The 140074-nt window shown below is 44.3% G+C and overlaps 6 protein-coding genes and 2 long non-coding RNA genes across 11 annotated transcripts; 6 read left to right on the forward strand and 2 right to left on the reverse strand.

The window, feature by feature from the left end:
* Positions 1 to 940: 940 nt before the first annotated feature.
* Positions 941 to 8175, reverse strand: GFRA3 (GDNF family receptor alpha 3). The gene is made up of 8 exons (XM_030459421.1): positions 8133 to 8175; positions 4765 to 5040; positions 3976 to 4068; positions 3229 to 3574; positions 3040 to 3149; positions 2087 to 2221; positions 1376 to 1506; positions 941 to 1075 (listed from the first exon to the last, which is right to left on the reverse strand). The coding sequence occupies exons 1-8, from the start codon at positions 8173 to 8175 to the stop codon at positions 941 to 943; spliced, it is 1269 nt and encodes a 422-aa protein (XP_030315281.1).
* A 6691-nt stretch (positions 8176 to 14866) lies between these two features.
* Positions 14867 to 16527, reverse strand: LOC115599120. Its single transcript, XM_030459422.1, has 2 exons — positions 15933 to 16527; positions 14867 to 14941 (listed from the first exon to the last, which is right to left on the reverse strand). Exons 1-2 carry the CDS (start codon positions 16525 to 16527, stop codon positions 14916 to 14918), a joined length of 621 nt encoding a protein of 206 aa, XP_030315282.1. The 3' UTR covers positions 14867 to 14915.
* LOC103529965 (C-terminal-binding protein 2) lies at positions 16429 to 27736 on the forward strand. 2 transcript variants are annotated; one of them, XM_030459401.1, is made up of 9 exons: positions 16429 to 16574; positions 17185 to 17339; positions 17432 to 17576; positions 20005 to 20211; positions 20829 to 21043; positions 21825 to 21955; positions 22148 to 22275; positions 22831 to 22951; positions 27607 to 27736. In XM_030459401.1, exons 1-9 carry the CDS (start codon positions 16526 to 16528, stop codon positions 27719 to 27721), a joined length of 1266 nt encoding a protein of 421 aa, XP_030315261.1. In that variant the 5' UTR covers positions 16429 to 16525; the 3' UTR covers positions 27722 to 27736. The 2 variants fall into 2 exon arrangements, with proteins under 2 accessions (XP_030315261.1, XP_030315260.1); XM_030459400.1 differs by lacking the exon at positions 27607 to 27736 and adding an exon at positions 23980 to 24621.
* Positions 27737 to 28449: 713 nt separating this feature from the next.
* On the forward strand, positions 28450 to 69125 carry KDM3B (lysine demethylase 3B). The gene is made up of 24 exons (XM_030459399.1): positions 28450 to 28620; positions 39862 to 40029; positions 40376 to 40489; positions 40981 to 41086; positions 41592 to 41716; positions 42229 to 42297; positions 43186 to 43764; positions 45195 to 46428; positions 46798 to 46999; positions 48323 to 48537; positions 49261 to 49413; positions 50463 to 50570; positions 51267 to 51394; positions 51986 to 52265; positions 53207 to 53463; positions 54424 to 54690; positions 60890 to 61061; positions 64078 to 64168; positions 64256 to 64386; positions 65196 to 65315; positions 65825 to 65964; positions 66118 to 66294; positions 66830 to 66964; positions 67771 to 69125. Exons 1-24 carry the CDS (start codon positions 28450 to 28452, stop codon positions 67849 to 67851), a joined length of 5223 nt encoding a protein of 1740 aa, XP_030315259.1. The 3' UTR covers positions 67852 to 69125.
* Positions 69126 to 71732: 2607 nt separating this feature from the next.
* On the forward strand, positions 71733 to 96249 carry REEP2 (receptor accessory protein 2). 3 transcript variants are annotated; one of them, XM_030459077.1, is made up of 9 exons: positions 71733 to 71825; positions 72203 to 72275; positions 77852 to 77928; positions 79111 to 79179; positions 79387 to 79507; positions 80066 to 80179; positions 80550 to 80697; positions 81002 to 81159; positions 83081 to 83663. In XM_030459077.1, the coding sequence occupies exons 1-9, from the start codon at positions 71794 to 71796 to the stop codon at positions 83153 to 83155; spliced, it is 867 nt and encodes a 288-aa protein (XP_030314937.1). In that variant the 5' UTR covers positions 71733 to 71793; the 3' UTR covers positions 83156 to 83663. The 3 variants fall into 3 exon arrangements, with proteins under 3 accessions (XP_030314937.1, XP_030314938.1, XP_030314939.1); XM_030459078.1 differs by lacking the exon at positions 79111 to 79179 and having other exon boundaries at positions 83081 to 96249; XM_030459079.1 differs by lacking the exon at positions 72203 to 72275 and having other exon boundaries at positions 71766 to 71825; positions 83081 to 83477.
* Positions 96250 to 106569: 10320 nt separating this feature from the next.
* EGR1 (early growth response 1) lies at positions 106570 to 109576 on the forward strand. The gene is made up of 2 exons (XM_030459186.1): positions 106570 to 107002; positions 107310 to 109576. Exons 1-2 carry the CDS (start codon positions 106768 to 106770, stop codon positions 108605 to 108607), a joined length of 1533 nt encoding a protein of 510 aa, XP_030315046.1. The 5' UTR covers positions 106570 to 106767; the 3' UTR covers positions 108608 to 109576.
* A 9841-nt stretch (positions 109577 to 119417) lies between these two features.
* LOC115599057 lies at positions 119418 to 128123 on the forward strand. The gene is made up of 3 exons (XR_003988113.1): positions 119418 to 120190; positions 122270 to 122302; positions 127822 to 128123. It is a non-coding gene; the product is annotated as an uncharacterized LOC115599057 (long non-coding RNA).
* A 9749-nt stretch (positions 128124 to 137872) lies between these two features.
* LOC115599126 lies at positions 137873 to 138142 on the forward strand. The gene is made up of 3 exons (XR_003988144.1): positions 137873 to 137891; positions 137980 to 138035; positions 138105 to 138142. It is a non-coding gene; the product is annotated as an uncharacterized LOC115599126 (long non-coding RNA).
* The last annotated feature ends 1932 nt before the right edge of the window (positions 138143 to 140074 follow it).

The following is a 140074-nucleotide window of genomic DNA, read 5'->3' on the forward strand; positions in this document are numbered from 1 at the left end:
AAGAAGCATGGCCAGCAGGCTGAGAAGTAATTCTCCCCCTCTATCCTACTTGGGAATCCTGTGTCCAGCAGTAGGGTGCTCAATACAAGACAGAAATAGAGTGAGTCCAGATGAGGCCACAAAAATGATGTGATGAGAAGGCTGTAGCACCTCTCCTATGATGAAAGGCTGGGACAATTGGTGTGGTCTGGCCTGGAGAAGAGAAGGCTCCAGGGAGAACTTTCAGTATATAAGAGGGTATCATTATAAAGAGAGACTTTTCGACAGGGTCTGTAGTGACAGGACAAGAGAAAGTGGGTTTAAACTGGAAGAGAGTAGGTTTAGATTGGTCATAAGGAAGAAATTCTGTACAATGAGGGTGGTGAGACACTGGCACAGGTTTCCCAAAAAAGCTGTGGATGCCCCATCCCTGGATGCATTCAAAGTAAGATTGGATGAGGCTTGGAGCAACCTGATCTAGTGATAGCTGTCCTCGCCCAAAGCAGAAGGGTTGGACTAGATCATCTTTAAAGGTTCCTTCTTACCCAAACCATCCTATGACTGCATGCCTGAGGAACAGCTCCAGAAGCTTGGCTGGTAGGATAATCACTGTGTAAGGTCCCTCCCTGCAGTCTGAAAGCAAACCCTGCACAAATTATGACAGAACTTGGACCTTTACTTAGAATACTGTGGTGGTATATTAGCCTGACTGCTACTCAGAATGCTAACATGGCAGAAGCAATGGTGGGCACCATTTCTGCAGAGCTCAGTGGAGACTGATAGAGGGGCAGTGGGGTGCAAGTTGTGGGGAGTTTTTCAGTGATTGCTGTTCAGGGTTAAGGCTGTTCCATTCCTCTTTTCTGGAAGCTTTCTGTTTCCAAAAGGTAAAGCAGTAGTTGGAATTGCCTGGATATGGAATAAGATTAAGACTCTGGGACGGGAAGATGCCATTTATGCCACGTTACAGGGGGCTTAGCAGCAGGGTCAGGAGCAGAGCCAGAGATGGCCAAGAAACAGCAGCTCCAGAATACACAGAGGAGGCCATAGGCATACTGCTGTGTGCAGAGATGTCTCGCTGTGTCTTCCCTTCAGCCACCTAGGAAACGAGGAGGAACGAATCCCAGTTAGACACGTTTATGTTCAAATGTCTGGCTGCAGAAACTCCAGTCTGAGCTCTAATCTAGACTACAGGAAGCTCCTGTGGCCAGACACCAGGGCCTCCTGTTGCTGCTGGTCTGTGGAAGGAATAGCTTGAGGTAAAGTGGTCCAGAATCCTGCATATGGCATCCCTCATTTTAAGGTCCAAAATCACACATTTCCAGAGACAAGGTTTTTCAGCTACTGTCTCTAAGTCATTTGACTTGTTGCCTTGTGAAGACAACAAAGCAGTGCATACCTGGAACATTTCTGAAGCTAGAGATGTGCTGGCACTGTCTCCTTGGAGGCTTAGGGAAGATGAATAAAATAAGTCTTCCTGTCCCTTTAGAACTGTCAGCTTCAGGTGCATTTGAGACCAAATGGTATTTCCTGCAATCAGAAGTAGAGCAAGTCTTACTGTGCTTTTCTTGTGCATACCTTCGAGTCTAGTTAACAGGAGTCTCTGGGAAGCTATTTTAGGAAATTCAGGATGTGTGGCTTTGATTTAGAAAATACGTATTCTCTGTTTCGTGAGTGGCCGAAAATGTTAGTTTGTGAGGTTGAGCAGACTGCAAAGCCAACTTACACTATTCTTGGGTCCTTCTGGGGTTTCCTCACCTGTCTGTTTTGTAAGGAGTAGGTATGTAGTACCTCAGATGGGTTGTCTAAGTTGTAGGTCTATGTATAGTGCTGGGTGTAAGGCTTTTCTATACAGCAGGAGGTGGTTTTTAATCATGAATCATTCATCTAATGATGCTGGTTTCTTTTATATCCTTTGGAAGCTTTTACAAATATAAAATATTTAAGTCTTATTAAGATCTGTTGCTAAAATGCTAGGGAGATCATGTAGACACTGCAGAAGACAGAACACTATGCAAAAGCAATGCAGTGTAGGATCTTTAAATCAACAGGATTTTAATTTCCGTGTGCTGAGCTATTTGTCTGATTTTTTGATACGACTGATGCTTACCAAGGCATTTGTTGCTCTGAAACATGCCAAATATCTGGTCACACTTCTCCTTCTGGTTGCCACTGTTCTCACACGTACACCACAGGGAGACCTCCACACTGGAGTTGCTGACATAGTTGGGTGTCATGGGCGTGCCTGTCCCAAACCCCCAGAAACTGGAATCAGGATTTACTTCACCAAATGAAAGCAGTATCATGAACAGCTGGTAGCAAAAGGCACTGTGCCTGGTGTAGCTGGCAACACTGTATGCCGAATGCCTTCTGCCAAACCAGTGCTGCACACCTGTAGCGTGCCATTCAGCCAGAGTCCACTTAGCACAAAAACAGCAAAGATGTCTCGAAAACCAGAAGGTGTAGTCTAGTTTTACAGCTTCTGAAATGCTTCTGCTCTTTACAGCTCCTTTTTTGAGCCACTCTGAAAATATTGTCAGTGAACACCTGAAACCAAGGATGACCTTCCTTCCATCAGCTGGCAGTGCCATGTTCTGTCTGGCTCTGAGAAGGCAGTGTCAACAACATTAACAAATCATCAGGAGTCTAAAAGTCAGACAGTGAAGGAATGTCATGTTTAATCACTGCTGTGATGGGATGTAACACCTGCAGAAGCAATGACTTAGTATAGGCTCCGAGAGCCCTCTTGGTCACGCATTTAGAGCACTTTGCACCAGCTGATAATGTAAAAAGGTGTTTGAAAATTGCAGGCAAGTACTGCTGGTTTGACAGCAGAGGATGGGACAAAGTAGAGCAATATGCTGTGGAAGAGCTCTCTTTGGACTGCATTTACCTCAGAAGCAAGCAGCAGCACTAGCATCAATTAGGCTAAGGCATAATCCTTTCTACACTGAGCACAATCTCCTGCAGGAGAGCAAGATGGGCCTTCACAGCATCAGGGCATGCCTGCAAGTCTGTGTCCTGAAAACATCCACCCTGTACATTCCTGAGGACATCACTTACCAATCATCCCCATGTAAGCCTGCAGGCATGCAGCATGGTTGTGCTGAGAGCAGCCATCTGGAGACATGTCTGCAGGTTGACAATTTTGTTGAAAGTCAGCCAGTCGGGATCTGTAGGAAGGAAAATGAGACTATCAGTGTCTGTGCTCTTCTCATCTCTTGGTTAAATGTCCACTGCTGCCAGACCTACTTGCAGATGTGGTCCTCTAAGCAAGAGTCCAGAAGCCAGAGGCAGTTGGGTTTGGTATTGTACTGGAAGGAGCAATCAGGAACAATGGTTTTCCGTCGTCGTTCTCCACAAAGTTCATCTTGGCATGGACAGAATAGGATCCTTTTGGTGAAATCTTCAGGGACTTTCTCAAAGAAATTCCTGAGCCCTCTGTGGCACTTGCGACGGTCACACGTGTCCTTGCTCCCCGCTCCCCTGGTGCAGATGGAGGCGTAGTCTGTGCGCAGACGAACACACTTCTTGCTCAGGTTACAGACATGAGTTGCTTTCAGGCACGGATTTGTTGCACCTCCTGCTAACTGTGAGCCTATAAAACCAAAAGAAACCCAGAAACAATGAAGCAAGGCTCCACAAGAAATTCTGTGTGGAAATAGGAGTAGCCCTCACTTGATGGTCAGACCCATAAAAGAACAAAGCAACTTGTGCCTCTAATATGGCATTATAGTTATAAAATCATATTTTTGATTGGCTCATGTTAGGGTGTTTGTTTCAGAGACCACATTATTGTGGGTTATTCCCTGCCTCATGGGCCTGGATCTGTGATTAAATTTACACTTGGTAGGGGGGACAGATTTCAGCAAATATATCCAGAGCAGGCATTCCTCTGATTAAAGGTACCATAACCCCAAATTGTTATTCTTAATAATTTTTAGGATCTGAAAATATAAGAATGGGCAGCACTATATCATGTAACCATACAATCCTTACCTGATACCAGAGCAGCCAGTTTATTATAATCTGTCTTCCAGTGCTCTTCATTTGCTGGATTCTCATAGGGAGAAGTCTCCAAATTGAAATAACCTAGGCAAGATACAAGATATTTATGCAGTGAGACAAATGCTTTGTGGCCAGTTTTTTGTTTGTTTGTTTTTTAATTTTTTTTCCTCTTATTTATGCCTGGCTGGGTTCTCAGGCTGAAGTTCAGGGATGCTCTGCCTTGCTCAAAGCCAAATGCCAGGAGTGGTTCTGCTGGAGATGCAAAGGTATTACTGTGTAAAACTCACATTGCATTTTGTCATCAGATTTCCTTTGGCTGAAATGTGGTTTATGCTGTTTTTTGGGTTTTTTCAGCCTAAGTAGAGGTAAAATGTTTAGAACGGGCAGTCTTTAGTGGGAGGCAAAGAAGCAGCATCCCTCTAAAGCTGGAGTGCAGCAGCATGCTCAAGGATGCCCTTACAGTGGGTGTCATGATTACATCTGTTTGCAGTGGTGGACAGATGTGACTGTTTTGAGGTGATTCTCACTGGAGTCACCCCTCCCAGCACAACTCCCTCAGGGTGGCTATCTTGTCTCTTGGGTTCCTCGGTGTATTTGAAGGGACGGTACCAGGACAGATGAGTCTTCTCTGCTTATCAGAGCAGCAATGAATTATCTTCTAGGAGATGTGGTTCCAAAGTGATACCTGCAGTGCTGGGAAGTGTCCTTTCACAGCTGCGTTTGGAGGGGGCAGGGGTGAGCCTTACTAGTACCTTGCAAATTTAAATTATTTCAGCTCACCGTCTGTCATGCTGGAGTGAACGGTCCAGAAAACGCGCAGGCAATGTTCCTGCTTCTTCATGCGCCGGTGACACTTGCAGTGCAGCAAGGAGCTGTTCCCGAGCTCTAGCTCTGCGTTCAGACATCGGACCCTGCTGTCATGGTCCAGTGGGAGAAAGCGAGCCCTGGACAGGGCACAGTTTTCCAGTATCCTGTAGGTGGCATTGCAGGTGGAGTCCGAGAGGCAGAGCTGCTCTGCTGCGAGGCAGTTACTCCTTGGCAGAGCCAGGAGGTCTCCTGGTCAAGCAGGGAAAAAGATCGTTAGAATCACAGTCACGAAGAATGCCACACAAGCACCTTGTCATTGCTCTGCAGGCAGTGAGGACTCCTTTCCAGGCAGTACTGGTTGGGGTCTTTCATACAGAGTAGTAAAGAACAAGAGCTGCTTCCGTTTAGAAACAAAAGGATGAGTATTAATGTATGAAAGTGGGGAAAAAAGGTTAAAGGAAAGTGTCATATATGTATTCATATACATATTTTTTTTAATTCTATATTTTTTAATAAACCTTTTTTTTAATCACCCTTAAGTCTTTTCAACTTGGCCAGGATCAGGGATGGCTCTGTGTTTTATGGAGTAATAAATCCCTGTAGGAGCCCTGGGGTTACTGAAGCCTGCTTTGAAGAAGCTTTTCTCTCTGAGTAATGAAAACCGCAGTGCAATAGGCACATAGCACCCTGCTGTGAGTCAGTGCTGCTGCTGTTGCTGAAGTGTATACTGGTAAATAAGAGATGGACTGAGGAAGCCATTTGTAGGGTGTAAAAACAACTACTTTACTGAGCTTTGACACTTCAGAATGCATATTTTTTGCATAATGGAATAAATCCTTAAGATAATATGTGAATAGCTTCATATAGAAGTGCTGATGTGCAATCTTTTTATGTATACAGACCCCAGTCCCTGAAATCCCTGCCAAAAGTGCTGGGGTGCAGGTGTGGTTCATGCCAGCTGTCATCTGTTGGGTGTCATCTGAACTCCAAGTCTGTGTGTGTGTGTATGTATTGATCTTATATATATGCACAAACATATGAACCACCTTATGTGGAAGTGTTAAATAATCTCAATTTGATAATATAGTCTTTAAAATTAGTTTTCTTTCAGCTTCTAATTTTTTTTTCTATAGACCCTTGTTTCCTAAGGGTAATCTGGGGTGATCCTTAGCACTATGTTGTCACAGGTATGCGAATTCAGTCCATAATCTTTCTTCACTTCTTTAGTATAGGAATGTCTATTTACAGCACAACTACAGAGAAGACCTGGGACTAGACCCATTCCTAATAAAATTTATGTATAAGCGAGTATGTTTCTTCCTTTCAGGACAATTTTGCCTGGCTGGTTTTAAGAAATGACTGTGCTGAGCCCTACATCTACCTTTAATGTTCTTTGGATACATGACCCTACCTATCATTTTCTTGTTGAGCAGATGCAGTAGTGTTATTTCTGTCTGCCTTCACTATGGGTTAGAGAAGAATCTTGGTACAGCTCATTACCTAATATACCACCTTCACAATCTAATTTGTTCTCTCACTTCTTTCACTTTTCCTGCCTTCATCAGTTTATTTGCTGTAAGCAGTAGGATGCTAGTCTGCTAGTAGTATGCTAGTCTGCTTCTCAAACTTTCTACTTTTTCAACAGCCCAGTAATATTATCTAGGTGTCTCTTTCTGTCTCTTGTACAAATTTCTTTTTTTCTAGCAGCTTATGGTACTTTGTTGTTCATCTGGCTGTCACGTAGAGACTACATGACTTTGTAATCTCCCTGAAAAACAAACCTCTCACCAAAAATACTTTGTACCCAGCACAGTGGGTTTGATCAGGCATTAAACCTAGGCAAAACCTTAATGAACAGTCTGTGACCCCATCCCGTAAGGCTGCAATCAGTACATATTCCTCACACCAAATCAGTCCATTCTCTCCAGTAGCTTTTGGAACCCTGAACTGAGGGAACTGATCTAACCCCCTGGCCAAACCACAGTACCATCCTCCCAACATCCCATCTACAACAGAGGCTTGCAGCATCTGTTGTAGAAGTTCCTATCCTTAAGAATTCTGCTCAGCAAACACTTGAAGTGACATTTTTAAAGTGTGGAAGTGACATGGTAGTTGCCACAGTAGAGCAGCGCTGGGTGTAGGTCAGTGATGGACTGTGTTTCTGTCACAGGCCTGTACCAGATGCTTCAGGTGAAGGTGCTATAAACCTCAGATTTAAAACAGGCATTATTTAACAGCTATGACATTGTCTTAAGCCCCGATACTTCCCATGTTGTTACATTTTTTTAAAAAGTTGTCTTAGTATTCCAGATAATAATGTGAAAGAATGGGAAAGGCAATTCTTTCCTCTGGTTTAGGTTGTAAAACATGTTAAGGATGCATATGTTTGGGGCTTCCTTCTATAGTTTGTTGGTTAGGTTTGGGTTTTTCATTTTGTTTTGTTTTTTTAAAAAAAAGAAAAAAAGGAGACTGGTAATACAATATCCCTCTATTCTGCCTTTTTTACTCCGCACTCTGTAATACATGTGTGTATTATTTTGATGCCCCAGGTGCAATATGCTGTTGGAGGAGAGGACAACTGCAGAAGGCAGACTTCATTCGGTAGGCATAGTTATCAACGAAGTGTTAGCTATGGAAAAGTGTGGGACATCTATTGTTATCATGTGGCTGATTACATGTGTCTGAAGTGCTACTGAGGTCTCAGTGCAATAGCCCGTTTTTGTAGCAGTCATTGTCATAGTCAGGATCTACAGCTTGTTCTGAATGCAGCACACAGACATCCCACAGCCACGGTTTCTGGATCTCCAGTCACATCAGCCATGCAGACTGCTCAAGAGGTGAACTGGAAAAGAAAAATTTCTATTCTCAGCTCTTGCGACTCGGCAGAGTAGAACAAACCGCTGCATGTCTGCAGAAGCCCCTCGGATCGGTCCCTACAAGCCGAGCCTCGTCTCAGAGCTACCAGCTGCAGCGTTCCGCAAGGGGTACGCGGGTAGGGAAGGCATCGCCATCGCAACCGTCCAGGGGAAGGCAGCGTGCGGGGGGAACCCGCCGGGGCCGGTCCCGACGGGCAGATGCTGCTCCCGCCGCGCCAAGCGATCCGCTCCCGGGTCTGCTCTGGGCTGCGGGACGGGATCGGTCCCGAGCCCCCCGCGCTGCCCCGACACCCCGCAGCCTCCCCCCGCGCCGCCGGTTCGCGGTTCGGCTCGGAGGAGCCTCTCGCCTGTCCCCGCTGGGGAAGCGGGTTCTGCCCGCCGGCCGAGCGCCGCAGCCGGTACCGGGGAAGGGAGCCCGAGAAAGGGACCCCCGGGAGAGGGATGGGACCCGCCGCGGGCAATTACCGGCTCGGGAGAGGAGCAGAGCCAGGAGCAGGGCGAGCCCCATGCTGGAGCTGCAGCCACCGGACGGTCTCTGCGGCCGCACCACTCATGCTGCGTTCAGCCCCCGGCCCCGCCGCTCCGCCCCGGCCCACACTGGCCCCGCCCGGCCCGGGACCCACCCCGCCGGGGGTTGTGCCCCGGCGCTCCCACCGACCCACTCGGGGCCGCGGTTGTGCTCGGAGCAGCGGCGGGGCGGGCGGTGGTGGGGCGGAGCTCCGCGGTGCCCAGGCCAGAGCTGCGAGGGTGATTCCGAAAGGTCTGTGTAAGAACGGTGTGTGTATTGCCCCACAGCACGGAGCTAGAGGGAGTGCAAAGCTGGCGGTGCTCAGAGAGGAGCCCCCACGGGCAGACCTGCGATTCGGTAAAAGAAAGTAATTCTCAAGCAGAGTGAATTGGAAGGGACAGATGCTAAGCAGGTTTTCGAATAAATTCCCTTGCTGTTGCTTTGCTCCTTTGCAGGAGAGCGGAGTGAGCTGGCGGCTCCTTGCTTTTGGTTTGTTGTGAAGGGTCTTACTTCAGTACATTGTTTGTTGCTGGCTTTGCTTCGATGGACCTGATAGCATTCACGGAGGATGGCGTTTCTGAGAGTCTGCCCGGCACTCAGGCAGCTGTGCTGCTTTTTTAGCTGATTCTACTTCTTAGTTTGCATCCTAAGGTCAAACTAACCAATGCAAAGAAGTAACAGTCCAAGGTGTGCACGCCAAACATCAGTATATAAAAATTAGGCAAACCTTCTGTAGGTTGATCGTTTGCACAAGTAGAGAGACCTGCCTCATCTTCTGAAAAGCCCCACCGAGAGGGTAGCAATTATGCAAACACATCAAGTATTCACACTCCTGCTTACTGCAGGGAGCTGCTGTGGGAGAATTCTGCATGGGAACAAGTTGTCCATAAACATCAGGGGGTCTTACTCCATGCTTAAAAAGGAGAGAAAAATCGTTCTCACCATGACTCAAGAAATTCTGTTCAGAGTCTAATAGTTGAAGGAGCTTATTGAAAATGGTGGATGAGATGGTGCCTTTGTTATTTCATAGTAAATTGTTTGAAGTTTACTTAGAGGAAACAGAGCAGTTTAAAGAAAAACTAGGAGCAAAAATATTTACTTATAATGACAACATGTTGAAAAAGAAGTGGGTTGGTCCTGTTATATTCTCTCTCTCTCTCTCTCTCTCTCTTTTTTTTTTTTTTTAGAAATAATAATAATAATAATAATAATAATAATAATAATAATAATATACAAGTGGATCTGAAAGTTTCTAATCATGATCCAAATTATACTGCAGCATAGTAGAAACCTATTTAACCTATTTTGATGATTACTATGGCTGGAATATTAACACAGTTGTGTGCAACTTAGGAGGAGTAGCAGGCAGGAGTAGAGGAAATGTTGCTCTCTGTCATACTTGCTTTGTGGATGTAGTAGCGTCTTTTCGAAGCAATTTGAGTGATTGTTAAAAGGGAAGAAAAGTGGGCACAACCTTTTATGTTCCAGGATGCCTGGCAGTAAAACCAAGCAGAACCATTGAGTGCACATGATAGCTTCCCAGACATCATCCCTCGTTACACAAATACTCTGCTAGATCTGGTTGTAGCTGACAGATGTAACTTTTTGAAAATATGAATGCAAAGGGCAATTTGGGTGGTGGTGGCTGTCAATCTGTGATCCTTACTTCCTTTCTATTTTGCTGTTTTTATGCTTCTCCTAAGCAAAGACAGATTTCAGTAGACTCAGTGAATGGATAGCAGCATCTTCCAGGAGAAATGCCTGGAGAAGAGAAAACAGCATGTGTGTCTTGGGAAAGGAAAAAATACAATTAATCTTAACATCACTCTCTAGGAAAATTCTGGAACACATAAACAATTGTTAGCATGTGGAAAATAACAGGCTTGCTGTTTGTATCCTAGATGGATTTGTCAAGAACCCACACAATTTCTTCTGGAACAGGGTAACAGCTGACGTGAGGAGGGAAGGAAAAGTGGACATCATCTGAACTGGGGATTTTTAAGGACTGGTCAGTCCAGGTTGGTACAAGAGAACAGTTTAGAGGATTTTTCAAGTTTCTTTCCAGGATGTTTTTCTGATTCTGAGATTATAAATCTTCACCCAAAGACCACTAAAATGATTCATAAACTCAGCTTTGAATTATGTTTTGCAGCAGCTAAGAAAGGGAAAATTCTTCCTTCCATGTTAAAGCTGAATGCTGTAAGTTTTCAGTGTTTTCAGCTTGCCTTAGCAAGTGGCCCAGTAGAGGAACACTGACTTGAAGAGTTGGCCACATCACTCCTCAGCACAGCCTGACTGCAGTGGAGTGATCCCTTTCTCAATTGTTGCATACTTAATGTGTCTTTGCCTGGGACCCATGACATACAAGGTTATTTGGTTATCCCCACCTGCCCACATGCAGAGCAGCACTGTAACCTCATTACAGGTCTCAGAGAGGTGGATAGTTAGCAGTCTCTCACGACCAGGGCTTTTATCACTCTGTCCATTTGAAATTGTATAGGCCAACTCTGACCTGTGGAGGTCATCCATCAGTGTAATGTATAATATCTCAGGAATCAGTTTCTCTAATTCCGTGCAAGGTCCAGGCCTTTGACCTTTTCAAACAGCTGCAGAAACAGTGATCAACTCTGATGTGATTTCCTCAGCTTTTAGCACCAGTCCTATGGTTTCTATCATCTATGCTGCTCATTGCAGGTTTTATAGGTCCTGGCTGATTTGGGGTTAGTGATGTCAGCAGGTCCTGTGATGAAACAGGTATGTCACTAAGTAAATATTTCTTAGGTCTTTGCCAGTATATTTCTTCACACGAAATTGAAGTGTTAACCTTGTGCGTCAAGGTTGCAAGGGGATGAAATACATGCAAAAATTGGTCAGCATGTTCCTTTCCTTGTCCTGACAGATTTGTCCACAGCATCTTGTCAACACCTACTGCAGTGAGCACCATTCTGTTCATAAGGCTAAGCAGTACCTGGGCAGTTTATTATCACTTCAGTACCTAAACACAAGCCTGGGAGAACTGTTAACCATTTACCCCCTGGAGCGTTAAGGAACAGAGTTGCCCATGCTCATCAAGGAAGCCAATTTACATGCCAGATCATTAAGCCCAGAGCTATGCAGTCATATGCATGTTGTCACACTCTTCCTAGTGGCTAAAGAGAGTTTGCTCCTCAGCAGCTGGTTGGAAGGTGCAATCTCTGCACATGTATGAGTTGTGGGGCTGTCACTTCAAAAGAGCTGAGGCAAACATTCAGAAAAGTAGTTTGTCACAGTCAAGTAAGCAATCAAACCTTTCAGAAACAGAACCAGTGTTATTACAGTGGAAGTCCCTTCCTACTGAATCCTCTGGAGTGAACCACCTTCCTCTGCTTGAATTCTCTCAGATAACTACTACGCTGCCTGGCGTGCACTGGGGTTTGAAGAAAACTGTTTGCAGGGTGCTTAGGCATCAGGTTTGCATTACCTATTTCATCCTTATTTTGTCATCATGGAGACTGTGTCACAGAGAATCATCAGCCAAAGAGAACTACTGCTTTTACAGCAGTCTGGGAACTCTCTTGTCATCCTGGTCCACTGCAGACAGTGTGGCCACAATATCTTTGTAAATTTTCTCCTCTCACCCCTACCTTCCCACCCTGGAATGCTGATTTTTGTTTTTGTTTTATCATTCTCAAGTCTGGATCTTCTGATCCTTGCAGTGCAGATTACAGTTCCACTGCCTCTAATGGAAAACAACACCAAACTTCTTGTTCTTGAAATTCATTGGAGCCATTGCAGTTTGTCTTTTTCATGTCACTTTCAGGCCATGAAGGTCTTGATACAGTGCATGAAATTTTTTTCTGTAGCACATGAAGAACTCTTTCAGCAGGTTTGAACACATGGCAGGCCATGTTTATGCTGTCTTGTTGTACATGGTGTGTGAGGTGCAGGCAGGATCCTCTATGGAACAAGGATTCCACTGACTGTGCTGACGCTCTTGCCTCCTTAGCTGTTCTCTGGTGGCAGGAAGATCCCTGCAGTATCTGCAGCAGGATAGTTTTGGTTTCCTCTTCTGTTCAAATCAATAGTACTGGACAGTCCTTTCCATTGCTGGGGAGCACTTTTAAACAAACCAAGAACATGAATCATTAGTTTCCCTCTTAAATGACTATATACCACTATATAAAGCAAGTAGCAGTTCCAGTGGTGTGCTAGACATTTATTCTGTACATCTGTGACTGCCGGAGCCCATGAGGAGTGGGTTTGACAAAGTATTTTGTTTGCAGTATGTGTGGAGTTACTCAAGTGTCCCTTATTTTGTGTAGTACTAATCATGTGAAGATCACAGCACACTGGTTGGTGCTTTTGCTGCATTTTTTAGGATTTGATATTTATAACCCTCTTTGAGTCAAAACCAGAGCATGTTCCAGCAGAATGCCGAAGTTGAGGCTGTGGCAGCTGAGCCTGGGTCATTTATAACGAGTACTGTCAGAGCACTACTGCAGGAGGCAGCACAGAGGAGGGCTGTGCAAACACTTCTCTGCCTGGGCTAATATTTACAGCGCCACACTCTGCTCTTTACAGGGCTAGAGACAGACAGCAGACACTCACAGCTCATATTAACACCTGTACATTACAGAAATATTAACCTAATGTAAACAGCCCAGCAGAAGTTAATGTCTATATTCATAGAAAATCAAATAAAAACCTCTTTCATTTCCTACCATGAGAGCTGGTGCCCTAAACTGCTCTGGCTGCTTGTTGCCAAAGAAGGTTCGGGACTTGACCTCCAAAACAGCTTCCCAGGTGTTGGTGGTAGTATAGCAATGGCTGGTGTGCATATGCTTGCATGACAGATTCAGCAGCAGTCCAAGTAATGAACAACTCAGAAGAAACATTATTTGTAACAGGAAAGCAAAAGTGTTTCTTCAAGACAAGAAAGAAGGAGCTGCTTAGAACAGCACTGCTCTTCTACCTTACATCTCAATTTTTTCAGACACAAGTACATAGAAAAAGTAAGAAGCCTTAATAATGCGTTAGACTAGATTTTGATTCAAAGACATTTAAGGGCCCAAGGTGATCCCATTGTTCTGGTCCTGGTACATCCATGATGTATGTCAGGGCAGCTACTTGCTCTCTCTTTGTCTCAAATGAAGCTAAATTAGCATGCAGGACATGCAGTATGCATGGATTTGGCAGTGGCAAGACAGACCCAGGTCTTTAGGGGCAGCAGCTGTTCAGGGGTATGTATTGTACTGAATATGATAACAGAAAAATAGTGGAACTGAAAACAATTTTACTGTTTCTGTAGGTTGCCAAGGTACTTAAGTAGGTATGAGAACAATCAAATCACAAAACATAGATTATTTCCCCTTGAGTCAGTAGCATCCCTAAAGCTGCTTTCCACAGTGAAATGGACTGGGTTTCCATCATTCAAGCTATGAGACAGAGGACTCCAAGGCACATTAGGCAGCAAAGATCAGTGGTTCCACTCTGTTCCCATCTCTCAGTGTCTCAGAAGACAGAACCAGGGGCAGCAGGCTCCAGCTACTTGCAGTAGGTTTTTATTTTAGTCACTCCTGTATATGTTTTCCTCTTTGCATGTAAAAGAGATGGTCAGCAGTGCAGGGGCTGTTTACTTTAAATCTTATCAGCAGCATTAGGTGCTTTAGAGACTATCAGGAAAGACCCAGGTATGAGCCGCTCCCACATGGCAGGACTTTGGACCACAACACAGAGCTGGTCCATCCAGATGGACCAGGCTTTCCCTGCTAGTTCTGCCCCTGGCAACAAGGTTTCTAGGAGTTCCAGTTTCTTTGTCCTCAGAAAACCCCTCTCTTCCCTCCCATCCCTTTTGTTCTATTTAAGCATCCAACAAAATGTTTGGTTCAGGGGCTGTCAGCAAGATATTGTTGTCAGTCAAGGCGGATACCTTACTGGGCTCTGGGAGGCTTTAGCTGAAGTTTTTATACAGAGGTGAAGGTTGGTCAGTATAAATGTAAAGGGAGACTTCATGTGCCATATGCCATGTGCTCCGGAGCACTAAGGCTGTTTGGCTGACAGGTGAGAAGGTAAGGCTTGCCTCTGAGATTTTGCATACAAGCCAAATGGGTAAATGTTTTGTTGGCTTGGTTTGGTTTTCATGGCAGTATATAGACACTGTTGTGCAGGTTTTCATTTTAACTAACCCATGCTAAAATGAAGCTGTGCCAATAGCTGAGGCACCATTGCAGGTATGTTCATGCACTTCTTTTATCCCAATTATCTAGGTAGCTTGTGTTAAAATGGAAGATGTTCTAGCCTAGATCCCCGGGGGCCCTCCTCAGTGGTAGGCTGCGTGGTTGAGGAGGCTGGAGAACTGTGAGTGACACAGAAGAGTACAGCACCATTTCCTCTTGATGAACACATAAACAGAGGCTACTGTACTGGAGTCTGTAGCCCACCTAGTGCTTGGGGGTGGAAAAAAGCCTCCTATGCAAGCCTAAGAAAGCTTTGGAACACCAGGTATTGTGCAGGGCTCTTTGTGCTGTCTCTCACAAGAGACCATTAGCTTTGGTCTGCTCAAACACATAATTTTACCAGTCAGAAGTTACAACTAACAACAAAATCCACAGCAATGCTTTTAAACAAGACAAGAAACATTCACTCTGGATCTTGACAACAGCAGCTGACAGCACAGTGTGTTCAAACTCCATGCATGTTTGGTTGTATTCTCACAGGTAATACAGTTGCCCATCTTCCAGTAAACTGCTCACCAGGAAAGATCACTCCCTGCTGCTTCTGTGATGCTCTGCAAAGAGCAAAACTGCCAGTCAGATATTTGCAGGTCCTGTATGCAGTAGGAAATTTTTTTTTTTTTTTTTTTGCAAGTTTACATGCAGTGCTAGTCTGAACTCCGTTGCTGTGTGCTGTTCAAAACTTGGTCCTTGCCCGGAAGCTACTGTGAAAGTAGTGCTTTCTTTTACCAATTTAAGCCAGTCATCCAAGAGGTGTCTTGAATCTCTCAAAAAGCAACAGCAACATTTCACCTGAGAGACGTACAGCGGGATTTCTGGCTAATGCTGTGCTGGGGTTAGGAAGATGTATGTGTCAGTGACCAAAACCCAAACCACACCAGCCGTCTACTTGGACGAGTATGTTTGGAAGCGTCTTGGAGAGCCCGCCCCAAAAAAAAAGGCCGTGTACTTGGAACAGGGTTTACAGAACACGGCGGAGGCAGTGCACAGAGCCCTAGAGCGAGCCCCCGGGAACGCCGGTGGCCCCGCAGCCGCTGCGGTGAGCGCTGTCCCAGGCCACAAACCGCTCCCAGTGAGGTCATGCGGGGCCTTCACCTCCCGCTCTGCACCTCTGACCACGCGTCCCGCCAGGACGCCGGAGGCTGGGCGAGGGGCTCAGCCCAGCGGTGCGGAAGCCCTACGGCTGGAGCCGGGGAGGCGGTGCGGGTCCCTCCCGGCGGTGGGGCTGAGGCAGCGGGAGGCGGGCAAAAACGCGGCGGCTCTGGAGCGGCCGGTATTCTCCTCAGGCTCAGCGGGGTCCCACAGGGGGCAGGCAGGAGGGCAGGCACTTGCGAGAGCACGGGCAGCCAGCGGGGATCAGCGAGGAGTCCCGGCCCCTCAGCGCCCGAATGCGGGAGGGGAGAGCACCATCCCCGCCCGGCCGCCCCCCTGGCTGTCCTGTGGGTTCTGAGCTGTTGTAAGAGCCAGAGGTTCCCAGGGGAGCACAACCGTGGTTCTACTGCTGTTGTGGTGGGTTTTTGGTTTATTACTGGTTTAAGTAGTTACCAGAGCTGAGGCACCGGCAGCCACGCAGCTTCTCCCGCTGCTGTGGCCGTAGGGCTCCCGGGGGTTGGAACATCGCCGTGACCGGTCTCTCCGGTAGCCGGCGCTCGCAACAGCTCTCTCCCCACCCAGCATTCGCCACCCTGCAGCTGCCGGCGAGCAGGCAGAGCCGCCGCTGCCGAGCGGCTTTAGCCGGACTGACGGCTGCAGCCGCCCTACTGCGCGCTGCCCGGGGCCCTGAGAAGGTGGGCGGCTCCACGACAGGCCATGGCGCCGGCTCCCGTCTCACAGGCCCTCGGTGCTCCCGCAGGACCCGGGCGACCCGGCCCCGGGGATGGCCGAGGAGAAGCACCACCGGGCAGCGCACGGGAGGACCCGCAGACACCTGATGCGCGCGGACCGGAACCGGAAGCACTGTGCACCCTCGGCCTGCGGGACCCGGACGGCGGCGGGGCCTAGAGGCGCTTCCGCTTCCTGCCGGCGCCCGGCGGCGAGCGGCGGCCTCACCATCCGCGGCGCCCTGAGCCCCCGCACCGCCCTGTGCCCCCGCACCGCCCTGTCCCCCCGCGGCGCCCGGCGGCGGCGCGGCGCGGCCCATGGACCGGCACAAAGTGAAGCGACAGCGGCTGGACCGGATCTGCGAAGGTGAGGCGGGGCGGGCGCCCCAAGGCAGCAGCGGTGGGGCCGCGCCCGCCGTGGCCCAGTGCCCAAGCGGCGGGGACCGGTGCCGGCCGCTGCCGAGCCGAGGGCCCGGCCGGCAACTTGCCTCGGCCCTGCCCGCCGGCCTGCTGCGGGGATTCCGGCACCTCGATCTATGGAAAGAGGGAACTGCCGGCGGCTGACAGGAGTCCCCAAGTCATTGCTGGTTCTTCAGCTCGCTTAAGGAGGAAATAGACTTGATGTCCTGCCACACTGAGGGGGGAGAGTAACCCAGGTTAATGGGGAATGGGCCTGAGGTGGCTTTATAGCCAGTCTGAGGAGCCTGGAGTAAGATGGCCTGCTGCTGAGCAGACCACCTCCTGCTATCTCATTCCTGATAAAACATTATTTGTTTTTATTCATGTAGTGGTGACAGAGGTTTGGGTTTGTGGTTTTTTTTCTCACTTCACTTCCCCATGTTTGTTTCCTATTTGTTTCTTTTGCTTTGACTAATCCCATCCTAAATCCTACAGAACTGGTGACTTGTTGGACTAGTGAATGAAGGTTGTAGCATTCTTGTCCTTTGTGTAATTTCTCCTGCTGATTTTCTTAACAGGCATACGGCCTCCTATTGTGAATGGCCCAATGCCAGCACGGCCACTGGTTGCACTCCTGGATGGACGAGATTGCACTGTGGAGATGCCCATCTTGAAGGATGTTGCTACAGTGGCATTTTGTGATGCTCAGTCAACTCAGGAAATCCATGAAAAGGTGGGCTAGAAAATGCACAAGCATTTGGGCTCAGGGCTCTGCCTCTTGGAGTAACCAAAGCAGAGATTCATTTGGACTGGTTTTTGTTGTAGGTGCTGAATGAGGCAGTAGGAGCTCTGATGTATCACACCATCACCCTTTCTCGTCAGGATCTGGAGAAATTCAAAGCCCTCAGGGTCATCGTGCGTATTGGCAGTGGCTATGACAATGTTGACATCAAATCCGCTGCAGAATTAGGTATGATGACATCACTAGAGCTCTGTTGTGATGAGAACCCAATGTCAAGTGGAGGACTGCATGTGTTTTTCTGTTTTATAGCTGAGTGCATTTAAAACCTTTTATGTAAAAAGGTTTGGAGTTGCTCATTGTCAGGCATTGTGAGGAAGCTGACCAATATCAGAGCTGGTAGGTGGTCTGAAGGATTCTCAGTCATCAGATTGCTGTGCTGTAGAGGCTTTTGTTTGGGGTTCAAAAACCCCTATATGGTGTCTAGATAACTTCTGGTGAAGCAGCTTTGGGCGGTTTGTGGGAGAAGAGTTGAGCACAATGATGTCTGGAAGCAGCCTGCAAATAGTGGTGCAGGATAAACTCACTGTAAATGCACAATTAGTAAGTTTTCCTATTAATTTATTATATGCAGGCATGTGTTGTTTCAGCACTTTATCATCCACCCTGTTAGAGCCCATGGCATGTGAAAAGTCTCTGGATCAGGTGGCAAAAGCTGCTATTCAATAAACATGTGGCAGTGAGGCCACTGGACCTTGTAGTCTCCCAGAGGAGGTAGATCATTGCAGTACCTTGCCCCTTCTGTTTTAGGTTTGTGCCAGTGATTTGAAACCTTTCTTCATGTAATGCAGATCAGATTAACATAAAATTTAAATAGGCATTAAAATTGCCAGATCTGTAAGAACAGATTAATTCCACATAAATGGAGACTGCAAGTTTGCCTAGTGCTTGAATTAGGTCTAAAACATCTTCTCATCTGAATGATTCAACTGAATAGTCTCAAGAGTTCCTGGCAAGGTCTTTGGCTCTCATCCAGCCATTTAATTTTTGGGATGAATTCAGGACCTTAGGGTTTTCTGCTTAAAGTCACCATCCATCTCTCTGATTCGCTCAGGAGTCAAAGCTTTCCCTTTCCCCCTATTTTACACACATTAACCCAAAGAGAAATGGGTCAAGGTTCTTTCACCGTCAGAATGCTGCTTGCCTCTTGCTTTGGACTGGTAGTATGATGACCCTCATGCATGGCCAGATTTGCTTTTTCATGGACAATTAATGATTATTTTCATGCTTAGCCAGGCCCTTTAATTCATTCTGAAAAAAGACTGATGTTTCTTCTGTGTTTTGAATCTGCGAATCAAACCAGGGCGCTGTTTTGTGTGTTTGTGTTTTCTTACCTTTAGGCATGAGATTGCTATAACACAAATCTGTGTCTCTGTAAGAGATGAATGCATGTGGCTTATCTGAAGTTGAACGAGATAGTAACCAGTGAGATTAAAAGAAGTTACATGTCCCTATTTCCCCTCCTCCTGTCTTCTGAGTCATCTGTGTGGCTTTATGGCTTTGTTGAAAAGGATTTCATAGAAAAAAAGAATTGGATATCTGGGACTGTGTGTAGACATTGCTCTCCTAGTTCTTTTTGAGAGAGCATGATGTGAGTTTAGTCAAATGTCTGCTTGTAAAGGGATTACAAAACAGTGATGCATTGCTGAATTTTATGTGTCTTCAACCATTGCCTAGATTTTACTCCTAGTTTTTAAATAGGTGGTGGGCTCTGGAGGAGGGAGAGTTTCCTTGGTTTTGGTGAGTGGCTAGTGGTTACATTTGGGAAGAGACCATTTCTTTCATCTGGTTAATTTTATTTCTCATCTGTTTTGTAGAATGAGGAGCACTAGCAGGAAGTGCTATGTTGCCAGCCCCCCACCCTTCTTTTTTTGTTTTGTTTTTTTTTTTAATAGCCCACTCAGGAATTACCAGATTTTGCTACAAGTTGCTTTCCCTTTACTGACAGTAATTTTTGCTTCTGGGACTTTAACTCTGTTTGCATCAGTAACTTATCTGACTCTTCTAGACATGGGTTTTATGGTTCCCTGTGGTCGCATGTTATTCTACAGTGGGAGTGCTATGTGCTATTATTTTGAAGTGTAACTTCAATTGGATTTAGAGAGGCTGCTGTGGCTTCTCTCTACATTTAGTGAGCTAGTTACTTACTGTTGCTGTGGGAGAAGCTGGTGCTTGCTGCGAGCATCTGGACTGCGAAGCATGAAAGAGTTCGACCATCTGTCTTATTCTTTTACAGTCTGCCAGTTAATCTGTCAGGAGAATCTCTGGAATGAGTGCATCTTTTTGGATGCAGATCTTCTAAAATAGTTTCTTGAGTCATTTGTATGATCCAGGTTTCTCATTTCAGTTTTGTTTTTTTTTTCTGGTGAGTGCATCAAGCAAATAGATATTTTTAAGGAAGAAATGGTATTTCCTTGGGGTTAAAAAGCTGGCTGGCCACATCTATCTTGTTGTAGAATGATCTGCTGAAATAAATCCTGTGTTTTTTGGTAGAAGTTCTGGAGCACTAAATTATCTTTCAGCATTTATGCCTGAAGAGCTGCACGTTCGTTTGGCATGGCAATGCTAAAAGTCTTACATGACCTCTGTGGCTTTGTAGGCATTGCAGTTTGCAACATCCCTTCCTCTTCAGTAGAGGAGACTGCTGACTCCACTCTCTGCCACATCTTGAACCTCTATCGCCGTGTTACTTGGCTGCACCAGGCCATGCGGGAAGGGAACCGAGCCTCCAGTGTGGAGCAGATCCGAGAGGTGGCTGGAGGCGCTGTGCGTATCCGTGGGGAGACTTTGGGCATCATTGGGCTCGGTAAGTGATGGGGATTGTTAGACTGGAAAGAACTGTGAGAGGTTTTGGGAACCTAAAAGTCACAGACTGAAAAAAGTGATAATTTTATGGCTGTTCGTTGTGAAACACACTTGATTCATAAGGAATGCTAGTGCCCTATTTTGTGATGCCAGATATCTTCAAGAATTGGATGTATGTCATGGGACTGGGGAAATTTTTTCCATATTCAAATGTCTAGAAGAATTGGAACATTCAGACAGCTCTTCTTGGTGACTGTTTCCCTGTGTACTAGTCTCCATATCAGTAACAAAGCCACCTGAAGGCTAGCAAATCCTTCTCTAAGTTCTTGTAACCAGATATTACTGCCTCTGACTCAGGGTCGAGATTTGGTATGAAAAACAGACTTCCTTACAAGCTAAGGTCTGGCTACTGCATGGGGAAGGACTAAGATTAGCCACATGGGATCAACACTGAATAACCTCCTCTGGATCCCTATGGCAATCAGAGGGGTTTCCAGGGCTGCAGTACCCTGAGCCCTGGCAGTAAACTCCAGTATAGGCTCCCAGTCTACCCCAGTATCTTGTTTTTTAAAGTTTGTTTTACCTTTCCTTGATGATTGTGGGTTTTCTTTTGTGAAGGCCGAGTTGGACAGGCAGTGGCTCTGCGAGCCAAGTCCTTTGGCTTCAACGTGATTTTCTATGACCCCTATCTGCCGGATGGAGTGGAGCGATCCTTGGGTTTACAACGAGTAGGAACCCTGCAGGATCTACTAATGCACAGCGATTGCATCACATTGCACTGCAGCCTGAATGAACATAACCATCACCTCATCAATGACTTCACTATTAAACAGGTGCAGCAGGAGCTTGATTTCCCCCACAGAGCACTGTGGAAATGAATGCAAACAGAAACTGCTGCTTTCACAGAGGCTGAGAGCGTGTGAATCCTGCTGCCTCTGCCGTGTGCCTCCTGCTGCTTTGGAGGCTGGGAGTGTGTGGATCCGGGTGCCTGTGCTTTGTGCTGTGTAGAATTTTATTTTAAGAGGAGAACAGGATTGGTTCTTTTTGCCAAGTAATTCCATTTATAACAAATGTTTTAGGTGATTCGGTAATTTCAAATTACCTTTAAAATGCATAATTGACTGTGCTGGCTGGAGCCAGATGTGGTGTGGCTGTGACTGTGTAAGTTTCTTTACACAGTTCTGCAAAAGCCTCTCTACCCAAGCCCACTGCAAAGTCAGTCTCGGGCTTTGCTCTGATAGTCTATGAATGCTTTTCAGTGCTTTTGTGAGAGGCATCTGGACGTTGTAGTCCAGTTTTGTATAGCTGGATATTTTATTCATGTCCTCTTTCTTTTTTAATGTAGTAGGATGAATGTGGAGTGCAGAATTTGAGAGTTCCACTTTTGCCATTCTTGTCTTGTGGTTTTGTTTGTTCATTTTTAAAGCAGATTTCTCAAGCATTGCTTGCAGGCATTTCCCCTGTGGTTAGCTTTGCAGTGAGAGCACTCCTAGTTCGTCCAGGCCTCATCTAATCACTGCAGGCTCCTGCTCATTTCCAGTAGACTTCACAAGATTCACTTAGCTTCCATGAAAAGTCTTACTCTGAAACCACTTGATATTTTTCTTCTTCCAGATGCGCCAGGGCTGCTTCCTAGTGAACACAGCCCGGGGAGGGCTGGTAGATGAGAAAGCCTTAGCACAAGCCTTGAAAGAGGGGAGAATCAGAGGAACAGCACTGGACGTGCACGAGTCCGAACCTTTCAGGTAACGTTTTGCCTGCTTGCCTGCTGCTATCCTGTGACTCACCTGTGCTGGATGAGTCTTTCATGGGTTTTTGTTACCTGAGTGACAGCGATACCTGAGATGACAGAATAGGTTATCACTTCTGCAGAGAAACCACTTTTTTTTTTTTTTTTTTTTTTTTTTTTTTTTTCCCCTTCCCTCCCTCCCTCCCAGCTTTGCTCAGGGGCCCTTAAAAGATGCACCTAATGTGATCTGCACCCCTCACACTGCCTGGTACAGTGAGCAGGCTTCCATTGAATCCCGAGAAGATGCAGCTAAGGAGATCCGCAGAGCTATTACAGGTAATGAAGAACACTGTGTGCTCTGCAGCTGCTGCTGAATTAGTATTCTTTTGTTAGTTCACTGCAAAGATTGTGTTGATTGTTCTGAAAACTTAGTGATTGGTTTCTGGACCCGGAGTGCAAGTTGGTAATTGTCTCTTTGCCTTCTGAGAATCTTGTAACTAATGCTGAAGTGGCACTTTCCCTCCCTGGAGAAGCCTTGTACCTAGCACATCTTCCAAATCCTTTGCAATAATTCCTGTAACAGTTACACTGTGCACCTTTTTTCTGTTGTACGTAAAGTACGTATTGTGGCTTGGGGAAGGCTAGGCTTGGCAATTGCAGTTTGTGGCCAATAGTTTCCACAGGAGCACACAAGTGGGAAGGGAGGATCAGTTTCTTGTCTTACTTTAGAGACCAGTTGTTCAGAGGAGTCTCCCTGGCCCAGTGTTGGCATGTGGAGGCAGATGAAAAAGGTGCTGTACATTTCCTTTCTAATTTCCTCTATAAATGCTTCAGCGAATGAGCCCTTCCTTCTTGTGTCTGGGCTTTTTGTCATACTTGGCACTTTTGCAGGTCACATACCTGATGCTTTGAGGAACTGTGTTAATAAGGAGTACTTGATGCTAGCAGCTCAGTGGTCCAGTATTGATCCTGCAACTGTCCACCCAGAACTCAACGGAGCTGCAGCTTACAGGTGAGATATGTAGGTTGTCCAAGATGCTGCTTCCAAGCATGTCTTCCTACTGAAGACATCCCTCTTTGGGTTTGAGAACTGCTTGTGCCTGCAAGCCCATGTGTTTCAGTTGCTGTATAGTCTGTATATGAACTCTTTCCAGAAACTTAACAGCAGCACTTGCACTTACTTGGCCATATGTAGTTCTAGCTACATACTGACTACTTTTTCCAAATCCTTGCAAGACAGCCCAAGAGATATCTTAGCATGAGAAAGCCTGTTGGGTGCCTGAAAAGAGATCTGGAGCTTAACATGTAGAAGTTGTGCATATCATTAGGGCTGTATAAACAAAGCATAGTTCTTACCTGTAGCTTAAATACCAGCTATTAAAGAGACATCGTCCAATGGATTTGGGCAATGGCCTAAATAGGCTGTATTTCAGCTTGTCTGTTAAAGACCTGCCAGGTGATTGTGCTTTTCTGCCTTCTGCTTTTCTACCATCTGTAAAGTAGGAAATATATTCTCTTCCCTTCCCTGAGAGATCTACAGAGGTTCAAATATATTTCTTGAGAAGGCACAGGGATGAAGAGAGGAAGTAATGGAGGAATGGCTCATTAGCAATTCATGAGTATCGCTCTCCCATTTGTCATCTTATGTCTAGCTGTTTTCTTAGTTCAGCTCCTTGTTCTTAGAGTTCAGTGAAGTGTAACTGGCAGCTTGTACTCTTCCTGATGATGGAGAGGGAATTCCCTGCCCCTCAGGGTATCTTCACACAGTACCTCATGCTGTTTTCCAGGGGAGATAAATTCTATACCTGTTTCCCAAATGCTTAGGATGTGACCTAATACTGTCTCTGCCTGAGAACAGGTGTCCTTTGGTATTAAGATATAACTGCTATTCTTCATCTTTGGAGCTATTATCTGTGTTCTGTCTCATCATTTCTGTTAGAAAGAAGGATTTGTATTCAGCAGGGGCCTGAGGGCACAGCTCCTTTCCCCTTGCCTAATTCTGCTGGACAAGCATGTAATTTTTGTTTCTGTTGGTTTCAGGTTTCCTCCAGGAGTAGTGGGAGTAGCCACCCCTGGGCTACCAGAACCACCGGTAGTGGAAGGGATTGTAGCTCATGGGATCCCTTCTGTTTCTCACTCTGCACCACGTACCCCTTCCCCAGGAGAGACGAGCAAACTGGATGCAGACAGAGAGATTCCTGCTGACCAATAGCAGCATCTTTCTCTCCCCTCCTCTGGCAGCAGAAACAAAGTAGGAGGGTATCTTCTCCTAGGACCTTCTTTAAGACCCTACAGAGACCGTTTCCTGTTCATACAGGACAGGAGAATGCATTTCATTACTGGCAAACTTTAGCTCTTGCCTTTATTTTGTAACCCTTTAGTTTTAAACTCTCAATGAATCTTTCTCCTTCTCTGGGGCAGGGCAGCAGTGACCTTGCCTCCCTTTGGAAATACTTGGTTTAACCAATGATTTTTCCCATAGTCTGCCTGAGTTGTCTGTGACAGGGAACTGTCTTTGTGCACTTGAAAACAGAAGTGGAGCTACCTGATCAGGGATGATCCTCAGTGTTCCTATCGTGAGACTTCAGTGCACACTTTCCAGTTGTGACTTGTAGCTTAAGTTTCGTTTGGCTGAACCTCTCTAAGTGTAGCCATGAAGAATATTAGAAAAATTCTACTGAATTGGAGTTCTGACTATTGTCTTTATTATGCCCTTGGTAGACTGCAGCCTAGGCTCAGCTCTGCGTGTTATTTCACTTGTTTTAATTAAGGTTTCCTGTGAGAAAAGTCATGATGCAGGCATTGCTAGTTCTTGAGCATAGAAAGTTTTGGCTATGCAGTACTAGGCCTGAAGTGAAAAGTGACAGTCTCAAAGCCAGCCTTGTAAATAATTTGGATGAGATTAAAGTGTCATCAAATGCGTTCTGGTAGCCACCATGTTTGTGAGGCTTTAGAATAGTTCACTCTGACATCTGTGAATGCCAAAATGGGAAAAACTTCTTGCATTGGCAGACAGCAGGTTGCCGTAACTTGCAGCTGCTGGTTCCTCACACACATGTACCTCACAGTCTAACGGCAGTGTTTACCCACAAGGTATTTATCATGTTAGAATCTAAGCTGTGCTACAGATTTTTTCTTTTTTTTGGTAACAGCATCACCCAGAAGTAACCTACCAGTGCTTTTGATAATTGTCTCTGTGCTGATGGAGAAGGCAGCTTTTAGTGGTTGACCAAATTACTCTACACTGGCTCTACTAGCAGGTACTCCATCTCCAATAGTGGGCAGGACAATACAGTGGGTTTTTTACAAGAATAAGCTTTGTGATACTAAAGGAGAAAGAACACACTGACCTTGTCAGCTGCTGCTAAGGCAGGATTTTTGCTCTTAAGTCATTTCTCAAATGACTGAATATGAATCACTTCTTTTGAGGGGTATGAGTCTTTGGCCAAACAGGTTCCATAGGAGAAGGTTTTCTTCAATTTCCACTCTTGCTTTATTTTCATCTTGTTACTTTAGTTATAGCCTTTCCATACAAAAAGTGTAACAATTCCTGACTGATTTTTTCATGTGTGGGTGTACTACAGAGTAGGTGCTATATGGGAGGCGTACCCTGTGTGTGGGTTTGTCTGCCTCCCATCATTCTTCCCTCTGTTGTGTGTCTATGACTGGAAGCTGAACAGTTGGGAAAAGACTGGAAGTACACCTTGATGTGCGGACGAAATCCTCTGTTTAGGCTGCTTACAGTTTGGGAAGCTGAGGAAGGCTTTTAGAATTAGTAAGTTTTCAGACTTTTCCTGCTTTAAAATTCTTTCTCCAATACTGCCTTCACGTAATGGCATACTACTGACAGAGTGAAGTGATTCATTCCTTTCTCCTCCACATCCCCACTCCTCCCCAGCAATTCCAGAAAGGAAAATAGACAAGGAGTAAACTTCAGGTGTTTTCTTACAGATTTTACACTTTAACTCTGTAGCATTAGTGAGATTATTTTAGTTCTCTAGTGCCGAGTATCTTTTTTTGATAAGGTATTTGTCTCTGTGAAGGTTCTTGGCGTCTGTGTTTTCATGGATGATGCTGATTATACTTTAAATTCATATACCTCCTTGGCTGCTCAGGTTTAGCAGATCAGACTAGGACTGGTGACAGGCACAAGTTACAGGGGAACTTATCTGAACAAAAGCCTGGAGCTCAGAAGCTCTTTGGTTCCAGCTGTACCTGAAATAATCAGCAGCACTTCCCTCAGTTCTCTCATCTCTAGGAAATCTAAATTTAACAAGCTACTAGCTCAGGAAGCTGTTCTGACAGGCAGACAGGGAAATTTTTCAGGAACTGAGAGCTCATTTTCTGTCTCATTTTCCCTACCACATTAGGGAAGCAGTCTGACAGTAACTTCTTTTTCCTTATTTGCTGCCGAAGACTCCTGCCCTGCTTAGAGGTTCAGGTCTGAGAACTCATTTTGTGGTAAGGGGCTTCTAGCTTTGTGCATTGTGAATACAGAGAATCAGAGTACCTTGACCTTGTCTCTTCTAGAACACAATGCAAGATAGATTTATTTTTTTAAAAATGCAGCAATTTTTAAAAATCGTTAACTGCAAGTATCTCTATAGACCAGTCAAATAGCTGAGCAGAGGAAGATGTCACCTGGGGGGCACTTGACTTTCCCTATTCTTATTTTTGGTGCCTAGATGTACTGGTGACTAGTAAGTGTAGGAATTAATTGATGATGTAAGAAATACTCCGGTATGGGTACTGAGGAGGCAAAGCTGACAGCACTGATGGTGGCTCTGTTCTAGCCAACACTGTCTAGGCTGGTGATTGGATATGAAGGCAATTTTCCCCTTGATTGAAGGCACAGCCAAAAATGTCAAGGTAAAAATAAACAGAACCCTTATGACCTCAAGGAAGGGCTCTCTTTGTGCTGACAGAATTACTCTGCTCATATGCCACTGGTACCTCTGCTTACAGGCTGAACCTATTATCACCAGATGAAGGCTTTTCTGAACAGACAGCACAAAGAAAAATGTACCAGTACTCAAGTATGCTGTGGTGTTCTCCATCCCTGAGTGCCAAGTCCTTTGTTAGTTCTCTCCTGGTGATACACTGATTTTCAGCTCCCCCTCCCAAGCTTAGTGCAGTATACAGAAGTGGAAGGATTTTTAAATGGTTTTTTTCTCCTATTTTTAAATGCCTTCCCTCAGAACTAGTGCAGAGCTTTAATCCCAAAGAACAGAAGTCTCCCAGGGTGAGGTGGGAATGCCCTGGCTGCACTAAATCTGCTTGCAGGAGGTGCTCACACTATCCCAAGGTACATTCTGTTTGTCAGGGTCTCTGCTGCTGACCAGCTTTTTTATAGAGGACTCAGAGTTTCAGAAATATATTTTTGTAGACAATGACTAAACTGTGAAACATTGAAATAAAGCACGTAACTTAACAGCACTGTCCTCTGTACAGATGTTTTTCTCACTTCAGTTCTCTCCTGACTCATTAGGAAATGTTTGATTACTTCTTGGATATATTTTAATAAAGTTCTCCAAAGAACATGGCTGCTGTCTATGGAAGGGGTGACCTTAAATAAAGTTCTGAAGGGGAAGGTTGAAAACCTGTGCAGGTAAGTGTCTGCATCACTTCTGCTTTTCTCAAATGAGTTAAGTTGGTTCTTCCACACAGTCACTCCTTGGATCAGCTGCTCTGGCAAAGGACTTTCTTTGTATTCCGGAACACTGAGCGTATCTCAAGGCTGTTAAAGATGCAGACTGGAGAAGCAACCACCTTCTGTGGTTAAGGGACAGCTCTGGATGAAGCCTGGTGTTTATGTAAGTGGCTTGTCACAAATTAAATCGTGATAGCTGGTTCTGCAGCCCTTTAAGTGTGTAATTTAAACATGCATGTGTAAACAACAGTAGCTATCTTCAGCCTTTTAAAATGGTACTGGTAATTAATACAGAAAATCAGCCCACGAAATCTCAATCACCTCTGAAATAAATGCCTCTTCAAAATCTGCTTCGAAAAGCACAGCGCCTGGACGGGTGAGGCACTGCTGCTACTCTGGGGACAGCAGCATTTACTCACGCCAGCCCGAAGCATTCAAACCCGCAACTCGGATCGCACATCTCAGGCTCTTTCTGTGCTGGGTTTGGTGTGCGTTTACCTCGGCATTTGGGGAAAACCTCCGTGATTCCTCTCACAACTTCAGATTTTGACCGTGGCGTTAGCGACAGGCCCTGCCGCGGCTCTGTCCCTCCCGGCGGTCGCTGCGGCTCCCTCCGCGGGTCTCGGCCCTCCCGGACCCGGCTGTGGAGCAGCGGTACCGGTACCGGTCCTGGGGCCGAGTGCGCGGAGGATTGTGGGGGGAGGAAAGGAGGGGAGGCCTTGTGTCGCGGTGCATGCCGGGATCGGGGCGGGCGGTGCTCGGAGGCCCAGCGCGGGGCAGTCCCTTCCTCGGTGTCTCGGGGCGGCGGCGGCGAGCGGAGGGGTCGGGCCGGCGGCGGAGGAGGCTTCTGCCCGTCGGGGATGGCGGACGCGGCGGCCTCTCCCGTGGGGAAGCGGCTCCTGCTGCTGCTGGCGGCGGGGCCGGGCGAGGGCGAGGCGGTGGGGCCGGAGCCGGGGCCTGCGCTGCCCTCCCGGGCCTGGCGGAGCGGCACGGTGCGGGCCATGAGCGGAGCCGTGCCCCAGGACCTGGCGGTGAGGCCCCGGCGGCGGCGGGGGGGCTGTGGCGACGGGGAGCCGCGGGCGGCGACTCCACGGGTTGGGCCGCCCGCATGGGCCGCAGCCTACCGGGCCGGGCCGGGGTGTGCGGGGCGGGCGAGGGGCTGGGGCCGCCTGTCCCGCTGGGGTCGCGGGGTTACCGGTCCGGAGCCCTGCGCCTGCCCGGATCGCGCTGCCTGCCGCTCTCCACCGGGCCGGCCGGGCTGTGCTCCGGGCCGAGGAGCGGCGAGCCCGGCCTGCAGGCAGCGCGGTGCCGGAGCGGCCCGGGCCGTCTGCCGGGCGGGGGTCCTTGCGGGGCCAAGAGGGTCCGGCAGCCTCAGGTTGCGGTGTTTGGACGTGAGTCAGATGTGAAACAAACGCGCCTGGGGTGTTCCTGCTCTCTGATGCTGATAGGTCTGTGTGCAGCAGCTGAGGTTTGGGTTTGTTGTTTTTGGTTTGTTTTCCCCGGGAAGGTGTTGGGTGTTCTTGGTCAGCCTAAGCGATGATCCTTGTTTGAAGGCACCATTTTGAAGAGGGGATTATCGATTTTTTTTCCTAGATTTTGGTGTTAACGGTAGAAATCTGTGCTTCGTGTAACACGTTTAAGCACTCTTTAGCATTTTGGTTTATTTCTAGTATAGCTCAGTGAGATGCTCGGTTGCAGATCTTAAGAAGAGCCCTTAAGGATACCTGCTGCTTCCCTTTGCATGCACCAGTTTTGCGGGTATTTGCTGTAAAGGGTGGCCTGCTTTGGAGAACTGATGGCACACCTGTGAGAACTGTGGCTCTTAAAGTCACCCATGTTAGATAAAAAAAGGTTCGGTGCTTCTGTAGACTTTTTAGTAGTTCTCTTTGTGATTAGCTTTTTAAAATTTTGTTGTTAGAGTAAGTTCTTTGAGCTTCTTTTGTGCAGTTCCAACCTGGAGAAGTTTCCTTGACTTTCTGCATTGATGCTGCTTGCTTTGGCCTTATTTTAGAACTGCAATTAAAACTACAAGTAGGAAGTAGTGTGCTGGGTTTAGCTTTGCAACCCAGGTGGCCTGGCTTCCACCCTGTGTCTGCTGTTGAGAGCTGTGGTGATGCTCTCTAGCTGCTCCCTTATTTGTTTTAGGAGGAGGGGAAAAATGCAGAAAGGGGATCTTCGAAGGGAAGGTGGGTTAGTGTTTGAGACGCTATCTGAAACATGAAAATGTGTTTTGGACTAACTGAGACCTGGTCTGCAGAGCTACTCTTGTAGAAGAGTGCATTTGACATGTGCATCATCACTGCTCTTGAACTGTGGAATCGCCCATCCCAAATATGAGTGTGTTGTAATGGACTTTTGCTGTGTTATTGCTATTTTGGTGGAAGGACTGGTGGAATGTTGCCTTTTTTTACTTCGGTGAATGCCTGTCCACTCACTTGTTTCCTGGTTACTCATTGCTATCCAACCTTGTGACACCTGTTAGATTACCCTGACAAAGTAAAAATCAACTCTGCTTGATCGAATGTGAAGAATAGGATTTTTGGAGTGTATGAATTCATTACCTTTGTTCAATGCTGCAATTCCCACCCCAGTTCCTTTCATCAGTAACCTTCCACATGCAGTGTCAGTATATTCTTCAGATCTGTACAAGAACTCTTAAATGTGAGCTGTGTCAAATAGTCAAGGCAGGTTTTTCAGAGTTCTGTAATGCAGAATGTTTCGTGTTGCCTTGGAACCTTCCATGCATAATGAACACTGCTTTGACAGGGATAACAATGTCCTATCAGAAAAATTAAGTCATCTTTTTTATACTCATTCTGACAGCAGTGAGAAGTTGGCACCAAGCAGTCAACCACGTATCAGGAAATTCTCATCTAAGGTAAAATTAGAATGTGGGCTAGGTCTGAAAAAGGCTAGGAAAAAATTCTGTTCCTAGTTCTGTGCTTTCTGGTGGTGGCCCATAAGGATGGTTTCATGTACTAGCCTGTTTTCTAACACTAGGCTTTTAGAAATACAGAATTGCAGTCAAAGATCTATACCTTTTAAGGTAGAAAACTCTACAAAAGGCAAGAATTATAGAACTTAAAGCATTTCAGAAAGCAGCTGTAATAGCTGTTTGGTTTTTTTTAAATTTTAATACTGGAATTTTAGGAAGCTATTACATTTTCTGGTAGGGTAAAGCCTCTGAAAAGGTTTTTTGTTTTTTCCCTCGTATGAATTCAGTTATAGAGAGTACCTCTTAAGTATTCTTTCTTTGATAAAATGTGGAATACTATAATTACTGTTGGCTCACAAATAAAAAAGGGTAAATCCTAATTGTTTGTCTTCAAAGCACCTACAAAAAATCTTGAGGAAAATCTCAGAAAACAGCTTTGCCTTTTCTAACCAGAAACAGATCTTACCCTTCTTCTCAAAGTATCTGTTACTTCCAGAATTTTGGAAGAATACTGGGCTGGATGCGTGTTAATAAGACCAATAGGCATATCTTTAATGCTTCTTGTTGTAAAAGAGATGTTTAAGAACAAACTGGATATTGAGCATGCTTTCAAATAAACTTCTGATTGCTTTGCAAGTGGAATACAGTTCTTCAAAGGAGAGCTGACTGGAAAAGCACTGGAGGTAGATTTTCTTGGTTGGACAGCGTGGACATAGTACACACAAGCCTTGCTTTTCACCATATAAAATGCCATAAGCTGGGAATGTAGAAACCATATGTTCATGGTCACTTCATGTAGCTGAATTTTTACTTATGGTTATGAAAAGCAGCAGACTTGGTTAGAGCTGTGCAAATAAAGTTTAGCAGGTTAAATACGGGTAGATATAAAGATAATTCTGGTACCTGTCTTGAGACATTTGTTGGTGTATTTTTCTCTAAGGCAATTGTGTGTGTCTCACTTGAAATAAAAACAAAAAACTGAATGATGCATTAGTAATGGCAGTAGTCCAACATTGTAACTGGTAGGGTTTTTGAGATACAGTTTGGCAGGTGGGAGTACCTTTTCCTATTCAAACAGTTGCAGAAAATCAGGTTTATGTAATACCCATACTAAGATGTTTTCTCAGTTTTCAATGGAGATACTAGGAGTTTGAAAGTTTTGTTTGTGCTTGTAGGCGTGCCTGCAGTGCAGTTGGGGAGTTTTGTCTTGAGTTATTACTGTGTTACATCTCTGCTTTGGAGGCAGTTCATATCCTAAACATTCTGCCTGAAAGAGGTAGACCAGTCTTTTTTTTAACAAGTAACTGCTTCAAGAAATCTGTTATGTAGTTTTAAATTCCCAAGGTACAAGGCTTTCTTTTTTTTTTTTTTTTTTTTTTTTTTTGTAGAAAACTGTTCTGCATGGAGCATGTATGTACGTATTTGGTGGGCAAGTTGTTTGTGTTAAGTAGCTAAGATGTTTTCTTTTGGCTGATCTTGTTCTGTACTTCAGTTAATTACTTGATTGTTAATTAGATTTACCATTCTTTTTTTCCTTCAAGACGTATCTTGTGATTGTTCACTTCTCTGGGATTTTTCCATGTGCATATTTTGACTCTGTGTTGCCATCACGGGCTTGAGGTTTTACAGAGCTCTCACTTTTTCAATCAACTTGCAAGCTGATGGTGGCTTCAAAAGTATTTCTGTATAGCCACATCAATTTCCTATGGATGCATTTGGAAAGTTTGTTATAATTTTTGTGTTTGGTTGCTTTTTAACACCATACATCACAACATCATAAAATACCTTTACTCTTACAGTGAATTCTCTTGATAGTGTGCTCTCTAAGTAGTTATAATGCTTCCAGGTTCTACTGTTGGTTACATAACCAAACCAAAATGCAGTTTTCCTGCCACATACTTACTGTCCTGAGGTTGCTGTGCTTATGACTCCAGTCACTTGTGCAATTCTTTATGCTTTTCCTGTGAAGCTGTTGGTGTCTGCATCTAATAATTAGTTCTACCTCCTTTTGATAAAGTCCTCTGTTTTATCAAGGCACCCAACTTTTCGATCAGTGATAGACTTGTTCTCTTTTGTAGTTTATGAGTGTGTTCTGTTTTGAAACTCTTCTTACTACCTTTCCTGTAGATGGAAAAATCTTATTACTTTAGTATTGTTATTGATTTACTGATCCTGTACTTCTGACGTAGTGATACTTGGTAGTGACTGTCTTGTTGCCAGCGCTTGCTGTTGGAAGTCTCTTAGTATATCACATACACTAGATGGTGGTGCTCCATTTGCAAAACACAGAAAGGTGGGGAAATTTTCTTGTATAGTCCACTTTTCCTTGCAGGGTTTTCATGCTTAGCAGATGTTTTGCCATCGTTATGCATTTCCTCCAAAAAGCCTTGGCTTTGTGATGTTCACCTTGTTCATTTTGACACTAATAACTGTATTCAGAGATGACTTTCAGTTGTCAGAGTTGCTTAGCATGCTGAATGACATGGAGGTGGGTGATTCCTGGGACAGGCTGACAGTTTCTTGGATATTCTTCTAAAGAAAGCATAATATCCTTACTTAAGAAGTAGCTTTGGTTTCTTGCTTTCCGGTTGCTGAGAATGTAGCGTTAAGCTCTAGGTTAAAGCTTACTTTTGAGACTGGGCTTCTTTTTTACTGCAGAGGTGTGATCTATCATCAAATAATCTAAAATAAAATTTTTCTGTTATATAATCTATAAAACTCAGCAAAAATTAGAAGTGCTACTGTTTTATCACCAGTGTTTTTTCAAGGAAGATGCCAGACTTTATTAAGCGAAAGTATTAATTCTGATGCAGTAATAATTCCATGCCTCCCATGCTTACCATTTAAAAACTTTTATTTTTCATTGTCCTTTTACCATTCTTCTTAGACTTTAGTAAATCCCAGCCTTCATTTTCAGTCCAGTGCCATGTAATGCTTTTGATTCTGACATTCAGGTTAGATGCTGTAGGAGGAAGTCCTTCATATCATCCGTTAAGTTATGTAGTTAAGACTATCTTTCACTTTTAACTCCTTCTATTTATTGCCTTGTTTTGTTTTGGTTTTTTCCTACAGATTCCTCCCCAGCCCTCACCTGAAACTTATTCTAGTATTTGGCACTCTGGGGGGTGATGAAAGAGTTCTTAGTGTACAAAATGGGCTGGTGGTGCTTCAAAAGGTCTTGCTGTCTGTGGCTGTGCAGCAAGGTCTCTGATGGCAGGAAGTTTCTGTAGGAATGCAAACACTTTCTGAAATAAAGCTCCTCTTAAAAAGTGGAGCATAGTGATTAACGTATTTGGCTCTGCTTGGTGTAAAATACAGCACGATTACTGGATTAATTTCAAAGTGTGATGGATGTTACATGACTGGCTTGGGATACAGCTTGCATTAAGTGCTGCTGTGTGTGCTGTGTATGGCGCTGCAGTTTTTGGTTCAGGTGGCTTGATAGACTCACCTTGGCCATGCAGCCAAGGGGCTACAAGGTTTCTATTGGATCCCAAATTTGACTTGGATAGATTCCCAGATCTAGTAAGATTCCTGGGATAGTAATTCTTTTTTTGTTTCTGTAAACCCTAACTGTCCAAATCAGCCTGTATCTGGAGGTGTTTAGCTGCTTGACACAAAGTTGTGAGTCCTACTGGAAAAAAGCAGTGCAGCATGTGGGAGAGGTAATGGTCCAGTCCTGCTCTTCATGTTTAAGAAAAAAAAATGTTGATGAAGACTTTATTGGAAGAGTTTGGTCTGATGTTATTAGTAAGTCAATAGAGTAGCTAGCTCTTTAGTAGAAAAGTAATAGCACTTTCTATCTCTCGTGCGTGATGCTTCATTGGATCCTTAAGCAAACAGCATGGAGAAAGACTGCAGGAAACTAAAAATTCCTTGTGTGTGCCTTGTTTCCAGGACACAGGTTCCCTAAATGTTCCCACCGCACATGGTGGAGTTAAGTGGGTTGCTTGTTCAAGGCAAAACAACAGGACTGTGTAGTGACATTGGTGAGGCAGTGTCGTGGCATTGTCAGTAACAGCAAGCTGCTGGAGTATGATTTTATCTTCATATGAGCTGATAAAATGGTTTTTAACTAATCTAAACTCCTGAAACACATTAAGTATATGAACTACAAAGAACTCCAGCATTTCTCAAAATGCCCTTTTGAAAATAATATCTTAAAGATGTGTGTCAGGAGAATAAAGCGCTCTACTACTTGAAGTAGTTTAAAATTATTATTTGAGAATCAGTTACAGTAAACCATCTAGTGTGCCTAGTGAAGCATGGAAGTGGAAGCTAGAAGTTTTCTAAGCATTGGTTCGTACACATCTTTGTTTCATGTAATGAATTCCAAACAATTAGAATGCAATGATCACATTAGAAAACTATTAGAAAAATACTGTAGATTAATTTTTTGGTTCTCATTTAATGGTGGTACTAGCTGCATGAGATCTTGGATGTGTGTTCCAAGTTGAAACCTCGGTATCTACCTTCTCTTCTTTCTTCTCTAATGTGTTGATAATGTAGTTCTTTCTGCATCATGAATAAAAGACCATGAACCTACTTGTCACCCAGTTTTTCTTGGTAGTCTGCAACAGATTCCTACCAGTGCCTCCCTTCTGGGCATAAGTACTATTATTCCAATTTACAGATGGGGAAACTCAGCCAGTGAGACCAAATGGCTTGACCAAGGTCATGCAGGAAGCCTCTGATGAAGCAGGGAATTGAACCTGGGTCTCTGGCTACTCTCTAGCAACTGATGGACCATCCTTCCTTTCAAAACTAGGTAAAATTTAAGACCATTTTAAGGGATATTTTTTAACTTGGATTTTTTGCCATCTTTTGCTTTTTCTAATCTATAAACCCCTAGAATGTAAAGTTCTTATGTTTTTCACAGATGGCATCTACATTAGATCTTTGTAAAAATTCTAATGCAATAAGCTACAGTATTTTTTCTATTATAAATTATGTTTAGAGCCTGTGTGTCATGTGATGAAAAAGGCCAGTGTATCTGTCTTATTCATGCTATGGTCTTTCTATTGTTGATGCTTTTAAAGTGTAACTGATGTTGGGAAACTTTAGGATAAATTCCATTTGAACCAGAGTAGCTTCTTACATTGTATTAAGGTGTGAATGTTAGGACAGTAGCTAGACAAGAATGTGTCTTCTGGAGAAAAAAAAAATGCTTCAGCCTGCCCTTGTATATCAAATAATAAAAAAATAAGCAGAGCAAGAGCTCTGCTTCCTATTGTCACTTTTTCTTGTGACATGAAAAAAAGGAAGGGGGATGTAGAGAATTACAGGTGTGTCTGCACCCTCTGTTTTTTGTATTGGAAAAAACCCTGGTTTTTTAGATTAAAAAAAATTGAAAAATTATTGTTTGCAATAGGTACTTGTTAAGGGAAGTGTTTCTCTGTTTAGGAGAACTTGGGAAATCCTGAAGGTGCATTTTTTTCTAAATAGCATCATTGTTTATGTGGCACAGGCATATATGCCTGTAATTGCATATCTTATTGCCATCATCAATGCTGCTGTTCAAGAGCATTTGTATTAACAAGGTACCACTGCTATTCTTATCATTGGCTTGTCTAAACGGGTAGTGAGCAGGGAGAAGGGTGAACAGAAGGTATTCATACTATGTGTGACCCTATGAATTGTAGGGCTATTGATATTTTTGAGAGGATAATTTTTTTTTAAAAGCCAGGGCTTTAGCATACAAATGTTTCCCTCATGACTCAGAGCTGCACAATTGTCCAATTAAGATTAGAGAAAACCCAGGAAACTTGCAGTTACAATGCAGCCACATTGCTTAAGGCTTTTTTTGAGTTTTTCAGCAGTGGAATGTTTCTGTTTTTTGTTTACCACTTTAAATTTCAAAAGTATATGTGTTTACTCACTTTCTAGTCTCTCTGATCTACCTGTCCTTTTCTTCCTTGATTTAGGCATCTCTTTCAGGGATTCCCTTAGTGGTTTTCCTCATAGACGCTAAGCATAGTGGACATCAGCTGGTGAATATGCAGTACTTGCTGTCTGTAGCAACAAATGGTATATGCACAAATACTTGGTGTGCTCTGCAAGTCAGTTTCTGCTTCCTGCACATACAGTACACAAAATTATTTCTATTGCAGAATCTAGAAACCAAAACAATATAAACATAGCTGTCTATATTGAGGCTTTCATGCTTTCATGCTTTTGTTTGTGAGCCAGGGGAGAGTGCTGATGGTATAATGTGCGGTGCTGCCTGGATATGGAACAGCTACCCTGTGTATCTGTGTAGACTGTGGGAATTGACTTAGAATTAGTAACACTTTTGTAAATGGTTGTAAGTCAGAGTTTGGCAGGGCTCCATGGTTATGTTGATTATACAGTGATGGAAGAAAACTGAACACTGAAAGTGAAGTGTGTAAAACAATTATGCCGTGACTTCTCTGAGATGATCTTGATATGAAAGAGTTGTAAGAGTTTTCTCTCTGTTTGACCCAGTTCCTGGGCCTGGTGTTTTGTAAAGGAACACGCTAAGGTCTGTTTTCTAAGTGATGGAATAGAAAAATTCAGTTGTAAAGAACCTATGATGGTCATCTAGTCAAACTGTTTGACTACTTCAGAGCAACCAGAAGTTGCGGCAGGTATTAATATCACTGTCCAAATGCCTTTTGAACACTGACAGGCCATTGACCACCTCTCCTGGAAGCCTGTTCCAGTGTTTTATTGTCCTTTTGGTATAGAAATGTTTCCTAATGTAAAGTCTGAACCTCCCTTCATGCAGCTTTGAGCCATTCCCAGGTGTCCTGTCCTTGGATCCCAGGGAGAAGAGATCAGCACCTCCCATTCCACATCTCCTCCCTGGGAAGCTACAGAGAGCCATGAGGTCACCCCCTCAGCCTCCTTCTCTATCAAGTAGAAAAACTCAGAGTCCTCAGCTGCTCCTCAGAGGACATGCCTTCCAGCCCTTCACCAGCTTGGGTGCCCTCCTCTGGAGGTGTCCAGGGACCTTCACATCCTTCTAAAATGGCGGGGCCTGGAACTGCACAGAGTGCTTGAGGTGAGGTGGCACAGTCTCCTCTCTTAACCAGCTGGTTGTCCTGTGTTTGATGCCCCCAGAATGTGATTTTCTCTCTGGGATGCCAGGGCACACTTCTGGAGCCAGCTTCTGGCCAGCATCTCCAGGTCCCTTTCTGTGGTGCTACTCTCTAGCCACTCCTTTCACATTTTATACTTGTGTTGGGCATTACTTCTTCCCAGGGGAAGAATCTGGCATTTGTTTGTGTTATGTTTCTTGTCACCAATGATTGCCCAGTGCTCCAGTCTGCCTCAATCCTTCTGCAAAGTCACTTGTCCCCTGAGAGAGTCATGAGCACCTGCCAGTTTGGTATCATCAGCAAACTTGGGACAGTATCTAAAGCCTTGCTAAAGTCTAGGAAAACTACATCCACTATTTTTCCTTCATTGACTAGGTGGGTGACCATGTCATAAAAGGAGATAAAATTAGTTAAACAGGGTTTCCCCTTTTTGGACCCATGTTGACTGTGCCTTATGAGTGCTTTGTCCTTTAAATGTCTTGCGTGAGTTTCCTGATTTCTCCAGGTACTGAGGTTAGGCTAACAGCTCTGTAGTTCTCTTAGCCTGAAAATGGGCTAACATTGTCTAGCTTCCTGTCAGCAGGGGCCTCCCCAGCCTCCCAAGACTTTTGGTACATGATTGAGAGGGGCTCTGCTGTAACATCTACTAGGATGGTATAGATGACATAGCTACAGCTTTGTATATGATGGGTACACAGTGTTTGTCAGAATATTTAGTAATCCTCTTAAATGTGAAACATCCATCTTGAAGTTCATCACAGGCTATTTCTGGTAAGTTTTGGTTGTATTTTTTTTTTAAACCAGGAAATGTGTTAAATTTACTACTAAAAGTACAGCTGCTCCACTCCATCAGTTTATTATGATTCATAAAATGTGAGGTGTCTTAATGGGTTAAGACTGGAAAACATTTTCTTACAGTTTTACTTCATGTGTGTCACAGGGTAAATTGAATTGTTTAAGTCTACGTTAAGTAATAAATTAAAAATTAACCTAATAGTTATCCTTATTTATTTGGTACAGAGTGATATGCTGCATCTTATTGCTTGTTTGAATGTCTGCCTTTAGTGATCCTTGGCAACGACTTTAAGGAGATGTGCTAGTAAAAAGTCCTGTCTGCATAATTACTTATAAAACCTCCCCTCCTTTTCATCAGATTCTTAAATATCTTGCAAAAAGGCATATATTCCAATGTCAGCATTATTTAAGAATTTCTTTTTGTCAGCCTCGCTTCATGTCGCATTCTACAGCCAAAGCAGCGCATGTTAATATTAAGAAAGGTACAGACCCAGTGTAAAGGCATTCAGTTCAATTTCCACTATATTGCTGAAATTTGTTGAAATAAAGATATCTTAAAAGATCCAATTGTCTTTCTCTGCAGGACATCTTAAGCAGTAGTGGAGTTCAAGAATTTGTAAGAAAAGTTGCTTCACATTCTCCCCCTCTCCCCTTGAAGTTTGAGCTTTTGAGTATAGGAGGCAGGGGTTGGGAAGAGAACTGATTGGTCTCTAATACCCCTTTTAGGAAGGGCTGCTATTAAATCACAGAGGTGTCTGTCCAGCTTAAAGTGTTTCTTAACTGATTAGGAATTTTTTGTTGTTCATCTGACATATTTGATTAAATTTGTATAGCGTATAAGTTTTGTAGAGGAAAGATTGGAATGTGACTTTGTTTTATCGTTCACAGAACTAGTTAGGATGTATAATGATGCTTGTGTTTCTGTTCTTAGCATTCATGCCATGTGATTTGATATGGCTTTAATGTTTGTCCTTTTTGACAGAAGAAATAGAGGATGGTATCTCAGAATAGTGATTCAGAAGGGTAGTGTGGTCACAAAACTTGTGATTTGGAGTGATATAGAGTCAATTAGCCATACTGAAACGGGCTGTTTGTTGAAGTGCCAAGTAGAGTGTCTAAATTCTAAAAAATACTCCTGCGAAAGAGGCTTGCACTGGGTCATCAGTTGTATTTTGGAATGAACAATTTTCGCAATTTTAATTTTGTATGGGGAAATGCAGCTTTTGGAGCCATTGAAGTATGTTTGGGGATAAATTTTGTTTTGTAGGTTAGTGCTTGCTGTGAATTTGATTAATTTTTCTTTTGTAGTGTCTGATAGCTATGTAGATGTGATGCTCCTAGTATTATCATTGTAATACTTACCTTGATTTTTCTGACTGTAGCTGCTGTCTCCTTATCCGTAGGGTTTGTATGAATCTATTTTTTCTATTCAGTGTCTGAAAAAAAGCTGAAATGCCTTCTGATTTATTGTTTTAAATCAGATCTTTGTGGAATTTGATGGCTGTAACTGGAAGCAACATGCCTGGGTGAAGGTCCATGCTGAAGAGGTTATAGTGTTGTTGCTGGAAGGATCATTGGTTTGGGCACCTCGAAATGATCCGGTTATGCTTCAGGGGACTCTAGTCTCACTGGCACAGTGGCCTGCACTGGTGAGTATTTGGCCAAAGGGCCTCATACTGTCAGAGGTTTGCGTCAACTGTACTATAAAATACAACACTTGAATATTGTACAGGGCATCAGTGTGCAGGTACCAGAAATTGCTTGGTGATGGATTTTTAAAAACTGATAGATAGGAAAGCAGTAAATTGCAAGAATTATTGGCTTAGACAAATTAAGTAATAAGGTGCATTAAAATTCAGGCACTGGATGGTGGAGGTTGAGAAATAAATTTTTTTACTCTTTGTGATACTTAAATAGTATGTGAAGACAACTATTGTTGGCTTGTATGCTTGCTTAGTCACTTCTATAACCTTTGTTCTTTGTTGTTCATCACAGACCTTCACTCCACTAGTAGATAAGCTGGGTTTAGGCTCTGTGGTCCCTGTGGAGTTTCTTCTGGACAGACATTTATGTTTCCTGTCTGATGCCAGTGGATTACGTTTGTTCCAGGTATTTTAACAGTGTTCAGTTGAAGAGCAAATTTATCTTAGTACTGTGATTGTCGTGTTTTTTATTTTTATTTTTTTACTGTTCCCCTTCCATATTCTTGTCTTTTTCCTTTCATTGCCCTGTGATGTATTTGCATTTTTTTCCCAGCTTTTCCAAGTGCTTACAGTAACCTTCATCTACATGCAAAAATGTCCTTGTTCCTCTCCATGTCGATCAGCAGACCTAGCTGTCAAGCATTGTGTAGCTGGTAATTTCAGTGAAAGTTTTGCAACAGCTTTTGCTTAGCAAGTCTCTTTTTCCCTCCTGGCATGTTCAGCAATGTTTTCTCCTGATTTTCCCTTTTTCTTTTTTTGTTTGTCAGTCTTTGAGTGCAGTCCAAGAAGAACTGTCCCTTAAAAACTAATGATTCTGTTACCTTAAAAGACTATACGTTCATGATCTTGAAGGTCTTTTCCAACCAAAACAATTCTATGATTCTGTGTTGTTGGCAGATGGGAACAGAGAGTCAAAATCAGATTCTGCAGGAACAGCCTTCACTAAGAGAATCTGTCAATGCATTGCTCAGTGACCAGAAGCTTCAAGAGATATTTAGTAGAGGTGAGAGGTCTTTTCTATCTCAGAGCTACTTTGTTGTGAAACAACTAGACTGTGCTGGAAGGTGTCAAGGAGAATAGTAATATCTGTTTGATGTGTCTGGACTGGGTCAGAATGCTGTGACAATCCCTATGGGATTGATGCTTCGTAATTACTGACCTGTAGTTTGCGAGTGTTTAGATAGCAAGGAGCCCCCATTTAGTTTAATTCTGTCCAAGGAGCGAGTTTATTTTGATTTTTTTTTTTCTTGTAAACTGACTTGTAAAAACTGGTAAAAAACTAATTTTGTCTTTTCAGGAGTTTTGAGATATAGTAGAGAGGACTCACTGACCTTTTGTCTTATGCAGGTTTTGCAGCAGGAGCACTAGCATTTTCATTTCTTTCCACCTTGAAAAATAGCACTTCAAGCACTAGTTATGAGAACAGAATTCTTCTTTTATTGCATGACACTTAACTAGTATTACACAAAGCTTGTCTGGAAAATGTACTCATAGTACTTCTTTTCCAGGTCCTTACAGTGTCCAAGGCCAAAGAGTTAAGGTTTACCAGCCGGAGGATGAAAATAGCTGGCTTTGTGGTGTTGTGAGCCATCAAGACCCAATAACTCGTCTTATGGAGGTGTCTTTAACTGAGGTAAAAATATAAACGACTTCTTTAGTGTTCCTAAAATATTGTTCCTCAACTTCTCATGGAGAATGACAGCTTCACCAAAACCTGTATATTTGGGTCTTTTTTTGTTGTTTTGTTTTAAAAGAAGAGTAGTTATCCAGGTTGTGGTTTAAAGAATTTTTAAATTATCATGACTTTTCACAATAAATGATGGTACACAGCCCTGTTACATAAAGAAGCTGTAAGAATTTCTCTGGTATATGAAAAAATACTGGAAGTGTTATGTTATAACAAATTTACAAGGAAGCAATGTCGGGAATCAAATCTGAAAGTTTCTGAAACAGAGAAGGAGTAAAAGAATGGAAGGTAGAGTGGAAGGCTGTAGTATTACTAAGCAGTGGGACAGGAAAAAAGGCAAATGGGAGAGGGGCTGTAGGTGCTTGAGGTCTCTTTATGTTGATACTATGTATTCTGAATTAAAAACTAACCTCTTTTCTTCCTCCTCCCTCCTCAACATCACCCTGCATAAAAATTAGAATGGCGAAATAAAGTCAGTGGATCCTCGACTGATTCATGTGGTGATGGATAACAATGCTCCAAGTGAGGTACTGCAGCATTTCAGGTCTTGTATATATGGTGTAAAACATCACAAAATTTTCAATAGAAAACATAAAAAACATGGAAACAACTGAAAACTGATGCTATGTTCACTTTGGGAGTTTGATCATGCCACTGGAAGAGGAATATTTTTTATACCACTTTGAGAGATGGTCATAGCGTTCTTTAAACAATTATGGTTTTATTCAGCCCTCTTCTACTAAGTGCAGCATGGATCTTGGGGGTGGTGTTCAATAAACATGTTTATGCTACATTTTAAAGGTTAGTGCTCTGATGAAGCCTGTCTCTATGCTCATTGCTTTTTCTAATGGAATTACTGTGCTTCTTCAGACATTTTCAGGCATTTCTAAAAATTACCATCTGACTCCACTGAAGCGTGGTATTTCATTGCTTCAGTTGAGTGGTTCTATGATGACATTTGAACCTGTATTTATCCCTAGGCTAAAGGGCAATCTGTCTCCTGTAGTTAAATATTGTAAGCTTTGGATAGTGGACAGAAAGTGTGCCCTTCAGAACAACTGTGGGGTTTAGACTTGTAGAAAAAATTAGTGTGAAAATAGTTTTCATACATTTGGAAGAACTGTGTTGGAGTATGGCCATGTTGCATGTTTCTCAAAATCTGCCATGATACGGAATGCCCTACAGCAAAGTAGCTCAGCTAAAAATATTACTGTGATTTTATTGGTGCTTACCCTAGTACAAAAAAGATGACTGAACACAATGCTTTGTCCTGTTCAGATGTCTTAATTTGTGATTAAGAGAAGTGTTCTTATGCTTAAATGCAATGCAGTGTATGTGTTCTAAAAGAAAAATGTTCATTGAACAGTTCTTCCTGATTGTTCTGTTTACTGGTTACAATGTTTTGTCTATTATAGGGAGGGAGTCTAAAAGCAGCTAAATCATCTAAAGGGAAAAAGAAGAAGGAAAGCCTGGAGGGAAAGGATGGACGGAGGAGGAAAAATGCTTCAGATTCTGGGTGTGACCCTGCAACAAAGAAGCTAAAGGAGAGGAATGAGGTGGATAGCAATGGTAGCGATGGAGGTGAGGCAAGCAGAGGTCCTTGGAAAGGAGGCTCCAATAGTGAACCAGGACTGGATCCAAGGGCCAAACAGTTGCCTTCATTCATCCCTCAGATTAATCGCAATATACGTTTTGCCACTTACACCAAAGAGAACGGCCGAACGCTAGTAGTCCAAGATGAGCCAGTTGGTAGTGACACACCATTGCCCTTCACTCCATTTTCCTCTGTGGCTGGTCAAGCGTTAATAGTTGGATCTGGATGTAAAGAGGCAGGAAAAACACTGGACCAGGCTGGACCAGGCACAGTGTCTTGTGCAGCTGCAGTTACTACAACAGCTTTGACGCCAACAACTGTGAGAATCTCTGATACCAGTTTGCCAGCTGTTACTGGACAGGAGAAACTGAAAACAGGCCGACCACAACCCCAGGGAGAGGTGAGTATCTTATAATCCAGCATAACCAAGACACACGTTTATATATTTGTGATGTTCTGTAACATACTCCAATTACAAAGTGTGTCCATGGATATGAGAAAACTCCGTTATATCTGATGAATCCCTCCACTCCCAAAGGAAACCTTTCTATTATCTAAGAAAGAACTCAAAAGAAAGGGAAGGTGTTTGGTGAAGGAGCTGTAAGAGACAACTTTTTAGAAACCTTACCTTTATCCAGCATTAATGTGAGAAATGCAGCCTTACGGTCACTTTAAGCACTGGACTTAATTGTGTTGTGTCATATGGAAGATAACCTACTTAATATCTTGCCATTACATAAACAATTACAGATGAGAATGTTCACCAAGAAGGAAATTTAAGTAACTTTAAAAAAAAAAAAGAAGCCTCAAAACCAGAAAAACAGTGAGGCTACATTTATGGATGATCAGCTTCTCTGATACAGCTATTATATCTCCTTAGTAGAAAATGAGCCAATTGCATCATACGCTATTTAGGACTGGGAAGAAAAAAAAAATTGAAATATTTGAAATAGTTACCTTTAGAATTAATTTTGATAAAGAGCTCAGTCCAGAAGCAGCTTGAAGACATTTCAGTCATGTCTTTGTAGAAGGAAAACTATGTTAAAAGCAAAATAGAAGACTTTTTAATTAATCAAATGAAGATTTATAAAAACAAAACAAAACCAAAATCCCACCTCAGTAAGTATAGCAAAATTAAGCAGCTTGTATTTTACTGTATAAAGAAGTGAAGAAAAAGGGAGATGCATGAAAGTCTAAGGTGATTGCCAGAAAGTTGAGTGGATTACTTTTGTCTTGTCTTTTGTTGTAGCTATTGGAACGGGTGGAAAGGTGGGATAAAGGTTCCTAGGTGGTAAACTGTAAAGGAGAAATAGAATTGTAGAAGACAATAGTGCTGCATAATTAAATTGTTACACGACAGTATAACCTGCTCTCTTCCACTCCACCCTTACCCAAAAAACCCCAAACAAAAAGAAGCAACTTGGAGGATGAAAGATGGGAGATGACTGAAAAGCAGTTCCAGTAAGGTTTCCTTCTTGCTGATTTGAATTAATACAGTCAGCAATTTAAATAACTTGTTTTTCTGTGAATTAGTTCATCTTGCCTTGTGTCTTGCTTTTCTTCTAAAGCATGGTAAGTGACTGTGTTGCTTTTCTCCATGTGTCTCTAGAGTGTGACAGATACTGTTAGCTCATTGCTTTCAATGGCTTGTAGGTAGGAAGTTAGCCTAGTAGAATCTTTGAAGAAGTTACTTCACTGTAAGTAATTCTGCTGGAAGTTTCTATTACAGGTGGAAAAGTAGAACACTCATTGTCCAATTAGGTGAACTGAAGTACTGCTGAATCAAACAAGAATCCTTTAATAGGCTAATGCTTTTTTATTTCATTTCAGAATTCTCGAAATTCACTTTTGGCTTCTGGTTTTGGAATCTCTCTCCCAAATGCTTCCCAGTCTTCGGTATTTGGGTGTGGAAGGAGCCAATCAAATGGAGTGATGACACCAGAAGGCAAGCCATCTGGCTTTCCTTTTGGTTGTAGTACTGGACAAGAGGCTCAGAAAGATTCTGATCTGTCCAAGAACTTGTTTTTCCAATGCATGTCCCAAAATCTACCTTCCACTAACTATTTCACAGTCATTTCAGAGAGCTTAAGTGAAGATGCCTCTAGTCGGGACTCATTCAAGCCATGTACAGAGACTGTGGGTGCTGGGATCTGTAAAAGTAAAATTATTTCAGCGGACACTAAACCAGGAGCTCAGTCTGGCAGTTCTGTGGAGCGGAAGCTGCCTGTGGAATCTATGCCTACCCTTACTCCAGCTTTTTCACGCAGTCTGTTGACTACTCGCCCCCCAGATAGTCATGAAAACCTATTTTTGCAGCCCCCAAAGCTATCAAGAGAGGAACCTTCCAACCCTTTCCTGGCATTTGCTGAAAAAGCAGAACTTGGTCCTTTCAGTGGCTTTGCATCTTCAACTCAGACAGGGTTGTCTACTCCCTCTACACCTGTGGGTCATAAGGCCACTTCAGGCTGGTCAGAATCACTCACCTCTACAGACTCTTCTCTACCTAAGAAGAAAACCTTGTTTATAACAACTGACTCCTCAAAGATGATCTCCAGTTCAGCTGTTCCTGCTGGTGTACCGAGTCCTTCCACTGTAGGGAATGGCCGTTCCAGCTCACCTACCAACAACCTGACACAGCCTATTGAGATGCCCACACTTTCCTCCAGCCCAACAGAAGAAAAGCCAGCTGTTGGGCCTGGGCAGCAGGACAATCCTCTTCTGAAAACTTTTTCTAATGTGTTTTGTAGGCATCCACCTGCCTTTTTCTCTTCACAAGCAGAGTTTCCACAGGAGAGCAAAGCTCCTTTTGAAGCTGTCAAAAGGTTCTCTCTAGATGAGCGGAGCTTGACATCCAAACAGGACTCGGACTCCAGTACCAATAGTGACCTGTCAGATTTGAGTGACTCTGAAGACCAGTTGCAGGCCAAGGCTTGTATGAAGGGAATCCCAGACCACTTGATGGCAAAGCTTGGACACAGTGCAGAACGCACTGCTGAGTTGCTGCTGGGAAAAGGGAAAGGGAAGCAAGCGCCAAAGGGTCGGCCTCGCACAGCTCCCCTAAAAGGTGATGACTTGAATGCAGGGTGAATTGGAAGCACAAGGAGGTGGGATATTGGGGTCACACATCTCCTGTGTGATGAGCTATATGAACCAGCCACAAGTAAAAAGCTCATTTGTGTTCAGTATGCAGCACACACACAGGGTATTTGCAAGGCTAACAATGCATCATGTATGTGAATTAACATGTTCACTTTGAGAAGTGTTCAAGCACGTATTTGTCAGGACAGAAGTGTGATGTTTTGCGGACCTGAACAGTCCTACTGGGTCTGCATGGGTATGAGCATGCAGATCTGAATATGTGTTTGTTTGGGCCAGTTTCCTTTTGCTGTTTCAGTTAACTAATGGGTTTTTACTTCTACTTTGCCTCACCCAGTTGGTCAGTCTGTGCTGAAAGATATGAGTAAGGTGAGGAAGCTGAAGCAGTCAGGTGAGCCTTTTCTCCAGGATGGCTCTTGCATCAACGTAGCTCCACATCTGCACAAGTGCCGGGAGTGCCGTCTGGAGCGGTACCGCAAATTTAAGGAGCAAGAGCAGGATGACTCAACTGTGGCATGTCGCTTCTTCCATTTCCGGAGGTGCTCGAATTCTTCCTTCATTCATATGTAGTCTATGTGCAGAGCTTGGACCATGTCCAAGCACAAAGTCATTGCTTTACTTATGTAATGTGCTTGGGTGCAATAATGGAAGATTTAGAGTGTCTTGCATTTCTCTGCATTTCCTGACTGGAATTCCCTCACTGGGGCAGGAGGAGCTGCTGTTGGAAGATACAGCTGTATGATACTAAGTGAGCCTCCAGATCCAGCCTCAAGAGATTGAATTTTGTTTTATTTGGTAAATTCACTGTTGGGTAGCAGTTTGTATTTAATAACTTTCCTCTCTCTTTTTCTTAAGGAGTTCAGAACAGAGATAAAATTTTAATTAGGTCATCAAGTAGCTAAACACTGGCAGCATGTGGCTAATGTTTGACTAGGTTTTGTTGAGTACAGAACTGTGTTTTAGAAAAAGAATACTGCCTGTGTTTCTTCTATGTTGTGTACATGTCTTACGGTTCTTGGATGTGTCATGCTTCTCTTCACCTTCCTTAACTGCTTATTCTAGCAAGTACTATTCATCTTTTTCCAAAAACGTGGTTTTTCACTTTCGGGCACATAAAGGATGAAGAGGACTTGTAGTGTGTGCTGCCCTTCAGATTGTAGCTGATTTTCTTCCTGAACTTATTAAAAATTCATCTAGTATTGAGGTTAAAGAAAGATTGTTTTTGCTTCAAAATGGCGTTACCTTTAATATTGTCAGGAGATGTGCAGGGTTCTGTTAAACATCTGTTACCACACAAAGACTGGGAAGGTCAACAGCTACTGATAAAACAGTTTTGTCTCTGTGGAGAGCAGTGGAAAGAACAATAGGTACATTAAGGACTTTTGTCTTGTAATGTGAACTGTTAAAACGGTTGCTGCTAAGTGCTTGCAGCCCTAGCTATAACTAAAATACTGGTTTTCCAAATGCTGGGAAATAACTTAAAATAAACAATGAGTTAAACTATGAGAACCATGCACATGATGCAGCTGACCAAATAAATTGAATTTTGTGATCTCTTTCAATTAGTAGTATAGGGAAATGTTACTTAGCAAGCTGTAGCAATTTCCTGTATGTGGAATTTCTCACCAAAACTTACTGGGTCACAGAGATTTGTTTTACTGGGTTTTCAGACATATCCTTCTTGTAAGTTATGCTTTGTGTTATTTGGATTTGCTTAGTAATCATACTGGCTGTAGAGTATAGCACTCTAGCTCAAGCCTTTCTTCCCCTTTTTGGGTTTATGTTCTGACATAGATTGTGTTATATGCTAATTAAAAGGTGATTGAGCAGCTTCTACAATTGCTGCATCCTGTCTTCTGCAGGCTGGTGTTTACCCGGAAAGGTATTCTACGAGTAGAAGGTTTTTTGAACCCGCAACAAAGTGACCCTGATGCTATGAGCCTCTGGATTCCTTCCTCTTCCCCTGCAGAGGGGATTGATTTGGAAACTTCCAAATATATCTTGGCCAATGTTGGGGACCAGTTCTGCCAGCTGGTGATGTCAGAGAAGGAGGCAATGATGATGGTGGAGCCACATCGTAAGCTGGGCTTTTGATGTCCTTTTTTATTCATCTTCTCTCTGTAATGTGTGGAAGATGCAGTGGAATAGAGTTGAAAGTACAATATCACTTACTGTTAAAATGCCTCTCCTTTTCTTCCAAAGAAAAGGTTATGTTCACTTCTTTGGGATGTGTATAATTGTGGGACCAGCATTTGGGAATTTTTCTTTGGGATCATTGAAACATTAGTAGCAAGAAAGCTAATGTTAACTTTCCCAAATATCATTAAGGTTTTTTTCAACAAATAAATGCAGAAATCAGTTGACCTGTACTCCTAAGAAAATAGACGTAACTGCAGAACATTAACCATACTGGCCACCTGTGCTTTATGAACAGCTTTTCTTACCAATTCTCACACATCCTTTGTCTTTTAAAAGTTCCTGTTATTTTTTCATAAAACTAGCAGAAGTTTTACATTTTCGTTCCTTGAAATGCATTTTCTCTGTACAATGCTCCATTTCTTGTAATGTGTGCATTTTGGGACTTTACCTGCTCTTAGAAATGGGAGTTTTAATAGTGTCACAAGGCTAGCACCTCACAAAATGTGTCTCTAGGTGTAAAAAGTATGTGTTTGTATACTCTGCCCTCAAGTCATGTTTCTGTTAATTGTTTCATTATCAGTATTACTGTGATATTTTCAAATTAAGTGAGAGAAATGTAGAATGTCAAGGCTATAATTCCTGATGTTCATTCTTTTTATAGAGAAAGTGGCATGGAAGCGAGCAGTACGTGGTGTGAGGGAAATGTGTGATGTATGTGAGACAACACTCTTCAATATTCACTGGGTTTGTCGCAAGTGTGGGTTTGGGGTCTGTCTGGACTGTTACCGGCTGAGGAAGAATCGTCCACGTAGTGGTGAGTACTAGATTTTTTTTTCCCCCCATTGTAATCTTTGAACTTGGTTTAAAATCTGAGAATTTAAATTTTTCAGACTACTTTTCAGACTGTTAATGTGCTATTTTTTAGCTTTGCAAGTAGGTATACAGAGAGGAGAGCTTAGTTTCCTCTTCCTGGAACTGACCTGCAGATACTTTTTGCTGAAGAAGCTTGGGAGACAAGAAAAGATAGAGTTGCTCCATAAGTTAGGAAAGCATAATGAGAACAAGAGTATGATATTAAAAAACAGGCTGGAAGCCCAAATTTTTAGATGTTTGGAAACAACAAGCTAGTAGAGATGAAGGGAAAATTGCTATGATAGTTTTATAACCTGAAGAGGGATTATGGTGTGTTGACCCTGGCTGAATGCTAGGTGCCTTCCAAAGCTGCTCTATTACTTCTCAACTGGACAGGGGAGAGAAAATAAACTGAAAGGCTCATGGGTTAAGGTAAGGACAAGGAGAGATTGTTCAGCAGTTACTGTCATAGGCAAAACAGACTCATCTCAGGGAAAGTAGTTTAATTTGTTACCAATTAAATCTGCTCCACCATTAGCTTTCATGGGCTGCAGAGGGACAGCCTGCCTTGCCATGGTCTTCACCACGGGCTGGAGGGGATCTCTGCTCCGGTGCCTGGAGCACCTTCTCCCCCTCTTCACTGATATCGGTATCTGCAGAGTTGTTTTTCTCTCATATTATCACTCCTCTCTCCACCCACAGTTGCCATTGCACAGAGTTCCCCCCCTGCTCCTTCTTAAAATACTGTATCACAGAGGAACTGCCACTTACAGAAGTGTCTCATAGCTACTCTTGTAGCTCAACTGCTACCAAAACCTTGCCATGCAAACCCAGTACGTGCAAGGAAATTGCTGTAGATTGTTTTCTAATGGTCTGTATTTATAGTTTATTTCTGGGATCAGCAGGCTAGTTTCCTGCATTGTAAAGAATTTTAAAAAACTATTGATTCAGAAACATTCAGTATTGTAAAGCTTTAGTGGCAAACTTTTACTCTTTTTGTGTCTATTTCAGAGACAGAGGAGATAGGTGATGAGGAAGTCTTCTCATGGCTCAAGTGTGCAAAGGGTCAGTCTCATGAACCAGAGAATCTTATGCCAACACAGATCATTCCTGGTACAGGTAATGCTTAAAACTGGAAAAGACAAATTCCTTTTTTTTTTTTTTTTTTTTTTTTTTCCCTCAAATATGAACAATCAAGTGGAAAAGATTAAGATCATTGATGTTCCAGCTTTTACCTTTCGTAGCATGGATTTAGAGGACACTTTGCTGCAGTGGAAGGGTTGAAGGGCCGAAGGTAAGGTAATCCAAGTAAGATTGAGCCATGGGTTTGAAGTGAACACCCTTCTAATACTAGCTGTGACTTCTTGTCCTCACTGTTTTCAGTTGTATCAGTAAAGTCAGTCAACTTGCAAGAACTTTGTTCTTTTCTCTTGTGGGAATGGAAGGTAAATGGTCAGTGCTGTCTACTTGTCTGTTTACATAAGTGGTCCTAGAGATCCTTTTAACAGTACTCCAAAGAATATATAGTCTCTTTTGATGGTTCTAAATTGGTTTTACAATATCATGGGGCCCTGTGTGGAGCAGATGGTAATCTGCAGGATTTGACAGGCATGACAGCCTCTCAGTGTTATCGTGAAGCCAGTGTTTAGCACAGGGCTCCCCACTCTTCAGACACATCTTGCTATGGCATGTGATCTTCAAGATACTTAGCAGCAATACTCAAGAGCTCTCACCCTTCTGAAGATATATTATAGTTAAGGCCTTGGTTTTATATTTCTTTGCATGTGATATTAAGGATTTTAACTTTATTTCCAGCGCTTTACAATATTGGAGACATGGTTCACGCAGCACGAGGCAAATGGGGTATTAAAGCCAATTGCCCATGTATTAACCGGCAAAACAAATCGGTGTTGAGACCGGCTGTCACTAATGGAATATCACAGGTATGTAATATGAGGCTGAAATTGCTTTGTTTGACTTTAAGATCTCTTAAAATGGTAGATTCTTTACACTAATCTGTCATGGAACACAAACTTTAATTTTTCATAGATGTTGTTAGTGGTTTAGCTTAGCAAAAATCTTCTGGGACGTTTTTCAGGGATTTGTGGCGCAACTGTTGATTACCAAGTAGATATTTGTGCTGATATTCTTATGTAGAGTTTGGGTAGAAAGCCATTTAAAACACACCACTATGAGTAGCTTGTATTTGCATTTATTTTGTTGCGGTTCCTGAATGTCACACTGAATCTAGAGCAGTTCTGTTACTGTTAACACAAAAAGTCCTCCTGTAAAAAAAGAAATAAAAGCCTGAAAGATGACTGAAAAATTTTGTGGTAAGAAGTCACACTACATTGTAAGCTCTAATATGCACAAACAAGAAGTACCTGTACTTTGCTGCTACTCTACTGTACTTAAAGCAAGTGAACAAGCAAAAACAACAAAGAAAACCTAATGCATTTGATAACTAGAACATCTCCCAAGTTGAACTCTTCCCTTTATTCAACATTTAGTAGTTGTTTATATTTTTGTTTTAGCTTCCGACTGTAAATCCTAGTGCATCAGTCTCTGGAAGTGAGAGCACCTTTTCCACTGGAGCAGGAACAGCAGGAGTAGGGCAACTGGAAATGGACACTGTTCCTAAAACTGAAGGAACTGATAGTAGGATAGAAGAATCTACAAAACCAGAGATATTATCAGCAAGTAACACTGGTGAAATAAAGCCTAACAGACCACTGTGTCCAGAATCAGCTCCATCGTCAGCCTTACACTGGCTTGCAGATTTAGCAACGCAAAAAGCAAAAGAAGAAACAAAAGGTGAGTAGAAGACATGCCCTCTGGGGTTGGAATTAAAAGATAAATGATAACGTCCTGTCTGGTTGCTATTGTTTGTGAGAGTGCCTAGCCGTAAATAGAAAAGAACATGGTAATTTTAATTCCTTTGCCTCTTATAACTAGTTTTCTTTTACAGGCTTAGGAATATGCAAAGCTGGAAATATGATGATATAGCTGAAGAAAAAATATTGCCTTGTCACTCCTTGCTTATTTCAGTTCCAGTTTTTCCTTTTATTTTCTAAATAAGCAGCTGGGATCCACATGTAAAATGATAGTAACTGATTTCAGATGCAGCCTTGTCATTTTATAACTATTAAAATAATGTTGTGATGTGTGAAGAATGTATTTCCAAAGAATTGAGAGTGTCTACTTGGAGGGTCAGATTATTATTCAGTAGTTTGGGTGTGACTCTCAATATGGAATAGCTATTTGCAGAGTACATTTCCCATCTGTCAAAAGTGGCCTGACTAATATAGGATTTATTCCTGTCCCTATGTCTAGCACGAGCTATTTTGATCTGTCAATGTTAAGTGCACATGACCCCTTCACTAGTTTTGCAGCACTTAGCCACTGTAATATTTTGACTGTAGCTAAAACTTGAAATATTTCATGTTGAAGCATTAATTCTCAAAGTCAAGGAAACCTTTTTTTAACCAAGTCTATTACAAAATTTTGATTTCTTGTGTATAAAACCTATTCAGAGCATATCTGCTGTGCTATTCAAAACCTTAGCTAACAGCATACTGAGAGTAAAATCTATCACTCTGAGGTGCCTCATTTACTGTTGCAGTGATAATTAGCCTTTCCCACAAGATTTTGTCAATAATTTTGTTTAATGCAAGAGCAAATTCTTTCAGAGAACTCTGTGATCCTTTTAACTTTGCCATTTTTCTTTTTTTCCAACATTGCTATTTATCTTGCAGAATCAGGATCACTGAGGTCAGTGCTTAATAAAGAATCCCATTCGCCCTTTGGATTAGATTCCTTCAACTCCAGTACAAAGGCTTCCCCACTAACCCCAAAGCTCTTTAATAGCCTCTTACTGGGGCCAGTGACATCTAGCAACAAAGCTGAAGGCTCCAGCCTCAGAGATCTGCTACACACAGGGCCAGGAAAGCTTCCACAGGTCCCATTAGACACAGGAATTCCCTTTCCTCCAGTCTTTTCTGCAGCTTCTACGGTGAGTAATTTTGTATTCCTTCAAAGTTATCTGTTCTAGGGAAGAGTTTTGTGATGATCTGTTTTCATCTAAATGCTTTGATAGTATCTTATTCTTAAATGTTGAAACAAATGTGGTATCTCACCAAAACTCAACACTCCACAAACTTGTAGAGAATTTTGATGCTAATTGTTAGTTTGTGATTTGGTTTACTACTGCTGTGGAGAAGCTATTCCTTGTGAGAGACCAAGACGCTGAGTTAAAATTAGCCTTAAAATTGTTTAATTGATAACCAGCATCCTGTAAAACTTCACTTTGAATTCCACGTCTTTAAAAATACTGCAGGAGCATACCACAGAATCACAACACTGATTCGGATCTGTTGTGTCATGTCTTTTTTCTCTTTCTTGACTTCATGTCTTCACAGAATAATTTGTATTTGAAAGAACTCGTGGGGAACTCTGGTGCAACCCCCCACTTGAATGCCTCCATGCTTAATATAGAATATATATGAACAAAACATCTGAGAAGCAGCAGTTGTTTTTGTGCAGTTGAGAAAAATAGTAGATTACTGCTTATAAGGAGAATCATCTTGGTGTTTCTGTAGCATTGAGATCCCGTTGTTAAGAGTAGATAGCATTGACAGTAATAGTGGAACTGCATATTATCTATCTCATGGCCTCCAGGAGGTTAGTATAAAGTTACGTTTTTAAGATAATCATGAGCAGGTGATGAAAGAAAAATACCATCTATTTTTACCACTACAGCACTTAAGTTTCAGGTTATTTTAAGTTTTACTGTTATAAACCAGGGATATAGCTGTTCTAACTGAATACATGCCTGCCTGTGAGATTACTTGTTTACTGCTCCATGGTTTTCTGATAGTAAGATGTCAGAGACTAAAATCTGAATGACAGCAGGTAGGCATTTATGTTTGTACTGTTGCAAGACTAAATTACCATCCGGATTTACGTCTTCTAGGGGGCAAAAGGTAAAGCCAGCCTGCCTAACTTCTTAGACCACATCATTGCTTCTGTGGTGGAAAATAAGAAGACGTCTGATGCTGCAAAACGAGCGAGTAATTTAGCTGACACGCAGAGAGAAGTGAAGGAAATGGTAATGGGCTTAAATGTGTTGGATCCACACACTTCCCACTCATGGCTGTGTGATGGTAGGCTCCTTTGCCTTCATGATCCCAGCAACAAAAACAACTGGAAGATCTTCAGGGAGTGCTGGAAGCAAGGCCAGGTGGGTGATGACAAATAGCCAACCCTTACTGCTTATGAGTATCCATTCAGACTTAGCCATTTGCTCCTGAGTGAAGAGTGAAATGAAGATTTCAATTGTAGCACTACACTACCCCTGTAGACAGAGGACACAGCAGCCCTGTCCACTCCATGCTGTACTGACTCAAGCTCACGTGCCCTTGCACAATGAACTTTTTTTATCTTACCAGCATGGGGGTGTTTGCTGTGACACCCTTTTCAGTTGTGGTGTGGTTTGTGCTGAATGTGCTCTTCTACAGCCCAGTAGTGAATCCATTGTGATTTCCTGCCTGCATCCCAGCAGCTACCCCATACGTGATACTTTGTAGCCTCAGAGGAGGGTCCATTCCTTCCACCTGCACTATGTACAGTAGTAAAAGTGCTGCATGCAGTAATTTCTGATGAAGTTCTGTTAAAATTTTTGAGTGTACTTGATGCAATGTCTCATCCCAAGCCTATACGCTTGTGAACCCAAATATTGTTGCGAACTCAGCATGTCATGTGTTGAGCACTTGCCTGGATTGTCTGGGGGATCATCAGCCAGTTAGGCCTTCAGTCACAAGGCTGGACCTTAGAATCTGCTGCCAGCACAGCCACTTTTTCAGCTCTGTATCTCTAATGCTATAGCTCAGACCTCTCCAGAGAGTCATAAAGTTTGGCCTTGTCAGGCAAGCTGAATCTTAAAAAATGGGTGAGTGGCTGCTGCTGCAGAGAAAGTACATCCATAGCTCTTAACAGAGTATGATGTCCAAGTGTTCAGACTATGTTCTTGGCATTTGGTTCTGCAGCTACCTCTGACACTGTTACCTTCACTGACTACTCAGAACTGAGGTTGTTTGTGCTAGACAGTTATATCTTTCATCATCTTTTCTGGAGAAGTCCTTGTTGTCAGCTGTTCTGTTGTTATTGTGCTAATGCTTTTGGCACTCACATACTTACTTGTGGTTGCTCAGAAGACAGGTGGATGACTGAGCTGTGGCAGAGGAACAGATTGGGCTGCTTGTTCCTCTTTTGGCACTCAGGGTCTATTCCTGACAGAAGTAGAGTGCTTTTCATTTCACGTTAGTGTGTCCAGTGGGAATGCACATTCTCTGGGTCCTCTTAGCACAAGCATAACTAGCACATAGCCATAAGAGCTGAGGAGAGGATTATGGCACCACCAGCCACTGAGTTACCAGTTAACTTCTTGTCCTGAGTTATTTTGAGTGCACAGGGCTTTGGTCTTGGGTTTTGGGTTTTTTTTTTAGCCTGTTACATCTTTCTGATTTACGAAGGAATTAAGATTATTCTTTTGCAATGCGGTGGTGTCAGTGATCTGTCTTGGCAAAGAGCTTTTTAGGTTCTAGCTGGTATACTTCAATGATTTTCTTAACCTTCTCTGTCAGCAATTAACACGGTCTTTCTGAGGAGGATCCTAAGTATTTTGAGAGCTTCTTACAAGAGATGTGTTTGTCAGTTTCTCGGCAAATGAGACTGGTTAATCACCGGGTGGAAGATAGTGCACGTGGCCATGGAGTTCTTGACTATTAATGAATCGTGAGAGATTCCTTATGGAGTCTAGAGGCACGATTACCAATCTTCTGTCAGATGTAGAGCTAGTAAGGCACATTGCTGTCAAAACTGGTGCGTGTTCCGAGGCTGTGGCCACAGCTCTCATGCTTGTGTACTATTTTTGACCCAGCTTTTCAGGTTTTGCTCCAAGTTTTGCTATTGATGCTTTAGGATTGCTTCATCTTTCTGAAGACCCTCTGTATAGCAACAGACTAGGCAAATCCTTTATTCAAAGATTCTCCAGTGGTGCTGCACTCACTTGAGTTTTCTGACAAAACGTGGAAGGAAATCTAACTGAATCTCTCTCATTCCTGCAGAAGAGGGAGCTGGTGACTTAGGAATCTGTCTTGACATGGCAATTCTGAACAGAATTTTTTCAGTCAGAGATTCTCTCAACAAACTCTGTTCTCACTTGGCTGACATTCTCCTGTACATCCCAGCTGCACCTTTAAAAGTGAAGTCAAAGAACTTTAATTCCATTCCCATCCCCCAAATCATCTTCCCCTTCTTGTTTTGTGGGCTGGAGAAGTTCAGTTGAAAGGAAACTTTAGGCTACCTCCCCAGCATAATAAATGCTCACTAGGTACTAGATCTGAGTTCTGTGAAGATCTTAGTCTTAGATGGTAGCACCCCAAATTCTTGAAGAAGAAAATTATTCTCCCTTTACATTAATAACTAATGGCACTCTTCAAGTGTCACGCAGAAAGTGCAACATTTTTCAATTGCTTTGTCTTAGAAGTTGTCATTCTAAGTTAAACTGTGTCTTATCTCAGAAATCACTGGGAAACCATAGGATTCTTTCTTTCCAGAGCTGCTCAAAAGCATTTTCTTAGCCTGAATATGCTTATTGCTCATGTGGTGATACTATAAGGATTCTTACCTACAGCAATCTGTTCTTTTCTTAGTTTTCATACTAGAGTTTCTATTTTTTTGGGTTTGTGTTGGAGGTTTCTTTTTTTCTTAGAGTCTGAGAGTAGATCTGGTAGGAAATGTCATTAAATAAGTCCACTGTCCTTTTACCTTGCAACCCTAGCTGTTCTTCACTAGAGAGAGCATTTTCTTCCTTCCTTGAGAAATTCTCTGTTTAATAGCTGGAAGCTTTCTACTAGGTTAAATCAGTTCTGTGGGTTTGTTTTAGTTTTTTTTTTTTTAATTGTTACATTGGAATGGTTAAGTGAATACAACAGAAATCAAAATCTGTCATTATTTTCCTGACTAAAAATGACTACCTGATCCATCATCTTAACGTCTACAGCAGTTTCTGTTCATCCTGTGCCATTTTGCTCCTCATCCAAGATCCCTAGATTTTTTGTAGACTATGATTAAAATCTTTCCATTGCCTTAATGTTAAAATTCCTGGTGGGATCAGGAAATATATTTAAACCTGGGATCAGTGTACCTGCTTTGTTATCTTAGGTAGGTTTGCTGCTTGTCAGGGCCTTGTTTTTGGGACACAGTGGAAAGACTGCAAAGGCTTGCCTGTTCCTCAGACGTTTTCCCTCTGCTGCTCTTGCATATTGGCACAAACAGTACTAGTGGGGAGAACTGGGCAATATTGAGAGTGACTATATGGCTCTGGGTGTAATGGTCAATGCCATGGAGCCCAGGTATTTTTCTTAATCCTACAGCTGAAGGCTAGAGGTGTGGGCTGATTGTTCATGTTAATTGTTTGCACAGCTGGTTTTGACAACAGGGTTTGGATTTTGTGATTGGGAGAACCTCTTTGAGGATTGAAGACTTCTTGGCAGAGATGAATTCCATCTAAGTGGGACAAAAGCATCTTAGCCAACAGGATTGCCAACCTCATTAGGAGAGCTATAAACCAAGAATGGCAAGGGAGGAAGAGTACGTCCAGTGATCAAGAAAGGAATTAGTTGATGGGGTTGGCAAACAAGTGGTGTGGAATGATGTGAACAGAAGAAATCTCATACTCAAGAAAACAGAGATGAAGGTTGTCCACCTCAGGCATATGTACATAAGTAAGGAACTGTGTACATCACAGAATTGTGAGGAAAGCTGTCCTACCATTCCTGGAAATCTGCATGAGCAGGTCGCTTTCTGAAGTGCCTCTACACTTAATACATACAGCACAAGAAACAAACAGGAGGAAGTAGTGTGCAGTTGCACAGTCACAACATTAGTGTGTTGGAGAAGGGGTGGTATAGCTCATGTTAGTGTAGCATGGTGAGGGCATGGGTATAGACTCTTCAGGAATGGCAGGCCAAGAAGGTGATGAGGGAGCATTGCTGCTTATAAGGTGGAAAAACCTTATAAGATGGTTCTGCCGCTATTCAGAGGGGCCTGGACAGTCTGGGGGACAGGACCAAGAGGAATCTCATGATGTTCAGCAAGGGAAAATGTTAAGTCCTGAACCTTGGAGGATTAACACCCTGCAGCAGTGCATGCTGAGGGGCAGCAGAAAGTAGCTTTGCCTGGAAGGACCTCAGGGTCCTGCATGACAGGGAGGTAACCATGAGCCAAGAATGTTGTGAGGACACGAAGAGCAGCAGCATCTTGGGCTGTATGAAGAGCAGCATTATCATCAGGTCAGGGGAAATAATTCTTCCCCTTGTCACATGTAGAAGCCACACTTGGAGTGCTGTGTCCAATTCTGGGCTCCTCACTACAAGAAAGCTGTGAACTTAATGGATATTCATTCTGTTAAGAGGCCGTTGTTACAATCCAGGTGAAACAGTGGTTATTTACTGGGGTGTTATTAAACAAGGTAACTGTGGAATTGCTTGTGTGTAGCTTTGTTGGTATCTTTACCTAGTGTGCTGACACTGCTAGAACATCTGGGGATATTTGTGCTCCCTGTGCTCTTAATGTGTATAAACCCAAGATCCACCTTCAGCTGTTGTTAATGTATAGGGCACATCTTGGAACTGATTAAAATTTGCATAGGCATGTGAACGGTTATTTGAACACAGGCAGCAGTTACTAAACCTGAACTTCTTCGGGTATGATAGTCCATATACAAATTCACTTTGTACTCTATTTTCCTTTTCTTTCAAGTCTTCTGACTCTCTCAAAATACTGCAGGGTGAGAGGAACAGACGAGGTCTTGGCCAGCATTGGGGGAATCGTCTGTTATACATTTTCCTAGTATTGTTATACTTGAGCATTTATAGGAAGAGGCCACTCTAGTCTCGGTGTGCAATGTATACATGGGGTTAGCCTAACCATATTAAAACCCCTTTTGCAAGTGAACAGCCACTCTTCTACTACTTGGCTTTATACCAGGGAATTAGTTATGATCCATGAACATATATGAAGAATGAGTGAAATAATTTTAAAAGTTATATCAGAAATATGAAAATTAAAGTGAGAAAGCTTTACTACAAATGGTGTTTCTAGTGGTATTTGCATTTGTGCTTAAAAAAAGGGAGAGTAGTAAGGCAATACCCACTGTACTTTCACAGGCAGATTGGCCTCTGGTGGCTGCCAGGCCCCTGCTCAGCCATGCTCTCTCTCATGAGAAAATAAGGTGGAAAAATTATGATAAAGAAGGGCATATCACTTGGCAGTTGCTGTCACTGGCAAAACACATTCAACTCATGAGAAAGTAATTTAATTTATTACCAATTAAAAATAGAATGGGATGGTGGGGAGCAAAGACAAAGCTAAAAGCGCTTCACCCATACCCACCCCTCCTAAAGGCTCAACTTTACTCCTTCATCCCAGACTCTTCTACCTTCTTGCCCCCCAGAGCAGCACAGGGGGAAGGGAGAGTAATGGGAGTTGCGGTCAGTTCATAACACTTCATCTGTCCTGCTCCTTCCACCTCACTCTCAGTGTGGAGTCCCTCCCATACCATGCCAGCATGGGCCCTCTCCATGGACTGCAGTTTTTCAGGAATAGACTGCTCCAGCATGGGTCCCCAGTGGGCCTCAATTTCTGCCAGAAAACTTGTTCTTGCATGGGCTTCTATCCAAAGGCCACAGCTTCCAGGAGCTTTCTCCAGCATGGGCTCTGCTTGTGCTGCAGCTTCCTTTAGGGCATCTCCACCTGCTGCAGTGTGAGGTCCTCATCTCCCCCAGGTTCTTCACAGACTGCAGGAGGGCAACTTGCCTTCACCATGGTCTCCTCCACAGGCTGCAAGGGAATCTCTGGACCACCTCCTCCCCCTCCTTCTTCACTGACCTTAATGTCTGCAGAGTTGTTTCTCTCACTTCCTTCCCTTCTGCTGACTCCTGCCCTTCGCAGATGCAGAGCATGTTTTACCCTTTCTTATTATCACAGCAGTACCACCAGCATCAATTACGAGGTCAGCTTTGGCAAGTGATGGGTCTGTTGGAACCAGGTGGAACCATCTGTGTCCAGCATGGGGCAGCTTCCAGCCTCATCTCCCAGGGCCCATCTCTGCTGCCAACATCTTGCTTTGTAGAGCTAATGCCCTTGCCTTAGTGAGCCTAACAAAATGCCACTTTTAAAGCAACTGCACATGGCCTGGAACTGAAGTTTGCTTTGACTCTGGTTATTTGCTTGATGCACAAAACCCAGACATGGATAACTATAGACTTGTGTCTTTTTTATGATGGTAGCCAGGAGTCTCAGCTCATAAGAAAGTTTGGCTGCATGTGTAAGAAATTTGCTTATGGTGGAGTAAGCATTCATCTTTGTATTCTCAGCCCGTGCTGGTATCTGGTGTCCATAAGAAGTTGAAGTCAGAGCTTTGGAAACCAGAAGCTTTCAGCCTGGAATTTGGAGATCAAGATGTAGATTTGGTGAACTGCAGGAACTGTGCCATAATTTCAGACGTGAAAGTGCGTGACTTCTGGGATGGCTTTGAGATAATATCTAGTAAGTAATATCTATGGCTGACTAGTTTAACTGAGCAGAATGTCTTGCTACCTTCAACTCCTCCTTTTCCACGTATTTCCTCAAAAAAAAAATTTAAATAAATAATGATATTTAAAAAATCCAAATAGCTATCAGTCTCATCCAAAGAAGACATGGCTTCTTACATGTAGTGCACATTAGAAACTACTTCATTGGTGAAGATTAGCACAGGGATGCCCAAGAAAACGGGTGTGCCACAGTGTGTTGGTGTGTGTTACTGTGATGTGTCAAAAGATAATCCATTCCTTGGGAAACAACTTTTTTTAACTCTACTTGTTGAAATTAAACATAAGTTGCCATCATTAAGACAGAAAGCAATTTGTCAACCCTTACTCTGTCAGTGTGTATTGTAATCAAGGGGAACTTGCAGAGCTGAAACACACTGAGGTTTTTGCTGTTAAAATTCAGACTTGGTGGAATCCATCAACTAAGTAATCTTGACATTGCAAATTATTTTTGTAGAAGATCATCTGCGAGTAAAAATAAACATTTATATGTATTATGAATAGCAATGCTGTGTGCATACCTCATGTGATAACATCTTACTTAATGCTGGAGTTCTTCATTGAGAAAACAATTTGTCAAGTGAGGATGTGGAAGCTAACCAGTTAAAATTCCTGAGGATATAACTGGTCAGATTAAAGACCATCCAAAAGCATAGTTCTCTAATTTAGATTGTATATATACCTAGATGAGAGTGATCTTATATTCACAGATGTTGGAGAAGTAATGATTAATTGCAGTGTTGCTGATTTTAGTGTTATGTTTAAAACATTTTTTGTATTTATTGCTATGTGCACATAGCAGAAATTGTGAACTATTGCATGACTTAGTGGAATGTTTATTCAACAGCAAACAGTGATAGATTTGTAGATCAAGAATATTCCCTTCCCTTGTCATTTTCCCATCAAAGAGCCCCCAACTTTCAACTTGTCTCTGTGTGGTTCCAAGTACAGAGTCTTGTATTTTGTACTGTTAAATTTCATACTACTTCTGTTACCTCTCAGAAGTAAATGGTCTGGAAGGCTACCACAGTGTGTTTTTTCTATGTATTAATGATAACTGGGAAACTTAATGAGCTCTTCACTTTTGTGTTGGAGTCATTAATGAAAATAGTAAATTTGTACAGGCCAAGTTATCTTTGAGAAGTGTTATTTGTATTTTGCCTCCAGACAGATCCCTTCTTTTCAGCAGCACCAAATACTGCGTTTCTTTTAAATAATGCCTTTACCACACTTCATATGAGAATTGTTAGCTGTGTGGGTTGGAGAATCTGATCCTTTTACCTAGTTCCTTGTTTTTCAGCCATGTCCTCAATTTAGAAGAGTATTATTTGCTGCTAGTACACAGATTTCATACATTAAATCATGAAAACTGTTCACAAGTTATATAAGGACCCTGACTTCTCTGCATTACATGAATTTTAGATTGCTCAAATATGTGGTTGTCTTCACTCTGCCCCCCACTCACATAATGTTATTGAAGAGATGTAGAACAAACACTCAATTTAGAGGTAGTATTAAAATAATCTATTACCTAATCTATATGGTACTTCAGTTAATTTTAATCTTGTACTGCTTACTTGTAGTACCTTTGAATTTTAAGTGGGCTTTTGGCAGGTCTAGCATTTTTTGTTTGATCCTTATTAAACCTGCTTTTCTTTGCTGATCAGATGTTTTCTGGGTTTTGTTCAGTTTTGTGTAATTTGTCAGATCCACATGTTTTCCTCCAGGTAGCTCTTCACTTTTCTCTCTGGATCGACATCATACAAGTTTCTTCTCCTTGTTTGGAACAAGGATCCTTGATGAGTTCAAAATCTTGAGTACAGGAAGTTCTGAAACATCTTTAAATTCAAGTCCTTGGGCTTTTCAGGTCAATTGCCTGTCTAAAATCTGTAGCTCATCAAAATTTGTTTTCTTAAAATTAGTCACTTTGGTTTACATTCTTAATTCTTTTTCATGTCAATAAAATAATTTTTAATGTTTCAAACTAAGGCTGTCTCCTATAGCCTGTTGATACATAGTGCAGGTGTGATTCACGTGTCTCCAGGTCCTAGCTTCTTGGATTAATGATTTCTCTTCTGGTCCTGTCAGCAGCTCTGCTAGGTCTGGGTAAGATCAGTTTCTTTTTTTGTCTGACAGTCCTTGGTAAGGTAGGAAGTGGTGAAGGATGTTGACGTACTTTCCTGACAGGAGGGGATGTGAGGTGTCAATCTGCAGTACACCCTCTTTTCCAGCTGATGGCTTCAGGTACCATTGTGAAGGAACCGGTAGAAGGAGTAAACTTTGTTTCTAAATGTCATGCTGAGTCTTCTAGGCTGCTGCGTGTACCTCTTCTTAGCCATTTAAGTACATGAGGCAAAACAGCCGTTGATGTGATTGTACATCCACTGTTGCATATTTGATACCATCTTTCTGTCCTCACAGCTTCCTCTCTTACCAGTTGGGACTCACATACAGCTCTTGAAGAGCAAATGTTTGAATTTGGCACCCAGCTATTTTGAGTACTTCCAGAAGAATTTAAAAAAACTAACTGCTGTCTCCCTAAGTAACCACCTTCCATTTAGCTTTTTTTGGATGTGATGTACCATGGTGTGTTGCTTTATACTGAGGTTAGGGTTGATTACAGAGCATGAACCAGTAACTTAAGTACCATTCCTCTTGCAGTGAATGAGAAAACTCCGTTTGACTTTAGTAAAGGTAGGAAGGCAGAATGCTTTGTAAAGGCTTGTTCTCAAAGGTGAATAAATGCTACTCTGAAACTCAGCAGTGTGAGATCTGTCAAACTTCTGCTGTAGGTGACGGTACGTATATTAACAAATATCTATAGTTGTTAAGCTGTTGTTTGATCATACTGTGATAATGCTTGGGATCCCAAAGAAAAATCAGGCAATGTACAAAAGACTTAAAGCTTGAATAGGATAATGGGCTGTGGTAAAAAGGTACTACATGAAGAAATCTTTCTTTATTTTTTGCAGAACGGCTCAGGTCAGAGGATGGTCAGCCAATGGTGCTGAAGTTAAAGGACTGGCCTCCAGGAGAGGACTTTAGAGATATGATGCCTACAAGGTATGTAAACCTTGTTAGCAATGCCCACAGGACTGCTGTATGTACTACAAGAGGAAAGCAAGCCTGTGTTCTCCTTTTGCTCTCTAGATTTGAGGACTTGATGGAAAATCTTCCTCTTCCTGAATACACCAAGAGGGATGGCAGACTGAATTTGGCTTCTAGGTTGCCGAGCTACTTTGTCCGTCCTGACCTGGGTCCCAAAATGTATAATGCCTACGGTATGTGAGAACAGCTTTGCAGATGTTGATTTGTGTGGCTCAGGTTCAGGTGTTTTTAAGGTTTTGCATTGCAGTTATTGATAAAGCCACAATAACAACACACTGAGGATGTGAAGTATTTTTCATTGTTTAATCTTTTTTTTTTTTAAAAAATGATTTAGCTCAATAACCAAATGTGAGCTAAACGTAAGCTGTAAACCAACATATTGAAGTTCCAAGAGAGTGTTCATAGGGTTATTTTGGGTTTTTTAGCAGTATGACATCACAAATAAGATTAAAAACCTAGGAGGCTTACTCATATTCAATGATGTTCAGTGTGTTGTTTTATGTATTGCTTGACATGTAAGTTGAGTGAGGAAGACTGTACACCGAAGAGCTTACAATGTAATCAAGCAATATATATACACCAGTGCAGCAAGAAACAAGGTAATCAGTGATGGCTACCTTGTCTTTGTATATTGCTAGTTGCTAGCAATAGAAGGAATGGATTTATTTTGTGGAATGATCTTAAATCTCAGTTAGACAAAACTATAAAAATCATAAAGTACAATTTCAGGCTTTGTTTCTAAAATACTTGCTTTCTCATGGCTTGTATGTACTATATTTACTACTTCTGTCTTCTGAAAATAAAAATAATACTTATCGTAAATTTTTCACTTATGCCACATGTGACATGAAAAATAACTTCTTAACTGCCCTTTGATCTTGGTGTCTGCTCTTGTTCTGTAAAGTTAACATTCTAGAAAGATTTTCCAGGCAAGTTATTTCTAGTAAAGCTTTTAATTTGGGTTTATTTTACACTGTTATAGGTTTAATTACTGCAGAAGACAGGCGAGTTGGTACCACAAACCTGCACTTGGATGTGTCTGATGCTGTTAATGTCATGGTGTATGTTGGGATTCCCATTGGGGAAGGGAACCATGATGATGGTAATGTTTGAGGAAAGCTGTTTTCTGTTCATTACAAATCAGTTGTGTGTGTGAGAAAGAAAACTTCCATCTTTCATTGTTTGTCATGTCTGTGAGATATAATCCCAAATATATGAGGCTATTTGCTACCTCCACAGCACATATTTAAAAGTGCAGTAATGCTTCATTAGTTCCTAATTGTGGAAACAACAGGATTGTGCTAGAAATTAGATACCTCCCTGAAAAAAGGAGGAGAAAAGGGTAATAAGTTACTCTTTCTTCTCCTTGTGTATGAAAAATTTTAGTCTGTTCAGTTTGAATTAGTGACTGTGCTGTATGATTTTGGTTTAGTTGGTGCTTTTCCTGAGTTTTGTTAAGATGAGGCTTGGTATGGGCTTAGAAAGGGCACTGTGTGATGCAGCAGTTGTAGTGCGACCATCTTCAGCAGCTCAAAATGCTCCTTCCTCTTCTGTATATCAAATATCAGAAACTTTGTAATCACACTGCTTTTCTCTGGAATCCCCTTTCAGAGGTTCTGAAAACAATTGATGAGGGAGATGCTGACGATGTAACAAAGCAGCGAATCCATGAAGGAAGAGAGAAACCTGGAGCATTGTGGCACATCTATGCTGCCAAGGATGCTGAAAAGATACGGGAACTTCTCCGGAAGGTATGTTTTACAGAGGAAGGAGGCTTGAGCCTGCAGGTTTCCCTGACTGGCTTGCTTACAGCAGCTGATTATATGATTTGATATCAACATCAAATGCTTAGGCATTCTATTGCTGTGTCATGATTTTCCACCCACTGTGTATCTTTACCCCAGGTTGGAGAAGAGCAAGGCCAAGAAAACCCTCCAGATCATGACCCCATTCATGACCAAAGCTGGTACTTGGACCAGACGTTACGTAAGCGACTCTACGATGAGTATGGTGTACAAGGCTGGGCAATAGTGCAGTTCCTTGGAGATGCTGTGTTTATTCCTGCAGGTGCTCCCCATCAGGTAAGTATTTCACCACTAGGCCATATTTAAAAATAGAATAGAATTTGAGGCACAACAGAACTGCGACTTCAAAGTAACTGTTAGTTATTACTGATCTAGGTTCCTTTTTCTATATATTCACTTCTTACAGGAACAATATATTTGAATCAGATCTTAGTATTATAATAGTAAAAATTATGTAAATACGTGAAGGAAGTGTACATATGGTGATAGAATTAAGAAAAAAAAATGGGATGAATGGTGGGAAACATCTATGTGTAGCAAAACTACAAAAAAGTAGTTCAAAAAAGTGTGGAGAATAGTAGAGAATGTGCTTTAGACAAACACTAGTGTGTGGGGGAGAATAGGAAACATGAGACATCATGTATTTTTTTTTATCATTAGACACTATTTGGGTGAGATCAAGTAGGCTTTAGTTCCTGTTTCTGCTAAGTAAGTGGGGAAGAAACCATGGGTAGTGGGTTTTTTTGGGTTTTATGTAGTTCGTTTGATCTTGATGTATCTTGAATCTACCATTTGATACGGGTTTTTTTAGGTCCATAATTTGTACAGCTGCATTAAAGTGGCAGAAGATTTTGTATCTCCAGAACACGTGAAGCACTGCTTCCGCCTGACCCAGGAGTTCAGGCACCTGTCTAATACTCACACAAACCATGAGGATAAACTGCAGGTAACCATTTTATGACAGCAGTCACTAAATAAAGCCTGTGTTTTGCCAGTAGTATGTTGTGTATAAGATAGTTCTACAGAGAGAAGACCACAGGAACTTTTTTTTTTTATTATTATTTCACCTATGTCAGCATTTTTTGTATATTAGTAATCTCATGCATGTAAAATGAAGGAGAGTGGAGATCTTCAAAATGACTGTTCTTGCAAATAAAAGTACTTTTTATATAGCCGCTTTCCAGAATGTCACTTGAGAAAGTCAGAAACAAGACAGAGCTTTGACTGCGAAATAGCTAAGCTATTGAACAGGTTTCTGTGAGCGCTATTGGATTTTTCATCTGTCATCTTCCCTAGTTTTCTGGAATACACACAAATTAGAATAATTTGTAACCTCCATACAAAGGCAACAATCATCTTAATTTACACAGGGTTAAACCATATTGTTTTTTTGCTCATTTTGGGTTTGACTCGTGAATCTGTAAGTGACTTGGACCACAAGGACTTTTTAAAAATTATCTCATGTGTGACTTCATAGTATACGTCCTCCTAGCTCTAAAGAGAGAGACTTTATCATAAAATAATGTAAATAAATATATGCTGCTGGGTGACCAGAAAAGGAATTAATAAATCAGTGCGGGTGTTTGAAATCTGTTTGTCATCTGTGACAGATAAGATGTTGATACTCTGAAGCACTGACAGTATATGCTTTGTGTATACTTGCCAACTGTTGGGAATTAGGCTGTCATAGTTGATTGTGTAGGTCTGTAAGACTCTCTTAGTAGATGATGATTATTTTTTTTCCTGTTACAGGTGAAGAACATTATCTACCATGCAGTGAAAGATGCTGTTGGCACACTGAAAGCTCATGAATCCAAACTAGCTAGATCGTAGGAACTGCTAATTCCAAATGCCCTGTGAACTAAGCCTTTTGCTGACCGTATATACAGGGACTTCACACGACTGCCTCTGCAGGAGCAGAGGCTACACACTAAGAGCTGGTGTGGTCAGTATTACACACACTCTTCAGCCACTGTTTTCTACGCTGCCTCAACACCGAAGGTTTGATGGAATGTCGCACTGTTACATGCAGAGTTCCAGATTCTAAGGAAAGGTGCCATGTCCCTTTCCTGTGGCCTTTTGCAAATTGGAAGAACATGGAAACTGCTTGGTGTTCCTGCATATAATGATTAGAGATGGTATAAAGAGTGTGGATGTTTTTGTTTTTCCTCATGCCTAGTTAGTCTCCACAAAGTTAGAAGGAATGTGCTGGAGATGGGTTGTTGTCCTGCTGCAGACTTAGTTGATAGCTGCTGAAGGAGTGTGACCAACAGTAGCCCAACTGCAGAAATTTAAGCAAACTTCCCATGTGAGATACAGGCCAAGGAAAAGAATAAAGCTATTCTCTGCACTCCCCTTCTCGTAGCCATTTCTCTATACACTGTAGAGTTGCAGAAATAAAGGGAGAACCCACTTTTTTTCCCCAGGAAACTCCAGAAATAGGAGAATTGTGTATTTAGTGAAAAACTAGGTTTGTAGTGAAACAGTTAATATTTCATGAAAGTAGATATTTTTAGTATTTTTGAAGTACCACAACTGTTCCTGAATTTTCAAGGAAAGGCGCATTACATTTAGTCTTCCTTTCAATACAATCAAGAAGTGATTTTTAGAAAGCAGTCCAAAATAGCACAAAAAACAGCCAAAGGAGAGTGAATAGAAATTGACACCCCACCTTCCTTGCCCATACTCCTCACCCATCCATCTCCCCTCCCTCTCCCTACACCACCCTGCTTCCTCAGAATGAGAAGTAAAAAGGAGTATAAACTCTGTTCTCATATGGAGATGTTGTACATCTCTCCCTGCACTGGTGGCTGCAGGCAATAGTTCATCCTATACCAGTGCTAGCTGAAAACATCCTTTCCAAAGTGAAGGAAAAGTTAACTTTCAGTGTCAACTTTGTCCAGAACTATTTTGAGTAAAATGTTCCTGCTTGATAGAACTGTAATCAGAATTTACTAATGTCAGCATCGATGCAATGGATTTCATTGTTTGGGTACATGGGGAAATGTATCTACCTTATATCCAGCTGTACTGTAGTGCCACCTGCAGGCCTGTTAATATGTTCACGGTTATTTCATTTTTTTAAAAATAAAAGTCATTTACTGTAACAGCCTGGGCAGTTTCTTTCAGGCTTATACACTGATCTCCCTGGTTTGTCTCACCTCTGCCTCTGGTGTTGCAGGCTACCTGTTAAAATCTTAACCTGTGTCTGACCAGAAAGCTTTAGGTTTTTATGCCATTCAACTTCACCATATTCCCATTGAGCAGATGTGCACTTCTGTTTTAGTCTGTCATACAGCCCATTATGAACGGTTAGCTGTAGCCAAGATGTTTCCTTCATTTTTGTGTGTGTATAGACAGTTAGAATTAGATGAAAATCAGAAAGACAGAGATATGTCTGTGTATGATGCTGTAGCTTTGGTAATTTCCAGTGCAGTGATCTATACCAGGCTCTGCATCTGGTGCTGAACCTTTGTTTGGCAAGTATTTTCTGTCACATGTATGGTTAGGATGCTTATAGCAAAAGTAGCCAGCTGAAGTGAGTATAAGATTGGTTTCAGATGACAGCTGATAATGTTACCTGGAATGTAAGCAGATTAAAGGAGAGACTAGAATTTTTGAGAGAAATTTTTGAGCAGAGGGGAACTAAAACTTCAGTTGCATGTCTTAAAATTTAGTTCACTGCAGTGAACCCCTTATTTATTCTGCTAGAAAAATACCCAGCCTCAGTTGGAAACCAACTAATGAATTGCTTTCTTAAGTAGGTCTTAAGATCTTAATTGCACAGCACTATGCAATATTACTAATAGCTTAATAACAAGAATACTGCTAATAATTCTGTTATAATTTGACCTGCTGCAGGGTTTTGTTCCAGAAACAGCCCTTCAGCATCAGTGGTTTCTTCTGGTGGAAAGGTAAGTTCATGAATTAATTTCTCATTCTTTAGGATATAGGCAGAAATCGAACTACCTATTGAGAAATGTAAATTGCTAGATTAAAATACCTTTCGTAAAGTTGCTCTAAAGCTCAGCGTGCTGCTTAACAGTGAGCTGGAGCTTAAGACATTCACAAGACCACCTGCTTGACTAATGTTGATGTTCATATTCTGTTTTTCTTGCCACAATCTATTTCTAATGCATTGTAAATCCCCATACTGCTCTTTGGCACATTAAACAGTTTTAAAACAGTAAGGCACATATCATTTAGGTGCCATGTACCTATCCTGCAGTTATTTAGCACTCCACATATGTTGTATTTGCCATTTCTATGAATTTTCTCTCTTGCATTTGCATCTTTCACTCAACCTAAGTATGAACACATTGTTCCAGTACCAGAGCTGTCGCCATGCTGATCTCTGACACAAAACTGATGCAGTTGGAAATAGATTTATTCCAGTGAAGGCTGTGTGTGTTTGAGTTACTTGGATGTGTGAGAGCAGATTCCTTTCATCCTATTTGTAGGTCAGTTATGCCATCGGTGGAGTGAATTGTGCAGGCCCTTACGCAATCATTTTGTACTCATTCATATCCAAAAGTAGACTATTACAAAGAATTCTTTGTTACTTTCTGTAGAGATATTTTTGTTGTTCAGATTTTACATGTACTGGAAAGTTGCTAATGTTTTGTGGTTTTCATCATTGCTCATTATACTAAAGTTCATGCATTCATGAGAAAATTCTTCCCCAGCAGCTCTTTGTTTACACCCTGACTCTTTCTCTGGTCTCTTTACTTGCCAAACAACCTTTTATGAAAAGTAATGAGACTTTGCCATAGTGCCTTTCTTCAGGGTTTGCTTTTGTTTGGATAGCTGAAGAACCACAATAGTTTAATAAGAAATTATTTGTTTATTTTAATTAAAAAGTTGCTTACATAATGGTCATCTTAGTGTGATTCAGAATCTGTGTACTGGGGCTTGTCAAGAGGGTAGCATTTTACATAAAGGCTACTTGAGAGGCACAAAAGGGGCCCACTAATTAACTCTGGCACTGGCTGAGGGAGGAGGGTTAACTGTAGTCCTTGGTGAGTTGTTAAACAGAACTATATACTGTATATTATATGTGTATATAACAAGGGCATTTCCCATTTTCTTCCCACTGTTCCACCTTGTCTGTGTAGTGAAGCAATCCCTGGCCTCTCAGCTTAAATGTCTGACGATCAACGGCACCAGGCAACACTGAAATACCCTGTAAACTACCACCCCTCATCCCTTTAGTTTGATAACCCTGAGCTCTCTATCAGTGTTCACTTTGTTTTCCACAGTTTTTGATGAAACTGGGAGCTGTGGGACTTTGAAATGCTATAAACCTAATGTGTTGGTCTGCAGCATTTAATCGCTGTCGTCCGGGACGCCGTAGAGAGGGCTTCTGCTGTGGTCTCTTGCTCTCGGCCGAAGCACCCGAGATTTTAACTCAGCGCTTTCTCGTCTGTAATTTTCCTCCATGGCGCACGCTACTCTGTTCCTGCCATCTTTCCCGGAGGCCCCCTCCCCACTTCCCGGGAGGTTAGGGTTGGCAAGGCCCGCAGGCGGGCTCCCTCCCTCTCCGAACCTTGCCGGGAGTACCGCCTCGCTGCGGGGGCCGCCGCTGCCGTCGGGCACTTGCCTGGTGCAGCGCGGCCCGAGCCGTGTGTCGCTCCGCAGTGTCGCAGGGCACGATGCTCGGGTCGCGCTGCCGCACCCTCCCCGCGCCGCGTCGGCTCCGCCTTTCCAGTGCCCGGGGCGGGGCTGCGCCTGGTGCAGGGCCCTGCCCTTTCAGAGCCGCCGCCGCCCGGCGCCGCCATGGTGTCCTGGATCATCTCCCGCCTCGTGGTGTGAGTGCGGTGGGCCGCGGGGAGGGATGCGTAGGCCGCCGCCCAGGGCCCTGTTCTGACAGGGGCGCCCCGGGGGACGCGGCTGCCGCTCGGAGAGGGGCCGCAGGTGCTGCCTCGCGGGACCCCGCGCCTCGGGGTGGGAGGGTGCGGCTGCAGGGCGAGGGGGGGGTGTCTCGCAGGCTGCCGCATACCGGCGGGTCTGCGCAGGCTGCCGCGGCCGAAGGGTGGTGGCGCGGTGGAGGCGGCCGAGACCCCGCCTGGGGCGGTCTAGGAGGGCCGGCGTCCCCCTGGGGAGCTGCCGCGGCAGCGGGCGGAGGCAGGAGGCAGCAGGCAGCGCGGGACGCCGCGAAGCGCTGAGGGGTCTGTTCCTCTGGCAGGCTGATCTTCGGCACCCTCTACCCCGCGTACTCCTCGTACAAGGCCGTGAAGACGAAAAACGTGAAGGAATATGTGAGTACGGGTCCGCCGTCCCGACGCAGCGACCGCTCAGTCCCTCGCGGCTGCCCCGCAAGCGCCGTGCCTGTCCTGGGGCCGGGGCTCCGGCTCCGCGAGGCCCTTGGTTCGGCCAGGCCGCTGAGCAGCAGCCGCGGCAGGCTCCGGAGAAGTTGCCGGGGGAGGGCTCTCGCTACAGTGAGAGGTTTCATGCCGTGAACGTGGGCTGCTTTTTTCTCAGGAGATGCTGAATGAGGAAGGGAAAGCGGGGGAAACACTGCAGTCTGGAAGCATCTGAAAGTCCAGGACAAGTTATTTCCTCTAGCTTCTTACTCTGTGTCCTTTTATTCCTTTTTCAGTATTATTGTTTTCTTTTCTCACGGCTGAGTAATTTTGCTTGGTTTGTGCCATCATCTCAGCCCTGCTTGCGATCAGTGTGTTCTGTTGGTCAGTGTTCATCCTCCTTGCTTTCTGGAATCGTTTCCTCTTACGCCAAATGCTTTCTCAGTGTTATGATGTGTCATCTTACAGAAGGGGGTGGTCGAAGTTGGTCCGTATAGACGAGCTGTTTGGCTTATGGGTGGTATGGGTTTCCATTTATCTAGAGCAAGGGTTAACCTAGTGGAGATGGATAGCATGGATGAATAGGATGTAATTTGTCGGTATTGCTTTGTGATGCAGTCAGACTCTATATCCATCTAGCTCTGTTTGCTCTTACAAAGTGACACAGCAACAATAAATATTGCAGGATATAATCCTTTTTGTTTCATGATGCTTCAGTCCTCTAGAATTGGCTACTGATTTTCTGTATGTTGGCTTAAAATTCAGCCCACTGGCTTTTGAAGGAGATGCTAGCAAAGTTGAGAGTCTCGCTTACAATGAGCAGCTTTACATCTGGTTGAGGTGTTTTGTTTTTTAGTTTTGTGATTTGTTTTTTTAACATTGGTTTTTGGCAGAGAAATTGAAATATGAATATTCAGGATGTGTTGATAACTAATACAATGTTTTGAGTGAATATTAGAAATACGGTAAAAATATGATGATCACTACTAAGTTTTCAAGGGTTTTCTTTATAATATTAGAAACTGTAAAGAAAGCACAAGAGAACTATCTGAATAACTGCATAATCTTGTGACTTTATAGCAATCTTTGAAATTATGTATGAAATCATAATATTGAATTAGTGTTGTATTCTCTGACCTTCGTCTCCTCTTGCCTTCTAATTGCCTATGACCTTCATTTGTTTTTGAAATGCATGGGTTTTTTTAACCAGAATTTTATTCTAGTTCATCTATGTCTGTCACAGAGTGTTTCTGCATTCCAGTTACAGCATCTGTGTTAACTTAAAGGCCAACTCAGATTTCAGTCTTAAATTATTTTGTTGAGACCTTTGGAGGAAAAACAAAGAAACCCAAATTTTTAAAGCAGCATATAGCATGCATAAATATGGAGCCTTTGAATTTGCAAGCATACTTTACAGTGAAAACCTGCTTATTTTCTGTGGATAGGTTAGTTATTAGGTACATAAACATTGTCTTTCCCTGCAGAATGTAAACATGGTATTGATCTGATATTCCTTTGGTACATGTCACCTAAATCACTAAAAGACTTATGGTGAAAAATGAGGTACAGTACTGGAGTATCAGAAGGTTGTCTTAACCACATTATCAACTAATCACCTGGTTATCACTCTACTGGGACTGATGTGGAAAAATACAGCGTTCATTGAAGGCTGAGTTGACACACACCAAGCTGCCACAAAGAGTCCATCAGTTGCATCAGAGTACAGTGCTAACTTACTCTTCTCTCCCACCATGATACAAATTAGTGGGGAGTCTTTAGGCAGCTATGACAAACTGATTCTGGTAGCTCACAGTATTTTAAAATTAGCATATTTATTTTTACATGCCATCTCCAGTTTTGGTCAAATCACTATTCCAACTATGTTTTTGCATTTACTGAATTTATTTAGGTTCTTGGTGCAACTTGGGGAGACTATGTGCAGTTTGTTGAAAGTGGTGGTCATCAGCTTGAGCAGCAAAGGCCTGACTACTTTTTAATGGACTGGGGAAAAAAAAATAGCCTAGTTTGGCCTACAGTTTTTGAAGGTATTTGTAATAAATATGTGGTGTTTCAATCCACAGGTTCTTATTCTGCTGACAACGCAAAATGTTATGGTTCAAAAGTAATTTGAAATGTTTAGATCCACGAGAACAGAGTCCAACCACCAAGGGTCAGGTGGAAGCATAAAGTTTTATTTGGCAATTAATACAAGTAAAGTGATATAAGCCCATGAAGGTATGGCAGATATGTTGCGAGGCAAAGAAGATAGAAGGAAAAGAGAGAAAGAGATAGAAAGAGATGGGAGAGAAAAGAGTAAGCAAGCAAGCAAGCAAGAAAAAAAATTGGAAAGTTTGAGAAAATCACCACCACGTGTCCAGAGGTGTCCAGCAAGGATTCAAGATGGTGTTCTGATTCTGGACAGCGCCTGATGCAGGATGGTGGGTCGGTGGAGGACTTGGAAATTTCAGTGTTGGTTATACACTGCCAAATTCCTGCTATTCCAGGCAAATTATTCACTGCTCCTTTGTTGGGCCAAGGTACGGGGAAGCTTTTTCCATCTTTACTCCCCAGGAGAAGAGCTGTAATTAGCGTAAGTCAGTCAGCTGCCCATTATCAGCAGGAGGTTGCAGGTCTTCTATTCAGTTCAGAGACAGAACAGGAAAGAGGGCAAAAGAGAGAGAAAATCACCAGTCCTGGATCCAAGCGTTGAGCCAACCAACAGGGGAGGGTTGATGTTGGTCAAACTCCCCAAGCCCACCAATCCAGCCCCTCATATTTTAAGCCTGTTTCACTTAGTAAGTGTGGTTGAGACATATCAGGTTAAACAGCTGGCGCAGACCTCCACCCACCTCACTCTCCAGTCCTTATCTCTACCAGATCATAGGCCATATGCAGACCCCGTCTGTCTCCTTCCTCTCCTGCAGTCGCTTTGGAGAGGCTAATGAGGATTTGGACAAGGGGGGATTTGCAAAGGTGACATAGGCTTGCTGCAGAGCAGCCTAGGAGGTCTCCATGCAGGGTTCTTTACATGCGGATTACAAATCTCATAAGGAAAAAAACCCAGTGATTCTTCTGCACTTATTTCTGCTCTGGTTTCTGGTCATCTGCACTTCAGGGACTTCCAGAGTTATAAATTGAGGCGTTCTAGTTTATTTAAGAGCTGTATTTCTTTCTGGCTGACTGTGGAACATAGTGGGGAAGAATGGCGTGAGCTGACAGAGGGCAGGAGACCTGTGTCCAGTGTCAAAGGTGTGAACACATATTTAAACAGCATCAAAGCAATGTGTTCTGTTTCTTCTCAGTTTGTCTTCTGAATTCTGTTATGAGAATGAAGGTGTCTTATGAGCACTGAGCTTATGGTTTCATGAGGCTGCCTGCAGTGACCACTCCTGAGTGGCATGAGCTGATTTATGTGATCATAATAGTTTTCACCAAGAAAAAGCATGGAGTGTAAGTTCGTTACTTTGTATTCAATGACATTAAGCAGCAAAAAGTCAACTGGAGATCAGTCAGTATAGAACCTTTTCACAGTTCTTTCATCAACTCATACCTAATCCCCTGGATAGGAAAATATCTTCTGGTCATTTTGTCATCTTATTTGCAACCTTTTCCAGATCTTTCATGAAGATGAGCACCACAGATCTCAGCTCTGATTCCTGTGGGATTCCACTGGTAACTTTTCTCATTGTGAAAAATGGCCATTATTTTTATCCTTTGTTTTCTCTCTTTCAACCAGTTGGTAATCCTCAAGAATCCCTTTTTACCCTTGACAGTTTGGCTTCTCTGAGTATTTATTTAGGCCTGTTTGAAACTTTGTAGAAAGTCCATACACTCTCCCTTTTTAAGGGCAGCATTATATTAAGAGCTTATTGAAACCATCAAAGAATTCTGCTTCATTTGTGAGATTAATTTTTTCCACAAAAAAACCCCAAACATATTTCTCATTATGTTATATGTATCTCCTAATTACTGTCATTGTTATTACCTTCACTGAAGTAAGATTTACTGATACGTAGCTTCTCTAAAGTCTCTTGCCCAATGGGATCCCTGTTTGCCACCTTTGACATGTCATTATTCACACTTCCATACAGGAGCTGATTTATGTTGCTGTATTGAAGAATTAACCATTCATTTCAGAGTTGCTGTAGAAGTCAAGCAAATGGCACCAGGTTCTGTTCACACTTATTGATATAAGGAGAAAAAAAAGTCAGGAGACTGACGTAAAATGCAAGTTTTGATTCTTTCTGTTGTGAAAAAAATTGCACAATGAAATGAGAACAATTTGGGCTACTAACCACTGTCTTCAGAACCATCCATTATGTTAGAGGGGTTAGAGGCAGCATAACCGTTAGATTTTTTAAAAAGGTTTTGCAAGCCTTTCAAGGACAGATCACCAGATTTTCCAACACATTCAAGTTTGGGGAAATACCTTCTTTTGTAACTTCATTTTATGTAACAAAGACTGTCGTTAAACTATTAATGTAATTTATTATATGGATTAATGTGTGGATTCAATATATGGAATTCCCTTGATTCAGTTAATTCTGCTTTCCCATTCTTTATGACAACACTTTTAGAACACTAGCTGTTAGGTTGATTTAAGGTGACCTCTTCTTTCTATTTATGAGGTACTTACACTTAATTTTACTTGTTAACAGGATAGAAAACTGGCAGTTACCTGTATAAGATAATAACTTCTCTGCTCTTGAAGTTCTTGGGCAAGCAGTTTCTGTAATTCAGCTAATTCCTCATCAGGGATGACTGGCCTGTAGCTGAGAGAGTTGTTAGTAAAGCATCAGGGTGTGTGTATGTGTTAGGAAGGGATTATTTTATGTTTAGTTTGAAAGAAGTCCTTACTGCTGCAGAGAAAAACATGAGGAAGTAAGGAGATAGAAGATAGGTGTACAGATGTGCCGTAAGACACTTTGTAAATTATGCTCAGGACCTTAAACAAGAAGGTAAAGTTGATGTGACATGTTCTTTGCTTTCTTACCTTTCTCACTTTATTTAAAAAGAAAAGAAAAATGCTCATAGATTTTGTCAGTAATGATTAAAGCAAGGAATACTTATTAATGAGTCAGAGAAAAATACTGTTGGTTTGGGTTGCCTATCCAAGAAAAAATTTTAAATCAAGAAAGTATTGAGCTACAGTTAAAACTAAACTTTTGTGTATATGTATATACATTTCTTACAATAATCATGGTCTATGAAAGACTGTAATTTAGTGAACTGCTTACTCTTTTTTTTAGATAGCTTATTTGTGGCTTCCACACTTGCATTGTGACATTGACCCAGGACGTGCACTCATCACTGTATATGTTTGCATTTATCTATTTAGAGCACACTAATCCTACATGTTTTCCCAAACTATTACGTACCATTCGGTGTGTAACCCTCTCCATTAGTGATTATATATGCTTCTTGTTAATTTCATCTTAATGTGTGAAGATGATGAGACATTTTTCCTGAGAAAACGTTTCACTTTTTTCTGGGTCCTGGTGGATGTCTACTGAGTGACTGCTCTCTTGCAGGTGAAGTGGATGATGTACTGGATTGTGTTTGCCTTTTTCACCACCGCAGAAACACTCACAGACATTGTTCTTTCTTGGTGAGTTCCTTGGTGCCATGGTTGGCTTTTTTTGTTGGTGGTGGTTGTTGCTTTGGTGCTTTTTTTTTGTTGGTCTTTTTTGTTTGGTTGTTTTATTTTTTTTCTGTTTTAGAGAGGGTGGAGTAGTGTTAGAATGCTAAGAATAATCTGTCTCTTTTAAGTTTTCAATCCCCATGAGGAGTCTGCAGGTTTGTAGATACTATGAGCAGGCGTTTAACTATTTACTGTTTCATCTCCTGTACTTGCAAACCGGATAAATACACAGTGTCTGTTTGAGGATCTGTATCTGTTCATAATATAAAATATTTTTGTGAAGTTATTAATGTGAACTGGTGAAGTCTGAGAAATGGTCTAAAAGACACTTTAGTAAAAAGGTAGTAGAAGATGGGCCCTGTTTTGTTTTGCAAGCCAGTTGTGTGAAGGAGCAGATCATATGCAGGTCTGTGCTCTTGAGTGCTGTTTTACGTGAAGAAATTACCTACCACCAGTTGGGGTGGAGTGGTATTGGGGAAAGCAGGTTCCTAGTCCTTTCAGTGCTGTGTATCATGCTTGGCAATATGGAGACCCCCAAAAATGACAAATTTTTATGTATCTTCAGGTGAACATTTGTAACAGGCTGTGTTCTGTTTCTTCATTGCTTTAGGGTTTGAGTTTTGCATACTTCTCTGAAATAAATACTAATCAAGAACTGCATCTTTTAAAGAAACGTGAAATGGCTGCGCATGGCTTACAATAGCTCCCATCACTTTTGCCTTTTTCTGCATGAGCTTTGACAAGCAAAGATCTGAAAAGTGCAAGAGCTTTGGGTTGTTTACTTATTTTAAATGGACCATTGAAAACAGAAGTCTCTTACTATTAATAGAGATGGGCAGAAAGTTTGCATTCTCTTGTTTCTGTATCTTCCCAGAGAGTATTGGTAAAGGGTTAGAGATGGAAGACTTGCATACTGCCTGCTCTTTTTCATTTACACTGATCATCTTTTTGTGTCTGAGCAGTATTTACTGGAAGTTTCAGAAACTGAGCCACCAGCCTTTGCAGGAGCTTGAGATTTATTGAGATACATAGTTGAAAACTTTGGAAAATGAAAGAGAAACTAATGTAATATTAGCATGCAGTGGATACTCTGAACAAACTTGAGAATTAGGAGAGTAGCTATCAGATTGTAATTTGGTGTGTTTGCAGGGCTGAGAGATGCCCTGTTTATGGAGTTTTCATGGCTATGGATGAAAGACTAAATGAAACTCGAAGAAGGTATGTCCTAGGATTCCAAGGAGGGTTCTGCTATTCTGACTCGATATATGGATTTTTCTGTTTCTGAACCTTTGTCTTGCCTTTGCTCTCTCTGTCTATGCTGCTTTCTACCAGTTATCTTCATCTGTCTCTGTACTGATCTTGATTCCAGTTCTCCATCTTTCTCTCTCTCTCTCTTTTTTTTTTTCCCTTCCCTCTTTCTCTCAGGTTTCCCTTTTATTTCGAGCTGAAAATTGCATTTGTGATTTGGCTGCTCTCCCCTTACACCAAGGGCTCCAGTGTCCTCTACAGGAAGTTTGTGCACCCAACGCTCTCCAATAAGGAGAAGGTACTTGCTTGTTAGAAGATTCTGACTTGTCTGGGAACTGAGTGACTTCTAATCCAGTTATGCAGCAATAAAATATGAAATGCATGAATCATGCTTGTGCTGACACTGGTGGATGTAGAATGATTCTGTCTCTGACAACGATGTCATACTGCAGCTTGCTTAAAATTGTCATGTAGCCAGTAGTTTGCCTAATGCTTAGAAAGCTTGTTTGGCTAACCCGGTGTCATCAGCCCTTATCGTCACTGTCAGTAGTTAAGCTCTTTGAGACATGATGGAAACAGCATGTTTTGTAGCCTTGCTGGGTTTTTTCACATTGCCAATATAAGCAATTGCTTTGTTTCAGTTGTTACGATTTGGAGATAGCACACTTTCAGTAAAAGGTGCGTTTGCAAGCTTTCTGTAAGTAGCAGAGAAACTGCAGTTACATAATCAATGACAGCTGATGCTGGTAGCCTGGAAAAAAAGTGTCCAGATGAACTTCGGGTTTTTAAGGGTGATGGTGGGGACACTTTGTTGGTAACAAATTGTTAAATGCTGCGTTCCACATTACCTTCCTAGGAAATCGATGAGTACATAACTCAGGCTCGTGACAAGAGCTATGAAACCATGATGCGAGTTGGGAAGAGAGGGTTAAACCTTGCTGCCAATGCAGCAGTTACTGCAGCTGCAAAGGTAATTTGACACCTTCTGTAATATTCAGGAATTCCCTATCAATTTAGTTTTGTGTGCCAGCAGTTAGTGCTACGGGTCTGTTAGGGGTGCTGGTACTTGTTGGCACCAGTCTCCTTTTCCTTTCCTCCATTTTTTTCTTGCAGTTAATCCCATACTTTGACTTAGGAAAAGTGGAGGGAGAGTGAAATGGATTTTGCTTTAACTTCTTCCCTGTTGGTTTTGGGAGCTTGTTTTTCTTTTCCCTTCTCTGTTTTTTTTCAGAGTACCCTAGTGTGGGGAATGGGGCACCTTTTCTCTTCTGAATGATCCCATGTGAGATGATCTTAGTGAAGGTGAACTGCCCTTCATCCTGATTTTTACATCCTCTTAGGGCCAGGGAGTTCTGTCTGAGAAACTGCGAAGTTTCAGCATGCAGGATCTCACTCTAATCCGAGATGAAGATACTGTGCATATGCGAAGCCATGAGCCACAGCTGCACCCATCTGGTGCGAGTCTCCTTGAAACCATTGAGGATTCAGGTACAGAAACACCTCTGTGGGGCCATTGAGTGAGGCCTCATACAGCGAGTTAGGAGTGGAGGGAAGGGTTTGCTGGACTTCTCATGCAGTTGTGTCTCAGAAAGACTTCAAGATTCAAAATTATCCAGAAGTTGTGTTGTTTTTCCTAGTTCTCTCCCATCTACTAACACATCTGTGCTTTTTGGATTATCTTTCATAAGGATTGTTGACATCTCCCTTTTATGTGGCCCTTCAGAATGGGCCTTTCTAGACTTTATGTGGGTTTTCAAAAGTCTTTGCTAAAACTTTCTCTCTTCTTCCATAGCTTCCTGTTACTCCTCAGGAGAGGAGAGCAGTGTGACACAGAGATCTAATGGAACCCCATCAGAGACTAGAACGGACCCATCAGATGAAGATGCAGTAGACAAACTTCCTAAGCGCACCCAGAGTGTCAAAGCTCCTAAGAAGATGATGAAAGCTGAGGTGAGCTGGTGTGTCAATTATTTCCAGCACAGACATTGATTTTTGAGGTTTGTTGGAAGCCCTGGTCTTCACAATCTTGGTGCATTTCAAAGATGCTTTAAACATCAACTATGTTGAACAGAGTCTATGCTAGTTGAGTTGCACATCAGAGGACTTACTATTCTAGTCTATAGCTTTTGTGTTTTTATCATGTGTGTAAGCTTCTGTGATAAGCCAGGACCAAGCTTTGCTTTCATTCATTTTTTAGGGTATTTTTACCATTTTGTTGTCTATATCCTCTCTCCTGTACGTTATGGTTTAAGTAGATAGTACTACTGTGACATTATCCCTGGGACAGTCACTTTCTCCTCATCCAAAATGCAATGGTTCTGTACCTGCTTAGATCTTCCCGGACTTTAGATATGGGTAGTTTCCCCTTCAACATCATTCCTCATCCCCCCCTGCGTCTTCCCACTCAGGGGTTTTGTCTTGAAGTTTGAGTAACTAGTCATTGTTGAGCTGTACCCACCACACAACCATATGATGATCCAAGATATTTACAGATATTCAGCTGGGACATGGGTTGCCTGTATGCTTGCTATTAAAGCAAACCATACATAAAATCAATGCATTTGTTTCCAAGTACCATTTTATAGCACTATTTTTTTTTCAGCTGTTTGTGTGTTTTGTAGAATATGCTTTTTGATGTGCTGCTCTCTAGGTTTTGACTCTTACTTGAAAGCTTCTTGTGGTTTGATCTGTATGTGACAAAATGCTGCTTCCTTTTTGTGAAATTGGGGTCCTACTTGCTTGGTTCAACTTGGACTCCTAATTTTATTTTCTGATTTTCATTTAAGGTAAAGGGTATTATATGACTGGCTCACATTGTTGAGCTTTTCAGGCTGAATGTTAAATAACATGGAGAAAAAAAATAGCTTAGGGCATTGTTTTAAGTCATACTGTTAACCTGAATTTGCAGTGTGCAGGACACCTTTGCGCTTGATTAAGTACTGTTTGTAACAGTCACAGAGTAGTTGAGACTGGATGGGACCTCTGGAGATCATCTGGTACAACTTCACTGCTAAGATAATGCCAGCTAGAGCTGGTTTCCCAGGGACCAAGTCCACATGGCTTTTGAATATCTCCAGGGATGGACATGTATGTCCGAAGATGCGTTAAAAATCAGACTGGATCTTTTTTAAGTTCCCAAGGCTTACTTCTGAATTGACAGCTCTGCTTTCTTCTCTAGCATATTATACAGGAGCAGGGAAACAAGAGGAACAAAGTTTGATTTCAAGCTTCCTAGTGAGGAATTTTTAAAGTGAAATTGTGAAAAGACAGTAATGGCTCTTCTTTGTTTATTGTGAATACAGAAATTCCAATAAAGCCCTTTGCAGGTGTATTGGGGTTAGTGCTTGATCTGTTTGGATCTTCGGTTCAGATGTAGAAATTGTAGGAAGTCTTTGAGGTCTCTGAGGTTGCCTAGATGGGCTGATTGCATTGTGAATCATAAATGCACTCTTCTTGGCAATATCTAGAATGAAAGACACTGGAGGAAAGTGTGCAAACTAGTTCAAGATGTTTCCACATCTTTCAGAGAACAGCATTTAGGATGGCAGTTAAGAAGCAGCAAAGTTAGGGCAATGGTTTTATGTGAATGTTGCTATGTCCAATCTTTTGTTTAAACATCTGACTTTGAGTTTGTTATCGCACTTGTCCTGTTCTAGAATATCTTCCTCTCCTGGTTGCTCAGGGTGATTGTTTTACTAACCAAAACCAAATGGAGTGGTTAAACATACTTATTGAAGCAACAGATGACATGATCAGGGGCATTGTGTTGTAGTTTTTCTGTCCTGTTTTCACTCTGTTCTTTTATCTTTCTGTTAGACATTTAGGTGTTAAAGAAAGCTAAACTAAAATGTCTCTCTTTCTTTCCCCTCAGCCTCCAGCAAGGAGTGTGAAAGCCCGCCCTAAGAAGAAAGCTGCAGGCGCTCTTGCTTCTGTTGAGTCATCCTAAAGAGACCTCCCCCTCCCCAGCACCTGTCTCTGTCCCAGGATTTGCCTGTTACTCTTGAGGGGGAACTCCCCAAAGGAAAGGAGCTGCGATTCATGTACATAACAGATACTGCTTTGTGTAGAGCTCATTCCAAAGCAAGGGGGAGACTGGGATTCAGAAAGTGTAGCAGAGGGTATGCATCCTCCAGAATTTTCTCCTTTCTCATATCTCTGTTGGAGGGAATGCTGATATGTCTGTACATAGCCTGTTGCTTTGGAATTCCCAGTGTACAACCCTTGCTGGGGAGAATCTTTGTTGGAAGAATTGACTAGGGTTAGAGACATCCAATCCACAAGAAGCTGGAAAAATGTTAGACACTGGAGTTCCACAGAGGTGGATGGCTTTCCAAAATGTCTTATCTTGCTCTGGGCATTCTTCTGCAGTTGTGTGTTGTTAAGAAGTGCCCACCATGATTCATCCTCCTTACAAATGGACTCTTATCTGTCATGTCCATTCCTTTTGAGAAGGTGACCGAAATGGTGTATGCTGAGTGCTTTTGAATGTAAAGGACTAGCTCATGGGAGGAGTACATTAGATTCCCATTACTAGTACTGGAAGAGATTGGGTTTGTTTCTGGAAGATGAGGAGAGAGAATTGAAAAACTGACTAATGAAGAAAATGTGCTGTTACATGCACGTGTGGTGGAGTAGATAGAGACAGCTGTAAGCAGTAACTATTGAGAAGTAAAATTGGGCATCCATAAGATTTTGACTCCTTTGAAACCGCTTCAATTTTATTTCAAGTCTGCTGTTCATTTTGATTCCTTTGAGAGCATCAGAGTGAGGCGAGGCCCATGCATAAGGAAAGGCTGGCAGGGAGATTGCTGCTTTGCTTCTTATCAATTGAACTCCTGTGATGCTTGTTAGTGTGGTCAAATTCTTTCATTCTAGCTGATGACTAGGGTCAGTCTGGCTCATTATAGTCTGTGGGCATACCTGAGAATTTCAGAAGTCCTTATCTTAGATGTAGGAGATCCAGTCTTCAGGGCATGAGGACTAATAAGTAGCTGATACAGCAATTTTGCTGATTCCACAGCTCCATTTATGGGGGATAAAAAGTAGGGAGTAGTGCACGAACCTATGGTTTTTCAGTCCTCTTGCTTTATTCTAATGCAACACTTGCACAGATTTCCTGTCTGACCATGGGCCATGGTTTTCAGTGTCCCGAGACTTGAGCAATATGTAACTCTTGGGGCAGAATCTATACTGAATGTATCTATCATGGGAGTGAAATTGCAGTACCGAAGAGAAAAATGCATCATGCCAAGCCAAGCTGGATTCACTCTCATCTATTGAACATTGTTAGAGGGAGATAACACCCGTACACATGCAAGCAGAGTCTTTGAGAATTTGTGAGATGAGTGGGGTTGTTATTTAGACCTCTGATGGCAGAGCAATGTTACAGACATGGTTATCTGAAAGAATACTTGATGGTCTTACTGGAACTAGTTACCAAGGGAACCTGACTTCTCCTTTCCTACTGAGGACCAGTCTTAACTCTAGGTGCAGGTATTTGTGTTTGCCCATGTCTTTTGTTGTCATGTTTCTGAAATTTGTTGATTTTTCTGCACTGTGTAATTTGCTGTTGATGATGTATGCACTTCTGCAAGTAACATTCCACAAATATTTCTGTTCTAAGGAATAGGCCTTCAAAAGTTTGTAAAGTTGAAAGTTAGAACTGAGTTTTTTCTTGTTTCCCATTGTCCTATTGGCAAATTGCTACAAATAACTAGTTACTTTGTGAAACTGACTAAGTTGGTTTTACTTTTATTTGTAGCTTTTAAAAATTGAAGTCTTTATGGGGCATGTCAGAAAACATACATTTTGTCAGAAGTGTGTTTTAAATCATCAACAAGGCCTTATCCAGAAGACAGCAGGAAATTCTTGAATTAGCTTTGAGTTTTGTATTTCATAAAAAAAACCAAAACGCCACATTTTTGTTCGTCATAGTTTTTTTGGAAACACTGTATACTTGTCTCACTAGTATGTGGACAGGCATGTCCTGAAGCAGGAGTGCTTTCTGTTTCCAAAAGAAGTTCATCTCTCCATAGCAGAGGCAAAGATCTTCACTGATTTTGTGGAAGATTCAGTTCTGAGGAATTGCAGTCCTAGATTTTACTGTACTGAATATGGCAGAAGCATTATTCTCTATATACCAAGTATCTCTGTGACCATTTTTCTTGAATATTTTATGTTTTTACTAAAAATTCCCATAGGAAATTATTTATGTAAATCATTGTGAGGGTCTTGGTTTGGACCTTGAGGACTGGTTAGTCTCCCCTTGTGCTGATTTTTATGCCCTTTCCTTATGCATGTATTGTGATAGTCTCAGATTACTCAGTTTCATACAGTAACTTTCCAGAATGTTGTCTATCATCACTTCATTTCAGTAACTTCCTGCTTTGAAGCATAGGAGGAATTTCTGAAGACTTCATTTTGGCATTTGGATTTACCATTTTTGTCTTCCTGAGCTTCCTGTGTTAAGTATCTTCTACTTGACATTGATACTTGATGTCATTAGCCTGTGGATAAATAAGGGTCAGTCTTATTCTGACTTCTGTTGCACAGGGGGATGTCGTCTGGTTGTAAGAGTCTGGAGTAGAGTCAGGGACTATTATCTAGTGTGTGATACAAAGCTGAAGATTCAAAGCAGCAGAATTTACCCAGAGCAAGTACAATGTCTTAGCATGGATGCTATTTTCTTCTTCCAATTCAAACGTGACTGCTATATTGTGCTCTGTTTGATCAAAGCCTCTGCAGTTCTGCCACATGACCTCCTAGTGAGTTTCTAGATATAGTTCTGCATTGGATGACACGGTCTTGCACAGAAATTCTCTTGTTAATGAGAATGCTGAATGTGCTGTTTTGGTAAAATGCTTTTATCAGCTGTTGTTCAGTGTTTTCAGCAGGAAATGCTGGGATGTAGTTTCTTTTCATATCATCTATGGGCTTTGTTGCACAACTATAAACAAATGGTTAAATCTTCACCTAACAGCAGAACCCATTGGGTTCAGTAAGTGTTTGAACTCCTATCCTAACATGCCTGGACACAGAGAGAAATGCAGTACAAAAAAGTGATACCTGAAGTTGCAAGGAGTGGGGGGGTGTCAGCAGTACGTGTGTGTCAGACTTTTTGTGCCTAAAAATTATCCTCAAATACCTGCACCATGAGATACAAAGTGAAACCGTGTCTGCCTTTTGGAAAGAAATGTTTTACCTCCACTCTTCATAATACTATGAGTCAGTTCTGTGTTCTACTGTTAGAGAAGAAAATAGTGAAATGTGGTTTCCCTTCTGAGAAACTTAATGATTTGCTGTATAAAAGGGGAACATGTTTTCTTGCTTGTCAATATCCTCCACAGTGGGTAAGAAATACAAATATATAAGGGAGACTACTGTCAGGTTTTAAACTCCACGTTTGAACAAAACATCTTAATTTCTTATTGTTCTTTATGAAGTTTCTGATTCTCCAGCCTTAATGTTTCAGAATCTGGATGACTGATTTCTTTTAGACTAGATTAACTTTCTTGTTAAGTAGAAGGTGTAGTAAAAAGAGGGGGATGCTGGTGGTGTTAAAATTGCAAAGCTTGTTCTGGGGAAGATACATATTCCCTTGTTTTAGTGACTGAGTTCTATTCATGGTCTTTTTATTGTGCTGGGCTTTCTTTTTTTGTACGTATGTAAGTTTGACTCCCTCACAACATACGGCCAAGTTGTTTCTGCCATGAAAACCATAATTTCTAGAGAACTCTGACTTTCCAGTAATTGTTAGTTGTTCTTTGGCATCCTAATCAGCAGAAAATACAGTGCCTTGGGGGGGAAAGAGGGATAGCTGTGGAATACTCTGCTGGTTCTCTGATCTGCACATAGTATTGTATCAAGGAGCTTGCATGTTAACTGTCAATTGTCATTGTATGCTTGAGAGAAGCTGTTGAACTGAGCTGTTTTCCTGTCTGTCTTCTAGACTTGCATAATGCTGGAATGTGTGGCTTATTGCCTAAGTGAGAAATCTAGGGGGGTGGGAAATATTCGTAGCCTTCTTTGTGATGGGGTCACTGTATTGTCACATTACTCTCCTTCTTGCTGGGGAGATGCTGCATCACATCTCTATATGTAACTTTTTCTCACTTTACTCACTAAGAATCTGTAATGTTCCTCCTGTCTGAAGCATCTCGTAGTGCTGTTTTCTGACTATAAAGTCAGATCTGTGGAAAACCAGCAAAGGATTCTGAAGCTATACTAGCTCATAGAATCACAGTTACTGGAATTGGAAGAGACCTGTAGGGATCATCTGGTTCAACTTTAAAGCTCAGGCAGGGCCATCTGGAGCCAGTTGAACAGGCGTTCCTCTGTGGAATTTGTGGTCTGGACCCTACCGAATTTAATACTCGGGAGCTGGTATGTGCAGAAAAGCATATGCTATATGAGGATGTTGCTGAGGGGAGTGCTACTTAGGAGACCTTGCATGTGGAATTTGGCACTGTTACAAGATGTGATAAACATAACTCAGTCTTACACTATTTATAGGTATTGTTAAGAAGCCTACAGGTTTCAGAATAGATCTTAAGAGGTGTGCAGAATAACTTGAGGGCAATCAGTTTGAACAGTAGGTAAAGACAAAAAACCTGCAGATCAGATAAGAACCTGTCCTGTGAGACAGAGTTGGAGTGGAAAGTGGGCTGCGTACAGCAGAGCTGTCCAGGAAATAACTGCTGACTTTCTGATCCTGAAGCAATACTTAAACTCTGTGCTTTACAGATTAGAGACTGATATCTCACAGCACCATTCTGTGTCTTCCTTTTCTAAGCTGGTCTTGAACTTTGTGCATTGAGATTCTTGAACTTTTCATCACTTCAGAACAATGAAGTTTGAATTTTACCTCAGCAGGCAGCTGATCTGCAGGGAGGACCAGAGGAATTCCTAGTTTCTCGTGTCATTTGTAGTCGATGTGTTATGCTGGGGAGCTCCAGAGAATGTAGTCATCTCAGAAAATCACTGCCTCTCCCCCACAATGCCTACATTTTTGGATGAAGCAAATGCTCGATGACTTATGCTCATATTCACAGCTACCTGTAGAATCCCAGAACTTGATGCCAGAACTGCCAGTGCTCTGTTTCTGATGAGAACTGGAATCATAATGTGAAGTAAAAAGAAACAGTGTAAAACTGGTGTGTTTTGTCTGCAGTTTTTCAAGTAAATATAGCTCTTTGCTGCTTCTTAACTAAAAACTTTTTGTAAACCTCTTGCAGGCAAACCATTACTTCCTTTTTGTTTCTCAACTCTATCCTGTCATGACCCGATTATGTTGTTTATGTTTTCTTTTATTAAGCAAGGGTCTGCTTCCATTAATACTGTCTCTTAGAGCTGGATTTTTGCCTTTTTTCCATTATTTAATCCTATGACCTAGAAACATAGTGACTCATACAAGGCTTAAGGCTGGATTCCCGGTTGGAACCTGAGCATCTATTGCTAATAGCATAGTTTGATGTGTTTTCCTTTTTTTGCAGAAGATTCTAGTGGAAATAGGCTTACTGCTGACCTTTTGGACAAGAGCATTCTGTCTGCATGTAGCCAGATCACATCAAGATTAATGTTTGTGGAAAGGCTGCAAAAGTGAGTGAGCTCTAAAGGAACAAGGCTTTGAGTCTTCCATAATACATAACTGTCTGAGACTATCTAAAAGATCGATGGCAGCAGCAGAAATGCATTGCTATACTTACTGGCAACAATGGGGAATTTCATAATATTTTTTGCAGTAAGTCCTGGGGAGAATCAGGCTGGATGACAAGCATATACAATTTTTACACACAGGGGAACTAAGTTTTTATGATAAGTAATGCTTATTAACTTAACAAAAAAGAAAGCAACTTGAAAAATTTTGGTGACTTTATAAAATTAGGAGGTAAATTGTCCTGATCATCAAACCTAGTATTGAATACAAACTATTCATGCTGCTGCCTTTTTGGGAGAGCACTGAGTTGGACTGCTCACTGTGGAACCCACTGTTAGATTATTTCTCAAATGTTTTGAATATCACATAGAGGTTAATGAAATTTCATTTTGACATGTGACTGAATTCGTGTCTAAATTCAGGCATGCTGACCTGTGTAGGAGACAATGTTGACTGAATGAAAGCCCGGTAAGGAAATGGAGAAGCTGAGAGATCTTGCCAGGCAAAAGACCTTCCTTGAAGTGCAGAAATTAGAGACACAGTAATGCTTGGTTGTGGTTCAGCATATTCATTACAAAATTTCGGTTACCACAGTGCTAATATAAAGGTACAGGAGATTTGTGAATTGCTTTTTGTCCACCAGAGGGTATAAGCATAATACACATTCACTGAAAATGAGAGAGCAGAGACTTGTCTGATAACAGTTGAATCAATTGATCAACAGGTTGATCATCAATATTTCCTATGTATGAGAGTGCAAGTCCTGTTTAGAAAGGAGCAAGGGCAGGAGAAGAGGGCTGTAATGGAGAAATATGAAGGTATATTGCACTTGACCCCTGACTAAAAACTCCATTTAAGCCTTTTGGGCTTTCTAATTTAGCCACTTTCCAGGGAGGCTTGCTGAGACTATAGTGTTAGAGAATAACTCCTTAAAGCTCTTTCTTGTACATTCAAACAGTTTTCTAGCTAAAGGAAGCAGTTCTAAAATTGCGAGGTTTGTGATTTATAACCCCCCCTGCCTCTTTTGCAGTTAACAACAAATTTCTATGTGTTTCTGTACTTCAGTAGGGTTGCCTGAAATTCATCCTTCAAATTTTGCAGTGTTTCCTGGTAAGAATGAGTTGTTTTTTCAATTGGATCTATAGTCTGTGAAAATAGAGGCAATTTTAATCTAAAAATACAAACGTATCTAATGGTTACTATGGTAATTTGTGGCTATGGCAACAGAGTTGACATTCTGAAGAACAGTGGTTCAATTTTTTTTTTCTTTTTACTCTTTCTTTTTTTTTCCAAACAGCAACCTAATTAATGGTGCAAGCATTTCAGGAGAAAACACTGATTTTTTTTATTTCTTAACCATGGAAGATCATGTGGGTACAAGGGATTTTGACATTGTCTTACATAAGATTTTTGTAGAAAAGCTCATTAAGCATGGGCTGGATGAGTGAACAGTGAGGTGGATAAAAAAACCTGACTAAACAGACAGGCTCAGAGAATGGTGGTCAGTCCCAGGAAGTTTTAACTGCAACACCAGCAGCTAGCAGCACACCCCAGGACTTGGTACTGGATCTGGTGCTGTTTAACATCTTCATTAGTGATCAGGATGGTGGAGCAGAGTGTACCCTCAGTAACTTTGCTGATAACACCAAAAAATCTATATGTTTCTGTTCTGTTTTTCTTTTGTACGATTATAGAGTTAAATAAACAACATAGTCCTTTCAGGCCAGTGCTAAATTTCAGCTAAAACTTGTGGGTTGCCCTGTCATAGTTGAAACCCCCAAAGCATGTGTTGCATTATAGGAAACAATAAAGAGTGAAAGAGTTCTATTTATAGTAATATATTATTGAGGGAGGTAGGAATGGGCTCTTAAAACTAAGCCTTGTATTTAGTGAATGGCTGTCTCTGCCACCATAAAGCTAATGTTAAAGGCTCTCTGCTGGCAACACTCAGTTTCATTTTTATAAGAAAATGTGATGGATATAGAACTCTAGCTGAAGCCACATTACAGAATTTTCCAAGCTTTTTCGTTTTTCTAGGTCTTACTAGGAAATCTAGCAACTGAATTGAAACTACAGCATTGCTGCTATTGCTTTCTAATTTTGGGCAACAAGTATCTTAAACAGAATCTAAATAGCATTTAAATGCTAATTTTTTAAAAGCCAGCTGTTGTGACTGTTCTGTATTTGTATTTGCTACAGGAATACAGTAACTGGTACTGGAACCACTGTGCTGCCCAAAGCTATTACCTTAGAAAAGGGAGAAAACAGAAAAAGCCAGCCCAAACCAAACTGGTTCAGATATTCCAGTCTCTGGGCTCTGATGCTGCTCAGCCTATGTGCTGACCAGTGGGCGGTCTGGACTTAACATACACATTGGAAAAGCCTCTTCCTGACACTAACATCTTTTTTATCTGTGCTCTGAAGTGCAGTGATGTTAAATGTCTGCTTTACTGGGCTGCTTTTGGGAGAGGGAGTTGTTTAAATTCTTTTCCTAGTTCTTTTTAGATTCAGTAAAAGTTTAGTCACTTGCTGCAGTATAGTGACTTAAATGTAGAAGCACTATTAGGTATCCTAATCTTATGTTTTGCTTGCTTCATTACCCAGACTCTTTATAGGTATCTTTTTACATTCTTTTTTTGTGAACACTATTCAAGAAAATCATATATTTTCTCTTTGATATTTTGCTCTTTTGCTTTCATTTATTTTCTCCTAGTTCAAAGCACCCATTGTTTTTCTTCTTTTTTTTCTCAGAGTATGATACAAAAGGTTTTATTGATGCAGATGTGCTTTCATTCCACAGGGTGGCAGCTAATCCTTATTTACCTTTTCTGTAATTTTGACATTTTTGCTAGAAGCCACTCTCCTGACCAAGTTCCCCTCCAAGGTGTGAGGATCATTAACCTGTAAATACAGCTCTTCTGTTTGGGTTAGATGGTATTTGGAAAAGCTGATTATGTTGTTTCTGTTCAGGCTGTTTTGACTTGCTAAAGATAATAGCCAACAGGACAAAAAAAGCATAATTCAGTGACTAAATTTTGAATATTACAAATGCTGCTGTTTTACCTGGCTCTCTCTTTTCAGTGGTGCTCCAGGGAAAACTGAACACAAGTGTATGGTGGTATCTTTAGGCAAAGGTTATTTTGAGAGAGGCTTAGTTATTGATGTGGGTGGGGGAGAGAGGTTCCAGAAGTTATTTATTCACTCTTTACTTCCAGTTTATTTTGACAGATAGATAACTGTATTGGATAATTTGTACTGAAATCTCCATATGTCAGGATTATATGTTTATGAGTTGCAGATATGGTGCTTTGTTCTTTGCATAAGAGTTTACATAGTTTTCTCCTATTTTTTACTCTCCTGTTTCTTATGATTAGTGCCTGTGATTATTTTTCTTTAAAGGCTGCTGCTTTATTATCTTCTCAAACTATGTTCCTAAGTTGATTTAATTTCTCTTCATGTCTGTCTTATATGTTAAGTATTCTTCCTTTCCCCCTCTTAATTGTTAAATAAAGATACAAGAAGTAATACAGAGTCTTGCTATTTCTGCCATGTAAAAATCAAGACCAGTTTTGAGAACTCGGAGCTGTCCTGGTTTGGTTTCCTCACCTAGCTCTTGTCTCTTGGTTAGGTTGTGTCCACTTCCCAGATGTTAACTGAGGATTTGGGTTCATATCTAAAGTGTAGATTCAAACACTAGTACTGTTACGCATGTAGGAAACCTCCCTAAATGGCAACTGCAAATAATTCTGGGGAGGACAGAGAGTAGATAGACTTTATATGTGAAGTTAGAGAATGGTGAATATCTGAGTACATGTGCAGAATCACGGATGTTCTGTCAGTGCTACATAACTGTTACACCCAGGCATGAAATTTTAGACTGGTGAGGATATAGTGGCAGTCTTGAAGGACAGGTAGCAAGAACCCCACTTACTGAAAAGCCTGTGGTGCAGACTGCAGTCACAGGGTGTGAGAAAAAAATGTGTTGCAAGATGAACCTCTCTTAGGGTACGACGCTCCAAGGTCCAACCAGGTGTTCCAGCCGAAACTCACGAATAGTGCTCTGAGCCTATAGCTCTCAGGGTTGACTAGCCTGGATCAGTGCTATTGCTCCGAGAGCTAACCCCTCTGCTGGCTTGCTCAAGAGTGAGTTGAGCCTGTGCTTCAAGCCTCACCTTTTATTGGCCCCCTAATCCTGCTCATGCGCAGTTAGGGCCTGCCTTAATCAGGCACAGGTGGGCTTAACACAAGCTCATGCCCACTACCTGGCAATTAGTAGCGCCTGGTTGCCTCATTTCACTACAAAAATGGGCTGTGAGAAGAATTTTTTGTGGTTATCATCAGCAGTTGGTCCTACACCCACCCTGGTGGTGAGTAAAGTGGGTAGTCAGGACTAGCACTTGTAGTGACTGGGATAAGAGAAGAATTATTCAGCTAGCAGGGTTCTGCTGGCATCTTTCTGCTTAGTGTTTTTTGTAGCACTCAATGCTTTATCTGATGCACTCTGATTTCTAGCTGGAACTTAGTAACAGGAGTTGTGGACCGAGTCTCTGGTTTTGACTGAGCTGAAGTACTTTTTTGACATCAAAATTCAGCCTAGCTTTTTTTATTTCTTTTTCCCCCCCCTAAGTGTAGTTTGCCTTCAGGACACTTTGTTTTCTCTTTTCCCTCCTTGCTGTCAGTTTTTTCTGCCATTGCCATGAACGTCAAGCCTGCCAGCATTCTGCCTCCCTGGATGTCCTCATGAAGGAGGCAGATTTGCTGCTGCTGCCTTTTCAGCCATCTCAGACTTGACATTCCCACCCTTAGCAGTCAGAAGATAAAATATTTATGTAGTAAATAGGTGTTTTGTCTGTAGTTCTGGACATACGCAAAAAATACTATGTGGTTATTTTATTCTCTGTATAGGTCCATGGTTTTTATACATTCCCAGTTTCCCCAGAGGACAAGTGTATATTAATGTATTGGATGAACGCTCAAATATGATGCAACAGCACATGCCCTGCACAGGATGATAACAGGAGGAGTGAATGAGTTGTACAGGTTTGGAGTTTGTTTTTGGCTATTGGTTATAGCACTGACAACTCTTCAATTTCAGCCTCTTCTCCCAGGTTAGCAGGCTCAAATATAAAGTACCACTGAATTTGTTGAGTTGTAGCTGATATGTTAGAGATGATTGGCAAGCAGCTTAGTCTGCTAGAAATGAGATGTACATAATTATTTTGGATCCTAGAGATTACTATCTGGTAAGGAGAATTTATCCTACCAGAGAGCATTCTGACTCACCAGAGCTGTCGTTATTGAATAACATGGATAGTCATCAGGCTTTGGAAGCATTCTGTGCATTCAATAGGAGATATGTGCAATTCTCATCAGCCTTACTTCCCATGGAATGAGAGTACAAAAACCTGTCCTGAGTGGGTATGCTTTTTTTTTTTTTTTTTTTTTTTTCAGTAGCAGGGGGGATGATTTGTATTCTTTCTAGCATGTAGAAACCATTAAAATGTTTCTAAATCATAAGTATCATTTGACTACGTAAGACAGGGATCAAAATGAAAACAAAAATAAAAAGGAATTGCCTTAAGAATGATGGATTTGTGCTTCCACCTTTGATTTAACATGTGAAACCAAGCCTCATGTTCTTTCTAGTGGACTGTGATACAGCCAGTGATCAGTGAAACACATCGCTTAGTCTACTGGCTGTAAGTGGTAGTATGAGGGGTACAGTGGTATATCCATGGTATTCTGGTTCTAGCCTTAAAAATGTGTATTAATCATTATATTTCATATAACTGTGCCCAGACTTTTGGCTGCTTTTTATGCAGTCTCTTTTGGTTTGCTTGTTAGTACTTCGTGAAGAGTTTTTCTTGGACAGTGTTAAGTGGGCAGAGACTCTTGAAATGGGCACATGAAAAGGATCAGAGATTCTGTGAGAGAAGTGATTCGTTTCAGGGAACATCTCTTTAAACCCTCTAAAAAGCTTTTACACATGCTTGTATATTAGTGAACTAATATATTTATTTATATAAGGATAAATTCTTCAGCACACAAACTGAATAACCATGCTAATACCTATCAAATCAGTTTTCCTGATAGTACAGGAGCAATGTAGTTCCAGTAGGAATGCAAATATGCTGTTGCTATGGAGCTTCTGCCATCATCATCATAGTAAAAAAAGACTGCAAATGCTGTGGTACTCTGATTGGAAAAGAAGCAGTCATAACTTTAATTGATTTTTACAGAATTCTCTAATTATACATTTTAGTAGTGAAATAGGAGAGATGGTCCCACTAAAGTAATTTGGATTATTTTCAGAAAGTGACTTAACTCTCGTCCCAGGATTTATGATAGATTTCCATGCAACAAGATAGCAAAAGCCAGGAGCAGAGAAATAAGACATTATTAGTCAGCATGTGGACGCAACTAAGCCAGTGACCAAGAGGAATACACATAGGTTGAATTAAGTCAGTGTACACAGATGTGTACAGCTGTGGTCAAAGAAAACACCCCTCCTGAACAAGTGACTTAAAAGTAAGATGTTAAACAATTAAAACCATGAAGTCTAGAAAATTCTGGCCTGTTTAGAACTACTCAGAATAAGAAAGAAGTAATTGAATACATTGTTTAGTTAAAGTTACTAATTTAATCCTGATTTAACACTGCTGTTCCTATAGTGCATGCATCTCAATGATGCATCTCTGATTTGTGGACATAGATACTTCACTAAACTTTACATACCTAAATGTTTAAATGTCCTCCTAAGTACACTATGATTTCAGTTCTGTGTGTTCTGCCTGAATCCTTTTTTGTGCAGAAGTGTTTAGTAATGAATGTAGACTCCTCAACAGTAGAATGACCTCTTGTGCATGTGAAATTAGGCAAATGAAAATCATACAATGATTTTTCTTGCTGACATAATGTACACCAAATGTTGATCCACCAGTTTCTTACTGTTTAATGCATCTTGTTTTCTAGAGTTCTTTCCAGGAGATTAAAGACATTATTTCTTCTTAGAAGACAGTCCTTTCAAATTGCTTTTTTCTTTCTTGTTCCTTTTTTTTTTATTAATCATTTATTGCCATGATTTTCCTTTACCCCTCTGATTATGTCATCCTGTACCCCTCAAATCAAACAGACTTTAGATACTAGGTATTGTATGTTCCTTAGGTTTTGATATTTATGTTCAGTAGCTTTAACAATGCATCATAATTTGCATTATTTGTAGATTTATTATATGATTTATGAATGACTCTGAAGTGTATCAGGTTTTGAAGTATTCTACTCAGTTCCTTTTCAGTTACACTTCTGTTATCTTTGTAGGTCTTTCTCATCATAACTTATCTTGGAAAATTAAAAATTTGGATATATAATTAAACATGGTAAAAGTTCTTAATGAAATTGCTCTGTTCCTTTCCTTCTGAAATTGCCTTTGAGGAGCCTGAAAGTATATAATTTCGTGTCATATGTAATATCCATACAATGCATTAGCCCAGCATTCCCAGAAATCATCTTCTTTCATGTAGTGAGTGCTTGTTATGTGACTAAAGCCTGAAAGTCAATACCATGTCTTCCTTAGTGTCTGTGTGTTACTGGCCTGTCTCATGGAGTAAATTCTTTCAGTTTATTTTATTTGCCTGCATTGAGTGCACAGGGCTTTTGACTCTTCCACTGTTGTAACTTCTGTGTTAAAAACAGCTCAGGTGGGAATAACGTTGTAAGGTGCTTGGCTACAATGTACCGTGATTTCTTTTGCCTTTGTCCCTGTTCTATTTTACTGTGAATCAAAGGGTGTCTTGTAGCAGAATCACTTGCGTAAAGAACACAGATTTTTATGCCTTCCTCTCTGTAGGCCATGGGCACAGTTGCTGCATCTTGAGGTATGCAGAGGCATTTTTTTTCTGAAATGGGTCTTTTACATTGAATACAATCTACTTTGTGGTGAGGCTACTCTAAACTCTGCAGTGCTGTGAAAACCAAAATTTGTCTATTTTTATACTTGTTTTGAGACTTCTGGTTCTTTCACACGTCTTTTTCGCCAGTTACTAGCCTTGTTCTAAACGTAACTTTTCCTTGATCTCTCATCAAATGAGCAAAGCAATGAAAAAAATTCATCAAATTGATCTTGCAGAGATCCAAATTACATACTTCTTTAGCTTGAGTATTTCTGAGGATGCCCCTTAAAATTTGGCATTTTTTTTTCAACTACAGAAAAAAAATGAAACAAACATGGGAGATAAGGTTTCACACTGCTCTTGAAAATGCAGCTTCCTTTTTATAGTGTACATTTATAGCTTCATACATTGTGCTCTGAAATTTCAAGCCTTCCCCTTGTTATTGAACACAAAACAATAATTTTTAGTTTAGTTTGACGAGCAGGTAATAGGAAGCCATTTGAGAAGTGAGGAGGGCTCACTTGTAGAAATTTCAAGCAGCTCTGCACTGAATCAACAATCCCAAGAGCACAGAGACATTCCATAGAAATGTCACAGAGGGCTTCTAGCATATTAATCAGGAATTGGCTTAATTAATCAGCTTTCAGTCAGGTTGTTTTTAGAGTTCTTGCTCAGCTTGGGATAAAAGCTCTTCACCATCATAGGGAAAACCCAAGTTCAAGATGCAGATACAGTCCAGACTTGGGCTGTGAGGTGGGGGGACACCTTGCCCCTAGTGATATGTTTGTATTGTGTTTCAGTTTTATTACAAACACACTTCTTTACTCAGCTTTTCCCAGATAGACTTGGTAAAACTTGCAAGTCTACCACTGTTGTAATCACTGTAAGACTTTTCGTATCAGGGCATGGTAATGCCTAACTTGAATTACTTTAACATTGGATTATCTGTTAATATTCTAAAGTTTGGGGGGTTTTTTTGGTTGGTTTTGTTTTTTTTAAAGCAAGACTTATGCTTTATTTTGGAATTTTTGGCTCAGATCAGCCAAGAAATAAACAAAAGGTAAATACTACAGGTTCAGGAGCAATAACCTACTGATAAATAGGGCTGGATGTTGGCTACCTAGAATGTTTGTAACATTTATTTTTCAAAGTACTTAAAACGTTACTGATTGCAAATGCTCCGATGGGAGAAAAAAAAAAAAAAAGAAAAAAAAAAAGAAAAAAAAAAAAAAAAAATCATAAAGCAAGTATTTTCACTGAAGTGCTTATCCCAGGTGCGTTGGGGTCCGTGTGGTGTGGTTTTGGGAGTGGAGGAGCAGCCTCAGGGGTGGCTCCTGTGAGAAGCTGCTGCTCTGCCATGAACATCTTCAAGAAGGGGAGAGGAACTTCTGTAAGACCTCAGTGCAGAGAAGAGGTGAAAGTGAAGGCAATCCCAGAGGAGAAAGGAGTGCCGGAGCACTCCAAGGTCGGAGGGGGACGAGGGGCTGGAGCAGAGGTTCCCCTGCAGCCCACGGTGCGAGGTGGGCTCGTCCCGCTGCATCCCCGGAGGACCCCGTGCCAGGGTATGTGACTGCTCCCGAAGCAGCCGCGGCTCTGTCTGTGCCTGCGGGACTGCACGTGGCGGGAGGGACTCGTGTCGGAGGGGTTCCCGAAGAACTGTCCCCTGCTAGAGGGACCCTGCCTTGGAGCGGGGACGGCTGTGAGGGGTCCCTCTCCCTGAGTAGGAAGGCGTGGCCATGAGCCCCACAGCTTTCCCCCTGTGCTGCTGGGGGGAGGATGTATAGAGATCGGGAACAAAGGAATTCGGGCCCGGGAGGAAGGGACGCCTGGGGGTAAGGTGTTAAGAGCTCGGTTTTGTTTTCTCTTTGTCCTGTTTTGATTTGACTTGTGATAAACTAAACTTGATTTTTTTCCCAGGTTGGGTCTGGTTTGGCCTGTGACCGTAAGTGGTGAATGAAACCCTCCCTATCCTCTTGACCCACCAGGTTTTGCTTGGATTTGGATTTTCTCCTCACCATCCCTCAGCAGGGGGGAGAGGAGAGCCAGGGACTGCCTGGTTCTTTCTTACCTGGGCCTAAGCCATGATACCTGAACTTTAAATCCACAGCACCCCGTGGTCTTTACTGATGTGGGGAGAAAGAGGAAGAAAGTGCGTGTGAGCTGGTGTGTTTACTTACACTGAGAGACAAGGAACATGGAGAAGCTATCTTTGCTGTGTGTGGAAGTAGGTTCACTTCGACAGATTTCTCCCTGGAATTCTACATTTGGTTAACTCTTAATTCTGACAGCATTTGAATCTCCCTGGATGACCAAAGGGTCTGATGCTGTGAAATCGGAGCGTGAGACTGAGGAGTGGTTAATCACAGAGGGATTCTTGGTCTTGGTGGTGAGTAGCACAATGTGCAATTAGTAATTCCAGCTAGAAAGGGAAATTATTTCCCCTAAGAATACTGGTGTCCTTGTACAGTCTTTCACTGGTCTATGCTATTTCTTAATCCATTTAAGTATTTGTCTAATGTGTCCTGAGCTGTCACCAAGTCAATTCAAAATGTTACTTTCCCTTTGTCCCTGCCTGCAGTTACCAGTCAGGGAAAATGGTACTGCTTAGTTTTGTCCATGAATCCAAAACCATTCTGTAGCAAGTATATGTAGCTTTTGAAGCATCTGGGACTATGGCTTGAGACCAGTCAGTTTCTTTGCATAAACTGTCAGTTTTTGAGATATGACAGAACAACACAGCATAACTGCTTTAATCTAACCCAAAGGCTATATGATTTTCCTGTGATGACTTCGAACAGTCCACATCTGTGGAAGGGACTATATCTTAATAGTGCCAGTTGAAGAGAGAGAAGTACAGTTGTCTGAAGGATTTAAGCTTAACATAAGAAGTAGGCCTTTCTTGTCTCACTGACAAAATACAAAAGACTCCAAACAAAACTCCTTCCCTGAGTACAAGACACTAAACGTCAGCTCAGCCCTGGCATTTAATGAGATCCAGGTTCTCAGGTAGTAGTGAGATCCTTTGCTGACATCATGATGTAGTTGTCATGGTTACAAAAGGACCAGCTGCTAAATACAAAGTATCAGAAAATAGAAGCCAGGGAAAATCAATGTCCAAGAAGAAAAGACAGAGAAGATAGGATGATGTGGTGGTCAGGTAGAAATAAAGGCAAAGGAGATAACTGGGGAATTAAGCAGGAAATACAAACATGAGGAAATAAAGTTCAAACCTAGAGATATCCAGAGATGGGTGATCCAGGAACAGATCCTGTGGGGCCTTGGCATGTTTATGGTTGTAATTAATGAAAAGCATTCAAAGTCTGGAAACAGTATTCCCTATCAAAAGTCCCTTTGGGTTTATTCTCTTTGAAGCTTTGCACGCTGAATCCTAAGGACAGAATGAACTGTGAAAGTTAAGTCCTGATACTGAAGGATGGACAGTATTTTTTTGCCCATGTGATAACCTGGTGGCATAGGTGAAAAATGAGAGTATACTATGTGGGAAAGGAAATTTGCATAGAGCACTCCCCACTCTGTGCTGCCTCCTGTTGTTGGCATTTTTGCAAAGCTCCATTTGAAAACTCTGTTTTCCAAGATGCAGCCTCTCTTTGCTGTGCCATAAATAAATATTTAGATGGTCTTTTTTTGTTAAGTTGTTTAAAGTTAATTCAACGTTTTCTGATAAAGGTTCTGATAAAAAGTAATGAAAACAGTATATGAGATAAAAAGTGAGGCTGATCACCTAATGTGAACTAATATCATAATGATTCCCTGAGCCAAGTGGGCTGGGATCTTCAGTTAATTCCTGCAGCAGGATGGGAAATCAGGTTTCCATGGATACTGAGCCAGAAGCAACACTGACACTCCCAGGATATGAAAGCTTATGTTCTCCTCAGCTTCCTAAGGCAGGTTCTCTCTACTCTCTGTGCCTCGCTCCATACCTTCTCTCCCCCTGCCCTCTCTATTTTATATGTTTTAAGGAAAAGAGACAAATGGATATTTGAGGAATATAAGAGTGGAGAAAAAAAAATCTATCCCCTTCCCTAGAAAATTTTGTACAAGAAATGCAAAGGATTTGCACAATTTCAAGCTACAAAGTATATTAAAACTAGAGGAGGAACAAGCTGTAGCCTGTTGAGCCTCTGATAGATGAGGATTAAGCTTCTGCTTGAGGATGACAGCAAGGCCCCTGGAAGGACAGATTTATGACCAAGTATATAGCAGGAGCAGAGTTCCTGTTCTGGTGCAGGGCTGTAGATGGTTGCAACATGACTGTTCACCCAGGTGATTGCAGCAACATTTGCATTAGCACTCATGACAGCAAACTGGAAAAAAGGTGTTATATCTGCCAATTTGAACTGTAATACAGAAAAGCCAAATTATAGTTGTTACACAGAAGTTAACTGCCATACATAGTGATAGGTGTGGACTCATTAAAATCATGTAAGTTAAGAGAGAGAAAGAAAGATATTTGGTGATTTGAGGAGCACTCTTCCTTCAATGGCCGCCTCGTGCTCTGATCAGCTATCATTGTATGTTAAAGCTAGCACCTCCTCTAGTAATTTTGGTGACATTCACATCCCCCCACATCTTCTTATCCCTACACAAAGTCTTTTTTTCAACTAAGAATCCTTCACTTCATCTCTTGCCACCTCCCCAAAAAGTGTTTCAGCACTTCAATAATTGTTTATTTCCAAGCAGCATTTGGGGCCTGGGTTCTCCCACGTTTGTCAGGAATATCAGGTGTTGGAACTCTTAAGGTTGCAGCTATCCAAGAAGGTGCTTGCAGCCCTCCTATTCCCAGTGTGCCTATACCCGATTTCATATAAGGTGGCCTGAGAAAAGGAAAGGACTGATAGATTCCTGTTGGAAACAAGGCTTGAAATAACTTGTAAGAACACCAAACAAAATGACAGATAAGAAAAACGGCTAACACAAGCCTTGCTTCTACAGTGATCTGTTGTGATGCTTTTTGTCCTATATTCTGACTGTTGGGCTGAGTATGCTGAGCCTTTATGTCCTTCTAACTTGCAGAAAATGTGACAAATGTTTCCTGTTCCATACAACTTGCCATACAATAAGAAACCACAATACTTAGTAGTGACATGACAAAATAAGGGGGGAAAATTGCTGCAAAGAGCAAATTCTGTAAGAAAACAATTGCAATGATCTCAATTTAATCTGTGACTATAGTGCAGGGTTTTTCTTTTGTGCATACAGATGCCTTGCCTTCTTAGCCTAGAAAGTCAGCACCAGTGTGCGTAGCTAGAAGAAAGTGTTCAGAAGTTGCAGTTTGTATATAGTAGGGAGATTTTTGTACTTATTCTGAGCCTCTAGAGAGGCAGAGAAGCACTGTGATACTAACTTGTTGACTCTGTGGACAAAGAAGAGCACATTCAAATGCAGCATTACTGAGCACGGGCTCTATTTTAATCATAGAAATATCATACAGTATCATATGACCAGTTTAAGTGCTCTTGTCCTTGGTTCAGACTTTCCCTCTGGTCTCAAGGTTCCAACAGATAGTTCAAAGTGAATAGTCTCCTACTCAGATTAGTTTTTCAATAAACAAAGTCTGTCTTAAAAAAAAAAAAAAAATAAAAATTGAGAGGCTCCTTGTGCTAGTGATTGTGGTCAACATGAGAGTGATTGAGGTTACTCAGCTGCCAGAAACCCTTGACTCTCCTTGTTCTCTAGAGGAATATTGGTAGGCCTCTTGCACCTTGCTTCAATGCAGAGGTATTTACGCTTAGAGAAATTGCCCCTGAAGGTTGCCAAGTAGTTCTGCCTTATTTTTACTTCCATAAACATGCCAGAAACAGTGGTAGGCCACCAAGAATGTACCCATATATCTTAATTGTCTTGATACCGTGGGAAACACAGTACCATTTGTCACAGGGCTAACAAGGAACCAATATAAATATTTAATTTAGTAACTGCAGCTAAATTATCTAAACTGGAGATGTTCATTAGAGCAGAGATACTTTTAGTCACTAGGGGAAATGTTTGAATACTTTGAGTAGTGCTCTGTGCTAATACTTTTTTAGCTATGTGCTAATACTAAGTGCTAATACTTTTTTTGTGCTATGTGACACAATCTTTACAGGAATTTGAAGCCTAGTAAGTCATGCACCCCAAATTAAGCAATTGAAAAAATTTATTTAAATCAAAGCATGAAAGCCTGAGGCTAAAACCCTCAGACACCTCAGATTTTTGAGAAAAATTAGTAACATCTCCTTTTTGTTCATAATCTCTGAGATTAATTAAAAAAAACCAAAACAAAACCCACAAGAAACATGATTCTTACACAATGCATCCATGCTCTAATAATTTTTGTAGATGATGACAAGCTCATGAAGTAATTAAAGGAAAGAGTTCCCTCTTCTGGTTAGACAATACCACTAGGATGCACACACTTCAAGCATCAAAGAGTATTACAGCATCAAATTAACAGAAAAATAAGAATAAATCTGCTATTTTAGATTTTTTGTGCTGTTCCATAAAACTGAAGTAGCGACTAGCATTTTCCAGTGACTTGAGTGGTTTATTCATAGAGCTTAACACCCTGTTTTGTCTTCACTCCCTGACCCCTTAGCATTTTTCACTCTGTCCTTTGAATAGCATTTCTCTCACTGAAACATAATGAGAGACAACAATTTCATTTGATGATAGTGGATTTTCAGGGACTCCCTGAGTACTACACATGTTTATTCATTAGACAATCACAAACAAAATTATCAAACTTTCAGATAAAATTGTGACTGATCCAATGGCAGTCTTACACTTCTGTGCTTTCACTAGGAGCATTGAGTGTTACAAATTGACTTAAATACTGCCATATTTGAAAGATATTATTTTTAAAATACTGAGCTATAGTAGAAAACTCCTTGGACATTCAAATTATGCTACCTAGAAAATAAAACACAGAAAATATTTTACTCTTGTAGCTAGAGGGTCCACTTCAAAAGCTTTAATTCACAACTTCTAGTCTTATTGAAGTATCCCTCACTAACAAAAGCTGGCTGGCTGCTGAACTAGCAGATCTTATTTTTTTGGTAGTAAAAGTCTGACTCTTCTAACATGGTTCTGACAGACCTATTGTTGTATTCAGAAAAGGAAAATAGAACTCGCAGCATGAGTGCATAATGACAATGGGTGATTTCCTAGCTCAGTGTTCAGGCTGTAAGATATCTGTGTGTATTGCTGCCTCTATAGTGACTGAAGCCAGGAAGTATCATTGGAACGGTGAAGGATGTGTTGCTGAACAATCGTTATAACTATAGTTTATGTGCAGCTCAAGCTGGGTTGCTCTGTTTGCAACTCTGAAACATCTCTTGCTTACTGTTATGTGAACTGTTAAATTAGAAGTATATTGATAAAAATTAAGGTAGCAAAAAGAATGCAATAGATTTTAAAAAAGCAAAAAACAACCAACAACAAACAACAAACCAACCAAACTTTTCTGAATTATGTACATCCATTGAAAAGGCGTATTGAGCCTAACATGCAGGGTGGTGTATGAACTAAGTTCTCTGGGAATCGGGCATTAGTTGAAAAAAATGTTAATTCTGGTCATGAAAGGGGGCCAGGAGGGGTGTGTGTTTTGAAGAAATAAGGGAGAAGGAGGATACAATGGGTTCTGCAATGTTAATAAGATGCTCAGGAGCCACATCAAACCAAGCTGTTAGTAGAAGTCAAGTTCTGCTGTTCTGCTCATCTAACATCGCTCCAAACTATGATAGGCTGGTGGGAACCAGCGACTAGCTGTAATCATTATGTATTACTTCTCAAAACCTGCGGTAGATGTTTAAATTTGCCAAAAAACCAAAAAGGTCTGAATCCACTTTCAAAACAGTGCACTGACATTTGAAAATCAGTATCATTTCTCTCCATAAACTTTAAGTACCAAAGATTATATTCACATTAGGTGCCCTTGATTAATACATGCTGCAGATAAGCAGGAACTTTTGATGTTTTTCTTGAGGGCAATGTGTGGCTGGAACTTGGAATTGATTTTAGGGTGCAAATGCATCAGTGCGGGAGGAACTGCACGCTGTTATTGATAAGACACGGCTTTAAATATAGCAGCTCAGTCAAAAGAGAACACATGATGGAGGTTTCAGTGTTCTGTAAAAGTGGACAGACAGAACCCTGCCGTTGCGTGCATCCAGCATATCAATCACAAAGGCGGCGGAGTCAGCGCTGTGATGTACACAGCTGCCTTCCCGCGGCACAAGGGATCGGCCGAGCACCCGCGGCGCGTGATGCTGCTTTGCGCCAGAAGACCGCGCCGTGCACGGGCGCAAAGGCGCCTGTCGTTTCCCTCCGCCTCTGCGGGCGGTGGCGAGCACCGTGCCGTAGCCGGGCAGGGGCGGCCGCGGGGCTCCAGGCCCGGCCCGGCCCGGCCCGAACGGATCAAGGCCGGCGAAGCACGAAGCCGGAGGTGCCCCGGCCCGTCCCGGCCCAGCCCAGCGGGGTTCGGGTCAGCGGCTGCTCCCGCCGCCACCCACAGAGCGCCGCGCACTGCGGGGAAACCCTCGCTGCGGCGGCCGCGCACGCGCACTGTGGCCGCACTGCGTCGCCGGTGCTGCCTGGTCCGGAGCCAGGGGAGCCCCGCGCCGGCAGCGGGGCCGCCCGGGTGGGGCGGAGCGGAGCGGCGGCCGCGTCGAGCGCCTATTTATAGTGCGGGAGGCTCCCCTGGTCCCCGGGGCGCTCTCCTGCGGCTCCGCGCTGTGCTTGCTGCCTCGGGCGGGGGAGTCGGGGCCTCCGTGCGCAGCCGTCCGTCCAGCGCAGAGCCGGTGCTGGGAGCAGCCCGCTTCTGCGGGGAGAACGGGCAGTAAGGCGCTGCGGCTCAAAGGGACAGCCCTAGAGGAGCGAGGATAAAGTCCCCGGAGCTGTTGCTTTTCCCAGCGCCGAAATCAGTGGCGAGTGCGGCCGTGCGGTACGGGGGGTCTGTTGCAGCAGTGCCCAATCAGCCGCTGCGCGAGGGAAGCGCACCGAGCCCCATATGCCTCGCTCTGGCGTTGCGGCCAGAGCTCTTCGGCTCTCGGCGTGAGAGGGCGGAGCAGGGCAGGCCTCCGGAATCCCAGAGATTCCCCTTTTCCGCCAATCCCCCACACCCCGTTGCGGGGCGCGCTGCCAGCGCCCAGAAAACTCCTCCGCAACGAGGGCTGCCGAGCGCGCGGCCCCGCCGCAGGGACGGCGAGCCCGCTAGGGTGGGGGGCGAGCGGGGCCTCTGCCCGACAGACTGTGGCGGCGTTGGAGCCCGCCGGGCGCTCCCTCGCGCCCGGGCAGCAGCCTCGTGCACCCGTGGCCCGCCGCCTCCGCGCGCTCCCGCGGTCTGGGGGCGGGCGCGCGGCCCAGCTGCAACCTCGCTCTCGCGCCCGAGCTCCCTGCTCCCCCTCTCAGCCCGGGGCCGGAATCGCCATATAAGGTGCGGGAAGTCTCCGCCGGAACCGAGACTTATAAGGTCGTTTCCTAATATGGAAAGTGCGGCGGGGGCTTCCGGCGGGCTGGCTGGGGCGGGAGGGGCCGGGGACCCCGAGGCCGGCGGCCCTTCGCCAGTGCGGCGGAGGTGCAGCCTATGGCGGGGGTCAGGCCCGCAGCGGGCGCGGGGCTCCCAGTCCGGTGCGGGAGGGGCCCCCACGGCCCGGCTTCCCCCGGTGCCAGGCGCTGACGCCAGGCGGGGTTCTCCAGCCCGCATCCATATTAGGGCTTCCTGCTTTCCATATATGGCCATGTACGTCAGGGCCGGGGCGGGTTGCGGCCGGTGAGACCCGATATATAGAGGCTGCTCCGGGGCGGGCGTGGAGCTAAGCGCTTCCAGCGGGCAGAGGCGGGGGGAGCCCCGGGCGGGCGGGCGGGCGGGGGAGCCGAGCACTTTCAGCGGGCAGCGCCGGGGCGACCGCGGCGCAGGGCACGCAGCAGGCGACGGCCGCCTCGCCGCAGCCGGCCCGTCCGCCGGGCCCGCGGCAGAGGTGTCACCATCCGTCAGAGCCCAAGCGCGGCGCCCTCATGGCCGCGGCCAAGGCAGAGATGCAGCTCCTGCCCCAGCTGCAGATCTCCGACCCTTTCGGCGCCTTCCCGCACTCGCCTCCCGCCGTGGACACTCACTATCCCAAGCTGGAGGAAATGATGCTGCTCAGCGGCGGGGGTCCGCAGTTCCTCGCCCCTCCCGGGGTGTCTGAGACCACGGGCTTCGGCTCCGCCGGGGAGCCCGGGGAGCAGCACTTCGAGCACCTGGCGGCAGGTAAGCGCGCTGGCCTCGCCCGGGTGGAGAGTCCCGGTGCGCCGGGGGAATCAGCGGCGCCTGCGGAGTCTCCGCGCTGCAGCGGCGACCCAGTCCCGGCGGCTGCGCGGGGGGATTCTCTTGTGTGCGTCAGCGGCTCCGGGCTAGCTACTGCTGGAGACCTGCCAGCAGCGCTGCAATATGGTACTTTCAATTATTAATTAACCAGAAGCAAGTATCTGGGGCTGCGCTGTGCAGGGATGGCTCGCGAAGCATTGGCAGCAGCTGCGGTGGCTGTTGGAAGTAATCGCTCTTCCTCTCTTTCCAGACACTTTTCCTGAGATCGCTCTGAACAACGAGAAAACCCTACCAGAAACCAGCTATCCCAACCAAACAGCGCGACTGCCACCAATAACCTACACCGGGCGCTTTTCCCTGGAGCCAGCCCCCAACAGTAGCAACACCTTATGGCCAGAGCCCCTCTTCAGCCTTGTCAGTGGGCTGGTGGGCATGGCTAATGCACCTTCCACTTCTACACCTTCTTCATCATCAGCATCCTCCTCCTCGCAGAGCCCCCCTCTGAGCTGTTCTGTCCAAGCCAGCGAGAACAGTCCAATTTATTCAGCTGCACCAACTTTTCCCAATTCCAGCTCTGATATTTTCCCTGACCCACAGACCCAGTCCTTTCCCAACCCCTCTGGAGGCCCCATCCAGTATCCACCTCCAGCATACCCAACTGCTAAAACCAACTTTCAGGTGCCGATGATCCCGGATTACCTGTTCCCTCAACAACAGGGTGAGCTCAGTCTTGTTCCAGCTGATCAGAAGCCCTTCTCAGCCCTTGAGACCAGAGCACAGCAGCCTTCCCTCACACCGCTGTCCACTATTAAGGCATTTGCTACTCAAACTGGCTCCCAAGAGTTGAAGACTCTCAACACTAGCTATCAGTCCCAGCTGATCAAGCCCAGCAGGATGAGGAAATACCCAAACCGTCCCAGCAAGACCCCTCCTCATGAGCGCCCTTATGCCTGCCCAGTAGAGTCCTGTGACCGGAGGTTTTCGCGGTCTGACGAGCTAACGCGGCACATCCGCATCCATACGGGACAGAAACCTTTCCAGTGCCGCATTTGCATGCGGAACTTTAGCAGGAGTGACCACTTGACTACGCACATCCGCACACACACAGGAGAGAAGCCATTTGCCTGTGACATTTGTGGCAGAAAGTTTGCCAGAAGTGACGAGAGGAAGAGACACACTAAAATCCACCTTAGGCAGAAGGACAAGAAAGTGGAAAAGGCAGCTCCGGTCTCAACTGCTTCCCAAATTCCTGCCTACTCATCCTCTGTGTCTACACCCTACCCTTCCTCCATTGCCACCACTTACCCCTCACCAGTGCGTACAGTGTACTCCTCTCCTGCTCCCTCTTCTTATCCCTCCCCTGCACACACCACATTCCCATCTCCTTCTATAGCAACCACTTACTCCTCTGGCACTGCCACTTTCCAGACCCCAGTGGCCACCTCCTTCTCATCTCCAGGGGTCACCAACAATTTCAGCTCACAGGTGACATCGGCACTTTCAGACATGACATCAGCCTTTTCTCCAAGAACAATTGAGATTTGCTGAGATGACCTTCTGGAACAGGAGAATTCACCTTTTCCATTGGTACTATCATCAGACCTGGAGTTTCCTACTACTCCCCCAATACTACACGTTGCAAGGCTATTTAACTTTTCTTTAAACTTCAGCTGCCTGAAACAACTGCTGGTCAGGTTTTCCACCTCTGCTGAATGACTTAGTTTGCATGGATTGTGGATATAAGTTCAGTATAATTTTCCCCGCAAACAATAGTCATTTATTAGGAAGAAAGGACTTTAAGTATATAGCTGATGTAAATTGTAACTGTGTCATGGTTTTGCTTTCCTTTAGATACTATTGATGTGAAAAATCTTTGCATATCCATGTTGTATTATTTGGAGTTTGCAGGGACATATTCTGTAAATGTTAATTCTGTTTTGGTGACAATGCTGTAATGAGATTCAACCTTCTTTGGGAACAGCACTTACTATATTTGAGCATGTTAGAGTGACGCTTTGTAAATATCACCTGATGAGATTCATGTGGCAGAAGTTTTGTTTTTAAAGTTACAAGTCTTGGTGCCTTTTTGTGAAGCCTTGCTGATGTCATGCATTTGTGTGAATGGATGCTTTGCATCTTGCCTTAAAGTGAAAGGGATGTTACTCAAAGAATGTAAAGGATAGCAGGGAATGAGTGGGGAGGGGAGCACAAGAAAGCCCTGGGGGACAGAATGTAAGCAAAAAAACACCCCACACCTCTTAAAGTCTATTTTTGTTACAAAAATGTAAATTTATATATATATATATATATTCAGGAGTTGGAATGTTGTAGTTACCTACTGAGTAGGCAGCAAGTTTTGTATGTTATGAACATGCAGTTCATTTTTTGTGGTTTATTTTTACTTTGTAATTGTGTTTGTTAAAATGAAAGTGACTGTTTGGCTTCTAAATACATTGAATGCGCTTTCCTGCCAATGGGATATTTGGTGTACAATACCCTTCAGAAAAAAAAATAAAAATAATAAAAAAAATCGTGTGGACCTCCACATTTTCCTTTAAGTTGCTACAGGGGAAGACTGCTACAGCAGCCCTGACTCCTGGAGTGGCTGGGAAGTAACAAGTGCTGCTTGTCTCCTGGAGAAATACCCACTTAGAGGAAGGAGGGGAGACCAATCACTCCTAAGTCCAGGTGCTTGCAAAGGTATGAATGGAACACACATGTCCTTGCATTAGGTATGTCACCTGCTATTTTGAAGTAGCCATGATTTCTGTTTTCTGGCTTCCCTAAAAGCATGTGAGCTAATTTTAGGAAGAAAAACAATTGTCCTGTTGCTGAAAATTGTGTTTAAAAATTAGAATGTTAACTATTTGTTCACAGGTAGTCAGAAATCTTAATGGATGGCAAAACAATAGAACAGTTTCTCAGCTGGAAGTGCAATGACCTCAGTCCAAATGGCTGGTTGGTGGAGGGCAGCCCTGCTTAGCTGATAGCCATCGTAAATTTCTCCTTGACACAACATAGGGCACGTAAGTGGGTGGGCCTGGCAGCCTTTAGTACAGGATAGAATTGCATAGTTCAGTGGGAAGGGACCTATGACCTGCAATGGTCATCTAGTCTAATTGCCTGACCACTTCAGGGCTGACCAAAGGTTAAAGCATGCCATTAAGGGCATTGTCCAAAATGCCTTTTAAACACTAACAGGCATGGGGTACTGACCACATGTCCAGAAAGTCTGTTTTATTTGACCACTCTCAGACAAGAAATTTTTCTATTGTCCAGTCTGAATACCCCCTGATAGAGCTTTGAACCATTCCCATGTTTCCTGTGCTGTCACTGGATACCAGGGAGATCAGCATTCCCTACTCTCCAGTGCAAAGGAGATGATGGGGTCTGCAATGCTTCTCTAGCTCAAAGAAACACTGCTCCTACTTGCCCTACACTTTCTCCACTTCATGATGGTAGATCCTTTCAGCTTGTGGAGGCCTTCAGAAATCCAACCTAACCTGCTCCCCTTGCTTCCCTGTCACATCCTTAGCTCTTCTCTTGAGGGTGCTGCAGTCTCCCTTTCAATAGAATAATTTCATGGCCCCACAGCCGTGGGCATTGGTCACAGACCACAGGCAGCAGTGCCTAACTGTAGGGACGTTCTGAGGCACTGAACCAGCTATGTAGGGTCCTATGGTAACCCTTACTCAAGAATCAGTGTAGCTGAGTGGCACAAGTCATCAGTGTTCCGAGGGAAGGGCTTGGTACTGGTGCACTACTGTAGTTTGCCTGTACTGGCCTGAGAACTGGCAAATGACACGTCTCATCCAGCGGGGGTAACTCGTCTGAACTGCATTTTATTGCAAGAAGCTCCTCAGTATCACAGAGCTGCTGGTTTGGAAAACAAAACAAACAAACAAACCCCAACACAATACAAACAAAAGCCAAACCAAATTGCAAAAACTGTTGATATATGCCACACGGCCTTTTTCATGCAGATAATCTTGGTTGTAACTTCTTACAAAGTGCTCACAATTTAAGTTTTGGCATTCGGTCTGAATTTCAGCAACTTGTGCTTTGCATTTGCTGCCCCTGTTTATAACGTAAATGAAAGAAAATGAACGTGGCCTTTTGCTCCTACTCTTTCCATGGCCTTCATCCCATAAAACAGAAGCAGACTTCGGGGTTGAGAAAGCATCTACTGTACATCTGCGAGATCCTTCCGTGTGCTGTTGGCCTGAAGAAGACCAAGGGATTTCTGATTCTTAAGGTTCGCTTCCGCTGTAATCGGGAGAAAAGTCTGTCTCAAGGATGCTGTTCCCAGGGAAACAGCAAGTGTTATCATCGGCCAGGGAAACCTCTCGCCTTCAGAACAGGTAGAGTCCCAAACCGCGCACAGAGGGCTTGGGGGGGTGCTGGAGGGAGGGGGAGGGGTGGCGGGAGGAGAAGGAGGTGAGGACGTCTCTCTTTTCTAGTCAGTGGCAGAAAATCCATTTGCCTGAATTAAACCCCAGCTGTCTGCGATTTAAACCCCGGCTTCAGATCCGACCACTGCCGTGCGTCACAGCTGGCGGCGGCGGTGGCGGCGGCTCCGGGGGGCACGGTGGGGCCGAGAGGCACCGGGCCAACTCCGGGAGCGCGCCGGCAGGCGGGGTAGCCACAGCCGAGCGGAAGCGGCGCTCCCGCTGCCGGAACCGCGCCGACCATATTTGGCGTTTCCTCCGCGCCTTTTTTGGCACTTCCGCGACCCAAAAAAGGCGTTTCCTGCTCACGGATTCCCGGGGCTGCGCTGTGGAGCTGGCAGGCGCCCGCCGCAGAGCTGAGCTCCTCCCTCCCATCCATCCCCTCACCGGGGACGGGCACTGACCGCAGGCGGCTGTGGGCCGGGGAAGCCTCTGCTCCGCCCCGGGCCTTTCGGACTCCCAGCCCCCAGGCTGGGTCGCTGTGAGGCCCCGGCGCTCCCCTGGCTTCGGGGCAGGGCGGCCTCCAGCCACTGCTCGCTGCTGTTACGTTGTCTTTTTCAAGGACTGAGCCACTGTCTCCGCGCCTCTGGAATAGGTAGGACGCAGCTGAACCTGGGGAGCACTGACGAGGTCGGTGACCTTGTCAACCCAGGATCGTCCTCTGTAGAGCCTTTCCATAACCAGCTCTCCACGTGTAGGAGTGTGGGCCCACCGGGGTGGCTGGTTTGTGCTTTAATTATCACTAGAAAAACGGATTATTCAGTTTTCCTACCATTTAGAAATAAGAAGTTCAAAATTAGCTCAGGCATACTTGAAGAGCCCAGTATCCCTGATAATATGCTGTGAAGCCTTTTGGTTTGGGTTCTGTTGTGTACTGGAGAATCTATAAAATTCGTGAAATGCAACTATTAAAGCTGTTCTGTTGCAACTGTGAAGTGCCCTTACCAAGTAGGTCATGGGCCTTGGCTGACTGAAGACTTGAGACTTGCGGAGAATAGAGAGCTGCAGACAGAGACTTAGGAGTGAAGAGATAATTAATCATGGTCCTTTCTTTCCTCTGAGGCTTTTGCTGATACATATCTGAACCATGGGGACTGATCTTGTGTGTCTGAAGATCTCAAGAACCCCCAAGAAAAATAGCTTTGCAGACTCCAGATTGGTAGCTGAGAAGTGAAAGTGATTTGAACTGCAATAGATAGGTGCCTTGTTATGTCTACTACCCTTTTGGTGATTGTGACCTGTGGCTGATAGATTTAATCAGCTAGAGTGTGCATCTTTGCACATTTAATCTGTCTTTGCCCAAGTGATTTATTAAGCTATATAAAGTTTTAGCATTCACAGTCTCTGATGAAAAATCAATTTTAGCATGTCCAGGTGCTACGTAGAGAGAGCTGTGTGTGTTTAAACTTGCTATTTCATAACTTCATTTGATGCTTCTTAGGACTTCTCTTGTAGAAGATGGTGAATAATAACACTTCCACTATAGTTACAGAACTCTTTCATTCCTTTCCCAGATGTCCTGGTTTGGGCATCTGTCACTCGGTTTAACTGGGGGGCCAGCGTTAAACCGTGACACCAGATTGCTCTCTTTCTGGTTTGTTTTGTGCAGCAGGTGATCTGTATCTCATATCCTTTTATCATAGGGTCGTAGAATAGCTAGGGCTGTAAGGCAGCTTACAGATCACCTAGTTCCAACCCTCCTGCCGTGGATAGGGACCCCTCCCACTACATCAGGTTGCTCAAAGCCTCATCCAACCTGGTTTTGGAACACTCCCTTGGAGGGGGCAGCCACAACTTTCCTCGGCAACCTGTTATAGTGCATCACCACCGTCATAGTAAAGAATTTTCTCCTAATATGTAATCTAAATCTCCCTTCTTCAAGTTTTAAACCGATGCCCCTTGTCCTCTCACTACACACCTGTGCAAAAAGTCCAACCCCAGATTTCTTGTAGGCCCCCTTCAGGTATTGGAACATTGCTATAAGGTCACCTTGGATCCTCCTCTAGGCTAACTGTATGTAACTTTCATCATGTTGCTGTCTCATTTATGAGAGACCTGCACAATACACTACTACACTACTACTGTTGTAGTAGCTATCTGGATTTTGTTGCTCTTGCAAGGTTTTTGAACTGTTGTGTTCTTTTGAATGCTTTCTGTGCTTTACTTAGTTGTGTGCATCACCCCAAACCATGTGCTTTTTAACACTTGTTGGCTTTTCTGTGATTCTTAGGTTAAACTCTCTTGTGCCTCCATTTAAAAAAAAATATAATTTTTTTTTTATTTGGAATGTCAGCGTATTGATTGCAGGTGGCTTACAAGGAAGGGCATGCCTCCTGTATAGGGTCCTTCTATTTTTAAAGATTCCTCTAGATCCTAGTGATTCTGAATCCCTCTTCCTGGCACCGATTTTTCTAGCCATGCATGGTCACTCTGCATTTCTGGGCCTCTGTTTGGTAGTCGGAGCATAAACCTCCCTGCTCCCCTTCCCCCTCCCCCCCTCACCTCTCCCCCCCCCTCGGCGACACAAACATCTACCAAACGAAAACTGTCAGGGAGGCCTTAGTCCAAATGCAATATTGAAGACTTAGAGCTTGCTTGACAGGTTTGGTTATTTCTTTTTAAAGCGACTAAGCTTTCTTTCCAGAAACTCTTCCCTTTTTTCCCCACCTGTTTATATCTATACAAATAAAGACTAATGCAGCTTCCCTACCATTTCTGAGAAGTCTGCCCAAACTCCTTCTGAGTTTCTATTTCCTGCACTTGGCTGACAAGTCAGAATCTTAGGCAGTCATATTGCTGATAATCACATTGTGTCGCTGTGGCCTACCTCTGCCTTCTCAGGTGGCATCCTCAGCCCAGAATTGTTCCCTGTCATCAGACTTACCACAGATTTACCACTTACCACTTTCTTACCACAGGACTTTTTTCCTCTTTCACAGTATGGATGTTGCCATCCTAAGTTCATGTCATCAAAGGAACAGTCACCCAGAGTTTATTGGCCTAAAGATCCATGGGGATCCTGCACTGCCTGTGTCTTGTGCCTGGTAATTTGACAGCTGTTGGTGCAATGCATTTGGAATCCATTCAGTCTCTGTGATGTGATGGAAATGATAATGGGAGTTGTAATAACCATTTCTTTTACCTTTACATGGGTATTTGCAGTGAAGTCATTTAAATGATCAAGCAAGCTATGATAGCTGTGGTTTGCCAGTACAGCTAAGGTTTTGCCCGTAATCATCAAAGAAGGTAGGTGGGTTTATGAAATCTACATAAAAATAACTAAAAAATATTTTTTTAAAACAGAAATTGGCACCAGAAGAAAAAAAAAAACCTGGCTCTACCCAGAATGACTACAGTAAGCTAGATGTTCAAACCTGAATGCCTCCTCCAATTAGGTAGCTATGTATTTTGCCATTTTGCTATTATGTTTCTTGGTCTACCGAAGGATGATTGTTTGCTTAAACAGAATCTGACAGGATGTAAATGCATATAGGTTTCACTAGAAATACCAGACCACACAACATTCTTGCAAGTTGGGCTTTACAAGCTCTTCTGTCTGAAGGAGACAAATGCTCAGAAGCGCTGAACATGCTTCCCTTGTCTGAAGCAAGAACACTTGACAAAAAAAAAAAAAAAAAAAAAAAAAAGTCTTCCAAGTTTTTTTTTAAGCCTGCTTTTTATGACTTTACTAGTAGGGTCTGTTATGATGGTAAGAGATGATTAAGGAAAGTCACAGCTGCCTGACTGCAGTGACTGGCAGCACTAGTCACACACCTCCAACCAGATTCTGCCCCATTGACTACAACTCTCTGACTCCTTCCTTTCAACCAGTTCCTGATCCACCTCACTACCTGATCACCAAACCCGTAATTGATCAACTTATCTACAAGGATGCTGTGAGAGACGGTGTCAAATGCTTTACTGAAATCAAGATAAACCACATCTACTGCTCTTCCATCATCTATCCACCTAGTAATTTCCTCATAGAAGGCTATGAGGTTAGTCAAACATGATTTACCCTTGATAAAACCATGCTGACTGCTCTTGATGACTCCCATGTCCTTGATATGCCTGGAGATAGTGACAAGAACAAGTTGTTCCATCACCTTTCCAGGGATGGAGGTGAGGCTGACCGGTCTATAGTTACCCGGGTCCTCCTTCTTGCCCTTTTTGTAGACTGGAGTGACATTTGCTATCCTCCAGTCCTCAGGCACCTCTCCTGTTACCCATGACTTACTGAAGATGATGGAGAGTGGCCTAGCAATGACCTCCGCCAGCTCCCTCGGCACCCTTGGATGCATTCCATCTGGACCCATGGACTTATGGATGTCCAGATTACTCAGCTGATCCCTAACCCAATCCTCATCTACTATGTCTAACTCCTCATCTATCTCGACTACTTCTGGGGCTAAATGAATCTGGGGCTCATGCGGAAACCCCGCAGGAGTAAAGACAGAGGCAAAGAAGGCATTCAGCACCTCTGCCTTCTTTATATCCTCTGTCACCAGGGCTCCCAGCTCATTCCTTAGTGGGCCAATATTGCCTCTAGTGTTAGTTTTGTTAGCTATGTATTTGAAAAAGCCCTTTCTATTATCCTTAACCTGACTTGCAAGGTTAAGTTCCAAGGAGGCCTTAGCTTTCCTAATTGCCTCCCTACATCCTCTGACAACAGTCCTATATTCCTCCCAAGTGACCAGCCCCCCCTTCCATGATCTGTAGATTTTCCTTTTCCACTTAAGTTTTCCCAGCAGTTCCTTTTTTAACCATGCTGGTCTCCTAGCTCCCTTACTAGATTTCCTAACCATAGGGACGCTCTGATCCTGTGCTTGCAAATAGTGGTCCTTGAATATTGACCAGCTATCTTGAGCCCCTTTATCTTCTAACACCCTGTCCCATGGGATTTCTCTTAACAGTTGATTGAGAAGGCCAAAGTTTGCCCTGTGGAAGTCCAGGGTTCTGATCCTACTGGGTACTCTGTTCCTTCCACACAGGATCCTGAACTCTATCATCTCATGATCACTGCAGCCAAGGCTGCCATTGACCACCACTGCTTCAACAAGGCCCTCCTTATTGGTTAGTACAAGATCCAACAGTGCTCCTCTTCTAGTCGGTTTGTCCACCATTTGCATTAAGAAGTTATCATCAATGCACTGGAGGAACCTCCTAGACTGTGAAAGGCTGGCTGTGTGAGTCAACCAGCAGATATCAGGGTAGTTAAAATCTCCCATGAGGACTAGGGACTGAAGTTGTGAGGCTGCTTTCAGCTGCCTGTAGAAGGCCTCATCAACCTCCTCGCCTTGATCAGGAGGTCTGTAGTAGACCCCCACAACTGTATCACCCACACCAGCCTGCCCCTTAATTCTTACCCACAAACTTTCAACTTGCCCCTCATCAGCCCCTGCACAAAACTCAACACATTCTAGTTGCTCTCTCACATAAAGAGCAACTCCACCACCTCGCTTCCCCGCCCTATCTTTCCGAAAAAGCACATAGCCATCCATGGCCACATTCCAGTCATGTGACCTATCCCACCATGTCTCTGTTATCGCTACCAGATCATAACCCTTAGCCCGTACACTGACCTCTAACTCCTGGGTCTCTTTAGTTTGGAGAAAAGGAGACTGAGGGGTGACCTCATCAATGTTTTCAAATATGTAAGGGGTGAGTGTCAGGGAGATGGAGTTAGGCTCTTCTCAGTAGTGACCAGTGATAGGACAAGGGGTAATGGGTGTAAATTGGAGCATAGGAGGTTCAAGTTGAATATTCGAAAAAATTTTTTTACTATAAGGGTGACAGAGCCCTGGAACAGGCTGCCCAGGGGGGTCGTGGAGTCTCCTTCACTGGAGACATTCAAAACCCGTCTGGACACGTTCCTATGTGATATACTCTAGGTGGCCCTGCTCTGGCAGGGGGGGTTGGACTAGATGATCTTTCGAGGTCCCTTCCAACCCCTAGGATTCTGTGATTCTGTGATGATGGTATAACTTGTGATGGCTTTTAGGGGCAGGCATAGCTAAGAGGTAATAAATGAAATAACTATGCTCAAAGTACTTCTCTTAAGGCTTTAGAGATTGGTAATTTCTCAGCTTTGGGGAGAGCAGCTTGTGTCATATCTGTGTAACCAAGCTGTTTCATTTTCTCAGAGGTAGCACTAATAGCTTTAGATATTAGTGTCCATATGCTGCTGCCTTATGTTTAGAAACAAAAATAACTTGGGTGTTCTTACTAGGAAGTGCCTATGTTAATAATGCTTAAGTGACCTTGTAACTGTAGAACTAGTTTTGAGTATGAAAACATGTCAAATTATGCAGTCTGTGTTCCTTTGTTTTTCTTTCAAAATCTGACACTTTGTTGGGTTTGGGGTTTGTTTGGGGTTTTTTGTTTGTTTTGTGTTTCCTACCCCCCAACTGGTATGTGCCTTTCTCATTCCTCCTTCCTAATTCCTCCCTGAACTTGCAAGGACTAGAAAGCTGTTTCATTTTCTAGTTCAGGGTGGCTGGAGACAAATGGTGGAATGTATATGTTTGGAGCGAAACATAAATAGCATGGCTTACATCTAGAAGTTTATAACTTCTGTTTTTTGACACTGCCTTTCCTGGTTCATTCCTGCTGTCAGCTGGCAACATCCAGAAAAGCCAAGGATGCTCTGAGGCACTGTGTGAACTCCACGCTTCTAGATTCTTGTTTTAAGTAGTACTAGCCAAGCTGCTTCAAATATCTGGGAGAGTTACAAAGAACACTATATAACCTTCACTGCACATTGGAATGCCCATGTATCTTCAATGGGGCCTTGTAGGACAAAAAGTGCTTTTATTCTTACTTCATCTGCAAATTTTCTGTGCACCACCTGAGTGCATCAGAGAGCATCAGAATTGTTCAGTGCAGTGACTCGTGGAACACTTGGCCTTATATAGGTCTTTCCAAGACCTGGAAGAAGTCCAATGGAAGAAACTTGGCTTGGAAAAGCTGTCTTAAAAGATGAGTCTGCCTTCTGGCAGCACTGAAGATAATTCAACAAACCTGGCTATCCCTATTTTTGGAAGCAAAATGGAAAACTGGCTGCTGAATTCACATATGGTTTCTGAAAGGGGACAGTCTAAGCCTATAGCTGGGTTTCTAATTGCAGTTTGAAGGGCAACCCTGGAAGTTAAGAGTAAGTTAAACAAAACTATGATTGCAGATGGTATCTCTGAAATGGAGAAACCCCCTAACTAAAGCCCCCCACCTTTTAAATTACTCCAGGCATGAAACACTGTATGATCATAACATCTTTGCTATAGCTTCCTGTGGTGTGTTGTGAGATGTTCTAGCTGTCCTGTAATAAAAGCTTACCCTGAATGATGGAATCTGTTCTGAGGTAGAGGAGGACAAGCCTTCGTAAGGCTTACATACCAGCTTAAGTTTACAAAGTGAGAATAGCACTACTGTAATTACAGGGTATTGATTTCATCCATAGCACTTAAGGATTTGTATTGGATTTCTCTGAATTCTTTCTGCATTTAAACATTGGCAATGGATAAATTAATAATTAGGTTTGTTTCTGGTAGAGTTGATGTGTGGTAAGCCATATATACCTGTGCTTACTATACGCAGAACATAGTAAACATTTAAGTCTTGCTTCTGTGAAGAAATACTATATTCAGAGTCTCGATTGTTAGCTGAAAGCTGTCAATTTTAACCCTAGAAAATGGCTTGTGCTGTAGGCAGCGTGGCATAATGGAGCTTTCTTTGCTGACCATCGCTGGCCAGGACTGAAGCTAAGGCTGGAACCACGGAAGTGGTGACCAGGGACTGCGGGGAGGTCTATGGTCGTGGCTGCAGGGGTTTCCCACCGGGGTGATGATGCTGGAGTGCGGGGAGCACCTGCTGGGCGGGCGGTCGGGGGCCGTGGTGGGGGAAGGTGACGCCCGGGGCAGTAGGAAGCGGCTGGAGGGAGCTTGTGCTCGGGTGGAGGCTGCCGAGCAGCCCGATTCAGGCGTTCTCTGGTGTCTCCGCCCCGTTGCCTCCCGACCCCATGCTCTCCCTTATTCATGTCCCGTTCCTCCTCGTGCCGGAGGACACGGCTGCCAGTGACGCCGCCGCTGCACGGCAGGAGCCCCGCGCCTTTCGGTGCCACCCAAGGTGCAGAAACCCCTCAGTTCTCTTCTTGCTGGGGCTCGGGAAACAGAAACTATTGACATGCTGACACCCGCCGACCAATGCCGGTACCGCAGCTCACGGTGTGCGCAGATGCCGCAAGTTGAAGCCGGGAAGCGGCGCCCGTCCCTGCCTCCCGGTAAGGAAACTGTGCGTACCCTACCCCTCATGTGTGCCCGCAGCCCCACCCTCCCGTCCAAATCCGTGTCTTTGTCCTCGGCTCTTCGAACATGTCCCCGCCTCGCCGGTTTCTTCTCTCCTCCGTGAGCCGCTCCTGCGGGCGCTGGCGGGGGACGCTCAGCGGCTCAGAAGGCAAAGCGTGGAACGGTCTGCGGCTGCGCGTACGCTAACTTTTCGGGCACCCCTCACTTCCCGTCACGTGGTACTTCTGTCCTTCCCGCATGATGGCGCCGCGCTAGCTGCCAGTAAGGAAGCGATGCCGTTGTCGCGGAACTGCAGTGCTGCGGGCAGGCGACGGTTCTGGCCGCTCCGGCGCTCCGCTGGCATCCGGGACGAGGAGGCTGGGAGGGCGGAAGAGACAGGGACGGTGAGGGACCCACGCGGGCGGGCAGGCGGGAGAGGCCCTGCGGTGGGGGAGGGGAGCAGGGACGGTGGCGCCCCTTGGGGCACTTGTGACTGCAGGCGGGCCAAGTCCTCGGCTCCTGCCGCCGCCGCCGGTTCTTGGAGGGGGTCGGCTTGACCCGGATCCCCGCGGGGCTCCCTCGGCTGAAATTGAGAGTGCTGCTTTTGGTAGAGAGCTAGAGAAGTGAGTTATAAACCAGTGGACAGTTAAAATGTGTTTTAGGGAACTTGCTCAATAGTATATTTCAAGTTATGCTTTTGAATGTTTTATGGTAATTTACTGGTGAGATTTTAATAGCTATAAAGGTTAGGGTATGACTTAGCACGTCATACTGGTTTGAGCGTCTCTTTATGATGACGTCGGTTGTTAAACAGTTTCAGAAGCCATCTTCCCCTCCTCCACCGCCCTCCCCACCCCCCCCACCCCAGTGTATTTGAGTGTGTTGTTTGAAGAGTGGAATTCTAAATACTTACTGTTGGACGTCTTTAGCTTCCTTTAGCTTGGACACCTGCTGTTTTTTCTGCCATCTATCTTCTAGATTCTTGGCCATTTGAAAGCTAAGATGAGGGGCTGGGAGGAGATGAGATTGCAAATTGGGAGGGGTTTTAAAGTTAGTGTAGGGGAGAGGGCTCTCTGGGTGCAGTCCCCTTTGGGTGGGTAAAGGGAGTGGGAGAGTCTTCAGCACAATGCCAGTGTGTACTGGGCAGGGCAGCTCCAGCCTGTGTCTGTGGTGTGCTCTTGGTGTTGTGTGTCTCCCATGTCTTAGACTGTTCCTTCCTCAGATCTCGATGTCTCCATAGCTCTTTGTGATCTGCAGTCACCTTGGAAGCCCTCATGAGAGTCTAGAAGGCATCTCCTCATCTCCAAGGCTCCTGTTGAGCGCTTCTTCTTGTGCTATTACAGCTTAAAGTGTGGATCTATCTGGCACACTTTGTGCTGTATGTGTTTCTGAGCAGTCATCTCTTGCAGCACTGGGCCAGGTGCTGCCCACATCTCCACTCTTGAGACTTCTGTTTCCAGAGTCATCCTCTGGGGTTTTATACCCATGTTCTTACTGGTCACAGGTCTTAAAGCTCAGCTTCTCGTGCATCCCTCGCTCTGGTTTGTTCAGCAGTTTTCTCTCGTGGGCGTCAGCAGTCGCCTCTCTCTCAGGGCCAGTGTAGAGCATCCGTGCCATCCTGGCACTTCCGGGCTTCTCTGCCAGCATCATCTTCCTATGGGAACTGTTGTTATGGCTTATGCTCTTCTTATGTATTGCAGTCATGTTGTTGTGCTTCAGAAAGTGGAATCTTTAATGGAGACAGGATGGTCACAAAAAGATGTTAAGGTTTTGTGAAACCAAATCATGCTGTTAAAAGAACATACAAGAAGATAAGGAAATAAGTGTGGCAAGTTATGAGATAAGGAGAATCATTTGTTAGAGTAAACAAAACAAATGTGTATAAGTGTATAGAACATGTGACTTCAGGGGGCTGGCTCTGTGGATTACGACCCAGCACCCCCTTTTTGCACAAACGTGCAATGAGTGAAAACATCTCTACTCCATATGCACTCATCAGCATCTCACATCCTGGGTAAGTGACCTCACTTTTGAGATGACCACATTGCTCACCATGTCTGTGTGTAGTCCTGGTCTGTGTGTGAGGGTTGGAGCTGCCCTGGCTGGGGGTACAGTGACACTACAGACAACAGGGGCAACTTCATGGAGGTGTGGTGACATGTTGATCTGTGGCAGTTCTATTGGCAAATACCATACTGTCCATCTGGGCAAGCAGGTGTAGGCAGCTGCCACAGTTATTTTCATTGGATTTTGTGTGTGCCACAGGTGGGACCTTGGCAGCAGTTTGTGTGGAAGTTGAACAGGCTGGATCTAGAGTGAGCTTGTACAGCTGGGGCTGAGGATTTGTACATTGCTGGGATTTGTACTTTGTAGCTGTAGTTAGAGGCTATACGCAACAAGACCACCTTGGGTCTCATCAAACTACCTGGCAGCATCCAGGTGACTTGATTTACATGATTGGTTTGGGTTTTTTTCATGTGCAGTGACAAGCTGGCACTGGGGAGGACCCCGGCAAGGTGAGTGGAGCCTGGAGTGCAGAAGCAGCAGTTTTGGGTTGTTGCATCCTGTGGAGGGGTGAGCTGTGCAATGCACCCGTTACCTGGGGTGGCTTCTGTGGGGCCCTGGTTCACAGGGTAGAACCTCCTGCCCCAGCTCTATGTGCGATTCTGCGCCCCTCCCCCCCTTCCCCCCCCCCACCTCCGGTGCTTCCCGTGCTGCGGGTAAGCGCGGGGCTGCAGGACCAGGCAGTCGGTGACACCGCAAAGGTGAGTGGGGGTGAGCAAGGTTTTTACACCTGGGTGTATGTCCACAGAGAAGGAGGAGGGACCTGTGCCCATGAGAGGGGCGTGTCCACAGGCCGTTGCTTGCAGCAGCAGAGGGAAGTGCCAAGATAATGGGAGATCTAGATCTGCCATGGATCCCAGGGGGAACAGGTTTGGGGGGGACGGGACACACACCAACCCCTAGGGACACCTCACTCACAGCTCCCATTGAGCATCTCACAATCTCCCAACCTGCCCCACACGTACCCCTAGTTCCCCATAGGGATTTTAACTGTCCCATATGGGCCCCTTAGCTGCCCTGTTGTCCCCTAACCTGCTCGACACAGACCTCCAGTGTGCCATAGAGCATTCTATTTGTCCCACATGGGCCCCTCAGCTGCCCTGTTGTCCCGAACCTTCCCCACACAGACCACCAATGCCCCATTGGACATCTCAGCTGTCCCATAGTTATGGGTGAGTTGTGTGGGGCTCCTGGAGGGGGGGAGGCTATACCCAAAAGGGGCGTGTTGACCCCCCCAAGTGGGTGAGGTTTGCACCAGATGGGGGTATGTCCCCATGTTTAGGAAGGCAGGGCTTAACACAAGGGGCATGTCCACAACCAAAGGGGGTGGGGTTTGCATCACACAGGGATTGTTTTTTCACCGAAGGGTGGGGCTTAATGCAAAGGGGACGTTATACACAAACGAAGTGGTTGTGTCCACAACTAAGGAGGGTGGGCTTTTCACAACATGGGGGGTGTGTCCATGCCTGAAAGGGCGGGGTGTAACCCAAAAGGGGCGTGCCCAGATCCAAAGTGGGTGGAGTTTGCATTGCAACACAAGGAGTGTTTATTTCTCAGAAGGGCAGGACTTAACAAAGGGGTTAAGGGGCAGGGCTTAAGACAAAAGAGGTGTGTCCATCCCAAAGAAGGTGGGGTGGGATTTGTATCACATGGGGGGCTGTGTCCACTCTCAGAAGGGCAGGGTTATACCCGAAGGGGGCGTGGCCACAGCTAAAGGGATGGGGTTTACATCAAATAAGGGTTGTGTTTATTTCCATGAGGGCAGGGCTTTATGCAGAGGGAGTGTGTTCGTATCCAGTGTGTGTGTCCACACCCAAAGGGGGCGATGTTTGCATCACAGAGGGTGTGTCCAATTTCAGGAGGGCAGGGCTATACCCAAAGGGGGCGTGTCCATACCCAAGAAGGGCTGTTTTCATCAGATGGGGTGTGTGTCTATGCCTCAAAGGGCGGGGTTTAACCTGGAAGGGGCGTGTCCACATCGAAGCGGGTAGTGGTGGGTTTTTTGCACCAGACAGGGCTGCCATGTCTCAGAGTGCATCTCCTTGGAGGTGGCGGGGTTTTTACACAAAGGAGGGTGTGCATGAGACCTGTAGGCGGGGGGTGTGTCCACACCCCAGAGGGGGCCGGGGCCTTTACCCCTGGTGGTATGTCCTCAGAGAATGGGGCAGGGCCTTTGCCCATAAAAGGGGTGTGTGTGCACGGCAGTGGATGTGGCTTGCTGCAGCAGAGGGAGGCACTGAGGTAACAGGAGATCCAGATTTGCCATGGAACCCACGTGGAACAGGTACTGAGGGAGTGGGGGGGATGAGACATGCACCGACCCCTAGGGACAAGCAGGGACCCACACCTGACACACAATCACCTCCCCATTGGGCATCTCAGCTGCATTATAGTCTCCCAACCTGCCCCATACAGACCCTCAGTGCCCCATAGGGCATTTTAACTGCCCCACATAGGCCCCTCAGCTGCCCTATAGTTCTCTAAAATACCCCACAAAACCCCCAGTGCCGTGTTGGGCATTTCAGCTGCCCTATAGGCCCCCAGTCAGCCCTAGAAGGACCCCCTAGTTCCCCATTGGGCATCTCGGCTACCCCGGAGTCTCACAACCTGCCCCACACATACCCCCAGTGCCCCACAGGGCATTTTAACTGTCCCATATGGGCCCCTCAGCTGCCCTATTCCTTCCTGACTTGCCCAACACAGACCCTCAGTGCCCTATAGCGTTTTTTAACTTTGCCACATGGTTCCCTCAGCTACGCTATTGTCCTCTAACCTTCCCCACACAGCCCCCCAGTGCACCATTGGGCATCTCAGCTTTCCCATAGTCTCTAAGTCAGCCCCATAAGGACCCTAGTGCCCCATGGGGCATGCAAACTGCCCCACACAGGCCCCTTAACTTTTCTATAGTCCCCTAACCAGCCCCACACAGATCCCCAGTACCCCATGGGGTATCCTTAGTGCCCCATAGAGCATCTCTGCTGTCTGATAGTTCCCCACACAGACTCCCCTGTGTACCATTGGGCATCTCAGCTGCCCCAGAGTCCCCCAGTCAGCCCCATAATGGCTCCCAGTGGCCCATAGGGCATTTTGACTGCCCCACATGGGCCCCTCGGGTGCCCTTTAGTCCCCAGACCTGCCCTGCACAGATCCCTAGTGCTCCATAGGGCATCCTAACTGCCCCACTTGGGCACCTCAACTTTTCTACGGTCCCCTAACCTGCCCCACGCTGACCCTCAGTGCCTCATAGGGCATACTAACTGTCCTATATTTCCGCAGTCAGCCCCAAAAGGACCCCCCAGAGTCCCTCAGCCCGCCCCACAGAGACACCCAGATGCTCCATAGTCTCATAACTCTCCCAGTGTTTATCCACAGCTGCACCATAGCCTGCCAACCTGCCCTACACAGACCCCTGGTGCCTCATGGGGTATCCTAACTGACCCAATTGGTAACGTCTACTTGTTTTGTAGGGTATTCCTAACAGCCCCATATGATTATCCCATAGTGGTACCAGGTGCCCCACAGTGCTCCTCATCTCCCCTTAGTAAACCCTTAATGCCCCATAGGACCTCTACGGCTCCATGGGGATGCAGAGTGCCCCATAGTTCCACCCACCAGATACCCCATAGGGACTCCCATAGGTCATCCCAGCGGCCCTGTAGAACCCCCAAGTTACCACATACTGCACGCCAGTGCCCCATGGAGCCGGCCTCCTACCCCATAGGAACCCAGAATATTGCAAAAGGCTGCCTGTGACCTGGTGGGGACACCCCAGGCCCCTCTTAAGGCCCCCGAGTGCCCCCTAGCACCCACCAGCTACCCCATAGGAATGTCTAATGTCCCATAAGACCCTCCCCGTGCCCTATAGCGCTTCCTAACTGCCCCATAACAGTCCCCAGTTCCCCACAGGACCCCCTGCCACCTGCCCCCCCCCAGGGCCCCAGGACAGCCCATAAGGCCCCCCACTGGGGGGCCGTAGGGCCCCCTCATCCACTTGCTCCTTAGATCCTTCCCCACTGCCCTATAGGGCCTTTAGTGCCTGCCGCATTGTACGTTCCAGCCACCCCGTATAATCCCCATGGTGCCCCACAGCTCCTACTGAACTGCCCCACCTACCTCAGTTTGTCACAGTCTCTCTGCATCCTTCCCAATTGCCTCCAGGTTGGGCGCAGTTCCTCCCTGTCCTTCCCCAGCCTCTCCCAGTTTGTTGCCATCCCTCCTGGTTCCCTTGCAGTTGCCCCCCACCCCACCAGCCCCCCAACTTCTCCCAGTGCATCCCTCTGCTAGGTTGGACAGTGAGAAGGGTGGGGGCACTGGTAGCATCTAGAAAGTAATGGGAGGTGGATAAGGGCACTGGGAGGGGTTAAAATGGCACTGTGGGGCCACTTTATATGTGAGGGACCCCAAAATGCTCGAGGGGGTGGGGGTACTTGGGGGATGCTGTGGGGCAGGGACAGACTCCTGACTAGTGACTGTGGGCTGCTATGGGTCAGGGGCAACATATGGGGCACTAGGAGGGGGCCTATGGGGGAACCTAAAATTACAGGGGGTCGAGATGAGGCACTTGGGGATTGCTGTGGAGCAGGGGTGACCCTTAAGTATTCTGGGGGAGACTATGGGGCAGTATCTGGAGCTGTGAAGAACTTGGGGCGGTGGGGCTGTGGCAGCATGCGTGGGGGCTCTGTAAGGTGAGATGTGGGGCTGGGGGAGCCCTATGGATCCCTCAGTGCCACAGAGAGCCTCATGCTGCCCCATATAGCCACCTGCCTGCCTCACAGAGGCCTGAGTGGCCGAAAGGGTATCCTAACTGCTCCACAGGGACCTAATACCCAATGCACTTTCTACCTGCTCTATAGGCACCCTTAAATACCCTATAGGGGCCTTCTCAGTGCCCTGTAGGAACCCCAGGGCCCTATAGGGCCTTTTTACTGCCCCAGAGGGACCCCTCGTTGCCCCATACTACACCCCAGATCCTCATAGGGATGCCCACCTGCCCCATGAGTATGTGCAGTTACACATAGGGACTGCCAGCTACCCCACAGTGCTCTCCACCTGCTCTATGAGGACCCCCAGCACCCCATGGGTTCCTCTGAGCTTGCCCCATCCCATTTTCTTGCAGTCTATATTGCAGTCCCATCCTGTTTCCTCTCAGTTTCTCCCCACCTCTCCCAGTCCCTCCCATTGGCAGTTTGGCAGTTCCTCCCAGCTATCCCTCATGGTTAGGCAGGGCCCTGTGTGGTGGTGTTCTTCCCAGTCCCTCCCAATTTCCTTCAATCTGCATTTTCCCCCTCCACCTTTCCTAGTTCTTCTTGCTAATGGGTTGTACTGGGAGAGGGGCTGGGATTGGGAGGGGCTAAAGTGCCACTATGTGGTACTGGGGAGCACTGGGAGGGACCCTTAAGTAGGGGGGGAGGATAAAGGTACTTGGGAGGTGCTGTGGGGCAAAGACCCCTGGCTGGTGGTTGTGGGGTGCTTTGGGGAAGCAGCAGTCTGTGGGGCACTAGGAGGAAGGGACCCTGAAATGATGGACGGTCGAGGTGGGGCACTTGGGGGTTGCTGGGGAGCAGGAGGTGACCCTTAGGTAGTGTGGGGGGAGACTATGGGGCAAGGTGGAGCTAGGGGATGAGACATGGGCTGAGGGACACTTAGGCTCTGGGGTTTTGTGGCTGGGGGGCACTTGTGGAGCTGTGTTGGGGTCATTTGTGGATCACTGTGGGACAGAGGGGGATCCCTGGCCATTTTTTCTTTTACCCAGAACTGGAGTTAGATTTGTGGGGCTGCTGCCCCACAACTTTTGGGGGGGCCTGGCCTGCCTGACCAGTGGCTACTCCAGGCTCCAGTGAGCGTGACCCACAACTGCCTGCCTGCCCCATAGATATAGCTTGGCCCCATAGATTTCATAATGTACACTTGTTGACCCCTTCCTATGACATCATCACTTTATGCCTGGTGACATCAATGCCCTTTTTCCCAGGACCAGCTGCCCCCTCCTGGTTTTGTATTTGTGTGTCCTTGTTGGAGAACAGCAGAGGAGCCGGCCTGCATGGGATAGAGGAGTGCTGCAGATTCCCTGGCATTCACTGATCCTGAAGAAGAACAAAGAACTGTAAATAACTTAAGGATGTTATGTCCTGGTACCTGGTGCCTCTGGTGAGAATGGGGAGATAAGGTTTTATGTTTGTAGAAAGAGCACTTTGAGCTGTACATTGTAGATCAATCAGTAGATATCGGGATCCTATGTAAGTCTTGCCAGCCACACAATAAAGGATTCTGATTGTGCACAGCAACTGGGGTCTGTGGTTTCATGTCTTTCATCATGTCCTCATTAAAAAAACGTTGAAAATGCAATTAAGGAAAAACTTGTGTTGTAGAGGAAGAAATGTAAAGGAGAAAGCTAATAAAAAAACCCAACCAAAACTAGCTGTGACTCCAAGATCTGGGTGGGTATGAAAATGAGAAATAGGACAGAAGAGTTAACTGGAGATTGGAGAGGTGTAAGATGAGAAGTGAATATTTTTGTGTTTCAGCAGTATCAAATTCAGTTCCCTCTCCCCAGCCTCCATGCGATGCCCCATCCCAGCTGCGTCATGTCCCCATACCCCCTCTAGTCTTGTCCCCATCCCCCATGAGTGTGGCCGTGCCTCCGCCCAGGTTGTGTCTTGGTATAGGGCTCCTTGTACTTGTCCTGTGCCCACCTGAGTGTCTCCACCCCCTGGGGTGCAGTGGCTCTGCCCCCCTGATCTGGGCCACACTCCTGGGCGTGGCTCTGCCTGCCCTGTGTGTGGCCACGCCTCTGAGCTTGACCACACCCCTGTGTGTGGCTCCGCCCCCTGCTCTGGGAGGTGTCTCTAAGCCTGACCACGCCCCCATGCATCTCTGCTCACCTCAGGCTTGTCGCAGCCCCCCTGACTGTGACCCCGCCCTCCCACACGTGCCTACACTCCATTGCCTTTGCCCCGCCCCATCTGTGACTCAATGATGCTCACTGGCAGCACTGATTAGGACTTGGTTCCGTGCCCCTTCTTGTCATTGTGGTCCTGTCCTTCTACACTTCCCCCATGGTTGTGGCCTTACCCTTCTTTCCCACCCCTCGCCCTTTCGCTCTCCCTCATTCTCTTTCCTTAATTTCTCTGGCTCAGTTCAGGTTCTGAGCCTTGTCCCCAACTCTGATGGGATTTCTGAGGAGTCTAAATGAACATTTTCCTGCTTTCAGAATGCCCGGGGGGGGGGTGTTGGCAGCCCCTGGGGACAGAGCTCCCAGCTGTGGGCGGAGCAGGGGATGATGTTCTCTGAAGGGCTCCAGCTGGGGCTGGGGTAGCCCAGGTGTGGCCAGTCAGGTTGATGAGGGGGCTTTCCCAATGGATTGTGGGAAGGGCAGTGGGGCAGGGCCCAGGGTATATAAGCCTCCACCTCTACTTAGGAGCTCAGTTTGCTCAGGGGCTGTGTTGTGCTTGGAGGTCTAGTGGGTGAGAGGAGCAGGAGTGGTGGCTTATGGTGGGTGCAGTAGTTTGCTCTGTCTTGGTATTTTTTTGTTCCCCAAATTGCTGCAGTGTTACGCTCTGGAATGAGAGGGTAAGTGGAACACCAAGGGGTTCTTTGGAGGAGTTCAGCATTCTGAAAGAGGTTAGTGTTTACTGATGTGGGATTTGCTGGTGGTACTGTTGGTTGGAATTCTTTCATGGCACATAAGAAAGAGGAACCCTGTGGCTACAGGAACATCCCAGCCCACTGATGTTGCTTTCTTTGTTCACCACTGCTTCAGGTGCCCAGCCCTCTCAAAAATAAGTGGAAGGTGGAAGTGAAGGAAGAAATGAGTGTGAGGAAGGGCTGGGCAGGGGGGGCAAAGCCACCTGCGAGGGTACCAGGCAGATGGGTGAGGGGCCAAGGTAAAGGACTGAGCAAGAGGTAGACATCACAGTGGGCTGCCTGTTGTTTGAGGCAATATCTCGGCATGTGGTATTCCTTTGACTTTTGCAGGTGCCCCGCAGCATCGGAGGGACAAAGGCACCTGCCTAGGAGCGGTCAGAGAAGGTGAGATGATTGCAGACTGGCTCACCCAGAGATTTTAATGCTCGGCTAGGGTTAACCCTAACCCTTTTGTTTTTCCAGGTGGTGGGTGTGCCACCTTTGGAGCCGGAAGAGCACTGGAGGTGAGACTGGATGGTAACGAGGAGGCCCGATCTCGCAAGCAGAACAGTGATTTTGCGTCTCTTGGTATTTCAGGTGCTAGAAGCAATGGTGGCCATAATGTGTGTGGAAGGAGAAGGTGAGCAGGGCAAGTCGGGGGTTATGAGGAGCTTGTGGAAGAGGTTGGTATTTAGCTGACGTCCTATTTCTAGTGGTACTGCTGTTTATTATTGCAGATGATGAGGAGGAACTTGGTGGTTTTGGCAAGGTTCCCTTCAGCTGATTTGGGTTGCTTTTCTGTCCAGTGCTTCAGAGCCCCATCCATCTGAAAGGTAAGAGAAAGGGAGGATGGTTGCGGAGGGTCTGTGTCGAGGGGTCAAGGCTAGGAGTCACAGGGTTGGGTTTGAAGTCACTGTAGGAGAGTGGGCTGTCCAGAAGCAGTCCCCTTTGGGTGGTTCATGGGAGCCTGTTCCTCCCTGGCACGATGCTAGCAAGTTTCAGGAAATGAATGAGTATTGGATGTGAGGTGGTAGTGCAGGGCTCATGGAGCTAGTGTGCTCTCTTAAGCACAGCAATAGTTAATAGTTTTTGTGCTTTTTAGGTGCCCTGAATGATGATGCCTACAGTGTCCCACTCTGGACAGCATAGGTGAGTGGGACCCCGTGGGGCTCTTCCGTGAAGCTGGGTTATTTGGAAGAGAATGGGGCTGGCTGATGTTGGAATTATTGCTGGAGATTCTGCTAGGTGTTTTGGTGTTGTGGTTGTGTGTGGGGGTTTTTTTGTTTGTCTATTTTGGTTTTGGGGTGTGATTTTTTTTTTTTAATTTATTCTTTTATTTATTTACTTATTTTAAATGCAGATGGTGAAGGGGAACCTTTCAAGTTGAGGATTATCCTGGGCCGCTCATGTCTATTTTCCTGGCTAACCACGACTTTGGAGCACCAGTCCTCTGAAAGATAAGTTGAAGGACCAGTGGTGTAGAGGGGTCAAAGCTGGTGGGAGTTGCAGAAGGGGTTTTGAAGTTAGCGTAGGGGAGAGGACAGTCTGGGAGCAGCCTCCTTTGGTCTGGTGAAGCAAGCGGGTTAATTTCTGATGCAATGCCAGTGTGGGCAGGGCAGCTCCAGCCTCGGTGTGTGGTGGTGTGTAGTTTGTGTCGTATGTCTTTGTCTTCGAGCTTCCTCAGGCCTTGATGTCCTCTCAGAGCAAGTCCCACATCTCAGGCATCATCCCTGGCAGGCCTTTACTCATCAGCACAGTCCTAGTCAGCAGCATCTTCTTCTAGTGTGACAAGTTTGAAGTGTAGATAGATCTTTCATCTGCAAAGTTTCCTGTTGGTCATCTTCTGAAACATCATCGCCAACGGCATCAGTGTCGTCTCTGGTTGTGGATTTTCCCAGAGTGGGACTTTGTTCCCTGCATCCTTCCGTCCTCAGGTCTTGAAGCCCGGGTTCTTTGGCATCCCTTGATTCAGCCCCTTGCTTCACAGTTCATTGCTGTAGGTCTTTTTGCCCAACAGTCTTGGATCTCAGATATATTCTTTTTGCTTGGTGTTCTCTTGAGACCGAGTCTCATGATTTGCGGGGCTGTGTCTTGAATTGGTCTGAGTGTTTGGCTTGGAGCTGCCCTTCCTGGATTTTTAGGGTCAGGGTTTGTGGGAAGAGCCATAACTGAATAGTACAGCTATTGGGCAGTGTTCCAGTGACTTGTGTCATACTGTTTTTCAGTTTCTGCGTGACAAGGATGTACATGAAAGAGCTGGAGGAGAGAAGAGTGCCGTCCAAAAGTTAGTCAGCGTTTGGGGTTGGAGTGAAGGTCCCTCTCCTGGTTACCTGACCACATTATGGTTTGTTTGCTCGTTTGAAGGTGAGAGCAGCCAATGAAGCAGAATATCTGTTCCTGAGGTGGCTGTGGCAAGGTGAGCAAAGGCTGTTGTGCTGAAGGAGCAGTTATTTCTCAGGTGTTTTATTGCCGTCGAAGGCGTTGGCATTGCCTGTTTTTTGTGTTTTCCAGGTGTCCTCCAAACCTACTTCTGGCACCTCACAAGGAGGGCAGGCAGTTGAGTGAGAGGCCGAGGTAAAGGGGCAGGAGGTGGACATTACAGTTGGACTGGCTGTTGTTGTTGGAGGCACTACCTCAGTATGTGCCCTTTTCTTTGACTTTTGCAGATGCTGCAACCCTCCTTGGAGGGACAAAGACACACGTTTAGGAGCGGTTGGAGAAGGTGAGATGGTGGTGGGCTGGGTCAGCCATGTATTTTACGTCAAGTCGCTTAAAAGTTTCCTTTTGTTTTTGCAGGCGCTGTGCGTGCCACCTTTGGAACCGGATGAACGTTGAAGTTGAGCTCAGTTGGTAGTGAAGGGGCGCCTTGGGGCTGGTGACTTCTGATCAGCACAACAGGAACTCTTTCTCTTGGTGTTTCAGGTGCCCCAAGCAATGGTGGTGCTAGCCTTCGACTCTGGAACAAGAATGTGTGTGGTATACCATGGGGCTTCCTTGAGGAGGTGAGTGCAGCGGAAGTAGCATGCGTTGGCTTAGGTGGGACTTGTGCCAGCACTGTTTATGGTCTGTGGGTTGTGTTTTTTCTTTTTCTACATATAGGGGATGAAGAGGAACCGTGCGACTGGAAGCGCATCCCAGTCAAACAATGTGGTTTTCCTTTACTGACCATGGCTTTGTGCTGCTGTTGCTCTTGAAGATAAGTTGATGGCCCAGGGGTGGGTGGGGAGGGGCTGAGCAGAGGAGTTGAGGTTGGGAATTGCAGGTGGTGTTTTTAAGCTAGTGTAGTGGAGAGGGCTGTCTGGGAGCAGCTCCCTTTGGGTGGGTGAAGGGAACAGGTTACTTTCTGGTATGATTCCAGCATGGGCAGGGCAGCTCCAGCCTTGATGTGTGGGGTTGTGTGTTTTGTGTAGTCCATCTTTGTTGTCTTAGAGCTTCCTCAGGCCTTGATGGTCCTCTGTGTCCTCACAGAGCAAGTCCTTCATCTTGGGCATTGTCCCTGAAAAGCCTTTCCTGCTCAGCATGGTGCTAATCAGCAGCATGTTATTCCACACGACGAGTCTAAATTGCAGATCAGCCTCTTGACTTGGAAGTTCCTTGATTGTCACCTTCTGAAACATCATTGCCACCTGCATCAGCATCTGGAGTCATTTCCCACATCATGCGCCCTCAGGTCTTGAAGGCGGCTTCTCGGGCATCTTTTGCTTTGTTCCCTTGCTTTGCAGATGCATCACTCTAGGTCTTATTGCCCAAAAGTCTTGGATTCCAGACTCCATCTTGCGGTGAGTTTTATCTTGAGGTCAAGTCTTGTGACTCACATGGCTGTTTCTCGGGTTGGTCTATGCGTGTGAGTTTTTGGCTTGGAGCTGCCCTGCCTGCTGTGTAGGATTAGGGGCCATGAGAAGTGCCACAACCTGACTGACTTGGTGCTGAGCAGCTTCCCAGTGATCTGCATAATCCTGTTTTTCAGATCCCATGTGTCAATCACCAGCAAGAAGCAGATGGAGGAGGAGAGAAGCTGCCCTCTGAAGGTTGGTCAGGGTGTGGAGTCGCTGGGAAGGTGCCTCCTTTGGCTACCCAACCGCATTATGGTTTGTTGTCATTTTGAAGGCAGAAGCGGTGAGCGAAGCGGGCTACGGGCACTGGAGGTGGCTGTGGCAAGGTGAGCAGAGGCTGGTGGGCTGAAGGAACAGTAATTTCTCAGGTGTTGCATTGTCTGTTGGTCATGAGCATGCCTTGTTGTTTGTGTTTTTTTTCAGGTGCCCTCCTAACCTCATTTTTGCACCCCAAAGAGATGGCATGCAGATGGGTGAGAGGCTGAGGTAAAGGAGGAGGAGGAGGTGGACATCGCTGTGGGCTGGTTTGTGTTGGGGGCAATATCTCAGCGTGTGCCTTTTTGCTTTGATTTTTGCAGGTGTCACACTGTCACTCCGGCACTAAGCTTTGTGAGGAGCAGTTAGAGAAGGTGAGATGGCTGTGGGCTGGGTCAGCCGTGTATTAACGTCAACTCTGTTAAACGGTTCCCTTATTTTTCAGGTGCTGTGCGTGCCACCTTTGGAACCAGATGAGCATTGAAGGTGAGCTGGGGTGGTAGAGAGTGGGTTCATGGAGCTGGTGAGTACTGATCAGTAGAACAGTAGCTCTTTCTCTTGGTCTTTTAGGTGTCCAAAGCAGTGGTGGCCACAGCATTCAACTCTGGATCAAGTCTTGTGACAAGGAGGTGAGTGGAACTGGGTGGAGCTCTTTTGAGGTGGTGGGTGTAGTATAAGTGGTTGTTAATGGCTGAAGTGCACCTTATTGGTGACACTGTTTCTGATTTTCCCTTTCTTTTTCTGATTGCAGGTGATGAAGAGGACCATGCCCGTCGGACAGCGTGGTGTTTTGCTGGACATAGATCCAAAACCACCATCCATCAGGAAGATAAGTTGAGGGGCTGAAGTGAAGTGCTGAGCTTGGGAGTTGTTGCAGAGGGGATGTTGCAACGGCTGGTGTGGGCTGCTGTTGATTGGGGCAATATGTCGGCAAGTGTCTTTTGCTTTGACTTCTGCAGGTGCCACACAAACCCACGCGTTGGGGAGCGGTCAGAGAAGGTGAGATGGTTGTGGGCTGGCTCATCCAGAGCTTTTATGTCAACTTGGTTGTTTCCCTTTGTTTTTGGAGGTGCTGCATGTGCCATCTTTGGAGGCGGAAGAGCGGTGGAGGTGAGACGGGATGGTAACGAGGAGGCTCGGTCTCACAAGCAGAGCAGTAATTTTGTGTCTCCTGGTATTTCAGGTGCCGGAACCGATGGTGGCCATAACGTGTGGAAGGAGGAGGTGAGCAGGGCAAGCTGGGGGTTATGAGGAGCTTGTGGAAGAGGTTGGTATTTAGCTGACGTCCTATTTCTGGTGGCACTGCCGTTTATTATTGCAGATGACGTGGAGGAACTTGGTGGTTTTGGGAAGATCAGCTGATGTGGGTTACTTTTCTGTCCAGTGCTTCAGAGCCCCATCCATTTGAAAGGTAAGAGAAAGGGAGGATGGTTGCGGAGGGTCTGTGTCGAGGGGTCAAGGTTAGGAATCACAGTGTTGGGTTTTAAAGTCACTGTAGGAGAGCGGGCTGTCCAGAAGTGGTGCCCTTTGGGTGGTTGATGGGAGCCTGTCCCTCCCTGGCATGATGCTAGCAAGTTCCAGGAACTGAATGAGCATTGGAGGTGACGTGGTAGTGCAGGGCTTGTGGACCTGGTGTCTTCTCTCAAGCACAACAATAATTTTGTGCCTTTTAGGTGCCCTGAATGACGATGCCTACAGCGTCCACCTCTGGAAAGTGTGGGTGAGTGGGACCCTGCAGGGCTCTTCTGTGAAGCTGGGTTATTTGGAAGAGAATGGGGCTGGCTGATGTTGGAATTATTGCTGAATATTCTAGTAGGTATTTTGGTGTTATGGTTATATGTGTGGAGTTATTTTGTTTGCTTTTTTTGGTGTTGTGGTGTGACTTTTTTTTTTAATGCAGGTGGCAAAGGGAAACCTTTCAAGTTGAGAATTATCCTGGGCTGCTCCTGTTTTGTTTTTTTTTTTCTGGCTAAACATGGGGTTGGATTGGCAGTCCTCTGAAAGATAAGTTGAGGGCCCAGGGGTGGGTGTAGAGGGGTCAAGGCTGGTGGGAGTTGTGGAAGGGGTTTTGAAGTTAGTGTAGGGGAGAGGGCAGTCTGGGAGCAGCCTCCTTTGGTCAGGTGAAGCAAGCGGGTTAATTTCTGATGCGATGCCAGTGTGGGCAGGGCAGCTCCAGCCTCGGTGTGTGGTGGTGTGTAGTTTGTGTCGTATGTCTTTGTCTTCGAGCTTCCTCAGGCCTTGATGTCCTCTCAGAGCAAGTCCCACATCTCAGGCATCATCCCTGGCAGGCCTTTACTCATCAGCACAGTCCTAGTCAGCAGCATCTTCTTCTAGTGTGACAAGTTTGAAGTGTAGATAGGTCTTTCATCTGCAAAGTTTCCTGTTGGTCATCTTCTGAAACATCATCGCCAACGGCATCAGTGTCATCTCTGGTTGTGGATTTCCCTGCATCCTTCCGTCCTCAGGTCTTGAAGCCCGGGTTCTTTGGCATCCCTTGATTCAGCCCCTTGCTTTACAGTTGCATTGCTGTAGGTCTTTTTGCCCAACAGTCTTGGATCTCAGATATATTCTTTTTGCTTGGTGTTCTCTTGAGACCAAGTCTCATGATTTGCAGGGCTGTGTCTTGAATTGGTCTGAGTGTTTGGCTTGGAGCTGCCCTTCCTGGATTTTTAGGGTCAGGGTTTGTGGGAAGAGCCATAACTGAATAGTACAGCTATTGGGCAGTGTTCCAGTGACTTGTGTCATACTGTTTTTCAGTTTCTGCGTGACAAGGATGTACATGAAGGAGCTGGAGGAGAGAAGAGTGCCGGAACCGGATCGGCGTTGATGTTGAGCCGAGTTGGTGGCGAGGTGTTCATGGGGCTGGTGACTTCTGATCAGCGGAACAGGAACTCTTTCTCTTGGCGTTTCAGGTGCCCCAAGCAATGGTGGCAATGGCGTTCAACTCTGGAACGAGAAGGTGCGTGGTATACCACGGGGCTTCCTTGAGGAGGTGAGTGCAGCGGAAGTAGCTTGTGTTGGCTTAGGTGGGACTTGTGCCAGCGCTCTTTGTGATCTGTGGGTTGTTTTTCCTTTTTTTACGTATAGGGGATGAAGAGGAACCGTGCGACTGGAAACACATCCCAGTCAGACACTGTGGTTTTCATTACTGACCGTGGCTTTGTGCTGCTGTCGCTCTTGAAGATAAGTTGAGGGCCCAGGGGTGGGTGGGGAGGGGCTGAGCAGCGGAGTTGAGGTTGGGAATTGCAGGTGGTGTTTTGAAGTGAGTGTAGGGGAGAGGGCTGTCTGGGAGCGGCCCCCTTTGGGTGGGTGAAGGGAACAGGTTACTTTTCCAGTGTGATTCCATCAGGGGCAGGGCAGCTCCAGCCTTGATGTGTGGGGTTGTGTGTTTTATGTTGTCCGTCTTTATTGTCTTAGAGCTTCCTCAGGCCTTGATGGTCCTCTGTGTCCTCACAGTCCAGAGCAAGTCCTGCATCTTGGGCATCATCCCTGGAAAGCCTTTCCTGCTGAGCACGTTGCTAATCAGCAGCGTGTTATTCCGCACGACGAGTCTAAATTGCGGATCGGTCTCTTGACTTGGAAGTTTCTTGATTGTCATCTTCTTAAACATCATTGCCACCTGCACCAGCATCATCTTTGGTCGTGGATTTTCCCAGAGTGGGACTTTGTTCCCCGCATCCTTGCGTCTTCAGGTCTTGAAGCCTGGGTTCTTTGGCATCCCTTGATTCAGCCCCTTGTTTTGCCGTTGCATCGCTGTAGGTCTTCTTGCCAAACAGTCTTGGATCCCAGAGATCTTCTTCTTGCTCAGTGTTCTCTTGAGATCAAGTCTCATGATTTGCAGGGCTGTGTCTGGGCTAGGTCTGAGTATTTGGCTTGGAGCTGCTCTTCCCAGAGTTATAGGGTCAGGGATTTTTGGAAGAGCCCTAAAGGACTAGTCCAGCACAGTTGGGCAGTGTTCCAGTGACTTGTGTATCTCTGTTTTTCAGATCCCGTGTGACAAGGATGTACATGAAAGAGCAGGAGAAGAGAAGAGCACCATCCAAAGGTTAGTTAGGGTTTGGTGTTGGAGTGAAGGTCCCTCTCCTGGCTGCCACAGTATGGTTTGTTTGTCCTTTTGAAGGTGAGAGCAGCCGAGGAAGCAGAATATCTGTTCCAGAGGTGGCTCTGGCAAGGTGAGCAAAGTCTGGTGTGCAGAAGGAGCAGTTATTTCTCAGGTATTTTATTGCTGTTGAAGGCATTGGCGTCGCCTGTTCTTTGTGTTTTCCAGGTGTCCTCCAAACCTACTTTTGGCCCCCGACAAGAATGGGAGGGAGATGGGTGAGAGGCTGAGGTAAAGGGGTAGGAGTTGGACATCACAGTGGGCTGCCTGTTGTTGGAGGCACTACCTCAGCATGTGCCTTTTGCTTTCACTTTTGCAGGTGCCACAACCATCCTTGGAGGGACAAAGACACACATTTAGGAGCGGTTGGAGAAGGTGAGATGGTGGTGGGCTGGGTCAGCCATGGATTTTACGTCAGGTCCCTTAAATGTTTTGTTTTTGCAGGCGCTGTGCGTGCCACCTTTGGAACCGGATCGGCGTTGATGTTGAGCCGAGTTGGTGGCGAGGTGTTCATGGGGCTGGTGACTTCTGATCAGCAGAACAGGAACTCTTTCTCTTGGCGTTTCAGGTGCCCCAAGCAATGGTGGCAATGGCGTTCAACTCCGTAACGAGAAGGTGCGTGGTATACCACGGGGCTTCCTTGAGGAGGTGAGTGCAGCGGAAGTAGCTTGTGTTGGCTTAGGTGGGACTTGTGCCAGCGCTCTTTGTGATCTGTGGGTTGTTTTTCCTTTTTTTACGTATAGGGGATGAAGAGGAACCGTGCGACTGGAAACACATCCCAGTCAGACACTGTGGTTTTCATTACTGACCGTGGCTTTGTGCTGCTGTCGCTCTTGAAGATAAGTTGAGGGCCCAGGGGTGGGTGGGGAGGGGCTGAGCAGCGGAGTTGAGGTTGGGAATTGCAGGTGGTGTTTTGAAGTGAGTGTAGGGGAGAGGGCTGTCTGGGAGCGGCCCCCTTTGGGTGGGTGAAGGGAACAGGTTACTTTTCCAGTGTGATTCCAGCAGGGGCAGGGCAGCTCCAGCCTTGATGTGTGGGGTTGTGTGTTTTATGTTGTCCGTCTTTGTTGTCTTAGAGCTTCCTCAGGCCTTGATGGTCCTCTGTGTCCTCACAGTCCAGAGCAAGTCCTGCATCTTGGGCATCATCCCTGGAAAGCCTTTCCTGCTCAGCACGTTGCTAATCAGCAGCGCGTTATTCCGCACGATGAGTCTAAATCGCGAATGGGTCTCTTGACTTGGAAGTTTCTTGATTGTCATCTTCTGAAACATCATCGCCACCTGCACCAGCATCATCTTTGGTCGTGGATTTTCCCAGAGTGGGACTTTGTTCCCCGCATCCTTGCGTCTTCAGGTCTTGAAGCCTGGGTTCTTTGGCATCCCTTGATTCAGCCCCTTGTTTTGCCGTTGCATCGCTGTGGGTCTTCTTGCCAAACAGTCTTGGATCCCAGAGATCTTCTTCTTGCTCGGTGTTCTCTTGAGATCAAGTCTCATGATTTGCAGGGCTGTGTCTGGACTAGGTCTGAGTATTTGGCTTGGAGCTGCTCTTCCCAGAGTTATCGGGTCAGGGATTTTTGGAAGAGCCCTAAAGGACTAGTCCAGCACAGTTGAGCAGTATTCCAGTGACTTGTGTCATCTGTTTTTCAGATCCCGTGTGACAAGGATGTACATGAAAGAGCAGGAGAAGAGAAGAGCGCCATCCAAAGGTTAGTTAGGGTTTGGTGTTGGAGTGAAGGTCCCTCTCCTGGCTACCACAGTATGGTTTGTTTGTCCTTTTGAAGGTGAGAGCAGCCGAGGAAGCAGAATATCTGTTCCAGAGGTGGCTCTGGCAAGGTGAGCAAAGTCTGGTGTGCAGAAGGAGCAGTTATTTCTCAGGTATTTTATTGCTGTCGAAGGCATTGGCGTCGCCTGTTTTTTGTGTTTTCCAGGTGTCCTCCAAACCTACTTTTGGCCCCCCACAAGAATGGCAGGCAGATGGGTGAGAGGCTGAGGTAAAGGGGTAGGAGGTGGACATCACAGTGGGCTGCCTGTTGTTGGAGGCACTACCTCAGCATGTGCCTTTTGCTTTCACTTTTGCAGGTGCCACAACGATCCTTGGAGGGAGAAAGACACACATTTAGGAGCGGTTGGAGAAGGTGAGATGGTGGTGGGCTGGGTCAGCCATGGATTTTACGTCGGGTCCCTTAAATGTTTTGTTTTTGCAGGCGCTGTGTGTGCCACCTTTGGAACCGGATCGGCGTTGATGTTGAGCCGAGTTGGTGGCGAGGCGTTCATGGGGCTGGTGACTTCTGATCAGCAGAACAGGAACTCTTTCTCTTGGCGTTTCAGGTGCCCCAAGCGATGGTGGCAATGGCGTTCAACTCTGGAATGAGAAGGTGCGTGGTATACCACGGGGCTTCCTTGAGGAGGTGAGTGCAGCG

This window comes from Calypte anna, chromosome 13, assembly GCF_003957555.1.
Source record: "Calypte anna isolate BGI_N300 chromosome 13, bCalAnn1_v1.p, whole genome shotgun sequence".
NCBI classification, from domain to species: domain Eukaryota; kingdom Metazoa; phylum Chordata; class Aves; order Apodiformes; family Trochilidae; genus Calypte; species Calypte anna.

Coding starts and splice junctions, on each gene's coding strand:
- LOC115599120 (XM_030459422.1), bottom strand. CDS start 16,527: ATGGGCCGCGCCGCGCCGCCGCCGGGCGCCGCGGGGGGACAGGGCGGT. Junction 14,942..15,932: donor CTGCCGGTGCCTCAGCTCTG/GTAACTACTTAA, acceptor TGCTCTTTGCAG/AGCATCACAGAAGCAGCAGG.
- REEP2 (XM_030459077.1), top strand. CDS start 71,794: ATGGTGTCCTGGATCATCTCCCGCCTCGTGGT. Junction 77,929..79,110: donor ACAGACATTGTTCTTTCTTG/GTGAGTTCCTTG, acceptor GTGTGTTTGCAG/GGCTGAGAGATGCCCTGTTT. Junction 80,180..80,549: donor CAGTTACTGCAGCTGCAAAG/GTAATTTGACAC, acceptor ACATCCTCTTAG/GGCCAGGGAGTTCTGTCTGA.
- EGR1 (XM_030459186.1), top strand. CDS start 106,768: ATGGCCGCGGCCAAGGCAGAGATGCAGCTCCTGCCCCAGCTGCAGATC. Junction 107,003..107,309: donor CTTCGAGCACCTGGCGGCAG/GTAAGCGCGCTG, acceptor CTCTCTTTCCAG/ACACTTTTCCTGAGATCGCT.
- KDM3B (XM_030459399.1), top strand. CDS start 28,450: ATGGCGGACGCGGCGGCCTCTCCCGTGGGGAAGCGGCTCCTGCTGCTG. Junction 61,062..64,077: donor TGGCTTTGAGATAATATCTA/GTAAGTAATATC, acceptor TATTTTTTGCAG/AACGGCTCAGGTCAGAGGAT. Junction 64,169..64,255: donor AGAGATATGATGCCTACAAG/GTATGTAAACCT, acceptor TTTGCTCTCTAG/ATTTGAGGACTTGATGGAAA.
- LOC103529965 (XM_030459400.1), top strand. CDS start 16,526: ATGGACCGGCACAAAGTGAAGCGACAGCGGCTGGACCGGATCTGCGAA. Junction 21,044..21,824: donor ATGACTTCACTATTAAACAG/GTGCAGCAGGAG, acceptor TTCTTCTTCCAG/ATGCGCCAGGGCTGCTTCCT. Junction 22,276..22,830: donor GATCCGCAGAGCTATTACAG/GTAATGAAGAAC, acceptor GCACTTTTGCAG/GTCACATACCTGATGCTTTG.
- GFRA3 (XM_030459421.1), bottom strand. CDS start 8,175: ATGGGGCTCGCCCTGCTCCTGGCTCTGCTCCTCTCCCGAGCCG. Junction 3,150..3,228: donor TTAGAGGACCACATCTGCAA/GTAGGTCTGGCA, acceptor TCCTTCCTACAG/ATCCCGACTGGCTGACTTTC. Junction 1,507..2,086: donor TCAGAGCAACAAATGCCTTG/GTAAGCATCAGT, acceptor TTCTGATTGCAG/GAAATACCATTTGGTCTCAA.